This window comes from Ptychodera flava, chromosome 11 (assembly GCF_041260155.1).
Source record: "Ptychodera flava strain L36383 chromosome 11, AS_Pfla_20210202, whole genome shotgun sequence".
Taxonomy (NCBI): Eukaryota; Metazoa; Hemichordata; class Enteropneusta; family Ptychoderidae; genus Ptychodera; species Ptychodera flava.
The window spans coordinates 35,926,994-36,071,172 of NC_091938.1; the positions used below are offsets into that span (position 1 = coordinate 35,926,994).

Consider the following 144,179-nt stretch of genomic DNA (forward strand, 5'->3'; position numbering starts at 1 on the left):
GACTGTCCTTCTTTCCTGTAGTATTCACAAAAAGCCCATAGAACTCTTCATTAGTTACACATGTTGGCAATGAACACAACTGGTGAACAAGCAATTTGACAATTTCATATGCATATTTTGACAGATTATTGTTTGCTTTGAAAAAGAGCATTGCAACTTTCAACAATCTGATACCGCGATCGCTTATGGTCTGGAAATTTGATTAGATCAAGTAAGTCTTTGTATAGAAGACCCAATGCTAGAACAGTATGACCATAGTTCTTGACAAAATCTTGTTCACTAGGGTTGTTATGGTGTTTCTCTTTCTACCGGGTATATCTCTTGGCTCAATCATAAGCTGGATTTGCTCTCCATTGGCTGGCGACAGTTTTACCACGTGACATTACCTTGTTCTGTAAAATATGTGGAAAACAATTTTTATCATGCTATGATTCTCCAAGTATTACCTGCAGCACTTGCTATAAAAGGGGTATTCCAAGCAAAAATGTAATATGGTTAAGAAAAAGTAACTTTTTCTTCAATATGTGTCTCTAAAAGTCACATGCAATCAATTGAAATTGGCTGAGACTATTGTATACTTCTGAATGAAGTGTTGTTTGCCAAATTCCATCAAAGTTAAAAAGTCATATCAGATTCCTGAAACTTCACACAAATCTTTTGAGCAATCAAAAAACGAATAAAACAAGTCATCGCTGATGACACAGTACCTGCTGGATAAAGATGTTTGAATTATATTGACAAGAAAAAAAGCTACAAAATGGCCAACCGGTGGCCATGTTTAACCATATCCAGAATTAAATTGGCATGCATATGTGCAATGATATAATATCGGTACAATGTTCTTGTACCAAGTTTGAACAAAATCAGTTCAAGGATGGTTGAATTATGATTCAACGACATAAAAAATTTGCAATAAAATGGCCACTGGCCAGCCATATTGGAACATATTGCGGAATAAATTGACATGCATATGTATGTCATAGTGCTCTATCCTTGTGTAAAGTTTGAACAAAATCAGTTCAGGGATGTTTGAGTTATGGTTCAAATACTTGAAAAATTTGCAACAAAATGGCATTAAACTCACAAGTGTAAACCCCATATAAATGGCATGAAAAGTAGTAGCTACTTGCTCTACAAACATATTGTTTTAACCAAATTCAAGGTGTTTATCTGGAACATTTTGTTCGTTTTGCAGGCTCTTCAAGATGTCTTGAAATTTAGGGGCAACAAACTTGTCAACATTTCTGGTAAAGTGTGTATTGAACCACTCTTTCAAGGCTACTGTACCTCATCATCCGCAACTGGAGGTGGATATTTTGCAGGACTGCTATACATATCAGGCATGTCAAAGTACTGCATATGACAGCTTCATTGGAACTGATAACAAAGTCTCTGTCTGCATCATATACCTTGCGAACATCACTGTCAACATTTGTTCGTGAAATTCTCATTTGTTCAGTTTTCATGGTCCCAATCTGGTCATTACAGGCTTCCTTATACAGTTGACGAAAGAACATCATCAAATAGTTCATCATCAAATGGAAAAACTCAAATGTTATTGGTGATAAGTGGTCGAATCTGCTATGTGTCCCTGGCATTATCTGCACCAATATGAAGCTTCTTTGCTCCACTGAATGTCTCTCTCGTCAGTTGGTCCCCACCTGTATGAACCTTCACACCATTGATAGACTGACAACATTGTGGATGACCTCTTCATAGATATCGAGGATGTCCACTACCTGATCAAAGCATTGCTCATTCTTGAACAACAGGGGAAGAGGCACAACCTTAGTCTTCTGAGAAAGACATTCCGAAAAAGGACCTGTAATTGGCTTGTCAACAAATCCCTTCAAAAAATGGAGTGCTAGAACAAGTCGAACAACCACACACCCAAGCAATGGATTCCCTCAAATTGAACTAATATTTTCAAGTATATAATTATGATCGCCCAATATTTCCGTAAAGCCTTATCAATATCTACAATACAGCGTTTCAATACACTAGCGCGGTCGGCAAGTGCAAGTGCAACCCCTTACGGAAAACCTATGTCCACAGTAGATGAGAGTAGATCTACGGACCGTCTGCAGTAGACTTTATGTAGATCTACATCAGGGTTTTGTAGATGAACAGCCACAGCAGTTTGTCTACATGAAGCTTTGTCTACAGATATTGTCCACACCAGACATGACTATGTCTACATTTCGCACTAACTTCGTCTACGCTTGATCTACACTGATCTGCCATCCAATCTAAGGGAGTTTCATCTACAAAATTCACTTAGGCAAACAAAGACTCATCTACTTCTACTTCAAAAATTAGCATCTTGTCTACATTTAATCTAATGTACTGTTTCTTGCTGTATACTATGTCCGACAATCCAATCCCTTCAAATTCTAAGATTGGCAAACTGCAGGATCCATGGCAGAAGGCATCAGTAAAAGACAAGACATTTTACCTTACATTTGAATATATACTGTACAACAATAGAGAGAAGAAATTAGTGAATTAATTTCTTTTCATCCTAAGGCACTCCTGTTTAACTCCAGGAACACAAATGCAAAATATCACAGGATCAAACCACAATTTTGTGGTAAAGTTAAAAATGTAAAGATTATCCAGTAATTAATTTTTGAAAAAGTGACTTTAAAGTGAATCACAATAAAAAGAATAAAAAAAATCAATGTTTTCATTGATACTTTCTTCAGATTGGTCAATACAATAGCAGCCAACCACGGGCCGGACCCTGATCTAATTCGTAATTTTTTTTTTGAGTTATGTGACTAATTACAAAACTTCATAAATATGCAAGTGAGCTATTTGTTAACTGATAACTTTATTTCCTCGGCTTCATATCCAACAAACAACCAAACGAACCTGTTTGATATCCCAGCTGCTTTTAATTGTAAAAAATAAAATCAAAACTATCCTCGTATAAAACTTTCTGAGTATCATTAAGTCACTTCTGAATCGTGTGAAAATCAGCAGCCACGGCCCTATCTCTCAGTCAACTTACAAATAATTGTATTGACATTGTTATCATTGCCACGTAACAGATAAGACTACAGTACAGTGTTATTTTGGCAATGGCATTTCAGTACACATGCATAAAACGAGTCAGCTTTAAAAATTACCAGTACTGCTTTAAGTAATTTCTTCACCTGAGCGACGTATTTTCTTACATTTTCATGGAGAGTTCGCGCATGGACTGATCTCCCCACCACCTTTCAGCCTCCACCTCTTGCTCTTTTAGAGCAAATGACCTTGTAACTGGCTTCGATTTCCGGGTCAACTGTGAGAGTTGACCTTATGCGCATGCGCAATCTGAAGACGCCATGTTTTCAACGGTTCAGCATATCAATGCATATCGGGGAGAGAAGCCAGCTGCTCATCATTCGTACTTTCAAGCACATTTTCGTCATCTGTACACCTTGGAAACAATGTGACATCAATTCTGATATGCATAGAAAGTGTTCCGATCGAGAATTACATCGGGTTGAGACATAGGCTGGCATCGATAACTTGACGGTGGCAGTGCCTCTACACTGCCATTATACAGCTGTACTGGTACTGCGGTAATTGTAATGCAACTTGTAAGGTAGGCCCGTGAGGTAGGCAAGGTTTGTTGATCGCCTGTTTTAATACCACGACCATATGAATTTTGATCGTGTAACATGTAGAATATTTCAGTTCTAAATTTTTTTATAAAGCGTCATTGAATGTACTGAAATGCTTTGTATGCAGTTTGTTCTGTTAATCATGTAATGATGTATGTATAGTTGAGAAAAAGATTGTGAAAAATTTAGTAGGCCTAAGCATGCACAATGTTCTACTCCTATTTCGACCTGAATACCACTCATGATCGGTCATTGACTGATTGATTTTTCCAGCGTGAGATATCTCATGTTAAGCAAAGGTCCATTGATAGCATGGTGCTCAGTGAAGTTGCCACCAAATTACATCAAGAGGATGTTGTTGTGATATGCAATATTGTGATACTCATCATGAACTGCAGCCCTAGCCTGTGCTACACCATGGCCAAAGGTCAATTTTTCAAGTCTAAAAATTGATTGACATGTTAACATACTACATTTTCATTTTCAACACTTTTGCAAGATCTCCATGCCTCACTTATTTCTTGTTCTTTGTCTAAGCTACATCTTATACGTAATTTATTCCATCTACATCTTGTCTGCCTTTCATCTACATTTTATCTACTCTCTAAACTATGACCTGATGATTAATATGCACAAAAGTAGACAAAGCAATAGATCTACATCTTGTCTACATTTAATCTACCTTAGATCTAAATTTCGTCTAATTTTTCATCCACATTTTGTCTACATTTCATCTACTCTCTGAACTATGACCTCATTAGTATGCACAAAAGTAGATGAAGCAGTTCATCTACTGCCCAATTAAAATAAAGTCTACTGTAGATCTAATGTGGACTAGATGTAGATCTCAATTTTCCGTAAGGGAAGTGCAACTGGTTGTGGATAGTACGTAAATACAGCTTGGTAGATAGCATCTCTTTGTCTCGGACTCAACTCCTCCTTCTGCAGCCCTCGACAAGTATTTCCGCTTACCGTTCTGTTAACCCTCTCTTCAGGTTTGTACACAAGGCGCTTCACAAAGTTACCTATCGAATACACACCCGAAAGTGCCTCCTGCACCTTATCCAAAGGTACGGTAACTTCAGGAAGCACCTCTTCAAAAGGGAGGGCTACAATTGTAGAAAGCTGAGAAACAATTAAGTGGGGTCGGCATGGAGGTCGGCATTGATGAAGTGACGATGGGTACTTGATGGTGATACTGTAACTGGCGTGGTGCAGGGACGGAGAACGGTGCGGTCAGCGATGTAGGTTGGCATGGAAGGGGCACTGTTGTCTGCTGACTGATTGGAGCGGGAGTTTCCTATGATGACCTCTGTCAAGCAAGCACCAAAGCATCTGCATTAACTCGCCCATGTTAGAGTGCTGTTTTTAAAAAGCGGCCACCCGCTTAAAATCTGTGATTGGTTAGATTTTCTCTTTCCATAGTAAACTGTGGCAAAATTGGAATAGGTGACAGTATACCTTTAATTTGCATGGAAATAAAGCAAATTGTCATGTAAATGAAATCCCATTATTTTCCTAACATTGATGCATACTTTAGTGGCCTTCATGCTTTACCTGCTCTGGCAAGAACATTAGAAGCCATCACCATTTCTGGCAATGTGATTAAAATCAGATTTAGAGTATGGTTACGTCTTTACTTACATGTACACGGTTATATTCTCTTGCTGTCACCTATGGCGACATCTTTACTTACGCGGTATTCTCTGCTGTCACCTCTCAGCGACAGCAAGAGAATACCACGTAAGTAAAGACATCGCCGTACTCTACATCTGATTTTAATGACATTGCATTACTAGTGTCCATAGGTCAAACAAAACCTTAAAGATGTCTGCATGCACTAAAGTACCACATATTTAGTAATTCACCTAACTATGGGTCCGCAACCATCCTACTTGCATTTCCTGCGATCTTTCTATGCAAAATATCACTAAAACATTAGTCAGCTTAAAAAGGACAGAATTGCCAGAAAATGCTAGTAGTTACTTACAGCAGTAAATCCATAGCTATATTATTCACCTGATGCATGCATTTGTTAATTGTTTTAAATTTATGAATGAGTGACCTATAAGCTCACAGATAATACCCTAAAAGCAGATTATCAGGAATTTAAATTGAACAATATATCGTACTTAGGACATTCAATTTTTCCATACATGTGCTGTCCCCCTGGAATATAAACAAGTTATAAAAAAAATTAGAGCAATAGAAAACAAGTAATTTGAAGTACTGTACAATCAAACATTTACTCACCTTCTGGTCACATATGTTACCATGGAGAACTGGAGACAGTACATGCTTTACCCTACTCAGTTGATGATTAGACTCTTGCAGTGTAGGATAGCATACACCATCCCTTACCAAACCTGCAGACCTGCCAGATGGCTGTTGCAGATCTTCGCAGCTCGGCTGTAGCAGATCACTTGCAGATATCTGCAAATGGTCTGATTTTGTGCATATATAATTAGCTTTGAGCTGCAAATTGCAGCTCATGGGGCATGGTATGCAGATCAATGACATACATATGACAGCTCAAATGCAGCCCGTGACTTTTGACCTGCAGACACACAGCAGCTCATAGCAGACAACTTTCAGCCCATGACTTTTGACCTGCAGACATGCCACAGCTCATTGCAGACAACTTTCAGCCCATGACTTTTGACCTGCAGACATACAGCAGCTCATATTAGACCACTTGAAGACATATAACAGCTCAAAATGGACATTGCTCATTCACCATTATCATACTGCATGTAATGGGTCATATTTTATTTGTACACACAAAAATATATTTATTTCTACCTCATGTCATGCTCACTTCAATGGCTCACAACAATACAACACAAGCAGCTGGAGATCCTCGTCACCCTGTTAGATAAATGTGACACACCTCATCAAAGTTACCATACCAGTGAACTAGCTCACACGTGAGTAAAAAAGATAACACCTGATGTAGGATGAAGAAACACTCATTTATTACTAAAGGTTACGGGAAAAATTGCATTGAATACAACAAAGGAAAAAAGTCTAAAACCTTTATGAAGCTAGCATAATGTTATATCAAAACTAGTACAAACTAGTCCAAGTTTACTGTCATGAACAACTGATGTTGGAGATATTGTGAGATGTTTACCTCAGCATTGTTTGATGAATCAAACTTCTGAGAAATTGTGAAGAGTTAATCTCAGCATTGTAAAATAGATCAAAGTTCTTGTAGTTTATTCAAATATTTCCAGTACTTATCAATTCCAACAAAAGTTATTCTGATGTATAGAATAAATATAGGAAGCTTTGAACAAATACCGGTAGTAGTAATGAAATAGAGATCCTCTATATGGAAAGGACATCAAACTATAAATCAAGCAATACACATTTGTTTTGGCATTTAATGAGAAAGAAGAATCGCGAGGGTGTAATTTAAATAGATACAATTCACCCAGATGGACCATGGGAAATAAAAGTGTTACTTTATGTAAAATCACTTCGCAGCAAACATGTTTACAAATTCTGTTTACTCACTCAAACCAAGGGATTTCCATGCTGAAAAGACACAATGCTACATGTAGGGCTACGCTCTAAATTTAATCGCTCGCGTTTTTGATACTTTTATAGTGTAAAACTGTGAAGTTTTCCTTCAACGTGAAGCCTTAATACCAGTCACAGATGAACTCTGAAATGATAGAAGAATGAGAAACACAAGTTACTGAAATGTGAAAATATATGATTTACAGTGCTAAAGTGCAAACAAAAGGTTCACGTAGCTTTTAAAATCTAATGAGAATTTACATTAGCGAACTTATCAATAAGCCAGTTAAGGCCTGTTGATGAAAAAGATTTTAGAGAAGCAAGGCTGCAGGCTGGCAAAGACTGAACCATATTACACAGTGTTTCATCCAGGATACTACACCAGGGTGGGGGGATTGTCCCCTTCCACTGGAATTTTCGAGGGGATTTTAAAATTTTGGGGAACTTAACTTGTAACTTGTACGGGTTTATTTGCCCCGAAAAATAAGTTTGTCTGTTCACTGAATTCAAAAACAGGACCCATTGTGTGGGCCATTGACACCACAGTTTGCTTGTGACTTTCATTGCATGCCGTCTGCACTGAACACGTTTCTGTGACAATAAAGTCTGATTGTTCGTGTCGATTTTGCTATCAGAATTATTTTCAGAGTGTTATGGACATCCATACAATGCATAAAAACTTCAGTTTGTCTCCTTTTCTCAATCGTACAGAGATAATGTGACACAGAAACCGTATCGGGCTAGGGCAATGAACTTTGTGAACGTACACGTAACTCTCAACTGGCAGGCTTTCATATGCAAAATCAGCGTACGGAAAATTTACGCGTGGTATATTGTTTCAACAGCATTTTCATGAAGCAGATCAAAAGCCTAGATGAAACACTGATTACATGGTGATCGAAAATCGGCAATTTTATTGATGACAATTGTGTTGGATTGACTGCATGTGTACATATTATTTCAGCACCCTGTCTTCTTGAACCGTACAATCGCAAATCGGCAGTTTTACTGATGCCTGGCTTGAACTTTGAAGCAACTAGATATCCTCGATATACCGAATGTAGTCTTCAGAAAAGTCTGTACAAATAAAAACCGCATATGAAGGAGATATGTCAAAGTAACTTACCTATAGTATCATTGGGATCGGTATGCGGTTTTTGCAATGCCGTTTGCAATTGCAGGCAATATATCCATGGTTATGACGTCATTTCTCCTGACGGCGAGACCTATTGGTACGTTGAATATGTCGTCAAGTATACTCGTTCAATTTGCTACCATTTTATCAAAGTTTGGATACCGTTTTCGGCGAAATTTCATCCAAAGTTTAGCAAAGAAACATGACAGAGTAACCCTGAAGCTAATTCAATACGTGTAGATTAACGGTCGATGTGTCTTGCCGCTAACACTTTGACCTGCGTGACCTGGGTCATTTAGCAAATCTGACCAATCGCGGACAACTTTTCACATGATAAATGACGTCATAATGCGTGATGCAGCCTAACCAACAACAACATGCAACGTACACGTTTTTTCTCAAGGGTCTATGATTTGATGTTTGGACCTGTGGGGAGTAGCAAAAGTAGCGGTGCTCGGACCTACAAATATCGAAGGTAAAACGGAGCACAGCTTAACATCGAATGAACAATGATTCTGGCAACTTCTCATTGATGCACAGGGCTTTCCCGGCGTTTTTATATGTGTGCATATGCCCATAGGATTACGCTGATAGACTACATGTTACACGTACACGCGTACTCGATCAATTTTCTGAGCCGAGATCGCAAAACGGACGCACGCAAATTTTAATTTGAAAATGGACTGAACTCATTAAATACCTGACCGTCCTTATAACTTCACTCTTCTAGAAACGAAAACTCAACTACGGTGGTGCATATATATATGCCTGACTGGCTCATGTTTTGCTGCCAGTGAACTGTTTCGAGCTGCCATAGAGCTGTGACAATTGTAGTGTCAACAAAGTTTTACTTCGAACGATTTTGAGCTGCATAACGGCTGTTGACCGATCGGCCAAGAGCTGCACAAGTCTGCATTTCGTCTTCCAGAGACACTCGAATCTGCAGCAGACAAATGACAGCTCCAAACGCTCTCTGCAGATCTGCATTAAAGCTGGTTTGAGCTGTCACAGCTCTGAAACCGATCTGCTGCAGACAAATGAAGATCTGCACGTTTCCTACGGGATGCCAAGTTTTGGCACAATATCCTGTACAGCCTCTGGTTTGGTACTGAATCCCTTCTTTCAAACAGACTCCCTGAGTGCCAATTAACTGCATCAGTTCTGGAAACTTGTCGAAGACTTCCTCTAATACAGCCATCCACTCAAAACTTACCAGATCAGTGCAGCAGTTCTTCCTTATCAAATAACTTACAAATCCATGTTTTCTGTTCCCCATAGACGTCTTTGCGATAGCTTCTTCCTGCATTATTTGTGACAAAAGTGGCCATTTTGTGCAAAGCAGGAATACTGGCAAAAGCCTCTGCAAGCATTTCAGAATTGCAATTATTTGCAATAATTTCAATTTTTTTCCAGTCTTCTGGTGTCATTGTTAGTCCCCATGTTGGTTTTTTCTGAAATTTCTGAAAATTCAACAATTCTTTCTTTCAATATTGAGCCACTCAGATAGGCAGTTGCTTTACAAGGAGACTTGCTGACACTGCATTCATGGTCATGGTCTGGTATGCTATTGTCTTCTGAAACTGTGGTCGTCTTCTTACTAGATTCAACTATTTTTTTCTTTTGTGTATGAGTGCCGTCAGAATGTGCAATATTTGTATTACATGAAAATAATTATGATGATGGATCCTTGACTGTATTTCCAATTTTTGATTTACATTTTGAATTTTCTTTGCTCAGCATGGGTTTGATACTAGTAGACACAGGTATTGTACAAGGTTCTGTATTTGTATTCTGAGTTAATTTTACCGGTACATGGTCAGCGAATAATTTGTGAAATTTTTTAAATGGGCCTTTTTGGAGTGTTATTACATGCCTGAATGTGACTTTAAATCAGTGCATTGATTTGAATAGGAACATCCGGGGTGTTTGCGGGCTGGTGAACGATTTACTGACTGGTTTCCATGGTTACCCAGTCCAGTGAAGCCCTTCAACATTTTCAACGTCAAAGTAGATGCTTTACGCTAGATGTAAAATATCCATGCGCGAACTTCTATTTTGAACTTCTGTTTGATGCTGTTTGATAATGGTAAAATTTTTTGAAAATTCCCTGCATGTAACCATAAATTTCATATAGTATTAACTGTGAAGAGGCATGTTATAGTATATATTATATGCCACCTGATATTCTGGAGTTGTCATTTGAATTGGGGTTCTTGTATTATGCAATCTCTTTGCAATTTTTAAAGCAGTGTCATCTTTGTCATTTAAGTTAAGTAATTGTGATTGGCAAAATCGGCAAATATAACCAGTATCATGATAAAGCACCCTTCCATACTTTTCTAGCAGTATTGGTAAGTTATTATTTAGTGCAGTGCATTACTCAAAGTAATCATATATCTTTTATGCTCCCTTGGGATGGCACAAACAACGCAAACAATTTCTTTTGCCTTGAGAGGAGTGTAAGACAACTGAGAAGTCATGACATTATAGTGAGAGGTGGTTGACCAGAGAGAGAGAAAGAGAGACAGAGACAGACAGACAGGGACAGACAGACATATATTGATACCTTTATATTGATACCTTTTGCTCAGACCAGAGAGTCACTATATGCCATCTCCTGACTTCAGACTCTTATCTCCACAGAAATGAAAGAACAGTTTCCTTTGCATCACATTGTCGATGATAGTTTTTTACTCGTTGAACACATGACATTCACAACTGCTGTAGTCAACTAAAGTTTAGGTTACACAGGAACTGTGTAACCGAATGACCATTTATTCTTTCTTGCGTTAGTTTCATTTATTGTGACTAATACTGAGGTTGGATATATGCATGGTCACCCATTCATTCATTATCTTTCAACATGTCAAACAATATACAAATAGTGTCCCGTATTGAATAAAATTCATGAAAAAATGGCCAACTTTGTTCCTTTAAAGGGAGGGGGCTATTGGAAATCTGCTCGAAGGTTGCCAGGGACCCCTTTGACTGATGTAAACACTGTATCTAGGGTACATTGGCAATTGATGAAAGTTACAACATGTTTGGTAACAATTAATATCATAATATTTTAATGTTGCAGCAATGTTGATGTGATGCATCTAGATATCATGCATATAATACATTGTTTGTAAACAAGAAAGTTGTACATGCCAAGCCCCTCCCTTTAAGAACAGAAGACATTTGTTGAGTGCTGTAAATAAATTTTATTAATTTATTTGTTAATTTATTGTGTTTCAACTTCAAGCTTCCTGTGGTTCGGATAATTACATGCACCTGCAGCTCTGTAATTAGTCCCCCCCGGACGGTGTCCGTGGGGGACTTATAGGTTTGGTCATGTCCGTAAGTGCGTGCGTGCGTGCGTGCGTGCGTCTGTCCGTTCACGCAGATATCTCAGACATGCCCCGGTCAATTTCTTTCAAACTTTGCACAAGGATAGTTCCTTACCCCATGCAGATGGGGTTACCCCATACAGATGCACGTCGATTTGTTTCACAATGCGATCAATTTTGGCCGTGTTAGAGGACTTTTTAGTTTTCACCTCCATAGACTCCCATGTATAAGGCAGTCCATAGACTCCCATGTATAAGGCAGTCCATAGACTCCCATGTATAAGGCCAAGAAAAATAAAAATTTAGTTTCTCATCGTATTCATATTGCAAAAAGGATGCAGTGACACAGTTTTTAGTCCCCACTGATGAAGTCCAGGGGGCTTACAGATTGGGTCATGTCCGTCCATGAGTCCATCTGTGAGTCCATCCGTTCACGCAGATATCTCAGATATTTTGACAAAATGTCACGTGACCTTGGTGACCTTTGGTGAATTTTGAGCGAGCCAATAGAGCTAGAGGTCTGATTTTTGGTATATAGGGATAACTTAGCAATACTTTTTTTTTTCAAAATGTCACGTGACCTCGGTGACCTTTGACCTCAAATATACATATTTGTCCATAACTCAGTAACCACAAGTGCTACACCCTTCATATATGGTATGATTGGACAGCTTATGACGCCACATATTGTACCCCATGAATTATGCTCGAGGTCTGATTTTTGGTATATAAGGATAACTTAGCAATACTATTTTTTTTTCAAAATGTCACGTGACCTCAGTGACCTTTGACCTCAAATATACATATTTGTCCATAACTCAGTAACCACAAGTGCTACACCCTTCATATATGGTATGATGGGACAGCTTATGACGCCACATATTGTACCTCATTAATTATGTACATATGTAATTTTGAGCGGGCTAATAGAGCTAGAGGTCTGATTTTTGGTATATAGGGATAACTTAGCAATACAATTTTTTTGACAAAATACCTCGGTGACCTTTGACCTCAAATATACATATTTGTCCATAACTCAGTAACCACAAGTGGTACACCCTTCATATTTGGTATGATGGGAGACCTTATGATGCTTCATACTGTACATCATTAATTATGCGTACATCTAATTCTGAGCAAGCCCATAGAGCTGGATGTCTGTTTTTTGGTATATAGGGATAACTATAGGATAGAAATTGTTTGACCAAATATCATGTGACCTCGATGACCTTTGACCTGAAATATACGTTTATGTCGATAAATACGTAACCACAAGAGCTATGTCCTGAGGTATGTAAGGGTAGCTCAAAACCCCCAACTGGGACCGCCAACTGGGACTCCCAGTTGGCTTAAAATGCACTCTGGGACCAGTCCCAGTTCACTTCTGGGACCGGTCCCAGAAGTGAACTGGGACCGGTCCCAGTTGGCCTCTAGGACTGGTCCCAGAAGCTAACTGGGACCGGTCCCAGAAGCGTACTAGCTCGACGTAACTGGGACCATTATGATTGCGGGGAAACACACTTGTATCAAATGAACTGTACCATGGTGGTAAGGTACCTCCATGCTGTAATGACGAAACCATAGTATTAATGGGAAAGAAGTTTCCCATCCCACTATATGCCTTTTGTAGCAATTGTATGCACTTGTTTTATTCATATTCTCTGTACTGTTGTGAAAATTATGTATGTTTTTTGTATGGGAAAGCTAACATCTCCCAGTTTCATTCAAGGACAGTTAGGTCTTATTTCAATTCTGGGACTCGTAGCTCCATAGAGCTATGACAGACATACAGACTGAAATAGAAAACACTGAGACAGCATATACTACATATAGCTACTAGCTGTCAATGAAGTTTTGAAGCAGTGCATGTTGTTGACTTGTATATTCAAAACCCTTTGTCTTAAAATGTAATGGGATATTATCACCTCATTGATGTCTATTTTTTCCTAGCATAACAATGAAATGATTTTGCTGTAACAGTACATGCATGCACTAATGGTAACTAACTAACTATTTGTGTCTATCTGTTCAGAAATATAACTAGGTCCAAATTAAGATATCAGTCATATACTGCAAGTGAATTGCAATTCTATTAAAACACAGCGGGTTTTCGTTAAATGTTTTGTTTGCTGTTTTTAATGTAATGAAAGCCTTGATGAGTTAATTGCTAGTCTTGCACAGTTATTTTCATCTCCTTTTTCATCTGATTCAGTACACAGTCTCTCTATCAACGTGATCCGTGCAGTAAGATTTCAACACACACCATAGCACAGGACTTACTAGTGCTAAGAATGAGTACATCGCAGTAAGACCTGCAAAGTAATCAAATTCTTTGTTTAGCGCGCCCACTCAAATGTTTCAAAACATGAGCGGGAAGGCAGTACTAAAAACACATACAAGAAAATCAAAACACACCTTATATTTTCTTGATTATTTCCATGTAACAACATAAGTGTCTACACAAAAATCATCAGAAACTTCCTTCATCATGATCATCATAAGTTATACTACAAGATGTGAAATTTTGTAAACAGGAAAGCTACTCAGTAAAATCCTATTCAAACCATTGGCAGTAGAAAAAACCCTAGTATGTGCACACAGACAAAACAAAGAATTAATTAAAATTACTTTTGGCCTTTAATAGTTGGGATCTATTAAATGTCGCGTATACCTACAATTATGGCAGAGTAAAAAGATGAAAACATTAACAGATTGTTAGTATTAAGTACCAGTGTTATGTAGGTCATTTCCCCCCACACTCATCATGACCTGAGTTCAATTAGTCTAGAACATTCTCAAGGTCACTGCCCTTAGTGACCTCACAACCTTGAATTCAATTAGTCATGTTTGGAATGTTCTAGAAATTTAATTAGTTGTGTAAGAGAGATAATTTTAGAACAGTAATTAGCATGTCAATAAAAGTTCTAGATTGTTCTTATATGCATGTGTATAAAAGGGACTGCACAGCTTCCAGTCAGACTTTTGGGATCGTGTCTCTTGTGTGTTACTAAACTCCAGCAGTAGTCATTCTCAAGACTTTTCAAGACCTTCACTGTCAACGCTGGATTTATACTGTGGACTTTGTGCAGCTTCAAGCCTGCAAGCCAAAGGACTGTTCATTCATCCGACTGACTGTTACAACTCTGAGACTGGAGCTTTGCCGTCCCAGCTGAGATAAGTAGTCTGTACACTTTTAAAGCTTGTACTCTATCCCTGACTTAGCAATTAGTTTTATTTTCGTAATAAATTTTGTTTAAACGGAAACTGCTGAGTTCACCCTTTGTTCGTTTTCTCTGCACGTAACAAAATTGGGGGCTCGTCCCGGGATACGAATATTTTGAGCCGTTTGACAACATTTTGACAGCCTTTTCAAAACTACTGTACACTGTGAACTCAGTGAAATTCAATCATGGCGGAATTCAAGCCAGACAAATTTATGGATGACCTTGATCAGGACACATTTAATTCCTTAGAAAAGACAACCTCATAGCACTGGCCGATTCCTTAAGTAGATGTCAAAAGATCTATGCGCAAGCGGGAAATACAGTACCACATTGCAAAACATTAGTTAATTTAGACCAATTTGAGGAATCCGTCTTACATGATTATGAGCCTGAGTCTTCCTTTGAACTTAGAAAATTAGAATTGGAAATACAGGCAGATTTCGAGTTAAAAAAATTGGCATTAGAAAAAGAAAAAGAATTACAAATGAAAGAAAAAGAATTACAAATGGAAAAAGAGAGACAGGCATTAGAAAAGGAAAGATTGCAAATGGAAGAAAGACAGAAAGAAAAAGAAAGGCAGGAAAGATTAGAAATGGAAGAAAGACAGAGAGAAAAAGAATTGCGATTAGAAGAACAGCGACTACAGGTAGAAATAAAACGTTTAGAGCTTGGACAGTCAGGAAAATTCTTCCCTTCAGACAAGTTTGACATCACTAAGCATTTCAGGTTAGTTCCCCCTTTCCAAGAAAAGGATGTTGATAAATATTTCCTTCATTTTGAGAAAATTGCTCAGAGTCTGAATTGGCCTAAGGAGTCCTGGTCTATGCTTTTGCAGAGTGCTTTGGTGGGTAAAGCCAGAGAAATTTACATTCAGTTGTCAGTAGAGCAGGCTTCAAATTATGATTCTGTGAAGGAATTAATTCTCAAGGGCTATGAGTTGGTGCCTGAAGCTTGAGAAGGTGAAGGATCAAACTTATGTTGAATTCGCTCGGACAAAAGAACAACTGTTCGACCGTTGGTGTTCTTCTGAAAAGGTCAGTCAGAATTATGACAAATTACGACAACTTGTTTTGATTGAGGAATTTAAAAGGTGCATCCGGAGTGACATCAAGACGTTTATCAATGAACAAAAGGCAGATACATTGGAGGTTGCTGCACGTTTGGCCGATGATTATTCATTGACCCACAAATCTTCATTTCTCAGCAAACCATCCCAGTCCTTTTCCTACAGAAACAATGCAGGTAAATTTAACTCCTCCTTTTCATCCAAGAATTTTTCAAAGGACAGTAGGAAATCAAATGACAACAGTCCACAGAGTTCAAGTAACACTCCCACATCATCAGATCCCGAGTCTCAATCTCCTTCTGACAAACAGTTTGGTACACTTTCTTGTAATTATTGTATGAAAGACGGCCATTTAGTGTCAGATTGTTTCAAATTGAAAAGAAAACGTGAAGGTCAAAGTGGTCAAAGTGGATCTAAGCCCACCGGCTTTATTTCTTCATCAACGCAATTAGAGTCTAATAATGTGTGTAACACATTTTCTGAGGTTAAATCCCTCTCATCCCCAATTAATGAGGTCAAGGTCAATTCTTCTCAAGATAGCATTATGGGTATTTTCGAACCATTTATTCATGATGGTTTTATATCACTTTCTAGTGATTTCTCTTCCGCTACCCCTGTCAAAATTTTAAGAGATACCGGGGCTTCCCAATCTCTTTTGTTGGCAGATACCCTGCCGTTTTCTGAAAAGTCATTTTCAGGTTCTAAAGTTCTTATTAAGGGAGTAGATTGCAATGACTTTATTCCTGTTCCTCTCCATAATGTCTATTTGTCTTCGGACTTTGTTTCTGGACCTGTGACTTTAGGTATTAGGCCTTTTTTGCCTTTTGAAGGGATTCACCTTCTTCTTGGAAGCGACCTTGCTGGGGACAAGGTCATTACTAATCCACTTGTGACTGATAATCCTAGTTTAGATCAGGATCCAGAGCCAATTGAACAAGAGATACCTGATTTATTTCCTTCATGTGCCATTACTCAAGCCATGTCAAGAAAACTTCTGAGAATCAAAATACTCTCAAAAATAATGTCACAGACGTTGACTTAAATGACACCTTTCTCAGTCAGGTGTTTGACACGGATCATTCCGTTATCCCTCGTGGATTTGAAACTTCCAGTAAAACTGCTGACCAAAGTCAGACATTTTCTAGATCAAATCTCATTGCAGAACAACACAAAGACCAGATATTTTGTCTTTGTTTGACAGGGTAGATGATGAAGGTAAAACTTCAGATAGCTCTGTTTCCTATTATACAAAATCTGGTATTCTCATGCGTAAATGGAGACCTCCAGATGTTTTGGTTGATGACGATTGGGCTATAAAACATCAAATTGTGGTTCCAAAGCCCTACCGTGCTGAAATATTGCGCCTGGCCCATGAAACGCCCTGGGCTGGTCACTTAGGAGTCAGGAAAACTTATCATAAAATTCTCAGTCACTTTTATTGGCCTAATCTCAGGCAGGATGTAGCACATTTCTGTAAAACTTGTCACACATGTCAAATGGTAGGAAAGCCAAATCAGACCATTCCAAAGGCCCTTTACAGCCAATTCCTGCATTTCAAGAACCATTTAGTAGGATACTAATAGACTGTGTTGGGCCCCTACCAAAAACAAGATCAGGAAATGAGTACATGTTGACAATTATGTGTACATCAACTCGGTTCCCAGAAGCCATACCACTGAGAAACATAAAGACAAAGACTATAGTGAGAGCTTTAGTCAAATTTTTCACTTTATTTGGCCTCCCTAAATGTGTCCAGTCCTCCAGGTATTTCGAGGTATCAAAAACGGAGGAGTGAGGGACAAAGTGCGGGACACGCAAACTGCAATTTATGGCACTCTGAGGGACGTCCCGCACTGTGTAAAATATAGGACTCTGAGGGAACGTCCCGCAGAGAGTAAAAAACTGCACTCTGAGGGACGGGGGGCGCCCCCAACGATGTGAATTGGTGTAGCACAAAATCACGATCGGGCCCATGGTGATCGGGCTAAAATCACGATCGGGCCCGCGCATGGAGATCGGGCTTACTGAACATTGCGCTGCAGGTCGCTGAAACTGCATATGTACTACGTGAAAGTGTTCCCCGTGTTGGAGCTGTAGGCTATGGGCAGTCTTGCAGCCACCTTTCACGAAGGTTAGGACATTGTGTCCCAAGACTAGAAAAGTCAAAATTTTGATAAATAAACAGACAAATAAATAAATAAACAATTAGAGAACGAAATATTTACTCTGAACACAAGAAATGCACATGGATTTAAGGTAAGTAAATCATATCTAATGTTGGATAACTTTTACGATCGAATCACGGTTGCAAGTTTTGATACACTTGATATGATGCGTATTCAGTGTCACTACCACATAATAACATATCAATTAGTTTTTTTGTATTTCTTCAAGTACAGCACGATATCGGCACCCTGACATGTACATAACGGTAAATAGTGTACAGATTTATTTCACGTCTTAGTCATACTCAAACTTGATTTTTCTTGTCAGTCATTACGCTCATGCCGTCGCTTTCGGAGCGGATAAACTGCTCAAGAGCATAACTGGGAGAAACTAGGTGTCCGCTGCTACGCGCAAGGACGTTTACTTGAAAAGTTATAGCAGCGTTCTCAGCCTTGCTATCCCTCACCTTGACAGGCTACTGAAGTCATGCGTCTGTGGCATGGAGTACAGTAATCGACGATGACTGTGACAAATGATTAGTTTCTAGACTGCAGAAATATGTGGGTTTTTTCTGAGAGGGCACTTAATTCACTTCCACAGAGCTGGTTTACTGCTTGCTTTTAATGAACGATCATATTGCATCTCACATTTATGTATCCACTCTCTAGAGTTTCAAATAATTTTAAACAGTGATTCGTATTTCAAGATTGCCACATCGTCTTTTGTGAGCCAGTACGCTGACTTCATAGCTGCAATGATCGCTTTATAATTTTTAGATCCTCGAGAGCCTGTTGCCAAAAATAATTACGGCAACGCAATTTCCTCGATAGCTTTTGTAATCAGCAAGAGTCAACTGTTAAGCTGATATTTAACTCTGGAAGTTTACATAAGCAGTTTTCTCTGTAAATGTATTACATCGCCCTATGTCGAGTCATAGCTTGCAGAATCATCAGACATACTTGTCTTTAACCGATTTTTGTTAAGTTGATAGTGTGGCCTCAAATCTGTCATCGAAATTTTCGCTTAGATGTTGACTCAGATCAACGGTAGGTGATATGATCGCGTAGGGACATTTGTTTGAAGAGTTATTCTAAGCTGTACTCTGCTGATTTTACCGTGAATATACGGTGTTTACAATTTGGTTCCAACTAACAACGTGTATGCGGAAAAGAAATAAGTAAGACGCCTCTGGTTTGACGATAACCCGATGTTCTTAGTACCCTTTTTTCATAACATGCACATGACTTCAAGTAAACATATCGACGTGACGATAAACCTTTCAGTCAAAATCACGTCAAAGCCTAGTCGAAGAAACCCGACAACAATGTCACATTTTATCAACCAAATCAATGTCTTTGAGTGCCCTGGTTACACCGCAGAATTTGTCAGCACTTATCAATTTGCATCATTTCACGACGCCTTATATCAGGTTTCCAAACTAGTAAATTCGGGACAAATAATCCAAACGTGTGTGTCTAATAACGTAGAAACTGAGTCTGCCTGTGCAACGTACACAAACGAGGACTACTATTTACTGCCTATCGATATCAATGGGCATATCGATAGTCTTTTTCACCTCTAGCTCTATAAGTGGCTTGAGAGATAGCTCTGCGTACCGTGCTGTGTGTTCCCGACGTTATACAGACTACATGTGAGAGGCCGTATAACGCCGGGAACACACAGCATCGTACGCAGGTTGAGGGACTGTGGTTAAACCTATGTCGTAATCTGTTCGCACGGGAAATTAGTCTCCAGACAGATTTTACGTACAAGCATTTCGATATACTTCGCGGTTAGATCTGCTTGTGATGTTATACCATTTCTCGCCATGACAGTGGTGGCAATCCAAGCGCCACATCAGACAGGACATCGTGCGTGAAGAATGGGCTACATAGAAAGTTATATTTTCTTCTAGTGATTTTGCTAAAAACGAAATATAGAATCTTTGTAAACTTTACCGACCGAACCAAGGACAACCGCGACAGGTCGGACCGAACGCTGGTCAACCGGTCCTTGAAATCAGAACGCTGACAGCTGGACACACAGTCCATGTAGCCGACAATGAGATGCAAATGATATGCGGTTAAGGTCTCCTCAACTAACTTTCAGCTGGTTCTTCACTTTCTACTATTTTTATAGTATTTTTTACAGAGGCACAGACTTATTCTACCTGCAACTTAAAACTGATAGTGATTTTGTAGCTCATTCTTTACTATTTTTCATAGTTTTTGGTAGCCGGTAACAGACACTTCGTGTTCGTGTCGGCTACATGGACGATCTGCTGACAGCTGAACCGAAAACCACACTTGTCTTTTTAATTTAGCATACTTTACATTAAAGATGCAACCTATTGTGCTTCTTCATTTGATTGACATACATTTTGCACGGTTTTCATAGATCAAACAAGTCCGAACGGTTAGCTGATCTGCTAGTGCTAGTAGGGAATGATAATGTGACAATGGTCCGAAAATGACGAGTAGTGCCAATTGATTTTTACCGCGAAGGTAATCGGCAAGATGAAAGTTAATACAATGTGGGTGGTAACGTAAAAGCGGTCACACAGAGACACGAAAGGAATTAATTTTAGATAACGTAAAGAGTAAACGAATAGCGAGGACGGTGCAGTGAATGGGGTCACTTGTAGAGGATAGGCTTGTTACGTTCGTTTTTGTTCTGTTTTTTTTTTTCCGTTCTGTCGCCAAGTAGAGTGAGGGATCATACCGGTATGTGTATTTTCGGAAGTTTACACACTGATTAAGTTGGATTAAAATGATGAGGTAAATTTGTCGTCGCCATTTTAATCAAAGCGAAGAACAGAATTACGTCCTAGAAAATCAGTCACATTAGGGCACAACCCAGTGTTGGCGCTAGGAATTTTTCATTGTAGCCACAGTCTGTTAGTGTGGCTAAAATGATCAAAATTTTTTTAGCCACAAGCAATTTTTATTAGCCACAAATCAATTTCACATACAAATTGCACAAACCCTATTTTCAATAACGTTTGTACTTTATTATCCAAATGTTGGGTTGCCAGGGCTGTTGTACATAACACTTTAATTCCTTGACAGATAAACTGCTGAGCACATTTTCTACCAATTTTATAGCTACAGATAATAATGACCAGGAGCACGGTAAAACTCCAGGTCCTTTGTGAAAGTTGTCTGTCCTTCAATTAAAAATATTTATTAATAAAAATTGGTCTTAACTCTGTTCAGATCTATATTTCATGAATGCTGGTGAATAAATTGACCCCTCTCTTTATAGACTGGGACAAAAAAACTTCTGTTATTTTTAACCTTTATTATGACACAAACAACAAATAGAGTTCTTGGAACAAAACTTGCACAACATGTTATGAAAAAATCATCAAAGTCTAATCATTGGCCATGATTGTTCCTCTTTTTTATTTTTTACATGATTTAAAAACTGCTTATACCGTTATCTGGTTATCTGGGTACAATTACAGTGATTGCCTGACTATGCAAAGTATTGTCCATAAAGTATCAAAGAAAACTATTGGTAATAAAAAATTGCTTTGGGTTTTGAAAATTAATTAATTCGCAAACTCAGTGAAAAATCAAAAGAGCAGTTCGTCAATACGACAAATCTATGATCAACCGACTCATCCGTAGTCTCACATTATACTTCCATGCACAGACAAAAACCTTGCTGAAATTTGTTCGACCATGGTCTGGACCGTGGTTCGTCTGTCTTTGTTCTCTTCTCGATGGTTTCCTATTTCCTTTTTTTTGTAATAGAGCTATTTTAAACCTAGTATCTTTCCCAGCTGAGAACAATCAATAAACTATTTGTAGTTGGCAATCGTAGATGCTGCCCGCAAGCCGCATCGCATCGTACCGTGCATTCGTAACACATTTGCATTGTTTGGTGTCTCGAAACTACCCAAACGTACACGGACCGGAGTGCACAAACTGGGGATCTTGAAACTTTTTCACGCATGCTCATTTAAGCTCTGGGCAAAGTCCAATGCCATCATTTCAGTCTGTCAGTTGCATGGTCAGGAACTCTGCCGTCGATCCGGTTGACGTACGACAAAGCAACGAATTATTTTGTTCAAAGTCTAGATATTTAAATGACTGAATATTTCGATAGGCTTACCGATCTGAGGGTTATTTTGATACGTTAAAAGTGACAGAACCGGCGTGATTAACGATGGTGCACGCTGTTTGGAATACATTGTGGCTGCTATGCTGGCCGGCGTGAACTCAAATTACCCTTCATGCTTGCATCCTGACGCGACGTACGTGGTCAAATGTTTCGTACGATGCTTGCAGCGTTTGTGCTGGAAAATTTGGATTGCGGAAAATAACGTAGACTTATTTGTAAAAACGACTAGTTGTTAGAATAGTAGGCTACATAAATAATCCAGTACATATTTTGGATCGATCACAATGAACACCCGCATGTCGAAATTCTTGGTCCTTCGGGAAAACTGTCGGTCTGGGATCGCAGGACTGACGTGACTTTCGAAGGCGTTTAGGGTCAACACGGCACCCGGTCACGAGCTTTCGCCACGCGTGGCGAAGGCGTAGCAATTTTTTTTCGCCACATCGGACATTTATTCGCAATTTGCGACTGTGGCGAACGTTAGCGCGAACCCTGACAACCATTTATTTGGGGGGGGGGGCGGCTGGACGATATGGTTATAACTGTTTTTTTCCTGTACTGTGGCAACATTTTATTTCAATTGTCTGTCCTGCATTGATTTTTCCACATGTTGAAGCAATGTCCCCTAAAGAAAAAAACACCCTATAAGCCTATAACTAAGAATGATTGATTTCGATGTTCACACATATTCATAGGAATAACAGCACATGATTTATAAGGAATCCCACTCGCTCGCTATTACACCTATACATTGCAGATATCGTTGCCGACACCATGTACTTGAGAATTTGCGCCGCATAATCATGCAGAACAGTATGGTATGATCGGCTGACGTAAACTGAAACATTGCTATGATACAAAATTACTGACAAGCGCATGTAAGGGCATGGATATGTGGTATCACATATACACACATCGCAACCGGCATTGGATTCTCATACACTGTGGTTGTTTTTTACCATCCAACCAGCGCTGCTAATTGGCACCGAAGAGAAAAAAAATATAAAAAACTATGTGCCACCGACTTTGGTAACAAATGTAATCAATAGATCAGCTTTCCACAAACAGCACGCTGTCTGATATCTGTATAGGATAGAATTCCCAGAGTATAGAATTCCCACTCTAAAAATATGTATGGTTAAAATGACAATAAAAGACTCCCTGACCGGGTAAACGGTCTCCCTTCTTGTAGAAATTACAAAAGGAACAGTAGCGTGGCAAAATTCATGAAATTTGTGATGTCAAAAAGTTTTGGGGTTTTTTTGGGGGGTCTATGGTCAAAACTGACTTTTTTCTTCTTTTATTTCCCCCGACCAATACGACGAAAAACAAATTCAATGTCGTGAGCACAATATCTCAGAGTTATTGATTCTGTACTTCGAGATTGGATGATAGTTCGTACGACCATACACGTAATCACGAATCAAAGTGTGTGTTGCATGTCAGAGTTAGTGCTTGCTCGTGACTGCAGATGCCATAGACCACTAGTTTACAAATATGCTCCTAAGATAGATAGTTCTTAGATAATTCGCTTGTTAGCCTAACGTACATAGAGCAAGGATTCAGTTCCCTTGTTTTTCAAACGTACAAAGAGCAAGGAATTACCCAGATTAACGGTATTCCATCTTTATCACATGCACAAGGTAAACTGGCCTAATGGTTTGTAATGGCAAGTGATACCTGTTGTTCTAGTGCTGTCACAGTCAAGTTTTTGCCCGGACTGGTATGTCTTTTAAGTTATGAGCCGTTATGAATAGCTTTTTTAATATACTGAGAATGTGTTCAATGCTAGAGCAAGTCCGTCTTTAGAATTTCGCAATATTTTCCTACGCATTTTGTGCAATAATTACTGAGAAAAATTAACACGAATTTCATCGGAGAAAAGTCCTCCGAGTCGGTCGTATATCGCTCATGGCTGGTGGTTTGTTTGCATTTTAGGTGGCATACGCCGAATACAGCCAATAAATACTTTTTACATTGTTTTCAGGAGTGCGAGTGTTTAACACCTTAATTCCGGTATGCTAAAAGAGCTTTCAAAGAGGCGTGGCTCAGACAATCGACGAGTGTCTTTAGAAGTGTGACAATTCGATGGACACGCGTGTCGGCATAAGTGCTTTAATTAAACAAGCATATATATTGGTACAAATGGACGGTCTCTGGAACAATGATCACAAAGTAGCTATCTGTAGGCAATGTCATTTCAGCGTGCTGTTAATCACTACCTTAATAGATTTAAGCGGCTGTGTGTTTTTCACTCCCGCCATCTGGGAGTGTGACTTATTAGAGCATATAATATGTTATGCAATCAAATCACCAACATAATATAACGAGAGTGTTTTAAAGGGAAACGATCGCCGAAACTGCGGCTGTGGAAGTTTCTCACTTATAAACAATGTATTTTGTGCACGATATCTAGATGCTCCTCATTATCATAGCTGCAACATTTAAATGATACGATGTAGATTTTGACAGACATGTATTAACGTTCAACGTATAACTTGAATACAGTGTTTACATTTGTCGTATGGGTCCCACATAATCTATAACGCAGTTTCGACGACTGTATCCTTTTAAACCTGGGGTTCAGGCAACAGGTCTTTTGACAAGCAAAACAAGTACACAAACTGTTATAGACCTTATGAGTCTACATATGTCTACCCTTGTGATGATCACTGCTGTGAGTTAAAAGTCATATCAATAAAAAGATTCATATCATACCATAGACGGTAGTAAAAGATTCAAACGCGGTTTGACAAGTTGTAATCAAGTAAGCTAGGGACCATCGAGCAGAAAAACTGGCTCATGCAGAACGTGATTCCTGGGGGCACGACCTATATTTAATTTGCGTAAGCCATGCAACAAGCACTTACCTTTATGGGACCATCAAAGTCCATAAATCAATTATGAAGCGCCTTAAATGAAATACAAAGCCCGTCAGCATGTCACAATTATATCACATTATACATAATTTTATCACTTTTGTAACCGGTGCAGTCACAGTCGATTTACACTCGCAAGTGTCACCGAAACGAATTTCCCAGTAAAAAATTGTTTAGAGAGGAGCGAGCTTGATACCAAGACGAATGCATTACGTTTCTAGTGCGCCTCTATTAAGTTTTTACGATACTTTCACAAAGGGGATTGGACATTGTCACACAAAAAATATGTTGCTTAATTTAATGATACGTCTGTTTGTCCATATACTTCCCTCTCTGGACGTCTTTAAGAAGTTTTACTTTACATGAGCTCCAGGAAGTCATACTGCGCCAATGAAATAATCTCATTACAGTTATAATGGATGCAAGGTAACAAAGTCGCCCCGTGAACATGGAAAATCATAGATTTGATTCGCCAAAATATGACGGACATACAATGAGCAACCAATGTGCTTGTTCTCTCAAGTACTCAGTCACCGATGCCCCTTCAACACTTGAGTCCGTGTTGTTAGCAAAAGACACCATTCACACATCATACTCCCATTTTCACCGACAAGGAAGATGAAAAGTGACATGGCGGTAGCGGCTGTACAAAGTTCTCTTTGGTAAACTATTGTCACTTTTGCATATTCCTTTGTTGTCTGATGATATAATTGGGTAGATGAAGTGTTCAATCTTCACTCTGTCACGATGCAGTTCCCGAAGAAGTTCCAAAGGCAACAGTGGCAGTCGCTGACTGCACACTTCGACAGATTTCACGCGAAAACTCATATTGAAGCGGCTGTTGTGGCAACGTTTTTCGACCCACTCACCAAGAAACGGCGTTTTCTTATCCATGGGACTCAACCACTCGCAAGCAGTCTAGAAATGAATGCCTCTACATTTGTATCCTTGCCACCACAGCCTTGTCATTTGCCAAGTAATGACAGTCAACCAGCTTCAGAATCCCTACAGCTACCAGATCTGAGGCAACACGAGAAAAAAAAACTGTCATCCTTTACATACTACGACGTCAGAGAGCTGATTCCAGCATTGGTTAAATGTACCGAAAACCGTGCCCAGCCTTTGTGGGACAGACAAGACAAGAAGCCAGTTTGGTGGCCTACAGAAATCCCATTTTGTAACCCAAGTCGACCAAATAAAGACCTGATAGCCGAAAATTCTTCGTGGGTCGCCCGAATGAAAGAAATTGCCCATTGCTGTTACAGTTTTTTTGGACAGCTGGAGTTGACAGGTACGTAATCGAAAGCGTGTGCTGCTTGCTAGTTTTTGACAACTTGCATGTGTTTGGTACTCACAACAGTTACCATTTATTTACAATAATTGTCATTTATAGACTATTTCAAGTTCGTCATTGTGCTTGATTCATCTCTGAGGAAACGAGTACATAAAATAGTAGGCTTACCTAACTGGCATTTGTTCTTACTTTTTTACAAAGGCGATGGTGAATCAGAGTCTCGTGAGACAACAAGCCATGATACCCAACCTTTACGTATGCCCGAACATTCCAACACAGGTGAGTCAATCTTTTATGTACATTTACAATGTAGATAAAACTGCAACAATGTTCACCAGATATGAACTGAAAATGCTCACGTGTTTCATTATATATTGCAGTTGTGTAAAATTGAACTTTTGCCACATGTTTACAACTTCATTGAAAGTATTATGATCAACATAATGAACAATAATCACTGCCGATTAGGTCATGAAGTATACAAATATGTAATAAGCTGAAATAAAAATATTAAAGTTCTTTGACTGCTGTCATTGTATCTCCACTTTATATAGCAAGTGTAATTACCATTGGCCAAGTCCTTCAAGCCATATATGCCGAGCTGTGAAAGCTCATTAGACATGCAAATTATAAATGAGCTGACATGAAAATGTGAAATGACTTTTTGATATTGTTTTAACCTGGTATAATCATCAATGTACATAGCATGTTTTGCCAACTTTGATCAAGTAAATCCCAGTATATATCCCTAATAAGCAAAGTTCATTAAATATGTAAATTAGGAATTGGCTTAAGTAAAAATGCTTAATGATTTTCAATAATGTTGTATCATGGTATATGCAATAAAAGTAGCAAGTTTTGTCAACTTTGGTCAAGTCGATTCAGATATATATCCCTAATTAGGAAAGTTCATTAAATATGCAAATTGGGAATTGGCTGAAGAGAAAATGCTTAATGACTGTCTTTAATGTACATAGCAAGTTTCATCAAGTCAATACAGATAAATATCCCAAATAATGAAAATTCATTTAATATGCAAATTAGGAATTGGCTGAAGTAAAAATATGTCTTTTGACTTTCAATAATGTTATATCACAGTATCTTTGATGTATATAGCAAGTTTCAACAACTAAAATCAAGTTTATTCAGATATATATCCCTAATAAGGAAAGTTCATTAAATAGGCAAATTCGGAATTGGCTGAAGTAAAACTGCTAAATGACTTTCAATAATGTTGTATCATAGTGTCTTTAATGTATATAGTAAGTTTCATCGATTTTGGTCCAGTCAATTCAGATATATATCCCTAATTAGCGAAGTTCATTAAATATGTAAATTAGGAATTGGCTGAAGTAAAAATGCTTAATGATTTTCAATAATGTTGTATCATAATATCTCCAATACATGTAGCAAGTTTTGTCAACTTTGGTCAAGTCAATTTAGATATATATCCCTTATTAGGAAAGTTCATTAAATATGCAAATTGGGAATTGGCTGAAGAGAAAATGCTAAATGACTTTCAATAATATTGTATCATTGTATCTTCAATACATGTAGCAAGTTTTGTCAATTTTGATCATGTGAAATAAGATATATATCCCGAATTAGGAAAGTTCATTAAATATGCAAATTAGGAATTACCTGAAGAGAAAATGCTAAATGACTTTCAATAATATTGTATCATAGTATCTTCAATACATGTAGCAAGTTTGGTCAATTTTGATCGTGTCAAATCAGATATATATCCCTAATTAGGAAAGTTCATTAAATATGCAAATTAGCAACTATCTTTCACATCACCCCTTAATGGTTCCCACTGCTGATATATCTTGGTGTGATCAACATTTGTAGCAAATCTCATCAAATTGTGTGCAGTTGTTTTAATGTATATCTGTTTTCTCTAAAATCATTAATTATGCAAATTAACAAAAAGTATGCAAGCCACGCCCACCAAAACCTTTTCAGTTCTAGCCATTTGAATTCTGAAGATGTCTACCAATTTGGCTGAAATACGTTCAGCCGTTTTTGAGATAATGGGGATACAGACACACGGACACACACACAGACACACAGACATGGCTAAACCATATGCTCACGTGTGTGAACACGTGAGCAAAAAATGAGCTACCCTGACAACTTACTGAGCCATTATCTCAACGATAACATTGTTAACAACAGTTAAGGCATGTGTTCCGTAATAGTTATGAATTGACAATTTCGTCAGTGTGTTTGCCACCTCTCCGTAAACAAAAATTCAAAATTGTAGCTTACATTTGTTTTTACTATTTTTTCTTTTTATAGGCGATGGTGAAAGCTGTGAGGGTAATGATTCCGGGTCACATGAGACTACAAGCCATGATACCCAGCCTTTGCATTTGCCCGAGCATTCCGACACGGGTAAGAGAGTCTTCCATGTGTGTATGCAGTTACAGTGAGATCATTAAGTCGGGGGGAAGTTCCAAATGTGCTCCATGACAATTTACAGAGTAGTTATCTCAACGTGAACATAGCGTTAAAAGTTGCCCCTGATACTACATGACCTCTTTTGATAATCTTGTTTTCACGTTTCCACTTTATAGGTGCCGCAAATCGTGGGATCACCGAACCCGAGAGACGTGAGACTTCAAGGCAAGACATACACTTCACTGAACATTCTAATACAGGTAAGCAAAGGATTTCAGATCGTTGATAACAACATTAAATTAAAGCTGCAAGCAGCGTTGGCGGGGCCCAAGCGGTTAACATGGTTGGGAAATCTTGCACTAATGATATTATGTGCAAAATTCGAGCTTGAAAAAGTAGGATTTTGAACATCATCTACTGGTTACTGTACGTTTCACCTAGAATTTTATATTTTACGGAAAATCCAATATGGCGGCCAAACCACGTGACTGATCAAAACGCCTTTCGCAAACTTGAAAGAGATCACACTTAAGATGTTACATGTCAAATTTCAGTCGAATAGGTTTGTTGGTTCTGGAGGAGAAGATTCTTAGAGATTAAATCACGATTTTCGCAAAATGCAATATGGCGACCAAATCATGCGACCGATCGAAATCTTTTTCGCAAACTTGAAAGAGATCACTCTAAGGATGACATGAGTAAAATTTCAGCTAAAACGGTATTTGGTTCTTGAGAAGAAGATTTTTAATGATTAAATTGCCATTTTCGCAAAATCTAATATGGCGGCCAAATCACGTGACCGGTCCAAATAATTTTGGCAAACTTGAAAGAGATCACTCTAAGGATGACATGAGTAAAATTTCAGCTCAAACGGTGTTTTGGTTCATGAGAAGAAGATTTTTGAAGATTAATTGCGATTTTTGCAAAATCCAATATGGCGGCCAAATCACGTGACCGATCGAAATGTTATTCGCAAACTTGAAAGACATCACTCTAAGGATGACAATGAGTAAAATTTCAGCTAAAACGGTGTTTTTGTTCTTGAGATGAAGATTTTAATGATTAAATGGGTATTTTAAATAATCCAATATGGCGGCCAAATCACGTGACCGATCAAAATCTTTTTCGCAAATTTGAAAGAGATTACTCTAAGGATGACATGAGTAGAATTTCAGCTCAAACAGTGTTTTGGTTCTTGAGTAGAAGATTTTTGAAGATTAAATTGCGATTTTCGCAAAATCCAATATGGCGGCCAAATCACGTGATCGATCGAAATGTTATTTGCAAACATGAAAGAGATCACTCTAAGGATGACATGAATAAAATTTCAGCTCAAACAGTGTTTTAGTTCATGAGAAGAAGATTTTGAATATTAAATTGCGATTTTCGAAAATCCAATATGGCGGCCAAATCACGTGATCGATCGAAATGTTATTTGCAAACATGAAAGAGATCACTCTAAGGATGACATGAGTAAAATTTCAGTTCAAACGGTGTTTTGGTTCTTGAGAAGAAGATTTTGAAGATTAAATTGCGATTTTCGCAAAATCCAAGATGGCGGCCAAATCACGTGACTGATCGAAATGCTATTCGCAAACTTGAAAGAGATCACGCTAAGGATGACAAGAGTAAAATTTCAGCTCAAACGGTGTTTTGGTTCTTGAGAAGAAGATTTTTAAAGATTAATGGGTATTTTTTAAAAATCCAATATGGCGGCCAAAGTCACGTGACCGCACGCAATTTTATTTACAAAATCTGAAGACCTTAGGTCATGCTTCCCACAGAAAAAAATTCAAATTTACCAGACCCCTAGATCATCAGGAGAAGCCATTTTAGGTTTTTGAAAAATCCAATATGGCCGCCAGGTCACGTGACCAATCAAAATTTGCATACCCAGGTGCACGAGATCTTATAGGTACCTATTAGCCCTGCAAGTTTTAGAAGTCTGCGGTGAGCAGTGTTTGAGTTCTAGGTCACCAAAAAAGGAGCGGAAGAGAACGAAAAGAAGAAGAAGAAGAAGAAGAAGAATATTGAACTCCTATAAAACCAATAGGGGCCCAGCCGGTAGGCTTGGGCCCTAAAATGCCATAGTTCACATAGAAGATTTATCACGCGAAACTATTGTTAGCGAGCGTGCGAAATACATTTGTTGCGACCAAAACAAAACGTTCTAGTCAAATTTTGTATATTCACTTTCATGTACGTCAGACTTCTGAGAATGGAATCTTAAAAAGTCCCCCCTGGGTGGAGGCGCTGCGATTTAACTATTGTCGCCTGTAAGTTTCGCGAACATAGTTTGAATCCTGAGCGACGTGTATTTTTTTTGATCATCAGCGATCTCTGTTAACTCGATTTGGCAGGACTGTCATGTCCCAAAAAAACAACAAACATAGAAAAAGTTGAAGAAACTTCACAGCTAATCATTTTCAATTTGATCAGTGGACGCGATGTAGGTACGCGAAAATAAGTTAGTTGCGTGCTCCGTAACACTCCAGAAATAGGGTGCGTGGATAGGTCAGAGTCTTTATCTCACGACTCGGCCAAAAATATTCCCAAATGAGATTATGCTCACATAAGTCACATGTATACCATTAATCAGTAATAATATTGCGTGAAGTGATTGGAATTACGCTCGTCTCGTGATCGCTACCTACTCTCGTTGATCTCGGGGTCGCGCGATCAAAGTTCAAGGTTTGGGGATGACCTATAGGGTAGACTGAATCGGGTTACCGGAAACACTTTTTTTGACTAATGAACACCAGCGCTAATTTTATAGCACTTTTGATTTCGCGAAGGGATTTCAAAACAGCCTACCGTCAATTGGATGCTTTATTTCCGTCTGGCCTGGCAAAAACTATGAAAATTGACACATGGTGGCATGACGATATACTTCATATTCACGTTATGCTTCTGAAATTCTTGACACCAGATTTTAGCATGATCTAATGAGTCGTCACTATTGATGATTATATTAGCCAGCAAAGTAAGGCCTAAAATATTGAGTTTCCTGTAACGGTTAACTGTGTAACGATCACGAATAATCCGGAGAGCGTCGAAACGTCAACAGATTATGTTAATTTTTCTAATCTAAATCTCCATTGTACCTTGTGTCGTGGGTCGTAAAGAAATAGCTGAAGTAACTTGTCGAAGGTCCTAAACCACACAGGCGCTTGTTCACTGGTTAGTCTGCTGGATGGATCGATTTCTGCTCGATCTATCGATCCCGTGGTCGATATGCCCTCCAGGTTGCAGTGGCGGGCATATCGACCACGAGATCGATAGATCAAGCAGAAAATCGTTCCATCTAGCAGACTATACCAAGCGAACGATGCATGTGGATTCGAGCATGGAGTGCGGCCTGGCGAACGAACTTGCATTTACACCCGCTATAGCTTCAATCGTGACGCCGCGGTGTCGCCATGAGTGCCGTCGACCGAAACTCTCGCTAACATTATCCCACTGTGGATAGAGGGACTGTGGTTAGCCTATATTACGGGCGCAGTTACTTTTAACATTTAGGTAGTAGCTACTACCTCCATGCTTTTTAACTATAGGCCCAAAGATAAACGGATTTATACAGCTTGACAACCGTTAGCAGTTACAGCTTAGACTTCGCCGATTAGAAACCGATTAGCGCAGCAGTGTTTTATTAGGTAAATAGGCCGCCTCCTTCCTCGTACATCTCCACAGTTTGAGTCAATTTCTGCCGATTTTCTCGCTATTTATGGTCTTCCAAACTGAATAAAAAACACTAAACCCAGTCGTCCTGTTGGTGCAAGATCGTGAACAAGAGTAAAATATTTCCGGAAAGTCATACCTACGATCGATCAATTTTTTGTACTGGGAATGGGAGTTTACATAAATTCCCTGATTTTCTCTCCTTTAAGGGTGATCGAACAACTACATTTTTTCCAACAATTTTTCGTTATTTTCTCTAACAGTCAGAGTTATATGTTAGGACGAGATTACGACAAGAAGTCAACATGTCACCAGAGTAATTTGGCAGCTAGAAGGATTTTAAATACACTCACTTTATCCCATTCGAATGACATAAATTATGTGTCCCCCGTAAGCGTTGCTCACCCCGTATATTTATTTTCAGTTCCTTTGGTGAAATGCTGCACTGAAGTTGTTTTATTTACATGAGAACCACATTGAATAATAAATGAAAGTTTTAGCTATAATTTCGCTGAAAATGTGCATAAGAATTTTAATTATGACTCCTCAGGCCTTCCAAAACAAGTTAAAGCTGTTGCAAACTTTAAATGTAATGACCAAGCCTTATCCATACTTTGCAGAATTATTTAGATTTCCAATTCAACATTTTTGTTTATTTTCACATAAATTATTGTTCAGATATTGCACAGTATACGCATCAAATAAAAGTGTTGGGTCACCAGCCTATTTACAATGCTACATCACTTACCATCACCCCTTCCCCATATGTGAAATGGGAAAAAATCACAATTTGATGGAAATATTTCCTTTTCAAATTATTGTGTTGGGATTCAAACATTTAAAACCTAAAACTCGAAGACAATATAATGATCATTCAATTCATAAAGCTCTAGCAATAAGTTGTACGAAGATAAATTTCCATCAAAATCACGGTGTAATTTTTACAGTGAGCACAGTCCCACAAAGTGGACGCGTGCATCGTAGAGTGTGCGTTCTATTGTTTGCAGGTTTGATGACGTAGCAAGTGACTATATCAGAGAAGAACCCGTGTTTGCAAATGAAAAATATGGACTCTTCCCAATTTTTGAGTGCAAAAAAACTTGCCCTTCCCCAGCCTGTCACAGTCCGTATTCAGAATATTGTAATTGAAACACATTACTTCTCATTTGACCGGTAAACCATCAAAGAAGACTTTATTCAGAATATCTGTAACCTTTCCAAATGATCACTTTCAGCAAGGTTTCCACTAATTTGATGAAAAAGATCACATTTCGCATAATACACAATTCTATAAACTACTTGAACAACAATTGGCTATTCAAAATCTAATGGAACAACTGTACAGTAATGTTCACCTTTATTTGTAGAGAGCACTATAACTGTTTGTCAAGAAATATATCAGAGACTAAAAAGTCAATACTTAACACATATGTACATATAAATGCAGATACAGAAACCTTTGTAGCGGAAAAGTAAATGTTTTCCCCTACACACACATGCATTTCTTACCTCTTCTTCATCTTAGTAAAGTACATGTATCAATTATCAAATATAAATAAGTGTACAGAGATAGCTACATTTTTTTTGAAAAATTGCCAGTATGCCCTATAGCTCGCATATATTGTGATTGGAAATTTTGGCTGAAATTATATACAGACAATTTTGTAAACCTCATAGAGTCAGAGAACATTGTTGTGTCTTCATGGCAGGAATTTCCCTAGCATGTATTCATGTACTATGTATTCATGTACACATAAGCATACCTTTTGAAAATATCGTATTGTGAGTGCATCAAATATTATCCAGCTATTGACATATTGACTTCCATACGGACAGAAAATGTAAAAGAAATACACACATAATCTATACTCTTATCGTAATGGGTCTTTCGACAAGTTGTAATGGATTTGCTAAATATGCGAAATGATCAAAGACACTGGAATCAGTTTAGCATACCAACACTGGCACATGTTTCCTCAGTGAAAAAAATGATTTTATGCAATACATCCAAACAATTTCATCTGATGCTATGTTATAACTTCAAAAGTTATTCAGTCACCCTCATAGAATGGCCAAGTTTCAATACTGCAAGAACTAACATTGCTACGGCTTCAAAATGTTTTTCTGTCGTAGTTAATGACACTTACTCTCAGCAATATTGCACATAATATTAGTCATCTTGCAAGAAAAATTTCTTTGATCACAAGGTGTAATTGGAATTACGGGATGAAAAAGAATCCGTAATATGAAGAAATTACATACTTTCACTTTTACCAATTGGTACATCATTCAGCCCCATTAGCTGTATCTTTTTTGCATTTTACTGCATCTTTTTTTTTGCATTTTCAGGCATTCAGACACTCTTGTACTTGCTGGTGGTAGCCAAATTTGACTTGCAAGTAAAATTATCTGTTCACATTTGAGATGGACATTCATCACCAATATTTTGAAACGACCATGTAGCGTTTCGTTTGTACAGCATTACTTTTGACCTCAAACAATCAAATTGAAAGAACACACAAAGATACAGCTAACGGGTCTTTATAAGTTTTTTTAAACAAGCATTTTCATATAGACATTTTCGATACAAATCTCAGTGACATGAAACAACAAACATACTTTGTTTTCCTTACAATAATACAATTTCTCTTGGATGAGAAATATCAGTTTCAAGCTGTGTACATTTTTGCCTATTTTAGTTGTACAATATTTACAAATGTAATTGTCATCTTCTCTTCCTATAGATACAGAAACTGTTGGTAATCCCATTGAAATAACTGAAGCAATGTTAGCAATACTACAATACGAATCCGATTCACTATTCCTGCAACAAGATATGTCTACAATCAATTTGAATGATCTGGGTAAGACATTCACCTATTACAAGTGTATTTTTACACAGTATGGCTTTCCTGAATAAATTGTATATCTATATCCCTTGGCAAATTTAACATAAGTTGATATGTTATTAGAAAACAAATTATAATATAAAAAAATACCCATTTGACCCAGATTTGGTCCTTTCAAAAATTTTCTTTCTTAAAACCTTCACACATGCATTAGTACCCATGCTTATCTCTGCAGACAGCAATAAAATAACAGTTTACTGCAATGTTCACGTCAAGGTTACCACTTGTACTCATCAGTGACAGTTAGTGAAAGTTGATAATAGCATGTTGAACAAGAACTCAAATTAAGACCTTTTAACTGCTAACAAGAGGAAAATATTCAGTACAAAGTAATTATTTGTAGAACCTAATTTGTGTCTTAGCTGACTAGACATTTTTATCCTTTTTTGTATTTTTTTGCCTTTTTTTCATCAAGTTATCACAGGCTAGTAACAATGATCACAGGCTAGTAACAAAGCCAGTTGGGGCATGAAGTATTGAATTAAGTCAAGTTATACATTACTTTGTTTCGTTTCCCTTACAGATTCACTAAACAGTACAGAAATACCAGCTATGGCACAGTCATCAGCCAACAGTTCAATTAACACCAGTGCTGACATCTCTCTACTGTCACATCATCTATCCCCACTAGTGTTATCACCAACCCAGCCAGAATCAGCATCAGCCCTACAATCACAGTCAGCGTCAGTACCTACCCAGTTAGAACCAGCTCCAACTACACCAACATTAGTTCCAGCCATACATCCACAGCCACCATCCCTACCGACACCACAGTCCGAGCCAGCATCAGCATCAACGTTGCAATCCACACCAATACCAGCCCAAATACAACAGCCAGTGTCACTGCCCACCCAGCTAGAACCAGCACCAACCATACCAACACTGCAGGTTCCAGCCATACATCCACAGCAACGATCCCAACCAACACCACAGCCCGAGCCAGAATCAGCATCAGCGTTGCAATCCACACTAATACCAGCCCAAATACAACAGCCAGTGTCACTGCCCACCCAGTTAGAACCAGCACCAACCGCAGCAACAACAGTAATAGCCGTACAGACACAGCAACCCTCAGCACCCATCCCGCAACAGAAACCACAGCCTTCTTCACATGGATCGCGGCGCAGCCAGCGGACAGTAAGGAAGTCAAAAAGGGTCCTTGCTGATGAAGAACAAAAACTTGAGCGAACAACACTGAAGCAACTGAGTGCCCTTAAGAGATCAGGAGACCTTGATGAGCTTATCTCGACCTGTCCTATTCCAAAAAAGCGCCGTTGCAACCATCCATTTCAAATCATAGCCATGAAGAACACAAACTTGACAGAGTACAGAAGATTAATGAAAGCTTCATATGCACCAGAGGCCGTCATCAATGTGGTTCTCCAGTTCTTAGTCCAGCATGTCAAAACTTTCAATGACTTAACAGTTGATCACGCTGAACAAGTTTTGGGTTTAATATGTGAAAAGCTCAACTTTTGATTTATGCTAGTAATGTGACCTTTAAATGAACTTCATTTGCAGCTTTGAAAAATAAATAAATACAAAGTTTTACAAGATTCTGTTGTGTTGCTGTTCATTTCTGAAGGTAAAACATATACACAATCAAGTTTACTACATACTATCAACAATGTTTCATAGGAGTATTAAAATCCACTATAATCTTGCAATTATAATCAATGAAAATTGATCCATACTGGCTGCAATATTTGTAGGTCTTCAATGGGAACTTGATCACAGTGGACCTGTTGATGAGAAGATAGACATTTTCTTTAAATCACTGAAAGTAGTTTACACCGCAAGAGTTGACACAGGTGAAATAATGCAGTTTCCCCACTATAATATTTTTGGCATTTCCAATAATGATAAAATATGTTACTACCAATTGCTGGGCTACATACATAGCCCATTAAAGTGTTGTCCTGACCAAAAACACTCAATGTTTTTTGTACAGTTCAACAGGAACTTCCCCCTATAAAAGCTGGATTATTGAAAATCTATGCAAATGTAAAAAGGCCATGCTACTGATCAAAAATGTCGTGTTTGGTTCCACAATCCCATAATTTTGACATGTTTCAGGCTTTCATCGTCATTGAATCTTGCACTAAACTTGAGTGGAAAATAAACTGAGAAAAATCTTCTGCTTTTTGTTTGGGACGTATATGCTTCAAAATGTGTTTCCTGTATGACCATTTGATTCCTATTTGCAGATGTCATAAAAGTGCCCACCACGATTGATCAAATTTATCATGTCAAAGCAATATTAACTTGAGAATTCAAAAACTCCCGCCCAGTGTATGCAAATGGCTGGATCATCGGTTAAATCCCCAATTGTGCGCCCACAGTCCTGTTTCTTCCCATATAAGTAAAGAAATTCAATTCAACAATAATCAAACTTACCTGGTTCAAACTCTTGAGGTACTGTTTAGTCCACTTTTCTTCTTTTGATTCCAGATTGCTAGGAACAGTCTGACATGGAAGATGAAATTGTCTGGGGTCATATATGAAACCTGTGCTTTTATTTTCTGTAGTCCCCACGGACACCGTCCGGGGGGACTTATAGGTTTGGTCGTGTCCGTGCGTGCGTGCGTGCGTGCGTGCGTGCGTGCGTGCGTGCGTGTGTGTGTGCGTGCGTGCGTCCGTCCGTCCGTCCGTTCACGCAGATATCTCAGAGATGCAGGAAGCGATTTCATTCAAACTTGGTACAAGGATCACTTCAAATGTCATAAAGATGCATGTCGATTTGTTTTGGGATACGATCCAATATGGCCGCCAGGCGGCCATTTTATTACGATTTTTTTCATGTACAGAGCCATAACTCAGACATGTTTCAACCAATTTTATTCAAAGTTGGTACAAGGACATTGACCAATGTCATAGATATGCACGTCAATTTTTTTTGTGATACGATCCAATATGGCCGCCAGGCGGCCATTTTATTACAATTTTTTATGTACAGAGCCATAACTCAGACATGTTTCAACCAATTTTATTCAAAGTTGGTACAAGGACATTGACCAATGCCATAGATATGCACGTCAATTTGTTTTGTGATACGATCCAATATGGCCGCCAGGCGGCCATTTTATTACGATTTTTTCATGTACAGAGCCATAACTCAGACATGTTTTAACCAATTTTATTCAAAGTTGGTACAAGGACATTGACCAATGTCATAGATATGCACGTCGATTTTTTTTGTGATACGATCCAATATGGCCGCCAGGCGGCCATTTTATTACGATTTTTTCATGTACAGAGCCACAACTCAGACATGTTTCAACCAATTTTATTCAAAGTTGGTACAAGGACATTGACCTATGTCATACATATGTACGTCGATTTTTTATGTGATGCGATCCAATATGGTCACTAGGCAGCCATTTTATTACAATGTTTTCATGTACAGAGCCATAACTCAGACAGATTTCCACCAGTATCATTCAAAGTTGACATTGACCTATTTCATACATATGCTCATCAATTTGTCTCACATCATGTAGCAGTAACATGCCAATTATTGAAGTTTCGTAAGTAGGCTGATATGTCAAGAAATATGTACTGCATCAAATTCATGAAACTTTATACAGATGTTAACCTATGTTAAGCTCACATTGCTTTAACATTGAAAAAGACATTTATCAGTGTCATTTTAATTAATTTGTAATTGCATAAGTAATGAACTTTCCTAATTAGGGTGATATAGCCACAAATAATACGTCAAATGTGATGAAACTTGATACAGATGTTGATCTCATAGTGTTGTAAATACTGCATCAAACTTTATGAAATATGGTACCAGTGATAATCTGTTAAGTGTTAGAATTGTATGCAAAAATGTTTGCAACATCCTGTTGATTAATTCTAGTTGACTCATTTTATGAACTTTAGGATGGTGGCCTACATTGTTTTATGTTTTCATCACCATGGAACTCATTCTTGGCCATTGAGCGCCATCTGTATCAAAGTATTTTATCACAGACCTAATTAATGAAGAGGACTCTATCCTCTCTGAGGACATGTAATCAAAGTGGGACTGTGTCATCAACGATGACTTGTTCTTTGTTGTTCCTGGTAAACTCTATCTGTACAACCACCACTTCCAGTGCTTGTTTGAAATTTGGCATGGAGGTTCCATTGAGTGGTAGTACCATAACTTATTCAGATTGTGTTGATGTGAACAAAATTGATAAATATTGTTGCAGTATCATGTCAATTATTGAAGTTTCGTAATTAGGCTGCTAGCCAAGAAATACTGCATCAAATTTCATGAAACTTTGTACAGATTTTAGGCTCACATTGCTTTAACATTGAAAAAGACATTTATCAGTGTCATTTTAATTAATTTGTAATGCATATGTAATGAACTTTCCTAATTAGAGTGTTATATCCACAAATACAGCGTCAAACGTCAAATTTGATGAAACTTGATACAGGTGTTGATCACATAGTGTTGTAAATACTGCATCAAACTTTATGAAATATGGTACAGGTGATAATCTGTTAGTGTTTGGATAGTATGCAAAAATGTTTGGCAACATCCTGTCGATTACAGTTGATGCCATTATTCTTCGGTGGGGCAAGTTGGTAATTACCTACCAATTTAGCTAGGGATATTGCAATATACCAAGGGAACTTCCAAAGCCAAACTTTGTTTTCCTGTCTTGAGCGGCAAGATAAGATTCCCATAAACACAGCAGGCAGCATTATCGAATAACCAGACTGAACCATTTTCATGTAGGTTTGTTCAAAGGGACGGAACCGGGGGAAATAAAAATTACAATGAGTAAAAAAGATCTTAAGGGATCATATCATGTCATGTCTTCTTTAATTAATAGATATATATACACGGTTTTCTCTCGACTGCGCAATTGCGCAAATTGCGCATTCCAGCCACTGTCTGCCCTGAAAAAGTTACTGACTGCGCGGAAATCGCGCACATCAAGCAAAGACGTCCACATATACTGATATATGAGGGTGACACAAGCGCATAGTGTAGATAACTGTGAATTTGCTGTTGTTTCTAGTCATAATACTCCCTCGGAAAAGACAAAATATCGCCTGTCATTCAGCTTTGGTGACGTTCATGACGTGGAGTGCACGCATCGAAAAGAACAGCCAACGACCCAGTTGCGGTTCAGTCTCCATGGGTACAAGTGGAATTTTATGTTGATGTTTTGATAGCGGTAAAGTTTGAAAAGCGGAACTTGAAACACTGCACTGTATCACTGATGGAATTTTGGGAAATCCCAGCTTCAATTGTGTAGGCACGTGTACTCTGCAGCACAGGTGCCTGGACTGAGTTGCCAGTGTAGTATACCTTCTCTCTGTGTATACTACACTGGCAACTCCAGGCACCTGTGCTCTGCAGTGACGATCGATCTCGGATCGCAATCAACACAATCGTTTGATCGGCGCTCGGGGATAGGCGTATATTTTCATGGGTTTAAACCCCCCTAATTCGGACCAAATCGTGTCCAAGGGAACAAATACATCAAATTCTGAGTCGGGGAAACTTGTGGGTGACAAATTGATAGAAGATGGAGAGCAGCCAAGCACATCACAAGGTTTGAGGTGATCGGCTCGGATGTCGATGTTAGTACGGGTGCTGCATGCGACATAGACGAAAACTGATGAACTGAGTGACGATCGCAATGATATTGGGGAAGCGCTTCCTAAGGAAGGGCAAATCAACATCAAAAGTGGCTGCCCCCTTAAATGTCAAGGCTTGCCCCTAATTTTGATGAATGGGGCAGAAAGTGCCCCTTTCATTGAACATGCAGAGAAAACACTGTATATATGAGAAACAACTAGATTTGAAAAAGGTAAAAAAGTAACATTTGAACATAACATGGCATTTCCCACATACGTATATCAATACCCACATCTCACAAGATCATCCCAATTAGCAGACAGCCTGGTTGGTTCACACAGGCGTCAAAATAGTTCACAATCACAGGCGCCAAATTCAAAACCGCTGAGCGACTCGACAACTTGAAGTCAGTTGGTCCAGTAAGCTCTTTTAAAATTCTAGACAAGATGCTAAGAACCGTCGATATTTCAACCAGGAAAAAAAATCACGAAAGGCTACATTGCAGTGAAAGTATGGCAACTTACATTCGCAGAATTAACACACCGTGGGCAACGGTTCAGTATATCATCGCCCACTTCAGAACCACTGGGATGGTCCTTGCAAAGAAACATTGTCAGTGTATCTCCTAGTTAGTGATATAAAACGGTGGATATAAGGTTTTTTTAGACAAAATCTAGGGGAATGGAGAGTTTTGGTGATCAGCAATCGAATGTGATTTGAAGTGGAGCGACGATAAATAATGAAGGCTACAGCCGATCTTGCTGAACGCAGTGATGAACGCTCCAGACAGTGCTCTGTGATCAAAGTCTTGTAAGCCAAAAACACTTTATATGGAGACTTTTGTTCGGATTTTTATCAAATTTCAATCGAACTTGTTAATTTTCGAGTGATTGATGATCGAGAACCCAATATTTGATGTTACATCAATAGCTCCGTCTGACATGGAAGACAGCCATAGCAGTCACTGAGTTGTGTACGTTTCATAGGGAGACTGAAGTGAAGAACTTGTGATAGATTTCCAACGTACACAACACATTGTTTGATCGAAATAAATCATGTATGAACTTTTACCGCCAATATCTGGTAGTTTCTTTCAATTTTGTGAGCAACTTTTGTTGTACTCTCGTCAAAAGACATGATCATTTGTTTTGAATATTTGACTGAAGATCGATCGTGACATGATGGATTGATGGGGCCAAGCATTCAGACCCAAACGCTGGAGTTTTCGGGCTTCAAACTGATTTTAGCTGGTTTCAAAACTTGAATTTTATTGATCCAAAAGTCATAATGATGCATTGTTGTCTTCAGCTTTTCAATCTTACATTGTTTGTGCATTACAATCATCCACCATGCCATAGCTTGATATTGCAGCATTTGCCCAGTGATACATGTACCATATGGTAACGTGGAAGCAGATTGTCTGTGTATCCAAATTAATTGTTTGTGTTTACATGTCATGCAAACAACTATGATTATTAGTCCCCACGGACACCGTCCGGGGGGACTTATAGGTTTGGTCATGTCCGTGCGTGTGTGCGTGCGTCGTGCGTGCGTGCGTGCGTGTGTGCGTGCGTGCGTGCGTGCGTCCGTCCGTTCACGCAGATATCTCAGAGATGCCTGGAGCGATTTCATTCAAACTTGGTACAAGGATTACTTCATATGTCATACAGATGCAGGTCGATTTGTTTTGTGATACGATCCAATGTGGCTGCCAGGCGGCCATTTTATTACGATTTTTTCATGTACAGAGCCATAACTCAGGCATGTTTCAACTGATTTTATTCAAAGTTGGTACAAGGACATTGACCAATGTCATAGATATGCACGTCAATTCTTTTTGTGATACGATCCAATATGGCCGCCGTGCGGCCATTTTGTTACGATTTTTTCATGTACAGAGCCATAACTCAGGCATATCTCAACCAATTTCATTCAAAATTGGTACAAGGACATTGACCTATGTCATACATATGCACGTCAATTTGTTTTGTGATACGATCCAATATGGCCGCCAGGCGGCCATTTTATTACGATTTTTTCATGTACAGAGCCATAACTCAGGCATGTTTCTACAGATTTTATTCAAAGTTGGTACAAGGACATTGACCAATGTCATAGCTATGCACATCAATTTGTTTTGTGATACGATCCAATATGGCCGCCAGGCGGCCATTTTGTTACGATTTTTTCATGTACAGAGCCATAACTCAGGCATATCTCAACCAATTTCATTCAAAATTGGTACAAGGACATTGATTTATGTCATACATATGCACATTGATTTGTTTTGTGATACGATCCAATATGGCCGCCAGCAGGCGGCCATTTTATTACGATTTTTTCATGTACAGAGTCATAACTCAGGCATGTTTCTACAGATTTTATTCAAAGTTGGTACAAGGACATTGACCAATGTCATAGCTATACACATCAATTTGCTTTGTGATACGATCCAATATGGCCGCCGTGCGGCCATTTGTTATGATTTTTTCATGTACAGAGCCATAACTCAGGCATATCTTAACCAATTTTATTCAAACTTGGTACAAGGACATTGACCTATGTCATACATATGCACATTGATTTGTTTTGTGATTCGATCCAATATGGCCACCATGTGGCCATTTTATTACGATTTTTTCATCTCCTGAACTACAACTCAGACATGTATCAAGTGAATTTATTCAAAAGTATTTTTATCACAGACCTAATGAAGAGGACTCTATCCTCTCTGAGGACCTGTAATCAAAGCACCCATTAACAAGTGGGGACTGTGTCATCAACGATGACTTGTTTTCTGTAATGCTGCATTGCTTTGCTCGCAGATCTGTGAATTTATGCTGGCCAACCGTCTGTTGTCTGTGAATCTTTGAAGGCTATATCCTGATGAACAACTGATCATAAAAAAGAATAAAAAATACCGTCAATGACGCTGTACCTTCTCTAATGTGTGGCCAGGTCAGGTAATTGGTTGTTGGCATGGAGTTGTTGGTAAATAGTTGATGATGTAGGGGCATGAGGTGGGATATGGACCCAAAGAACCCAAAAGATGATTAAATACATCAATCAAAAAAATTCTAAGCTACAGTATAAACTGCCTAAAGATAGTTCAATGTGGGAAAAAAGTTAAACAATTCAGAAATAAGAATTAACAGTCCAAAATAGTAATGACGCACTTCCTTACTGACCTGAGTGCATGTGAAATACACAACCTGGCATCTGTAAATTAAATGTATACCAAGTGATCATTTCCAGTCACTTTTAACTGTTTTAATGGATTTTCCAAAGAGTCCTGTGGAAATGATGAAAAACGCTTATCTGGTCTTGTGTTTGTATAACCTCATGGCTGATAATTGTCATAGTATTGAAAAAAATTGAAAGTGAAGAAATTACTGTTTTTAATAGGCATATATTTCCTTGAAATACATGACCTTTGTAAAGAATATATGCTAAAAGTGTTTAAGAGTACATTTCTTTTCAAAAAATAATTTAATTTGTGACCAAAGGATTTTTATTCTTTGAGTTTACAAATTCAAACATTGCAATTTGTTCAATCATCTTGTGCAGTGCAAAATTTATAAAATGACTGAAAAACAAAAAAAATTGGCAGAATTACAGTCTTTGTGATGTAAAATTATGGGTTGACATCACGATAACTGTTAATCTGTTTGAAGTACTAATATATTATAATTTAAAGAAGAAAAATTCATGCAGAAACGGTAAAATATATTGTCAGCAATGTAGTGTTAATTTTGACTTTACATCAAAATATGCCTTTGCTGGATACCAATTATATAGGGCGAAATATCAGTCATGTTCAGCAAAATCCACACAACAGCACTGATCCTTTTCTAATTTGATTTGATTTGCTTATGTTATCCTTGTATGACAGTCAGTACAATATGGAACTTGAACACAACACAGTGAATAAGTATGCTGTAAATGAAATGGTGTGGCTGCATCCACATGCAGCAATAGGAGTGCCTTTGTCTCTCACCCCTCATTTCCAACCTGTCCCATCCCTGAAAAAATAGTTTGGTCTTATATTTATAATGTTAATAATTTCTGTATTTGTTAAAATGTGCGCATCTCAAAACTTGATCATAAACATTTTCATTGTTTTTTATAGCAGACCAATCAGTTAACCTGTTTATTTTGAATATTTGCGCATTTTTCCTCAGTATTTGACATTTTCTGAATACCTTCTTATTCAGTTTGTCATTTTCTAAAAGTTTAAATGCTCCATTGTGTGGTCAAGCTTTCCACAAGCATCAAATGTGGTACTTCATATAGGAGGGTCTGCCTCTAGAGGGCGGGCATCATGAACACTCCTGTGTTTGTTGGTTAATTCCTCCACGTAAACTTCTGATTGTACTGTAAACATTGAACATGGCCGACGTCCGATTTTCCTGTCTAAAACTTTCACTCATTTTCGTTCATATGACTCTGAAACTCCAGGAAACGATTGGGAAGAAAGATAATCTTGAAATATTGAGGTACTCGCCGATATTTTGCAAAATTAATGAGAAAAAATGCAAGGAAAATGCCGACAGGCTTACACAATGACAGTTTTCAGACTCGGAGGCATATGATCATCTCTGCAGATTATGCAACAGGCCCAGATCACGTGAGGCCATGAGGGGATATCCACGCAACTCAGTACCAAACACTAGCGCTCACAGAGTGAGCAAACACAAAGTGAGTACCCCTAACGTCAGCTCAGTAGTCTGTAATAGATTGTAGTCAACTAAGAAACCTTGGAGAAAGGCTTAACACTGTGGCTATGCCGCTAAGTCCCTTTTGATTTTTGTCATAGCTCAAAATCGTTCTCCCACACCTCAACCTGAGCCATGAACACCCCCACCAGTTTATGATATGACCCATCACAATGGCATGACGTCAACGGATCTTGACAGACGGAAGTCTTGACAGACGGAAGTTCTTGACAGCAGCATATTGGTTTTCAACTCTAATACCTTCTCTGTCTATAAATAGACACGAGAAGGTAAAAATAAAGTATAACAAGATAAGGCAGATAAATCTAATAAGCTGTTTCCAATAAATTCTTCTTTGAAAATGAAACAATTATTACAAATATGTGTACAGAAAAAAGTCTATATAAATGGGTATCTCCTGACCAAATAATATTATTACACAAATCTATATATCATGTACATGATATGTAGATTTGTGTAACAATATTGTATTGCATAAAGCAAGTGTTTCTGAAAGAAATTGATCAAGACAAGTCTGTATCTTGATATTTAAATTACTCACTTAAACTTTATACTATTGTCATACAAATGAAATACAACCTCTTTTGTGTGTATACATATACATATACCAAATGACCCACGATTTGAACCAACCTAACTGGCGTCAGCCAAAACGAACTGCATATCATATTTGAGAACAATCTGACATGCGGTTTAAGAGATGAAGACAATTGTTGACAGACGCAGGACGATGATGATGACAGACAATTAGCCTATTTGATAAGTTCTGTGTTGCTGACAGTGGAGCTAATAAGGTGGTTTTCTTGAATAATAGTATCATCCCATAATTGCGTGGACAATTTTTTCTGTACTTTGAAAATGTCCTCTAAATTATGCAATAGGTATTTCCCCTAACTTCCCATTAGAAATATTAGGTAGTTCACAGGAATTGTAATGTATTTCTGAGCGTAGAAATGTATAAGACAGATCTCAGCTCATCAAATATCCCAGCTAATGAATGACAGCAAGGATGAGATAAAATGGAATCACCTGCTTGAAAGCATTTGGTATGTCATTTACGTAAATTAGAACATAGACAGTAGAGGGGGAAAGACTGTCTATGATTAGAAATAATGTTGGAACCAATATTGAGCCTTGTGGAACACCACATGTACATATAACGTTTGCCTTCTTAGAATGTACATTAGCCATACTGACATATTGTCTTATTGACTGAAGATACCTAGTCAATCCTGTCTGTCTGTCCTGGACATAAAATAATCAAGCAAAATGACTGACCAGCAGCCCTATTCAGATCATAACACAGGATATGATGGGGGGCTACCGGTAGTAATATTTGATTTGTTTCTTGTACATCTGATTTTTGTGAGTTCCAACACTCTGGATGTGGTTTATTCATTATTGTACGATGATCAGATATTCTCACCACCTAAGTATTTGGCTACAAGGAAGATGATTTGGAAAATATTTCTCTTGAACTTCATATTCTGATACTTACCCTGTGTGGTTTTTCCAGTGCATACGGTCCACCAAGAAAACTGTCTTCATGAAATAGTTAGGTTCTCTACGGGAGAGAAAAAGATGCCTTGTTTCAGTTCTATATTAATATTACTGGAAAAGAGTTGAATTAGAGCCCATTCATCCTACCAATAAGGGATAAATTGAACTTTTTTATTGTGCATACAACAGGCTGAAATCTGAATTTTGTAACAATAAAAGTTGGGACCTGCACCCAAATTATCTAGAGGCTTAACATTATTTCTTTGATGCAGAACTGAAAATACGGTAGTAATAAGAAAGCCAACATCATTGGTACAAATTGAAAAGAATTGTGGATAATTTATTATACTGTGAAGGGCCTCCTCCCTGTAACATACAAATCATGTGGTCAGGGTAGATGAAAACTTACCGATTTAAACAGTATTGGTGCAACCTACATGCATTGTCGTAGATGACAATTTCAGGAGGTTGTTGTAGACGAGTTGTCATTATGTTAAACAGCACTTCAGGTGACTCGACCTGCCTCATGGCCTGAAATCCGTAACATACACCATGTTCACAGTGCACAGTGAAGATTCCAGGTGATAACGTCGGATGTTTGTTTGAGAACTTACGGCAAGTGTCGCCACCATTCATCATTCTGTCTCTGGCTCTATCTTGCAGGTATGTAGGTTTCCTATCAGTTCATGAAAGAATAGAAGCATGATAACTAAAACAATTCAATATAGAAATACAATGTTGTGCGCAGCAAATTGAGAAAACTTGAAATAACCTATATCTATCCATATCTATGGAAATGGTAAATGGAATTTCATGATAGATTTTACAAAGGGAGAGTATTGATGATGGACTTCAGTTTACTTTTTAATAACAGTGATATCCTTACCCATGAAGCTTTGGTAGGCATGGGAAGCAGGCTACAGGGTCTTGTAGTGGATATGGTTGTAGAGCTGTATGGTCCAGTCTCTGCTCAGGCAATTTATATGAGTTCCTGACTCTCAATAATATATCCCTCAGAAGGAGGCGTACTTCCCTTGGAATACCATGTGAATTGCGTCCGAATTGTGAAAGTAATTCGAAAATGACTGGAGCATCTTGTTGAATAACTTCAAGTTTCGCTAGATGTACACTGTCAAATATATCTAGACCATGTATGATTTGCTTGATGATATGCTTTGCCTTTGAGTGTGGGGTCAATTGCAGAAGAGCACTTGCTGGAGAGTTCTTTGATATATCTTGTAGGAATGTGCAAAATTCCTTTGGGGCTAGAAGATTTCTTCCATGTTCACTGACAAGTTGGAGAAATGCTGTTAGGGAACTGAGATGACTGTATTTTCTCATCAAGTCTAGCATTGTTCTGTACTCCTCAAGAGTTAGTGGTTTCTCAGCTGGCTTGTTAGTACTGCAAAACTGCATTAAAGTTTCCGGATCTTGGCATTTGGTATGTATACTCGGTCACAGTGACGTGTACCATTATCAATAGGCTGACCTTGTTCGTGCAATCCATTCTCTGGATCTGGAATTTCCTGCAACAAGGTTTTATTCAGTCCGACACTTGTACCGTCACATATGATGACAGAAGGCTGCAACTCACAAATTGGGCATTGATACTCCGCTTCATAGTTGATATCCAAAAGTCTGGCAAATGCATTCCATGCTGCCCTTAGTTTGTGGTATTTCAATGACGCAGACTCAGATAACATTGCATGTTTTGCTGTATATGCCCTGTGAAAGAATTGAGGAAGAGATCATTACGTGAGGTAAAAGCAAAGAGTGAATAAAAGGTACATGTTCATTTTGGATGACATTGTAATTTCATGTTTAAGCTACAATATCAGTTACCAGATGCAAGTTTGAAAACGACTGAAATGTGCGTGGCACCAAATAAGCATTTTTTACATAACTTAACAAAAATCCCTAGAATAATAGTCATCTTCTATTGCTTTCCCTGTGGCGTAATTTGCCAAAATTTAATATCCTACCCGATTTCACATTAAAGATAGAAAAGAACGTTTACTTCTGCCTACAACATACCAGTATAGCATACATGTATGACACATGGTACAGACAGGTTCCATCCCAGGAAATAATGTGTATGTGCCATCAAGAACAAGGGGATGCTGATAAATTAAGGGCACAAGACTGAAAATTTAAACAGGAATGATGACATTAAATTGATTTGCATTGCGTTAGGTTTGTAACTACACATACATCGTTTAGTCTACTACTTTGTATTTTCTGCTAAATGAAACAAGTTTTACCTCATGGATTATATTTACAGGGGGACAGTAGCTGTAATTTCTGATATTGTTTATCATCCATCTATTAACTGCAATTGCTTGTTCTTCTCCCTAAATTATGTTGAAATGTCCAGTTATCAGCTTATCTGCACAGCCAATATATGCATGTAGGAAACTGTAATTGTTTATGATTTCATGATTGTCCAGAAAATATTAATGTGCCAACAACATACTTTCTCCAAAACCAACAATTGAACAAATTCCCCTTATCTAATCTAAATCCCCCCTAACATAATCACAAATGCATGGGCAATGTCACAGTCTTCAATAGGATTTTGACAAGGGCATATATCTAAGATGTATAATCAGTGTTCTGCTTAGGTTCTGGAATGTTGGTAAATGACTTGGGAACCTCGGTAACATTTCTGCTGTCCCTTAATGTGATCATTGCATTGATATACTAGGGAACTCTGGTAAAATGACTGGGACACCCCGGTAACATTTCCTTGGGTACCACCCGAACAAATACACTGTGTATAACATCACAGAGTTTGCCTTCAGATAGTTTAATTGCGTGTGAATTTCCACAGGAATGAAGTGAGAAGGAGCAGTGTAAGGCTCTAATAAATTAAAAATTCCCTAAAAAAATAACAAGAAGAAATTAGGTGACTTTTTATATTTAATATTAATTCAACACTTAAACCTTAATCACTGTTGCGGCCAGGAATTTTACAGCAGAGTACACTGCACAGTACAATAAATTACCCACAATTCTATTTGATTTGTATCCATGAAGGTTACTTTTCTAAAAACTTTTTCAGTTCTGCATGTAAGCACTAATGTTCAGCATCAGAATAATTGTTAAATAATATCCAGTAAAAGTACGTTTAGAAATTTCAGCAAAAATTTCAAAATAACCATTAAACAACCATGGAAGTCATGTTCTGTAGGTACTACAAATGCCATACTTTTTAGGCAGCAAGTTATGACGAACTGAAGGGGTCATTCTCTGAGAAAACTTAGAATGTAAATTTCTTTTGTCATTTCCATTGGAAAAAATCAATATCCTTTTGTTTCAAAAAACAGGTGCAACTGGTCTCCCTACTTTCCATCACATTATTCTGTATGGCTGAAAACACAGTCAGTGGAAAATTTTACAAAAATGCTATCTCCTCTCTCAATCTTGCATAATTTTCCAAATCATTTAAAATGACAATTGAGAAGAATGGTGTCCTTAAAAGTATGTGTTCAGAATTTTTACAACTAGTCTATGAATTTGTCTACACATGGAAGACCTGGTAGACTTCTCTGGAATCTCTGAGGATACAAATCGCAATGAATTATGGGAAATTTACAGTACTGTGCACTGTGTCCCACGGCAGTTTATTTTTGGAGAATTTTTTGCACAGTTTGGGGACAACTGCATCAGTTGTTAATCATAATTTTATTATTATAAATTAGTTTTCACAAAACAAAATTCAAGCTACTGGGACCGCGTTGCAATGCTGTAATTGAGGCAATTGTAACTGTATACAATTGTAGAAAGGCCATCGTTAGTAACAGATATCACTTGCAGACTACACCCATTGAACATAGTTGACTAATGAGTGTTGCCCAAGCTGACCAGCAGTGAGTTAGAATACGGGACAACAGGTGCCATTTTGGGGATATTGTTGCAAGAGTGCGTCCTGGCTGCAACACTCAATCAACAAATACTAATAAACAACTTAATGCATTATCTACTTTTAGTTCTACTCAATCAGAATCAAATTCCATGTGAATATACAAGCAACAGGGTACAAACATTCCCACCTTGTGAGAGAAACCTGGAGAAAACATTGCAACAATTACAACAATTATGACCATGCACATATACAGGTTGGTGATCTAAAGTTGAACACTGGACATTTCAACATGCTTAGGCAACAGAACAAAAAACTGGTATAAAAGAACAAAAATATGCAAAAAGCATAAGTTAGAGCTGCTGTCTCATCAGGTCAAATGCAATGTAACCTACAAAGTGCCAATGTTTCAAAAGAAAGGGATTTCCAATGCCCTAACACAGAAATTTACTACAATACTCTGTTCCATAGTAATCCAAGGGCAACTAAATCACCTCAAAGAAAGTCTAATCAAACATTTGGCTGGGTTGGACAATGATGAAACAGTAAAGAAACTATTGCAACAACCACCAATCATAGCATACAATGCAACAAGAATCTTTTAGACACATTAGTCAAATATACTTTACTTAAAGAAATGAAAAAAGAAGCAAACAAATCAGAGCGCCGCTTAGCTTCACAAAACAATCCAAATGTTGATATCATGGCTTGATACCTTAATGTAGAAGAACAGCAACACTAACAATGCAAAATCAAGAAAAGAAACACTGCGACTGATGAGAAACCACATTTGGGTTTCGAAAAAGAAGCATTAAAGGATCACCATCAACATTTGCTGTGTACACTATAGATCCAGCTACGTCTCACAGTAAGTGAAGCAACCCTCAATTGCCCTTGATTTGCGCACTCAGACATCGTTTGCTAAAGGCTTCTTCAATTTCATCAGCTGCTTAACAATTTGAAACGTATAATTCAATTTCAGGATTATTTGTTACAACTATGTTCCAAAATTACCGATGTTTAAAATTCAAGAGTAAAGTGAATAAGAAGTCAATGTTTGGAGGTGATAAAAATTGTACACTTGTCAAGATAAAGTTATCAGCAACTAAGATGGTCTCATCATACCACCTGTCAGACATGCAAATTTCCTTTGTTATGAACATTAAAAAAAAAATCAATACCCTTTCTTTCGTTTCCTTAAAAATAATATTATGGCTGTCAAAAGTCTGTGTTGAAAAATTACAAAATTGCTATCGCCTCTGTGGAAAAGGGGTTTATCTTCTCATTTTTCACAGTGGGAAATCAGAAAATTATGATTATCAAAACAATGTTCTCAGAATTTTGAAATATGGGCCAAACTGTTCTGTGTGTAAAGATGAACTTTGTTTTAGTTCAGTGAGTGATCTGTGTGTGTACGGATCATGGAGAATTGTGGGTAGCCTCACTTTACTGTATGTCTTCCCATAGCTTTACCTTTAAATGATACACAAATTCACTTCATTAAACACTTGCTTCACAGACCATGAATGAAAAACAAATTTAAACAATACAGTTTAATAGCTAATGTGGGGAGCCTCTTGCCCTTTTAATATGAACATGTCAATCTGTCACGTTTGGTGAATTGCCAATCTAAAAGTCATATCTGAAAATAAAGAGTGAAAATTGTGGCTACATATTTCACACACAGCCTTGTCGAATTTTATGAGTAGCTTGTCAACTTGACCAGCTGACAGATGAACATTAGCCAACTGTGGTGTGAAGCCTCAGTAAGAACATACACAAGTGATCGCTGATTCCATTGTATCGTTTGCCCACTAGAATAGTTTAACAAGTCCCAAAGTCAAATGTATGATCCTTGTAAAAATACAAAATACTTACCGATGAAAAGATGCCAGGGGATTTCTTGACTCAACCATCAAATGAAGATAAGACAGTAACAAACTGTAGTGAACAAAATCCTTGTTATTCAGGTTGAGCATTAGATCTTCCTGCCCATCGTAAAACAACCTGCATGAGCATGGACCAGTGCTTGGACGATAGTATACTGCAATGAAAATAATGACTTGGTTAATATACCCATCAATGTCTGCGAATGATCAGTAGATGATGGCAAAGCATCGCTAGAATAGTGCTAACTTACACTTTCCGGAACTGCAATACCTAGTACGTAATAACCTCTCTGCCATTCATTTAAACTATTTCCAATTCAAATAAATTGGTCAAAAGTGTCACATAATTGGGAAGTAGCTATCCATTCCCATTGTAGCACATACATGTATTTCAAAAGCAATTAGCAGACATTTAGCATTTCTTACAGCAATAATACGTATAATTACCTTAAGAAATAAAGGTAAAGAAACAAAACTTGTCATGGAATGAGGAATTTTTGAGTTTTTAGAAGGAAATACTCATACAAATCATAACTTACCCTTGATACTTTGCTCCTCTCCTTCCACATATATGTGCTCTAGTGAATATGTCTCGTAATAGACCACAGCATTCCCAACAAGCCAATGGTGTTGCACAGGGTCATCAGTATTCCAGGAATGTCCATGTTCACATGTAGAATGTGGGCCATGCATTGGTATTTGTGGTACAAAAACATGCTGTACCGACTGTTCTCCACTTTGTTGTTTTTGAAATTTTGTTTTAAGGTGATCATCAAGAGGGTATGAGATTGGCTGAAATGATGTGCAAGGAAATGTACTTTCATTCAAAGTGTGTTCTGTTTCTTGAGTATCTATTTCATGTTGTCCACACCATATGCGATATTCTTCAACATGTTCACATGTTGTTCTTCCATATGAGCAAGTTTCACAGCTCAATTTTTTCCCATTACGTTTGCTTCTTAGAGCTATCAAGTGAGTGTCTCCATTGATCGTAACACTAGCAAGTAATGGATTTGGTGACAGGCGATTGATGACTACGGATGTTTCTTCTGGTGTTTCTGCAGGGCTAGGGGCCACTTCTTCAGCCATATGGGGATAGAGCTGACTTGCTGCCCAGGCGTGAACACAGTACTTATTTCTTTCCGCATTTATGAAATCATCGAAGTTTTCTGTTATCCCACGATGTAGAGAGGATAATCTCTCTGCTTGAGTCAAACCATCCTTGCATGAACAGGTGTAGAGAAACTCCCGGGAAGTACTGTGAATGCTATGGAACAGCAATTTGCGTTTGATGATTACAAATGTTGACTTCAGCTCACCAGACTTGGTATCACAGTCTGGTAAAACATATACATCACCAGATGACAGCTCCCATTTTCTGTCCTGTGCTTGTAGTTGGTACATGTACTCTTCGTTCGGACTATTACTTATGTTCCCACCTATCGATGATATCCTTAAAGAGAAACAAACAAAACTCTATCACATACATGTACTGTAAACATAATTAAGCATAATACAAATCAAAATGTCAAGTTTTTGAATGTGCATGTTTTTTGAATCTGAATGGATTCTAAGCAACTATAATGCTTTGCCCGCTAAAAGCAATAACTTATATGATTTATGACTTGCTTTATTTTCAGTGTCGGTGGGATAGCTATGTGCTAATATTTCATGGGGAAGGACCCATTAAAAAATAAATCCACAAATATGGTCTTTTGGTTTCAAAAGCGGCAATCTCATGACTTTTACGGTACCACATACCTGTTGAACACTGCTATTACACATCATAGATCTATTGTAAAACAAAAATTACAAGGTAGTGCATCTACCGGTATTTAAATACTTTTTCATGTTTTCTAACACTCCTCCTTCGAAAATGCCAACCATAAAAAGACGAGATCAGAATTCAGTTGAGATGAGTATCGACAAGTGTTCAGTTTGCATTCTGATGCACTCAACAACAGTGTGACACAGTGAAACGCTATGAACACATTCCCCTGAAAGATGCCAAAGTGATCATGCTCGAACAGAATGAAACTATTAAAGATGGCACATTCATATAATGCAAAACAATATCTGGCTTGTAGTTAAAATTATTTTCATTGTGAACCTGTACTTATACAAACTCTACAATTTGGGTACATCAACAATTCAATGTAAATGTTGACAGTGTTCACTATACACAGTTATCATCCATGATTTTGTGTCATGAACTTCCTACCTTTACCTGTATAACATGACCAACGGCCAGCATTCTGCCAATGTCATAAACAACTTTTGTGACCCAATAGGCATTAAAAGATAGGGTCATTTTTAGCTACTATAGACTATAGTCTATAGAAGCTATTGGGATGGGTATCCGTCCGGCGTCCGTCGTCAGTCTGTATGTATGTATGTATGTATATATGTATGTCCGTTTGTGAGGCGTCCGTCCACTCAAATATCTTGAGAACCGCAGTACTTACTGATTTGATATTTGTTGTGTAGATGAAAAATATGATTTTGAGAAACTATTTTTTTTAATTTTTTGATATTGTTGAAAATAGGCAAATTAATGCCAAAAAAGGTGTTTTTGGTAAAAAATCTTCTTTTCATAACCGCTGGTCAGACAGCTTTGTTATTTGGTATACAGGTCCCTAGGGATAACCCAACTTAGATTTGTTCAAATTGTGATGAAATATGCAAATGTGTATTTTTAAGGAATTTTTTTGTCATTTTTGGTCAAAATTTGACTTACATTGTATGTAATTCTTGTACTGTATAAACCCTATCAATTCACCCAGAAAAAAATAATAATATTTTAAATAATTGAATTAATTAGGAAATCATCAAAGCCAAAATAATTTTAGTGTGGAATTATCAGAAAGTTCAACTTTTTTTGACAGTTCATAGTGAAATGCTTACCATCTTGGAGGATTAAAACATGTAAAGGCAACTTTCCTGAATCCCAACTTTGATATTCTGAACCACCATTTATGTTATCTAAAAGAAATTGCTCATAATAGTTTGTCATGATAGGGTGGTCAAATAAATAGAGATAGAGAAAGTTCTAATTTCCATTTATGGTTGACTTGGTAAGGATAAAATAAGATTACTTTTTGAGGAAAAAAATAGAGTGGTCAATTAAAAGAGTGGTCAAAGTGATATGGGTTTTTATGGTAAAGCTTGGCTGTAAGATTCCTCGTGCTATTTATAGCAATTATGCAATCTGTGTAAACAGTGCAATGAAAGTGTAACATGATTCCTTATAATGCTTTTGATGACCTTGAACTTCTTAAGTTTCAAACATTTGTCTTCAGTGTGCTTTCTCTGAGTACGTACAGTCTCAACTTATTCAACAGAACTTACTGGTTTACAAGTCCCTAGGATGACCTTAGTGAGATAATTTCATACAGTCAGGAAATACTTAATTTTGTATCCATGTCTATAGTAGCTTCAGGGACTTTGGCCCTATGTTTAAAAACTTTGATCAGCCATTTAAGTAGAGTAACACAATAGTACAACATTTTAATTTAATTAATATCAAACATGACAACAATAATAATGAAAGAAATCTAGTAAACTCAATTTGGCAGTGCTCCAATGATGGAGATGACAGATCACAACATGTGATTTTGTATGAAGTTAAAACTGAAGAATGCTTTCATGTCCACATAAACAGCAAGCAATTTCAATAGGTGTACATAATGTTCTGAGAAACAGCATTGCATTTGCTACAATATAACGGTAGTAGCAGAACAAAGCAGCGAACTAAAGAAATGCAAATATTGATAGATGTGATTTGTATTATGTTGTTTTTCATAAAACATGGAAACTTTATATCATAATTATTTTCAAGCCTGATTTTACTTGTTATGATCACTGGTAAATTTTGTTGCGTGTACCTCGAGAGCATAGGGTACAATCATCGTTCGCTCTAACTTCATGTCAATGGTGAGCTCATCCATAAGGAAAGTATGCAGCTTAAGACGAATCTTGCGACTCAATATTAATTAATAGCAATCCGTCAATCTACTGTCAGAGCTCAATGTCCAGTTTGGTTTGGTTTCAAAAATTACAGTTTTGTAAGATATCTTGATAATTCTACATATTGTCAAAATCATGTCTTTTTATAATATTTCTTCCACGTGAACACCACAACGTATACGCTAACTACAAATGTTACGATGCTTAAACACCTGGTAGTATATGTGTAAATATCGACGATGCACGATTGTGGACGAAACTCACGTAATCGGTGTGGATTATTTCAATTAAAGTAACAATGCACGAACATGACGTGAAAAGAGATACATATCTATCATTTTTCCATGCAAGTTTTATGAATTTGATATTAAGAATATTGCTAAATCTGACGCACCACGCTAGGAAATGGGGCAGGCCTCGGCAGATCGTCCATGTAGCCGACACGAACACGAAGTGGCAGGCCTCGCTACTTTGGTTTCTGTACCGTGTACGGTTTATGTTAAGATATAGTAGTGAACTGCAATTTTCAACAAATTATCGCCATACAAATTGCTTTAATAAATTAGCGAAGTACGTAGCAAGAGGTCTAGTTGTGAAATCACAGAGCGAACATGGAAGTACCCCCATGGAACGACTGACCACTACACTGTGAAGGCACTGTGGACTGACGACAACAGCCACAATGAACACGATTACATACACACTTCAAAGACATAAATGTACTTACTCGCATCGGCGGCGTTTTACATTTGAAGCGGTTTCCTGGCGTAGCTGCATCTTTCTTTTCACGTAGGATTCAAAAGGTCGACGACGCTGTTTACGATCCATTGCACAAAAAGCCAAACTGAAAAGTAACGCGTCAGCGCGTACAGGACCAATTCACATCGTTGGGGGCGCCCCCCGTCCCTCAGAGTGCAGTTTTTTACTCTCTGCGGGACGTCCCTCAGAGTCCTATATTTTACACAGTGCGGGACGTCCCTCAGAGTGCCATAAATTGCAGTTTGCGTGTCCCGCACTTTGTCCCTCACTCCTCCGTTTTTGATACCTCGAAATACCTCAGTCCGATCAAGGCTCCAACTTTATGTCTGGTATTTTTCAACAAGTAATGGATCAGCTAGGCATTAAACAGTATAGGTCATCCGCCTATCATCCAGAAAGTCAGGGTGCTCTTGAGCGATTTCATCAAACTTTGAAAAACATGATTAGGACCTACTGTTTTGACACAGAGAAGCAGTGGGATGACGGAATTCATTTTCTGCTCTTTGCTGTTAGAGAGTCAATTCAAGAGTCTCTTGGTTTTAGCCCCTTTGAGCTTGTATTTGGACATACAGTCCGTGGCCCACTTAAGCTTGTTAAAGAGAAATTCCTATCAGACGATGATGATTGTCTGAATATTTTGCAATATGTGTCAGATTTTCGTACAAAACTCTCTAAAGCATGTGAATTAGCCAGAGAAAATCTTGAGTCATCTCAGCAGTCAATGAAAACCAAATATGATAAAACACCTCAAAACGGAAGTTTGAACCGGGTCAAAAAGTTCTTGTTCTACTTCCAATTCCTGGCAAACCACTCCATGCTCGTTACTTTGGGCCATACCTAATTGATAAGAAATTGAGTGATTTAAATTACATCATAATAACACCTGACAGGCGAAAACAAAAACAGCTATGTCACATAAATATGCCTTAAGCCATATTTGGATAGGGATAATCCTACTATAACTCAGCCTGTCAGTGCAGTCAGTTCAACCATTATGAAGATAGTGATACTGAAACTGACTTGAGTGAAAATACTCTAAACTCAAAGCTGGGCTCGGTCAAGCTTCAGAACTCAGAAATCCTGGAGAAGCTGGAGTCTACAAAGTTGGCACACCTCCAGCCAGAACAACAACAACAGGTAAAAGAACTGCTCCACGAATATAAACACCTGTTTCAAGATGTTCCAACGAGGACAAACGTCATCTATCACGACGTTGATGTTGGGGACAGTAAGCCTGTAAAACAACATCCATACAGACTGAATCCAACAAAAGCGAAATATCTCCAGGAAGAAGTCAAATACCTGCTGGACAATGACTTTATTGAACCCAGTAAAAGTAACTGGAGTTCGCCGTGCATACTTGTTCCCAAATCAGATCACAGTTATCGTATGTGCACGGACTTTAGGAAGGTCAACACTTTAACAAAGACAGACACTTTCCCAATCCCGAGGATTGATGACTGCATCGACCGAGTGGGAAAAGCCAAGTATGTGACGAAATTTGACCTACTGAAGGGATTTTGGCAAGTCCCTCTGACGGATCGTGCTCGTGAAATATCCGCCTTTGTTACACCAGACGGATTGTTCCAGTACAAGGTGATGCCATTCGGAATGAAGAACTCTCCGGCAACGTTCCAACGGATGATCAACGACGTCATATCCGGGCTAGACGGGTGTGCAGCTTACGTTGACGACGTCATCCTGTATAGTGACACCTGGGAGGAACACATCAAGCTCATGCGGAAGTTCTTTGAGAGACTGAGTAAAGCAATGTTGACTGTCAACCTTGCCAAATCTGAGTTTGGTTGGGCGAGGGTGACTTACCTCGGACATACTGTAGGACAGGGTGAGGTAAAACCTGTTGATGCCAAAATCAGTGCCATTTCAAGTTTTCCCATACCAAACTGCAAACGACAACTGATGCGCTTTCTCGGTATGGCTGGTTACTACAGAAAATTCTGTCCAAATTTCTCCACAATTACTGAGCCTTTGACTTACTTACTTAAAAAGAAAGTAAAGTTTGTTTGGTCAGAGCAATGCCAACAGGCATTTGATACACTTAAAGCCATACTGCAAAGTGCCCCAGTGTTGTCTGCACCAGATTTCACTTTGCCATTCAAATTAGCTGTGGATGTTAGTGATACTTCTGCTGGTTCTGTTTTATTGCAAGAGGAAAGTCATGGTGTAGATCATCCTGTTTGCTATTATTCACGCAAATTTAACAAATCCCAGAGAAACTACTCTACAATTGGAAAAGAGTGTTTATCTTTGATATTAGCTTTACAGCATTTTGAAGTTTATGTTACTTCTTCAAATCAGCCAATAGTGGTTTATATTGATCACAACCCTCTTGATTTTCTGCAGAAATTTAAAGGCAAAAATCAGAGATTGCTAAGATGGAGTTTAATGTTACAGGAGTTTAATCTTGACATTAGACATATCAAAGGCAGAGACAATTTAATTGCAGACTGTCTCTCTCGTATTTAGAGCTTATTGTTGTTCACACTTTTAATATTACATTTGTAAAAGAAAATTTTTTTTGAAAAATTTTCTCTTTTGAAGAGGGGGTGTGTTATGTAGGTCATTTCCCCCACACTCATCATGACCTGAGTTCAATTAGTCTAGAACATTCACAAGGTCACTGCCCTTAGTGATCTCACAACCTTGAATTCAATTAGTCATGTTTGGAATGTTCTAGAAATTTATTAGTTGTGTAAGAGAGATAATTTTAGAACAGTAATTAGCATGTCAATAAAAGTTCTAGATTGTTCTTATATGCCTTGTATAAAAGGGACTTGCACAGCTTCCAGTCAGACTTTTGGGATCGTGTCTCTTGTGGTGTTACTAAACTCCAGCAGTAGTCATTCTCAAGACTTTTCAAGACCTTCACTGTCAACGCTGGATTTATACTGTGGACTTTGTGCAGCTTCAAGCCTGCAAGCCAAAGGACTGTTCATTCATCCGACTGACTGTTACAACTCTGAGACTGGAGCTTTGCCGTCCCAGCTGAGATAAGTAGTCTGTACACTTTTAAAGCTTGTACTCTATCCCTGACTTAGCAATTAGTTTTATTTTGAAATTCGTAATAAATTTTGTTTAAACGGAAACTGCTGAGTTCACCTTTTGTTCGTTTTCTCTGCACGTAACACCAGTAACTGGGTTTTTTTCATAGTGGTCCCATTTCACAAATTGGATTTGGCCCGGAAGTTTCACTGGAACTGATTCCTGGAGGCCAACTAGGACCGCGGCCGCGGTCCTAGAGTTAATTTTGAAGCCAACTGGGACTGGTCCTGGAAGCCAACTGGGACCGGTCCCAGAGGCCAACGGGGACCAGTCCCAGTTCGCTTCTGGGACCGGTCCCAGAGTGAACTGGGACCGGTCCCAGAAGTGAACTGGGACCGGTCCCAGAGTGCATTTTAAGCCAACTGGGAGTCCCAGTGGCGGTCCCAGTTAGGGTTTGAGCTACCCTTACATACCTGATGTCCTATATATTTAGTAGGGTGGGAGACCTTATGACAACACATGCTTTACCTCATTAATTATGCACACATCTAATTCTGGGCAAGCAAATAGAGCTAGAGGTCTGATTTTTGGCATATAGGGATTAATTAGCAATACGATTTTTTTTCAAAATGTCACATGACCTTTCCTCTGACCTTGATTATACATATATTTGCATAACTCAGTAACCACACGTTCTATACCCTCCAATTCTGATAGGATATTAGACCTTAAGATGTCACATCTTGTACCTCATTATTATGCGCATATGTATTTCTTGGCTGGCCAATACAGCTAGAGGTCTGATCTTTTTTCCCGATTTAGAACCATAACTTAGACATGCCTCATGTGTTTCAAATTGGGAACAACGACATAGACCTATGTGCCCATAGATCTCAACATACATGTATACACTCCAGTGATACTTCTTAATGACCACATTTCCCTGCCCCATCAAGACTAATACTCCCCTATTACAAGTGGGGACTATGTCATTGTCAATGACTTGTTCATTTACATCTTTAATAATTATACTAAGTGCAGAGATACAGTGTTTGCCACATGAATAATTGGGAAATGTATACAAAAGTGACCATACAAATCAGTAGATTAGCTGCCATACATCACATTTGATAGTACAGACATGTTAACAAACAAGCTGTACATTTTTAAGCCTAGAAGTGCAAAGCGTGTCAAGTATTGTGCGGTGACACTTGGGATAAAAAAGGACTGTTCTCTCATAAAATGTGTGATATTTTGCAAAGTAATATGAAATCCTAATCACCTTGACTTTTTTTCATAACAATGTACTGCAAACCAAAAAATTCACAGTTTCCTTTCGTAAATAAAATTCTGCATATAAAAGAGAAAACAGCTCCAATCAAAAATGATATAATCTTTTAACTTGTACATTTGTCATCTGCTCTATACTATGGCTGAGATTTTGCCAAATATATCCATAAAGGTAAAAGCATGGTGCAAAGGCTTGCAGCTGTAAAACACATCCCAGTAATGCATCAGTGAGAACACTCTGGGGAATGCCCTGGTCATTGCCACAGGTGACCTTGCATAACAAAGGCATTTTAGAATTGGAAGTTTGAAGAAGTTTCCCAGAGGTCATATCAGGTCGTATCAATTTGATGATATTAAGGTAGTATGTGCCTCTAAAGTGAAAGACTTATACATTTGCTCAAACTTTCCTTAAAGAATATTTGAACCATTCTTTTTTAAAAATCAAAAATTATAATTTGGGGTCACCATGCAAATTTTGGTACAAGAGAAACAAATTACCCAAGATTTACAGACATTTGAAATTCAAAATGGCCGCCGTCCCTGTGTTAACGCTATGGGGAAAAACAAATTTTTTTGATTTTCAGAAAATTAAGTCAGTGAAATGTTTTCTTATATCAAGAGCTCTAAAATTAACCTCTGTAAGTATCAGAAAAGAATTGTAAAAGTTTGTGAGTCTGAATATCTGTCCCTCAGGCGCATTCTACCTTAAAGGCTCATGAGCTGCAACTCTGCGAAATTTGTCCAACCTCCAATTTCCTCAGATATTCATTGCAATCTGCAAATTGAAAAATATAGTCATTAACTATGCCTTAACAAAGTTTGCTTGTGGCAGAATAGGCAAGAAATTGAACAGATTGTTGTTCATTTTAAATTTCCTGCTGTTCAAAATTATGCCATGTTATGTGAAAAATGGAGAATTTTTTTGTCAAGGTGGAGTGAATCACTTTCCTGTCCTTTCAGTGGGTTGCACCATGTTGTATTTGTAAAATTCAAATGTGTACATGCACCATTTAGGTTGTTTATCATGTACTGGTAGTTGTATGCAGGCAGCCATACTTTGGTGTGGCACCCGTTTATTATTTGTCTTTACTGAAACCTCCCCATGCAGTCCTACTGAGTGGATAGTTATATTTTGACTAAACATCTCTTAGTAAAAATATTTCAATGGACTAATTTTAATCTAAATATAAAATCATGAAAATAATGCCAAAAGTTGCAGCTCATGTGCCTTTAATACAGAATAATCAGAGTAAGAATGCCATACAGGGTTTAAGGTCTGAGGTTAGGTCTGATTGCCTCTTAAAACTTCAATATCTGAGGAACCGGTTAGTTTCCTCAGTCGAGGGACGGGGGCTGATTATTATTTGTAGTCTTCAAAGTGTACGGTATGCATGTACAGGATGTATGTGTATATGATACTATATGTATGAATGTACGTATGTATGTATGTATGTATGTATGTATGTATGTATGTATGTATGTATATGTATGTATGTATGTATGTATGTATGTATGTATGTATATGTATGTATGTATGTATGTACCGTATGTATGTACCATCTATATGTACGTACATACGTATGAGGGACTTCAGAATTTACTTCCAGGGGGATGCCGGAGAATTTTCTATTTTTCTTGTGATGTTTTTCCATAGTCCCCCTCGCAAATTATGGAAAAAATGTATGGTCCCCTGTTTAATATTTCCTAGGTTTTTCCATTTTTCCATGCCCCCCCAATATATTCCATGTGAGGGACTTCTAGGTCTGTTGCCCCATATCCATCTTTAACACTAACCAACATTCAGACTTCAGATCATAAAACAGCCAGCAACCATCGATCGCATACCCAACAATTTCTCAAATTTAGCTCACTAATTCCATTCATGCATCAGATATCAACTGCACATACACATCAATACAACCTCCTTTGTGTTAACTGTTCTGAATTATGTGGAAAATTATATTTTTATAATGAGCTAGTTAAAAAAGAATTATTTCCAGGACCCTGAAGTCTAGGCTAATGTTACATAAATTACATTTCATGGTGTTAAGTACTCTTTTTTAACTGCAATATAATATTAATATTTGTGACAAAATTTCTTCAGGCAGGACTATTGTTCCACTTACTGTGTTGGAGAAAGGTAATGGTTATACTTCAAATGTATGAAATAATCAGTTTTTGTTATGAATTTTCTGCAAAGCATGTTTTAATGAGTTTCAAGGTTTTTATGTTAATAAACAAATTTAGACACTATCTACAATAAACTTTTGGTCTTCAGTCTTGTTTTTCCTGCCTCTGTCATCTCACAGGTTGATGTCATTTCTAACGATGCATACCTTCATGTGAGATTATAAAAATTGCAATCTATTGAGGGTGTTTCAAATACTTTAATTAGTGAAAAATAATCTGTATATCTTAGTAATTATCCTAGTATTGCCTAGAATACCTGTACACCAAGTAAATCTGATGATTGATTGATTTCTTCTTTTAGCTCTTGGCGGTGTCTTGTCTCTTGATCAAACTTCTCAAAAGATCATGGTTAAATCTTGAAAGACGGATAAGATAATGAAAAAGTTGACATTGTAAGGTGTATTAGCCTGTGAGGATGAAGAATTTCACTTTATATTGCACCAACATTCACCCACTTGACCAACCTGACCATATTATTTGTATTTATACAGGTTTTAAAATACTGGCCACACATTAAGATACTTTACACAATCAGATGTCAGGACTGATAGTGTTGTCTATATTTCCAAAGCTTGCCAAAGTGAAATACTTTACACAAATGAAACTCTGGACTGTTCCTCACTGCAAGTAACACTTGGCTTTGAAAGTACAGTGATTGTTGTATGTATAATATAACATTACCGTATTACTCCAATCATTGCATTGAAAACAGCTCAACATTGTACAGTAGAAGTGTAATTGCAAGTTGGTACAAGGACATTGACCTATTTCATACATGCTCGTCAATTTGTTTCACGTTATGTAGCAGTATCATGTCAATTATTGAAGTTCGTAATTAGGCTGATATGTCAAGAAATACTGCATCAAATTTCATGAAACTTTGTACAGATGTTAAGCTCACATTGCTTTAACAGTGAAAAAGACATTTATCAGTGTCATTTTAATTAATTTGTAATTGCATATGTAATGAATTTTCCTAATTAGAGTGATATATCCACAAATACAACGTCAAATTTGATGAAACTTGATACAGATGTTGATCTCATAGTGTTGTAAATACTGCATCAAACTTTATGAAATATGGTACCGGTGATAATGTCCACGATTTTATCTATTCCCTTTTGTTTCAGGACAATAAGGTGTTAAAGTAACTACTCTGGGTTTATGAATAAATTACCAGGTTTCGTTTGGCAAGAATTTCTCTTGTTCTATCAATTTTACCGAAAATCTGAGACACCGTTTTACAGATATGTATTGCTACTGTGACCTGGTAAAAAATCAGACAGATCTGTGCACCCACTGCAACCTAATTTCTTTTGAAGTAACGCTTGTCAGGCCAAAATCAGAAGAGAGATAATCAAAGAATTGTGAAAACACCCCTATACGTACAAAAATCGATCGTTGATATGACTTTCCGGGTGATTTTTATTCATGTTCACAAACTTGCATCAAGCAGGAGACTAGATGTTTTGTATTTTACATCAGATACCCCTCGGAAGATCATAAATGGCGAGAAAATCGGGAGTAACTGACACAAACTGTTGGATGTACGAATGACAGTATGGATGTACGAGTAATGAGGGCGGTTTATTTACATAACAAACACTGCTACTGCTAATCTGTTTTTTCACAAATAAGAGTCTAAGCTTGTTACCGTAACTGTAAACGGTTGTCAAGCTCTATCAATCTGTTTCTCTTCAGTTTAGAAGTATCTCTTACGCCCGTCCAAGGCGAATTGTGATATTTTACGTTTGCGAGAGTCTCAGTGGACCACATTGATTTCGACATGGCGGCGTCATGGAAGCCATGGCGTTGACTATATTCAGGTTCGTCATTCGGCCCGTGCGCCTGTTGAACTTCCCCTTGAAGATGAAAATTTATGCATACGCAACGCTTGACACGTCCACCAGTTTCATTCACAAATTTGTTCACTTATCACAAACCTTCGCATCGGAATGAGCGTACTGTGTTAGACAGACTCTATCGCTGACTTTCACGTTGTAGAACTTACTTCGGGGAGTGAATCTGATAATACCAGCTTTCTCAACAGCATAAAGCAGACAACACTGGACACCATCAAAAGCTCTTTCATCGAGCATTTTCATGAATGTGGGTAAGTGTACATTTTCCTTGTTCATAAATTTTGGGCTTGTTACCACAAGCAACTTGTTCAGTTAGAGAAATGGGCGTATAGGCCTACCTTCCTTTGTTAGGCATCTTGTTTAGACAGTTGCGTCATTTTCCTGCATTATGTGTTAGAACTAAGTAACAGTAAACTTACACATCGTAATTTTACCTATGCAGTAGGCCCAATACAGTTTATGGTTCAAAAGCGCATTGGCTTTTGAGATTGCTACAGAAAAAGAGCTATTTCTATGTGTAAACCTTATTTCTGTGGCCAAAGTCTGTCGGTTAGCTAAAAAAAAAGAAATGTTTCTGGTCAGGTCTTTCTTTAAAAAATGGTGCGGCGACGCGCTTTTTCTTTTATTTTCATTTTTTCCCCTCAAGGGAGGGAGGAGGGTCAGTTTTATAGTTTTGTCAATATAGTCACATATATACAGGGTTTTTCGCTAAGCGCCGGCCACCGGCCATTGGCCGGCTACTTGCACTGACTGGCCGTCTACTTTTCCTCAAGCCATTACGATTATTTTGATTTTATACTCGTTCATGCCCATTGTAGGTAGATATTTGTCAATCCCTCGAGTAAAAAAGAGGTCAATTCGAAGTTGTTTCTAATGAAAAAATCGACGAACTTGCTGAGCAAATGGTCGTGACCGATCGAACATGGTCAAATATCCAGCGTTGCGTCACGTAACCTCAGTACGACGAAAGTACGTACGATGCTATGTACTCAACAGGACGCACGATGAGAAGTGGGCGTGACTATAGCGCATCCGGGACACACTTAGTAATTGTAATGACGTCAGCGTCACCAGTCACACTTTCCAAACGGATTCCATTATGGCGTCGTCGGCTAAGCGGACACGTCTTCAGGGAAGTGGGGGTCCGCCGAAATGGCGGAAAATTGAAGAGTTCTTTTTAAAAGGTAAGCTTTAAGCTTCGTTTTGAAGTTATGGACCTCTTTAGAAAGAATTTAGACCCGAGTTTCACTAATTTTTGTCGAAATAATTCATCGTTGGTCAACTGTGTGCAACGTTCAAGACCAAACAATCGAGAGATGGACGTTCATGTACGTGGGTTCGTTCGCTACGTTTTGTCAATTTTGTTGTACCTGAATTTTTATTTTGAATGTAGACTGCTATGGAGTATTGTTTGTATTAAGATGACAAATTATTATTAATATGATTTCAGTCGACAAATAGCAATGCGCACAGTTTACATCACAGGTTGAAACTTAACTGATGAGTGACGTCAGCGTACCCAGTTTCTGTGCGCCAGCTGATTGTAAACAACGGAGATTGATATTTCTTTTGTACAATTGTTTTTCAGGATAAGTTTTCAAATGACAGCGTAAGTAATAATACCTTTAAAATTCGGTGTGCCACGGTCTAATGGGATTGTTGTTTAAGTTGCACGTACCTAGTACTTAAATTTAAAACTGTAACACTGCTTTTTCTTTGTAATAACTTTACTTAAATCCTTACACTAGTCTTGCTGCCTATATTAACTCCTAAAGGTAACATACATTGTTTTTTGTGTGCTGATTTTACCTTACTTAGTTTGCTTCGCCAATCACAGTTACACTTGCATCATTTTTTCCCACTGCCTATCAAAACTTTAAAGTAAATATGGGTAATTTGCTCCCTAGCTATTATTGTATGGGTAGACTAGTGGTGATCTTGATAATTATGTTAGCATTTCCAATGATTTGGATTCTTCATTTTCCTATTTTTTTTTATCTCAGATGGGGCATCGAGTTGTGACAAAACCGTTCAGCCAGACACTGGCATTGCATCATCATCATGTGAAGCCTATGGAGCTTGGTAGAAAGCGGATTAAATTGTAACTGTAATAACATCATGCTACTAAATAAAAGGTTGAAACACTGAAATGAGTTGGTGTGAAGAATGATAATGTTGGGTCAAAGGTCAACATGCCCCCCCCCCCCCCCCCCCCCCCCCCCCCCCCGCGCGCGCAATTGGCCCCTACTTTGCAGCTATGGCCTTCTACTTCAAATTTTAGTGAAACCCCTGATATATTGTTCATGCAGTCACTGATCATGCCCCCCAAAGAACTTTCTCTTTCTCTTCAGCCATTTTGTTTGGTGTCAGCCACGGCCACCGGCCACAAACAGAAAAAAAGGGTGACGCGCTGTTGTTCAAGTGACGTGCGCGCTGACCAGAAACATTTCTTTTTCTTTTTTTGGCCTAAGCTAAACTCCCGTCAACGTTTTTGTAATTAGTCATATAACTCCAATATAACTTCACCAAATGTGATGAAATCTACTGCAGATACTGATACGACTGATATCTAACTGTAGTGTAAAGCATTTAGTAGTGTGAAATTAATTAAGGGTTCATTTGCATATTTAATGAACTTTGTAATTAGGTATAGAACTCTGAAATTACGGCACCCAAGTCTTTGAAATTGGGTACAGATATTGTTTTGATAAATATCTAATTGTACTGAGAAGCATTTGGCAGTGTCAAGTTAACAAATAGGTCATTTGCATATTTTATGAAGTTTTGTAATTAGTGATATAACTCCAAAATAACTGCACCAAATGTGATGAAATCTGCTGCAGATACTGATCCGACAGATATCTAATTGCGGTGTAGAGCATTTACTTGTGTGAAGTTAATTAAGGGTTTATTTGCATATTTAATGAACTTTGTAATTAGTGATATTACTCCAAAATTACAGCGTTAAATTTGATGAAACTTGCTACAGATGTTGATCTGATAAATATCCAATTGTACTGAGAAGCATTGAACAGTGTCAAGTTAATAATTAGCTCATTTGCATATTTCATGAAGTTTTATAAGTAGTCATATAACTCCGAAATAACTGCATCCAATGTGATGAAAACTGCTGCATATACTGATCTGTCAGATATCTAACTGTGTTGTAAAGCATTTAGTTGTGTAAACTTAATTAAAGGTTCATTTGCATATTTAATAAACTTTGTAATTAGGTATATACTCTGACATTACGGCACCAAATTTTGTAAAATGTCCTACAGATATTGATTTGATAAATATTTAATTGTGCTATGAATCATTGAACAGTGTCAAGTTAATTTAGGGATTATTTGCATATTTAATGAACTTTGTAATTAGTGACATTACTCTAAAATTACAGCATTAAATTAAATAAAAGTATACAAATGTTGATCTGATGGATATCTAATTGTCCCATGAAGCATTGAGCAGTGTCAAGTTAATTAACAGCTCATTTGCATATTAAATAGAATCCCTTATGAAAATTTTTAGCCTGCTGCACAGTGTTCCTGCACAGGTGCGGCACTAGTGCAACAGACAATTACTGTAACTCAACTGTAAGGCGACTTTTTTGCATGCAAATTAGCTGCTGCCGCACAGGCGCAAAGAAATGATAAAAACAGTAACTGTGCGGCAGCTTTGTGCAGGAACTGTGCAGCAATATACAGCAGGTTGCGGCAGCTCTGCTGTAAGGCGATTTATTCTCATGCAAATTAGTTGCTGCCGCACAGGTGCAAGAAGCAATGAAAACAGTAACTGTGCGGTAGCTTTGTGCAGGAACTGTGCAACAATACAACAAGTTGCAGCAGCTTTGCTGTAAGGTGATTCTTTCGCATTATACACATTAGCTGCACTGAGCAAATATATAGTGCAAGAAATGCTGAAAACAGTAACTGCAGTAACTTTGTGTTGGAAATGTGGAAGCCTGTGTTTGCACAATAGCCCTTTGAACTACAGAGTACCTGAAAGACTGTGCAGGAACTTCACAGAAAATTGTGGCATTTTGCAGGACAGCTACCAGGAGTAGGTAAAATTTGCGGCAAATTATTTTGCATGTTACTGCAGATTTGCCGCAAACTACAAAAATGCAAAATTTCCTTCATAAGTTGGCATAATTCCACAGCAGTCAGCTCTGGGATAAACTTTTACCAATTTCAGCAACAGTAAGAAAACGAAATACATTATTAAATAGACGAGAGATACTGAAAACCAAAGAAGCAACACAATTAAGTGACAACAAAATTTCTTGTATTGTACCATAAGTTTCAACGTTTTTATCTTTTCCAACGATATAATACGTTCAGCTCAGATATGTACACAGAAGTTGTAAAATCGCTTGTGTAAACATGGCCAATGTTAGTGACACCGTTGAAAACCTGACAGACTGTGGAAAGCACAAGATGTGTTTTATCCAACTAAGCTCTGAAATACCAGTTTCACAAGAAAAATGGTCAGCGCAAATAAAGTTATTGTTAAATAAAAAGACATAGAGAAAAAAGATTAAATTCAAATTGTCCCTTACCAAACCTGCAGACCTGCCAGATGGCTGTTGCAGATCTTCGCAGCTCGGCTGTAGCAGATCACTTGCAGATATCTGCAAATGGTCTGATTTTGTGCATATATAATTAGCTTTGAGCTGCAAATTGCAGCTCATGGGGCATGGTATGCAGATCAATGACATACACATGACAGCTCAAATGCAGCCCGTGACTTTTGACCTGCAGACATACAGCAGCTCATAGCAGACAACTTTCAGCCCATGACTTTTGACCTGCAGACATGCCACAGCTCATTGCAGACAACTTTCAGCCCATGTCTTTTGACCTGCAGACATACAGCAGCTCATATTAGACCACTTGAAGACATATAACAGCTAAAAATGGACATTGCTCATTCACCATTATCATACTGCATGTAATGGGTCATATTTTATTTGTACACACAAAAATATATTTATTTCTACCTCATGTCATGCTCACTTCAATGGCTCACAACAATACAACACAAGCAGCTGGAGATCCTCGTCACCCTGTTAGATAAATGTGACACACCTCATCAAAGTTACCATACCAGTGAACTAGCTCACATGTGAGTAAAAAAAGATAACACCTGATGTAGGATGAAGAAACACTCATTTATTACTAAAGGTTACGGGAAAAATTACACTGAATACAACAAAGGAAAAAAGTCTAAAACCTTTATGAAGCTAGCATAATGTTATATCAAAACTAGTACAAACTAGTCCAAGTTTACTGTCATGAACAACTGATGTTGGAGATATTGTGAGATGTTTACCTCAGCATTGTTTGATGAATCAAACTATCAACTTCTTCTGAGAAATTGTGAAGAGTTAATCTCAGCATTGTAAAATAGATCAAAGTTCTTGTAGTTTATTCAAATATTTCCAGTACTTATCAATTCCAACAAAAGTTATTCTGATGTATAGAATAAATATAGGAAGCTTTGAACAAATACCGGTAGTAGTAATGAAATTGAGATCCTCTATATGGAAAGGAAATCAAACTATATATATCAAGCAATACACGTTTGTTTGGCATTTAATGAGAAAGAAGAATCGCGAGGGTGTAATTTAAATAGATACAATTCACCCAGATGGACCATGGGAAATAAAAGTGTTACTTTATGTAAAATCACTTCGCAGCAAACATGTTTACAAATTCTGTTTACTCACTCAAACCAAGGGATTTCCATGCTGAAACGACACAATGCTACATGTAGGGCTACGCTCTAAATTTAATCGCTCGCGTTTTTGATACTTTTATAGTGTAAAACTGTTAAGTTTTCCTTCAACATGAAGCCTTAATACCAGTCACAGATGAACTCTGAAATGATAGAAGAATGAGAAACACAAGTTACTGAAATGTGAAAATATATGATTTACAGTGCTTAAGTGCAGACAAAAGGTTCACGTAGCTTTTAAATCCAGTAAGAATTTACATTAGCGAACTTATCAATAGCCAGTTAAGGCCTGTCGATTAAAAAGAAAGTGAAGCAAGACTGAACCATATTACCGGTACACAGTGTTTCATCTACACCAGGGTGGGGGGGGGGGGGGATTGGTCCCTTCCACTGGAATTTCGAGGAGATTTTAAAATTTTGGGGAACTTAACTTGTAACTTGTACGGGTTTATTTGCCCCGAAAAATAAGTTTGTTCACTAAATTCAAAAACAGGACCCATTGTGTGGGCCATTGACACCACAGTTTGCTTGTGACTTTCATTGCATGCCGTCTGCACTGAACACGTTTCTGTGACAATAAAGTCCGATTGTTCGTGTCGATTTTGCTATCATAATTATTTTCAGAGTGTATAGGACATCCATACAATGCATAAAAACTTCAGTTTGTCTCCTTTTCTCAATCGTACAGAGATAATGTGACACAGAAACCGTATCGGGCTAGGGCAATGAACTTTGTGAACGTACACGTAACTCTCAACTGGCAGGCTTTCATATGCAAAATCAGCGTACGGAAAATTTACGCGTGGTATATTGTTTCAACAGCATTTTCATGAAGCAGATCAAAAGCCTAGATGAAACACTGATTACATGGTGATCGAAAATCGGCAATTTTATTGATGACAATTGTGTTGGATTGACTGTGTATATTATTTCAGCACCCTGTCTTCTTGAACCGTACAATCGCAAATCGGCAGTTTTACTGATGCCTGGCTTGAACTTTGAAGCAACCAGATATCCTCGATATACTGAATGTAATCTTCAGAAAGTCTGTACAAATAAAAAACGCATATGAAGGAGATATGTCAAAGTAACTTACCTATAGTATCATTGGGATCGGTATGCGGTTTGCAATGCCGTTTGCAATTGCAGGCAATATATCCATGGTTTGACCTCATTTCTCCTGACGGCGAGACCTATTGGTACGTTGAATATGTCGTCAAGTATACTCGTTCAATTTGCTACCATTTTATCAAAGTTTGGATACCGTTTTAGGCGAATTTTCATCCAAAGTTTAGCAAAGAAACATGACAGAGTAACCCTGAAGCTAATTCAATACGTGTAGATTAACGGTCGATGTGTCTTGCCGCTAACACTTTGACCTGCGTGACCTGGGTCATTTAGCGAATCTAACCAATCGCGGACAACTTATCACATGATAAATGACGTCATCATGCGTGATGCAGCCTAACCAACAACAACATGCAACGTACACGTTTTTCTCAGGGTCTATGATTTGATGTTCGGACCTGTGGGGAGTAGTTAAGTAGCGGTGCTCGGATCTACAAATATCAAAGGTAAAACGGAGCACAGCTTAACATCGAATGAACAATGATTCTGAGGAAGACACGTTGATAATTATAAGGCAACTTCTCATTGATGCACAGGGCTTTCCCGGCGTTTTTATATGTGTGCCCTAGGATTACGCTGATAGACTACATGTACACCACAGTACGTGGTTTATCCCATGATGCAACTCGATTCGTACACACAGAGATCACCATTCTACCACCGAGGGCGCCATTACAAATATGACTAAAGCTGTCTAAAAATAGCCCCAGCTTAAAATTGGATAGAGGGAGTACGCGCGTTTGGGAGTCCTGTCATCTGGTTGTAAATATGTCATGTGGTTGTTGGCTGTGACACCCATATTTGGTTATGTTTCGATGTCAAAGATCAGAGTTGAAAGTCCAAGCATGGGTAATTCCTTGCATTCTTGATACCTTGTGCTAGCTCTGGTTGTCAAAGCACGTTTTCATTTGTGCCATTTCGAAGCAAGTGAGTACAAGTATAGTAGTCTGTTCGATTCTTGATCGTAGGCTTGTAACACAAGGATACGATTTCTCATATATCTCTGGTGTTAGCATGCAAGCGGTTTTAAAATTCAGGGGTCTTTAAAATTCAGAGGTCAGACGAAACCAGGTCTACATGACAGTTCCCCTCTGACTGTGTCTACATACATCAGTCATCATGATCGACCTCGACAGATTCAGCACTTTAGTGTTTGATCGTTATGGTCCAAAGCCGTACAAAGCTACTGTGCTTGCTTTTGTATTCATGGCACTGCTTCAGTAACAACGGTCGAAAATGCTCAAAGCATTATAAACCTGGTTGCATGGACACTCCGGCGCATCTCTCTTAGTGTGCTATGGCTGTGACTTCTAAGTTTTCCCAGTGGTTTATCATCTTTCTATGCTATCGCCAACTAATTTAAGTTGTCTAATCAAATATTTTTGCAGAATCTGCATTTGGAGTATGCTAGTCACCATGTGTCACCTGGTTGCACGGACACTCTGGTGCATCTCTCTTACTGTGCTAAGGCTGTGACTTCTAAGTTTTCTCATTGGTTTTCATCTTTCTATGCTATTGCCAACTGATTAAGGTTGTCTAAACAAATATTTTTGCAGAATCTGCATTTTGAGTATGCTGAGTCACAATGTGTAACCTGGTTGCATGGACACTCTGGCGCATCTCTCTTAGTGTGCTAAGGCTGTGGATGCTAAGTTTTCTCATTGGTTTTCATCTTTCTATGCTATCGCCAACTGATTTAAGTTGTCTAATCAAATTTTTTTGCAGAATCTGCATTTGGAGTATGCTAGTCACCATGTGTCACCTGGTTGCACGGACACTCTGGTGCATCTCTCTTAGTGTGCTATGGCTGTGACTTCTAAGTTTTGCCATTGGTTTTCATCTTTCTATGCTATTGCCAACTGATTAAGGTTGTCTAATCAAATTTTTTTGCAGAATCTGCATTTGGAGTATGCTAGTCACCATGTGTCACCTGGTTGCACGGACCTCTGGTGCATCTCTCTTACTGTGCTAAGGCTGTGACTTCTAAGTTTTCTCATTGGTTTTCATCTTTCTATGCTATCGCCAACTGATTTAAGTTATCTAATCTAAATATTTTGCGAGAACTGCATTTTTAGTATGCTGAGTCACCATGTGTCACCTGGTTGCATGGACACTCTGGTGCATCTCTCTTACTGTGCTAAGGCTGTGACTATATTCTAAGTTTACTCATTGGTTTCCATCTTTCTATGCTATCGCCAACTGATTTAAGTTGTCTAATCTAAATATTTTGCAGGAACTGCATTTTTAGTATGCTGAGTCACCATGTGTCACCTGGTTGCACGGACACTCTGGTGCATCTCTCTTACTGTGCTAAGGCTGTGACTTCTAAGTTTTCTCATTGGTTTTCATCTTTCTATGCTATCGCCAACTGATTTAAGTTGTCTAATCTAAATATTTTGCGAGAACTGCATTTTTAGTATGCTGAGTCACCATGTGTCACCTGGTTGCACGGACACTCTGGTGCATCTCTCTTACTGTGCTAAGGCTGTGACTTCTAAGTTTTCTCATTGGTTTTCATCTTTCTATGCTATTGCCAACTGATTAAGGTTGTCTAAACAAATATTTTTGCAGAATCTGCATTTTGAGTATGCTGAGTCACAATGTGTAACCTGGTTGCATGGACACTCTGGCGCATCTCTCTTAGTGTGCTAAGGCTGTGGATGCTAAGTTTTCTCATTGGTTTTCATCTTTCTATGCTATCGCCAACTGATTTAAGTTGTCTAATCAAATTTTTTTGCAGAATCTGCATTTGGAATATGCTAGTCACCATGTGTCACCTGGTTGCACGGACACTCTGGTGCATCTCTCTTAGTGTGCTATGGCTGTGACTTCTAAGTTTTGCCATTGGTTTTCATCTTTCTATGCTATTGCCAACTGATTAAGGTTGTCTAAACAAATATTTTTGCAGAATCTGCATTTGGAGTATGCTAGTCACCATGTGTCACCTGGTTGCACGGACACTCTGGTGCATCTCTCTTACTGTGCTAAGGCTGTGACTTCTAAGTTTTCTCATTGGTTTTCATCTTTCTATGCTATCGCCAACTGATTTAAGTTGTCTAATCTAAATATTTTGCGAGAACTGCATTTTTAGTATGCTGAGTCACCATGTGTCACCTGGTTGCACGGACACTCTGGTGCATCTCTCTTACTGTGCTAAGGCTGTGACTTCTAAGTTTACTCATTGGTTTTCATCTTTCTATGCTATCGCCAACTGATTTAAGTGTCTAATCTAAATATTTTGCGAGAACTGCATTTTTAGTATGCTGAGTCACCATGTGTCACCTGGTTGCACGGACACTCTGGTGCATCTCTCTTACTGTGCTAAGGCTGTGACTTCTAAGTTTACTCATTGGTTTTCATCTTTCTATGCTATCGCCAACTGATTTAAGTTGTCTAATCTAAATATTTTGCGAGAACTGCATTTTTAGTATGCTGAGTCACCATGTGTCACCTGGTTGCGTGGACACTCTGGTGCATCTCTCTTACTGTGCTAAGGCTGTGACTTCTAAGTTTACTCATTTGTTTTCATCTTTCTATGCTATCGCCAACTGATTTAAGTTGTCTAATCAAATTTTTTTGCAGAATCTGCATTTGGAGTATGCTAGTCACCATGTGTCACCTGGTTGCACGGACACTCTGGTGCATCTCTCTTAGTGTGCTATGGCTGTGACTTCTAAGTTATGCCATTGGTTTTCATCTTTCTATGCTATTGCCAACTGATTAAGGTTGTCTAAACAAATATTTTGCAGAATCTGCATTTGGAGTATGCTAGTCACCATGTGTCACCTGGTTGCACGGACACTCTGGTGCATCTCTCTTACTGTGCTAAGGCTGTGACTTCTAAGTTTTCTCATTGGTTTTCATCTTTCTATGCTATCGCCAACTGATGTAAGTTGTCCAATTAAATTTTTTTGCAGAATCTGCATTTGGAGTATGCTAGTCACCATGTGTCACCTGGTTGCACGGACACTCTGGTGCATCTCTCTTACTGTGCTAAGGCTGTGAATGCTAATTTTACTCATTGGTTTTGCTCTTTTTATACTATTACAAAGTGATTCAAAATCAAAATTTTATGCAGTCGTCTGCTTTAGGAGTATGCTGAGTCACAATGTGTCACCTGGTTGCACGGAGTCATGTGGTACATCTCTCTTTCCCTTATAAGGCTTTGTCATCTAAGTTTCTCCTATGTTTTGCTCTTTTCATGCTATTAAAAAGTGATTCAAGTTTTCAAATCAAAATTTTATGCAGGAATCTGCTGTTAGATCATGCTGAGTCAGAATGTGTCACCTGGTTGCACAGAGACTTTGCAGTGGTATAAAACTTGCTAATTAAGGGGCGCTGCACCCAACACAGGGTATTTTGCACCAAAATCACTTTTTTGTAGACATTCATTTAATTTAATGAAATTGTTAACCCAAGATTAAAATATTATTATTTGGGTTCATCTTCAAGGCTGTCAAGCAGTCGTAGGTTGCTTGATAAAGAAGTGTTAATTTTTGCAAATGTTTGCAAATCACCCAATTTCCTGGCTTCCCTATTCTTCCAATTTCAAGATTTCCAAACAATTTAACTCCATACTGACTTGGTCAAACTTTCTAAATTTTCACATTATTTTCTTTAAATGTTGTTAAACAAAACTTTTTTTGATTGGCAATAAAGTTCTTACATTTTGAATAAGAGGCATTTTAATTTGTATGAGGATCATGTACTGTAAAATATGTTCAGATGTAACCTGCCAAAAGAAGGAAATGACGACCATGTTAAAAGTGATATTTTATTCAAATCATATGTGTCACTGCCCATTGGGGCAACTGTTGTCAGCTCCACTTATACATAACCATTGCAAGACTAATATCATTTTTATATGCAAAGTAAAACATAAACTGTGTCTTTTGAAGGTTTATGGCATGTCTGTTGAAAACAGAGAGTATTAAAAAAAGAATACTTTTAATATGAAACGTCTGTTAACAGTGTTTATTCATTCTGATGTAATAATGGATTTCTGTTTGTTTTGACAGTATCTTTGAATGATATGACACTGCCTTAACAACAGATGGAAGAGGAATGTGAAAGAAACGAAAGTCAATGTAAGTAGGGTATTATGTTCATATGTTGCTACTCACATTGGTGTACCATTTTGTAGTTACAACTTGAGCTGTATCCTGTGAATGGTTTTGGGATAATTGTGTAAGTTATTATATTACAACTCTCAAAAATTTAGAGGGCCTGTAATGCTTACTTTTGATATTATTTTCATTATTTATATTTGTCCACTGTAAGTTGTTATTTTACTACAAAAAGATTGCTAAAAAATCAATATTTAGCTTGTCAGCATAGCATTTGAAATATACAAAAATGTATTATAGTATATCATTCTATATTTCTATTTTTCCACTCAGGTTTGTTGTAGACTACATCACAATTGTGTTGTTGGAGGAGGCTGAAGTTACCTTATGTCAAGGAAAAGAATGGTTATGCTTGAAGAAGCAAATAAACTCTAGTATTGCCACAGAAATCTAAAGATACTGTTCTGCAGGATAACCTTATTGACATTGTTCATATTGTTATGAAATATTTTAAAACTTAAATTTTAAGGCAATTATTGTCATATTTAACCAAAAATATCATTCAAAAGTTCTGCTCAGACACATTAATATTGATTATACATGTCCTTAGGATGGCAGCAATAAGATTTTGTAAATCGTGCCAAGATATGCAACTTTGTATTTTTGAGATTATTTTTGTCATTGTAGATCTATTTTTCTTCAAAACTCCTGTCAGACTTTTTGATATTCAGTATACAGGTCCTTAGGATGACTTAAGTCAGATATTTTTATACAGTGAGAAAATGCAAAATTTTGTATTTTTGGAGCAATTTTTGTCAATTTCGGTCAAAAAGTGCTTTTGTCTCATTGGTGTTTATCTGATAGCTTTGCATTTCTTATAAAAATCCCTGGAGACTACTAAGCCAAATCATTTTTCAAACTGGGGGAACCAATGATTTTTTGTTTTTGGAGCCAATATATTAGTCCGCAAGCTTGAATGACCTATTCCAACCCGGAATACCTTGTAAATCAATTTTGAAGACACTGAAAATAATGTAGTTTTATTTGATGCCAATTTGTAGTGAAATATGATCTAGAAAAAAGTTGTGAGCTTATGTTTTATGTAGTGGATCAACTTTAGCAAATATTTCATGGAGGAAAACCCCATACACTGATGAGGGATTTCAATCCACAAGAAGGCATATGGCAAGATGCACCATACCAATAAAACAGACTCCAGTTTATTTGTATCAGTTCCAATCATTATGTTACATAAACAAAAAAACCTGTCATGGTATCACTTAATTAAGTAAATCTTCACAAAGATGAAGGCAGCCGAGTGAAATCATGTGTAGATTGAATAAGATGAGTGATGAATGATAATATCAGGTAACTTCACCACACAAACTTACTTACACAAACTTGTGTATAACTTAACTCTGAGTAAATCTTAACATTTCAAGCAAGGACCATCAAATTTTTATTGTTGATCTACAAAATTGTAAAGTGGCTGTTAAAACGGAATTCTGCCCATGAAAATTGAAAGTTCAAACTCTTTGCAAACACAATAGTATTTTGAGTGAATAAGTGGAAATAGGAATACCTCTTTTTGTTTGTCAGATAGGAGCAATACTGTGCCCTTGGTGGTATATTTTTAAATGACTTGCAGAAATTGATATTTATTACTGTTGTTATTATTGCTAACTGTTGTTTTGCCTGATTGAGGAAAATAATCGCAATCATACCAATCCATAATCCAATAACACTAGGTCAAATTTGTAAGACAATAGTTGTAAACATAGACACAAAACAGCACAGAACAGACAGTAAATAGACGGTACAAACAAAGTCAAATTCATGAAAGAAAGATATATGGACCTCTGGCCAAAAGACCAAGAAGTGATGTCAGGTGTTTCGAAAATAGTAAGCGCATCCTGCCCCACATGTGGCACCCGCCATATATCAATCTGTAAGTCAGATAGGTAGTGGTCACTAACTAAGGCCCAATGTCACCGATGCGATCAGTGATCATTTGTCGAAGAGAGATATTGTATTTATCTACCAGCTTGCGATACCTGCCAAAAAAAGCGTTTGAATGTAGAGACAAGTCTTGCTCTGGTGTAACCTTGATTTAACAGTTTGAAAGAGAGATGGCCATGTCTCTCTACAAAATCACCATATGAACTGCATGCTCTTGCATATCGTATAAGCTGGGAAATGTATACCCCATAAGCAGGTGAGAGTGGAATATTACTGATGAGGTGTGGAAAATTAATTATACTAAAGTTGAAATCATCTCTCTTGTCATATAGCCTAGTAGAAAGGTGACCATTGGAGTCAAATTCAAGTAAAATGTCCAGATATGAAGCAGAAGAGGCCGTTTCTGTAGTTTCTTTAATCTCCAATTCTGGAGGATAAATCATAGCGAGATGTTTACTGAATTCAGAGTTATTCAATGAAATAACATCGTCTATGTATCTAAATGTTAGGTTGAAAGTACGAGCTACAGAGACCTTTTCTGCTTGATAAGGTTCTGGATAAATTCTGCCTCGTATGAGAACAGAAATAAGTCGGCAAGTAAGGGAGCACAGTTAGTGCCCATGGGAATTCCTATACACTGTTGGAAAATGTGTCCTCCAAATTCAACAAATATGTTGTCAATGAGGAAATCAAGCATACTGATAATGTCTTTCTCGGTATAAAACACTTTAGCATTAGTTGTATTTTTAACAAAATATGTAGAATTATACCCTAATACCACATATTTGTAACGGCGTGAACCGTTTTTGTAGAAAATGCTTGGTTGATGATGTTTTTCAAGCGTTCTTTCAATTTATCATGTGGTATTGGGTATACAATGTGGAAAAATCGAAAGGTGTGTGAGGCACACACCTAGCTATCCTATGGATTCTCTTGAACATTATCACAGTACAGCTACATGAGATACCAGGCCGCTGCTAGTTGAAACGCCTATTTGTAGGAGTTTTAATGACTGCTAAGCTAGTACGAATTAGTAATGTAGATATTGTGAGTTCAAGACTCATAAAATGCATCAGCAAGACTGCATCAAAGTTGACCACTTTTACCGTACATGTTGTTCACAAATTAAGGCCATCAAGAATATTTTTATGGGTCTTTTAGAGTAATTTAACATAAGGGCCTGGGGGGGGGGGGTTCAGAGGAATGTGAGGGTAGTCACTCAAAATTGAAAGCTACAAGGTTGTTCAAAATTGGAAAAGAAAGAAGGGGGTGCTCAATTTTTGGTACAAAATGAATTGAAATACCTCTCAGATTGCACCATTTCATCAATTTCTCAAAATTCTTAATGCGACCCCCTGTCACTTCCTCTCCCCCTGGGGTGTTCTGACAGTTTTACTTAGTAAAAACAAATAGAAAACACCTAATATTGCACCAGACTGCATCATTGAACTCATTAATTTCTCAAAATTTCCGACGTGGCAGAGGGGACACGCCTCTCACACTTTTCCCCTGTTGGGTGTTCTAACAGTTTTACACAAATTGATAACATCTCTCATATTGCACCAGACTGCATTATTGCACACATCAATCTCTCAAATTTTCAACACGAGAGGGTACAACTCCTCTGACACTACCCCACCCCCCAGCCTCCTGACTGTTCTCCTGTACTTTCAAATTCTGCCCTGTCAGATATCTTAGTGGAAACCTTGTCATGATACCCATCCAAAATAAACAATACTGTATGGTAAACAATACTATATGGTTGGATAGTGGTTACAGCATGAGCTTTTGTATCTACATTTTATTGTGACTTTGAATTTTCTTTTGCCGGTCACATCTTTTTCAACTGTCATGAGGTAACCGATGATAATATTCCAGCAGGATATGAAAGGTCTGTACTATTGCTGTAGTTTTGTAAATGTTACAAATACATGTCTTGGTATTTAACTGGTCTAAGTGGGGGGGGGAGGGGAGGGATCAGTCAAAATTTCTGTGTTAGAGACTGGGTTACTCAAATGCATTTGGGTTGGCATGGGGTTTACTCGAAATTTCAGAATACTATGAAATTCCCCAGACTTCCCCCCCCAAGGTCGTAAATAATTACAACTCCCTAAGTAAGATTTTTACCACAGGAAAACGTTAATTTTATTCACTCTTCATCCTTTGTTAACCTTAGAAAGTTTGATTATGTAAAATTGTGTTGTTACTTGTTGTAATCTTGAATTGTTGAAATGAATAAAATCTTGGAAAGTAAAACATGATCCTGTGTCACTGTTGTTCCTGTCTTGTTTCACCATCAGAGAAAAAAAAAAGATTCTAATAAATTCACACCCAATTGCTCTACCAAAACAGAAAAATTATTGAAATTTTTCAGGCAAAACACACGCCGTCTTACCAGTAATACTTGTAAGTTCAATGCAACTCTGCATAACATGTTCGGACGAGAGAGGTGACCATAGAGGGCGAACGTCCTACTGGTACTCGTGTGACAGGCTTGCAACCACATGACATACTCCGAGTGCGCGCGTACTGGTCTACAGTAAATTGAGGTCGAATGCGTACGCATGACTTTTATCCTCGTTCGCAGTTACGCCAATGTGATAGCCCGAAAGACGTACATTTTTCAGTTTTTTTTTTCCGGATCTTTATTGCATTTTTCTATCCAAAGATCCATATCATTGAAAATTGTCGTTAAGTTTTCATTTTTTTGCCCTTTTTGGGATATTTTTTGCTATCTCTTCTCTGGTTTTTTATCGATGATGCCTGAAAGAGTGCATACGCCATTGCCATGCTTGCTCCGAGTAAAATTATGTTCCCAGATTTTTATTTGACCGACATTTGGAAATTTCAGCGCAATTATTTAGTAAAAAATGAGATTTTTAACGGAATTTTGGCTATTTCTCGATTACAAACGTGGATTTTGAGAAATGGTCAACATTAGATTGTCGTGCAACTAAATACGATTCCAACGATATACTGCTTGCCCATGTTGACCCCAAAATCGAGGGAGGAGATAGAGTTTGACAGTATTTTTGCTAAGGCTGGGGAACATAGGTAAATGGCTTGGGAACATAGGTAACACGTTGACACCCCACCCCAATCCAGCTTGAGCAAAAAATCAATGACATCATTATTAGTAAATGCATGAATTCATTTATAATGCATAACACACTCCAACACATTGAAACGACAGCCAACTTATCCTTTTGATTCATGAAAATTATGGGATGGATTAAACTTTAATTTTTTCCATCAAACTGTAGTCAGTCAATGTTCTTATTTATTTGTTTACTGTTCTTTCTTATCTGCAACACTGTCCTCGTCTGCATCCTGTTCATCATTGTAACACACAAGCTTCATGAGCTCTCGATGCTTTGCAGTTAGACTGTCAACCAGTTCCGATAAACTTTGCATTGTACTGTCGTGAATGTCCTCACGGTGTGCGGTTCCGAACACGTTACGTCTTGGTTTATTTCGCCATGCTGTAACAGAATCAGTGATATCCTCATCACCAGCACCATGATTAAGATCGATAGTCATGATTGCCTGAAGCAAATCTCCTTTCATTCTGTTTCGCAGTCGCGATTTTATTCGTTTTAAGCAGGAAGCTCCTCGCTCAGGCCACGCGTTAGACATAGGAATGAGAAGTGCAAGTTCAGCAAGTTTACACAAATTTGGATACTCATCCCCGAGCACATTTCTCTGTTGCACGACAACTTCGCAAACCTCTCCAGCAGTAGTCTTTGTAGACATGGGCGGTGATTCAAATTTGTATCGGAAATTGCACCATTCATCTTGAGTTTTCTCTTCGTCAAGTTCATAGTGTGTACATAACGGGAGATCTCGTCTTTCCCGTACTGTTTGTCGTTCACACCTGGGAAACGACACGGATCAAACAGTTCAAATGCTTCGAGGAACGGCGTCAAAGCAAGGCGGGACTCTAGATTCTCACACAATTCTGTGAGCAGTGTGTCATAAAACTGGTCAAGTTTTGCATCATTCTTGTCGGTAAATTGTATTTCTCCATCGCTGAATCGGCCGCTTCCCTCAAACTCGGCGCGAAGTTCGAGCGTCGGTTCGCGAGTTTGCTTGAGTGTGGTCAATTTATCGATCGCCGCACGTGTGAGGGGTTTGACCTCGCTGAACACTAACACGTCCTTCTGCCAAAGTCTCGCCAGTTTTCCGACGATCGGCAGTACAGTCTGAAAGATGTAAACGGTGCCGAAACATATATTTCCGACAGAAAGTGTATAATCCCGCGGCGGTAGCATCTGGAACCCTAGCTTCTTCAGTGAAATAATGCAGCGTTTGAAGGAGAACTTCGTATCCGTGATAGATTGCGTCGTTGGCTCGTTCGTGCGAAGTCCATCGGGTGGCGGCGGGTCGAACGAATTTCTTTCGCCTGTCGGAGGAAAACGTTGCCTCATACTGATCAGATATTGCTCTAACTTTCTGGTCTTTTCGGGTGAATATTCAAACAGCTTGTTTATTTGTTGCACCGTTCCTTCATAGCGTTTTAACCATTGCAACGATTTCACAGTGTCGCCGACTGAAAGCGCGAGTCTGTGATTAACGCACCAGATTCCCATGACGTGAGGATTTTCTTTCTTCATTTGAGCAACGAACCCCGACTTCTTACCAGTCATGTTTGCTGCACCGTCAGATCCAACAAACTGTAGTTGGGTCAGGTCAATGTTATCCCGCTGAAATCTTATTTTCACAAGATCGGCCAAATTTGCACCCGTAGCGCTTTCCTTCAGACGCTCGACGCGATAGAACTGAGTTTTGATATGACCTTCATGTAAATATCTCAAGTACATGATGACTTGCTGATATACTGTAATATCTGTCACTTCATCTATCAACAATGCAAAGTTACTCGATCCGATCTGCTCTATCAATTTTGAAACCAAAACATCACCTGTGATGGTTATCATTTCTCTGACCGATGAGAAACTGGTATGCCCGAACTGACGCATGTGTAAAGGATCGTCTCCAATATGTGACACAAGTTCTATGAGCGACGAATATTTACTGACTGCGATGTCTTCTTCGGCAATCCCAACATGCGCACTTGAAGGCAGCAATGACGACTTCATGTTCAACACTTTTCCGTTTCTGAATTTCTTGCTCAAACTGTGAATACCGTTGCAGACACTCCCTTTCCTTCGCCAACAGATGCATTTCAGATTTGCCGTGGTTACTGACAACATTTCGGCGGTAGCGAATGCTACATTCTCGGCTCCAGACGTATGAACCCTGTTGAGATGTATCATGTTTGCGGCATAAGTAACAATACATGCCCCGCTTTTCATCATCATATCGTAGCCAGAAAAGATCGACCACTTCGTCACAACAAAGTGTTTTGTCCGTAAGCCAGCAATTCTGGAAACAATGCACTTGTTTGCGTTTCTTTTGAGCCGGTTCGTCAGCAAAGCCTTCTGTAGAGGTCTGAGTTGCATCGCTGCCATTCGAAGGACCAAATCTCACTGTGTCATGTTCACTTTCATCAAAGACGACGTTGTAGGAGTTTTGTCTGGATATGAAGCGTCGGTGACTACATTCACATCGTTTGGCTGTATTAATATTGGGGAACTCGCTGCATGTCCGACCTCGCTGTTGTGCTCAGGCTGCTGCGTTGATATCGGTTTTGGCCGTGTACAATCGGCGGCATTTTGAACTTTTCTGAAGAAATGCTGAATTGAATTTTGTCCTAATCCGTCTTTCGGTTGTAGTGTTTTCAAATAGTTGCGCGGCATGACGATGTATGCTGATTCGGTTCGGCTGCTCTCTAGCTCTGTACTCAATATTTTCCCGCTGTTTTCTCAAGCTCAGCCACAGCAAGACATGAAAGCCTGAAACCGTGGCAACAAAATTGCAACATTCGCGTGCAACAATGTTGTATGTAAAGCGAGAGGACGCGAGGGACAGTGTTGCGATAAGGAAACCACGTTGAGATTCGTACTTTATTACGATGCGTACGTGAATATGAATGAAAGTATCAACATCAGAAACATGATTTCGCTTCGCGTGTTCACTGGGGAACCCCGGTAACATGACTGGGGAACCCCGGTAACATTTACCGGGGTACCGGCCTTAACAAAAACACTGGTTTGAAAACAGACAGTCACATCGGAATGAAAAATGTACTTTGCCATGTTATAATTTTGCTTTTGTATGCACATGCACTGTACTCAGGCTTACGCTCGCTTGTGCCGGGATTAAAATCGTACGAGACACGGCGCTGAAACAAATACAAATGACATGGCTCATTGGCTGTATCTGTCTCTTATGTACCGGTATTAATCATGTAATTTCTCGATCGCACGAAATATGAATCAATGTTCATTTTTGCACGGTCCTTGAACTGTAAAGACTAGAACAGATAGGAACGTGGCTTTGCATTGCCAACTGTTGACAAAACCTCTTTGTTACGATGCGTTTTTAGGGTTGCGTTGCCGTCTTCTCCCGGGGACCGGCTGATGTAAACAACACTGGCCGTACGTAAAACTACAAAGGCGCTACGCAGCACGCTGTTTCTGCACGATCACAGGATACTGAAGAGTTTACAGAACTTTCACGATCGCTTGTTGAAAACTGCGGTCCATTAAACCCTCACACCCGGCGTCAACAGCTTTGCTGGTTTGGAAGGGGTGTCGATTCAGTGCAGCTTGCGTTCGCCGAAATGTGTTTCTGTCAGTCACCGCGTAGCCAGAGCTGACATGACATTCAGTAACTCGGTAATGCATGCTATCAATGTATCAGACATCGCAGCATTTTTGTGCTAATAGTTCAATCCTTATATCTGGCCGATGATAAATACATATACGTGAATACAAGATAAACTTCCACTGTCAGTCTAAATATTTTCGAGGCGATCGCAACGCGCTGATGACTGTATCTGCATGTACTCAACTATTGTATCGTGTTTCTATGGGTGCATACCCGCAATGGGGATAACGGGCAGGCCGATCTCCGTGTGTACAAATCGCATTGCATCATGGGTTCTTTCACATACCGTGTACACGTACGCGTACTCGATCAATTTTCTGAGCCGAGATCGCAAAACGGACGCACGCAAATTTTAATTTGAAAATGGACTGAACTCATTAAATACCTGACCGTCCTTATAACTTCACTTTACTAGAAACGAAAACTCAACTACGGTGGTGCCTACCCTTATATATACCTTGACTGGCTCATGTTTTGCTGCCAGTGAACTGTTTCGAGCTGCCATAGAGCTGTGACAATTGTAGTGTCAACAAAGTTTTACTTCGAACGATTTTGAGCTGCATAACGGCTGTTGACCGATCGGCCAAGAGCTGCACAAGTCTGCATTTCGTCTTCCAGAGACACTCGAATCTGCAGCAGACAAATGACAGCTCCAAACGCTCTGTGCAGATCTGCATTAAAGCTGGTTTGAGCTGTCACAGCTCTGAAACCGATCTGCTGCAGCTAAATGAAGATCTGCACGTTTCCTACGGGGTGGTACGATTTATTTTAAATGCCATGTTCATTTCATGCCACAAGTATCTTCAAGAGATTTTCTTTTGACTCGAGAAGTTTCATGTAACATTTACATTACTGTCATAGGCTGCGATTTGCCTTTCTGTTCTCTGAATTTCTTGTCCCTTCCTCACTATGCATTCTGAAAAATACAAATCGTTCAGGGAAGAGTATAAGTCTTTACCGTTTGACCACACACATTTAAACATCGCAATTTGATGAAAGACATCAATAATTATTTGAAAAGAGACAAAAAGTTGAAAATTTGAAGCAAAAAATGCATATACATTTATGATTATTAAATTAATAGTCGCGCCAGCGGCTTACTGACTATGCATGTGCTTATTCATAATATACTATGCGAGTAACCGGAAGTGTACCCTTCTTTCATGGGCGCCGCCATGTTTTTTTTTGAGTACTCGTAAATAAACAAAAACGAAACAAATTACTATTATATAACATGCCTTTTATAAAATATACCTCTTTTATTAGCCAGTAAACGTTATTATGCACATTGTCGCTGATACAAAATATCGTTAATAGTCGCGCCAGCGGCTTACTGACTACGCATGCGCTTATTCATAATATACTATGCGAGTAACCGGAAGTGTACCCTTCTTTCATGGGCGCCGCCATGTTTTTTTTTGAGTACTCGTAAATAAACAAAAACGAAACAAATTACTATTATATAACATGCCTTTTATAAAATATACCTCTTTTATTAGCCAGTAAATGTTATTATGCACCTTGTCGCTGATACAAAATATCGTTTATATAGATAAAGGGAGAAAACTGTCGTGCATATGAACGGGGGCATACGCAAAGAATGCTGGGATTGAATTATAGAAGAGCGCCACCTGTGTCAATAATTAGATTCAAAAATTGCCAGTTTTTAGACGGAACGCTATAGTTTTCAGCTTGCAAGTGGAAGGTGGGCAGTGCGGTTACCATTGCAATGATAATGATTGCATAATACGTCCCTTGTTTATCGCAATAGGCTGTTATCATTGTAAAAGTTGCCAATTTTTGTCCAAAATTTTTACACGCTACAGAAAATCTATACCTGCCCTGCTGCAGGGTTTGACGTCGTGTACGTACGTGAACTGCTTTCATCAGAGGGAAACTGGGCATACCGGTAGTTGTCATATAAACGTTTATGAAGTAACAATTACAGTTTACAAATAACATTGCCAATCTTTAATAACCCCTGGCGCGACACCAAGGGCTTAGCCCTATATAATATTATAGATAAAGGGAGATAACTGTCGTGCATATGAACGGGGGCATACGCAAAGAATGCTGGGATTGAATTATAGAAGAGCGCCCCCTGTGTCAATAATTAGATTCAAAAATTGCCAGTTTTTAGACGGAACGCTATAGTTTTCAGCTTGCAAGTGGAAGGTGGGCAGTGCGGTTACCATTGCAATGATAATGATTGCATAATACGTCCCTTCTTTTTATCGCAATAGGCTGTTATCATTGTAAAAATTGCCAATTTTTGTCCAAAATTTTTACACGCTACAGAAAATCTATAGGCCTACCTGCACTGCTGCAGGGTTTGACGTCCGCGCGTGTACGTACGTGAACTGCTTTCATCAGAGGGAAACTGGGCACAGTTGTCATATATAAGTTCATGAAGTAACAATTAATTACATTTTCTCATGAATCAATACAAATAACATTGCCGATCTTAACCCCTGGCGCGACACCAAGGGCTGAGCCCTATATAATATTAATGATCAAATGTCAAACAGCGGACAGTTCGCCGTATGTTGTTTACATACCAACGGCGGCGACGGGCGACAATCTGCAAAAATCTCAGCACTTACTGTAACCATGGAGGTAGGAAGAGATCTCTTCCTACCTCGATGCTGTAACTGTTGTGAAACGAAAGTGAATTCCGTATGAATCAGTACTCAACGAAAATTTATTTGTAGCTAAACATAGCAATGCAACGATTACAGAACATTATAGCGATGAAAAGACGGACGGTACATTGACTTACCGGTACATTTGAGAATGGCTCGCAGAGGCTGGATGATTCGATCCCGGTTCCGGTTGCAGGTCTCTCCGAACTGTGTGTACATACTTAGAAAACATAGTCAGCATTTTTACTGCTGTTCGCGTTCACAAATTTTGAAACCCGTCTATCTCTGGTGCTGTATACACGTTTTTCCAACACTGTGATATCATTTGCCTGGCGATTCCATAGAAAGATCACGAAATTGTCCACTAGATAACTCCCTAACAACAAGTACACAGCCGATGGTACCAAAATCTAACTTTGCGCCGATCAAGCCTCATGAAGTGATATCTATATATCATTACGCGATTGATAATGTAGTCCCGTTTTTAAACGTTGGAATTGACTCTACATTATTCACCAATCCGTTATGTTTTATACTTGATAGAGCACCCAATTTACAAGTATAATGAAACTGGTTATTTTCATCATAGAAAGACTCAAATAGAGTAAAATTTCTTTCAACACGAAGATTCAATATCAATGCGCGAACTGAACTTGATGAACCGTGACCTCAGAGTGTAAACATGTCTCAGTCTCAGCGCTGGACGTTGGCGAAGCAGCGTATTTGATTTTCGTACAGCGGTCGGAATGGGGTGTGAAACACCCCAAAATTGTGCTCGGCAATTATCTAACGCTGAAAACATGGACAAAAGCATTGAATATCAATCCAGTCATAACAGAAAGCGAGATTTTGTTAGCGATGACAGGACACAGACTTGGCTTCCAGTGCTGGGCACTGTACGTACGTACCGTATAGCGTGAAGTCTGAGCACGCGTCCACGGCCCTGCTTGGAGCCAGCCAAGGTACTAGTAGCGGGTCCTGCGACATTGAAGTTTATTTGTTTGTTTCTACAATGAAAAGTTCTCATCTGTTGATATTTTAAAGGTACAGATTTGCAGTAACAAAAGTCTACGACGCGTCCTTACACAAGTTACAGACCATCATAGATTTCGTTCGAAACTGTTTCAGTGCATTTTGGTATCACTCGCAGAAAATACAGAGTTTAACTTGCAAGTCAGACAAGTCCCTGTTTTAAAAATTTGTTTTCCTAAAAATTCAGTTGTCGATTGAACCTTGATTTACCAATTATATCGTCGAAGGGGTACTCATGTAATGATGTTACATGTTACTGCTGTATAATACAGATGTACTCTTTATATCCATCATCCTGCAATGTTGTTGAGCTTAGGCCTGTGTCGCTTTCACCAGCTAAACTGTGCTTTAAAAGCTGTCCATTACCTAACAGTTTTTATAATTTAAAAGTTGGATTGTCTGTTATAAAAATAAATGAATGTAAAATATAAATGAAAGGTCAGTTTTGTTTTCTTGAATATGACTGGTCACGAAGTGCAATGGTACACTGTACTCCCGGTAATGAAATAGTCGGCAATGTGCCCATCATGTGTTGCTCCATATTTGCAGCAATTACCAATAACAATCTGTACATGTAATGTCATTTCTGGCACATAAGCTGCACACTTTGATGGCCTGCTGCACACAAGCTGCACACTTCAAGGTCTGTTGTACACAAGCTGTACACATTTTACATTTGCCGCACACAGGTGTACTGTATGGAGATTATTGCACAGAAGCTGCACAGTTTTGTCTCCTGCTGCACAGTTTCTGCTCAGATTAACACTGTGCAGAAACTGTGCAGCTAGCTGCATTTTCCTGCACAGCCTCTCTTGCACAGCTTTCCTGTGCAGCACTAGTGCAGCAACTCTACGGCAGAGCTGCCGCTAGTCTACAGCAGAGCTGCCGCACAGTTTCATTTTCATAAGTGATTAACATCTGAGAGTACTGTGCGATGTTGAAAAAAACAGCTTCATATAGTGATAACATATATCTTATTGTTCTGTGAAGCATACTACTGTTAATGAACCTGTTGTGAAACATGTGAGCATATTCAGTTCATATCTGGTTGTTGTATGAACCAAGATCTTCAAATATATCTATAGTGTAAGTACTTGTGAAAGGCATATACATAATGCATGTATGTACAAGTAGAATGGTAAAACGCACTTTCAAAAACTTTATTTTCATCACACTGTTAAAAAATTGCCCATACTTTATTGAGACAATGACAAAAGTACATACCTGTTCACTGCTTTTAACAAAACTGAAAGAAAAAAGTGCATGTACAGATAAAGTATCGCTCAAAGCTTCGCTTTTTTAGCCTCATTATCGTTTCCATATCGTTTCCGCATCGCCCAACCCCCAATCCAACATCGCTCACTCGGTTGTTTCTATCGTTTCCACATCGTTTCGGTATCGTTTCTGTATAGTTTCCTTATTGTTTCACTAGTGCATTGCTTCATTCCTGCCCATAAAAGGTGTGTCCTTTCATTTTAAACTTGCATCGCGTCGAACAATAAAAAGAACGATACGCGAACGATTTATTTTTGCAATATTCGCGATTGCAAAAATCGCGATCTTTTGACGTTGCAACCATGCATAATCGCTCACCATGCTCACTGCTAATTTAAACGACCTTTTGCCATGACCTCTCTCAACAGCTGAGCAGGCCTGCTGTGTCATGTTCTTTTCTCAACAACGATATTTAGAAATGCGGAGACATGGCACAGCGCATTTTTGTAAGATGTTAGAAGCAATGGTTTTGTCGAAAGTTCTGAAAAAAAAATCAGAGCACATTTTCACTTGGGGTCAACACGAGGTCACGGCCATGTCGATCGGCTCAATTTCTGCTTGGCTGCACGGAACTCAAAGACATCGGATATGAGCATGAAAAATCGATGTCATTTCGTCAAAAGTCAGCGAAAATTGAGAATATAGACAAGATTTCATCTAGTTGAAGGTAAATGATCAGTTAATAATCATGAATTCGAACGTCTCGGACGATGTGGGTACGTGATTTAGAGTGATCAGTGCGGCGTGACATATGTAGGCCTACTCAGATTTATACCGTATTCGCACGGTGCCATAGTTTGCCTAAAATTAATTTTATTTTTGATGGATAATTGGTTGCGGAGTGTAACTCTATAGTATGAATTGCGTAGCAATTATTGAAACACTTGGAAGTTCCCGCTATCAGACTGTTATCAATGTGCTGTGACTAAAGGTCACGGACTTCCCTCTACGTCATAATTTATTTACGTCAATCGGGTTTGAAGGTCACTTTGTAAAGTGTTAGGAGAATTCATGGCGGTATCACCGAATGTGTTAAACTAGTATATGATACACTGCAGTTATTATTTTAGCAATGTTCATCATGTACGGCCAGGTTTTTCTTGTGCGCTTTCACGGACGTACATGTATTACGCGTAAAAATACTAATTTTAGCCATATGAAATGGTCATCCGCATACAGTACCGCACATTTCTGGGTTTCTAGTTAGCGGTAAAGTTGTCCCACGTCATTTTTTTACACTTGTCTCATCGGGCAACCGGTACTGGTGTTTCAGTTGCAGTTGCCCGAACGCGACTTTCACTTGAAACCGTTAATGTCTGTCCCTGGCAGAGTGCTATCTTGTTACAAAAATGTTCGCAAATACACCCGTGGCCACTTGAGTGTTGATCGAGCCTGTCTGGTACAAGCAGAAATTCGGTCTGCAAAGGGTGATAAAACGGTTACTTTACCCTGTATCAGTGGTGATAATGATCCTACTATCGGTACCCCGTGGACACGCCGATTAGCCTGAAATTAGGGAGTGATTATAAAATATACACTCTATACAAATGATGTTGACCACAGCATTTGCCCTATCAGTACTCAGTATCTGATATTGTCTACCTGTAGCCATGCTGCTGTCATGGAAGAGTTGATACCCAAAGTGCTGCTCCGGCACAGGTCAGTGCTGTATTTCGACATACCACCATTGAAGAAAGCCACTGCCATGTTTATTCCGAGAGTGACTTCATCTAGACCATGGCTCTTGTCTTTCGGCACAAAGCTCCACATTACATTGTGTAAACTTTCATTTTGGTTTTGCGTGTAACCAAGCTGAGCTCCACAGAGAAGATTCTCATTTGATAATTTGTCGATAACTGGTTCTGCGGCATTGACAACGGCTGGTGCAAGTGGATGTAGGAGAGGTCTGTATGTCTGTTTGCCAGACACTTTATCCTTTTGCCACTTGCACCAACTAGCAGCCCCCTTTGGACAATACTCATGGCGGGGCTCATCATGAGTACTTGCGTAGTGCAGTAAAATGGCCCTCGTCTGCCAGCTCATTTCTTCCACATTACCTGAAAAAATAGTCATTTCTGATTATGTTTGAAAAACAAAAAATGCATTGGTTCACTTCTTCTTATCACATTTTACTGCAAAAATTAATACTGTCACAAATCCACACTCTATTCTCCATTATAAATATATATAGGTCTATCAAAAATTCTGCTGTCAATAAGGTCTTCATACAATATTCATTCATGTACAGTGGGTGTTAAAAAAGCCATGGTAAAGTCTAGCAAGCAAAAGTTACTAGAGCTCCCTGCTAATTTATGAAAGTCACCCATCCCCTAGCCTTTTAAATCAAGTCTTCTGTGGAGATGGCACTTATTTCTTTCATTGTACATAACCCAAAGTAAAGTTAAGGCTTAATTGCCTACAATTTCATTTTCTAGGTATCATTAGATTGCTCAAGACATCAAAGAAAATGCCCTCATAGCAACTATGAATACTTTTATTAATAAAAAACCCCAAAAGTGACACATTCTAAATTGCTCTTACCTTTATTATTTCTCAAGGCAATACCATAGAACACTTGAAATGCGTTGATCATTTGGTTTGTGAGTCTATTGCACCCTGTCAAACCTTTGCCATCCTCTAGCTTACCACCTAATGAAGAAAGAGAAATACAAAATGTCAGAATTTTTTTTTTCTCTGAAAACTTAATATAATGTGATATTTAGGGGTTATTACACGAAGTTTGGGCGATACCGCGTCGTATTCGAGTGATGTGTCCGTATTTTGACGAGTTGACGAGTTGCTGCGCAACTCGTCAAAATACGGACACATCACTCGAATACGACGCGGTATCGCCCAAACTTCGTGTAATAACCCCTTTATCATACATGCATGCTTTGGTTATGACTGTTTTCCTACAGACGCTCCGAAATTAGCGACGAAATCAACTTGAAATCGACCTTGCTCCTCCAGGCTGTACTCATAAAAAGTTTGTTGCTAAGGAGTGATGACAACCGTATCACTTCTTGATATTATTCCGCTATTGGGCCATTCCACTTCAAAGGAGGGTTTATGGAGCACTTTAAAGCAAACAATTTAGATATTACGATGTCGACACAGGTTTTCACAATTTGAAGAAGATTTATTTTTAGTTTAAAATGACGGTGGATGTAAAACATAGGCGGGAGTTTGTAAAATGGGTGTGTTTTCGTGTTTTGATACATAACCTCATCCCTGCGTGAAAGTTATGAGGCCGCCAAAATCGGGTCAAAATACTCGCGCCACGCTCAAACTCTATCGAGTATGAACAGCTGAGAGCACAGAGAGCAAGCAGCTCTGCGACATCTATGAATGCACATACAGTGGATATAATACCCGTACCAGTCAGTTTATCTCGAAGAATTGTACATGTTCCCAGACGTCAAATATGCCGAATTTACCATCCCAGTAAGCGGATTAGTGAAAACATGAAGTGAGTACACTGTAAACTGTAGTGTCGTAACTCGTTCGTGATTTTGTTGCTGTACGAATAAAACATTTCAAAGGCATTTTCGTCGTCTGCTCGTATATTTTCGTTCCTGGCTTGCCTAAATAGAACTAAACTTCCTTTAACAACCTAAGCGAAAGTTTGACTTTTCCTAGATGATACAATGTATCTGAAACCCGCACCGCATCGGTGCCACCAGACACGATCATGACCTGTGAACTGACAGGTACAAATCGGAAGAAGTATCATGTGTGCACCTTCAACCTTGTCTGTCACGAGTATTTTCAGTGCGGTTGGATTTTCGTGGCTCATTTACGACTGTAAACGATGTAATTCACCGCCCAGATACTTTAAGCTCATCAACAGGAAACTTGTCGTAAAGCGATTCTATCATGATGCTCTGTCACCGATATCATTACGTGTAATCATACATCCATGGTGCAATCTTCAGCAGCGTAGACGACACGAAAACACTGCACCGTGCACCGCCACGGGACCGGCCGTGAATTGACAGGTGTCGGCAAATTATACAAATTTTCAATACGTTTGTTTGTATGTTTTTGGTGCAACTGTACTTGTGCCTAAGTGCAATGCCCATGAAGTGACTGCAAACATCAGAATTTTGACCATAATCATAATGACTTGTCGGATTGTCATTTGTCTTATTCGCTCAGCTGTTTTATATGTACATATACAACGGAGGTCATGCATTCAGCGAAGGTCACGCGTACGCGTCCCTGTAAGTAGTTCGGTTACAGTGAAATATAATTCGTATTTTCACTAGTTAAAATATGGGCTCATATCAGTTCCGTCTGAACAATAGAAGAATGGCAATACAGGCACAGCATGTATGATATTAGAAAAATATCATGTGTAAACTGACAGACAGACAGACACACACACACACACACAGAGTACTTTTCATCTTTTTCAACCGCAGTATCTTGTTTGTGTCTTTGTATCCCTAATAACGATGATGAAAAGCCTATTACCATATACCTTGAGCCCCGCTCATGTGTAACGCTTTGGAAAGAAACACCCTCATATTTATGTAATAAGTTGCCATATCATGCCCTGGCATACTTTGTCCAAGTATGGACATTCTGGCACATTTCTAAAATACTTTCACAATTGGTTGCTATGTGCATTGCTATTTGTACACTACCCAACTTGTAAACAAATCAGCGGGAGATTCAAAATTGTCATCTACGTTCTTCAGTTCTCAGTGCTGATCAAAACATCATGGCACAAGCTGATGAAATTATGGAGTGGTTGCGGGAAATTCCAACAGAAAAACTAAATGATAATTGTTCGGTGAAATGGACAATGGCTTTGGAGAGACCGACATCTGCACATCCATGATAGCAATCTTAGACATGGATTCCTCGAACAATTTCATCAAATCTAGGTGAAAGATCAGTACTGTCAGAGTGACCGAGAGAGATGTAAACAAAGTACGGCAATTAAATTTAATTGATCAAGACATGATATGACAATTACCATTGTGAGCAAACTGACATCCCAGCATCTGCCTTAAATGAATACTTAGCGGCATTTTCAACAAGACCATGGGAGTGACTACGAGCCTGATTCGGTCTTGGTGATGAAACACAGCATTGAGAGATATTTTTGGAAATAATACAGCATTTCTCTACATGATAAGCAATTCAACCTAGCGAACAATGCACTGAAGGCAAAGCAGATGAAGCGTGGGATGGGAGGAAAGCCTCAAGCATATGCTATGTTGAAATCTGGCGTTCTTGGAAAGGACAGGGACGCAACGAACCTGAAACACTGACTTTCGGTGATGTAAAAATACAGAGAGACAGTTGTTCCTGGAATTTCACAAGTGTGATACAAAGACCCGAGACAGAAATTAAAGTACATAGACTGTTGTTGTGATTGAAGCTCTGGAAATGACCATCATGTCCTGATTTCAATCTACTGCGAGTTCATCAGTCAGAGAGCGCATTGATGTGTGCAATAACGATTAGTCCCTTTTATATTCAACTGATTCCATCTCTGATACTCCTTTGTGTGGTTTTATCTGTGACCAATGTGTAAAAATATTAAGCTAGGGTCTTTTATGTAATGGGCTGCAAAATTTATGTAATTTGCTGGACACAAATATGTGGATATTTGTATGGCACAAGGGGCTGGTGGTATTCAGTGCAAATGACAATGTCTACCAAGTACCTATTGCATAATTGATGTCTTCAATGTGGAATTTAAACTGTATATTGACCACTTCAGTGAAGAAAAGTCTGCCTTGAACTTTATATTCTTTTTTTCATGTTTGCTTGCCAGAGTCTGACTGTTGCCATTATTCTTTCAGATTTGGTCACGAACTTAATCGCAATGTTAATCATGAGATAAAGAAAGCAGTAAAGAACCAGCTTGAGGAAGATGAAGCTGTCATTCAGGGTGAGTTTAATCAAATGATAATGTATATCATTGGAGAAAATATTTGCTTGCGGCATGTCATGGAATTGTCAGTTTAAGACAAGATGACTCGCTGCATGGATAGATGAGCTCAACGGTGAAGTATTTATAGACATATACAGTCAAAGTCTAAGTTTTACATCAACTTCATGCATTGAGAATTCAATAACACAGAAATAATGAAATATTAATAACTCAGATCAAATGTTTACTTTTATTAATACCTCAAATTGACCATAACACCTTTTTTTCCAGTTGCCATGAAGATTTATTTTTTTACAAAAAGGAAAGAAAAAAGAGAGAGGCTTCTGGGAAGGCAGAATCGTTTCGAAGAAAGCAAGCAAGGAGGCAGAGAAAGCAGCAGGTAATATTCAAAGTTGTTATAATATTTACGATTATATATAACTTTTGATTCATATACATATACTGTCTGAGAAGATGAACATTTATGAACAATAATGACAAATTTTTAGCACTCTGTACCTGCCTTACTTCTGGTGGAAATTAGATTTGCTTCACGGCTAATATATTATAGAATTATCTGATCCCAGTACTAGAACATTGTCTTTAGTACAATGAATATGCAGCAGAAGTACTGTTCAGGGAATAAAGTTATGTATATTTTTTCTTACAGAAATTAATGAGACAAAAAGAAATTTTAAAGAAGTGCTCATCAGTTGATGAAGAGATGAAGGACAACTGAAAGCTGTTATGCACACCCTGTACATGTCAAGCGAGGATACGGATTCATTGGCGGAGTTTGATTCTTCTGACAACGATTTAGGTATTACAAGAAAAGCCAAACCGCTGCGTAAAAGGCCCCTGCTCTGGAGAGCTAAGTTTCTAAATGACACTTTTTCTATGCTCGATAAGAGACATGAAAGAAAATTGATCAAAATGGGGGTGGGTTCATACATGAAAGGAGGGAGGGATCTGCATCCACTAGGCCATTGCCCGATGGGGCTCCTTCATGGGCAGTGAGGAGTTTACATCTTGAGAGGAACAAAGAGTAAAGCAGATAAGCGAAATTTCCATGGTTTAATTGAACGCAGTAGTTATAATTTTTTGTTTAGTTATAGTTGAGTTAAAGTTTTCTGAATCACAAATCAATGTCATTGTTTATTTTTTTTATTTTGTCATGTAAATTACACGGTTGAATTATTAAAATTTACTTGTTTTATTTGTCGGTATGGGTGAGATTGTTTGCTTGTGTTTTGACTTGATAATCTTTCCTGGGTGTTTATATGGGTGAAATTGTCTACTTTTGGAGTGTCAATCCAACAACATTTGTCCAGGCCAAAGTATTAGCACCCATGACCACATTTGCTAAAATTTAGCCCCTGTTAAATATGGGTGAAAGAAGCTACTTTTAGAGCACTGACAAATGTGTCAATTCAAACAGCATTTGTCCAGGTCAAAATATGAGCACCCAATAACCACATTTGCCAAAATTTAGACCCCTGTTTTATATCGGTGGAAGTAGCTAATTTTAGAGTACTGACAAATGTGTCAATTCAAACAACATTTATCCAGGTCAAAATATGTGCACCCAGTGACCACATTTGCCAAAATTTAGACCCCTGTTTTATATCGGTGAAAGTAGCTAATTTTTGGATACTGACACATGTGTCCATTCAAACAATATTTGTCCAGGTCAAAGTATGAGGAGTAAATTTCTACCTTTGGCCCAATTTTACTGCTCAGTGTATAAAGGTGCAGGTGTTAATATTGTAGGATGCAATTATGTCTTTGTGTTAACACCATCCACCTGGTGTTAATGGATGATTATAGCTCTGCTATAATCATGGTTAACGATGAGTAAGGGCACGGAGACCTTGACCACATCTTCTAATCTGTGCAAGCTATTAAGTCACAGTGGACTCATATCACCCCTGTACTATAGTAACACGTCAACACTTCACTGATGAAAGCCAGATCCATCTCATACTCGTTATCACCATCTCATAAGCATGCCATGCATACTTGCATGACACCCAATCTTGTACCTAATTGGATCATTTCCCATCAGCCACCAGTGCTAACATCCGCCTGCTCATTGCCACGTTGCAGCCATTTCAATTTTTACTCCACACTGACGTTCACATCACAAATTCCCTCCCACCCACCACCATTAAAAACAACCAAAAAAACAAACAAACAAACAAAACCAAACCAAACAACAAACCTACAACATCAACAAACAGAAAACAAGTCAGCTCACTTGAATACATCTCAGAATTGTCATTTCCAACTAGATTTTGTTTGGCTTGTCAAAAGTTCAATAAAGTTCAATGGGGTTGCTGTCGCAGATCCGGAGGGACCATGATACCACGGTGCCCGATGCGCGGCATGATCCCCGCCGACGCCGTGCATCCCCACTGTGGCAGTATAGCACGTCCTTGGTAACACGTTGCCCTTCCCTGATGTCATTCAAATCTGCGACTGGCTTCACGGGAAAGGCCGCCACGACGTCTGGACATGCCGATTCCCCTGGATTTTGGCCAAACCTTTGTCTCCGTGTCGTTTCTTTGCGTTAAAGTAGCCTTTTAGTACAGTGATTGTATGAATTAAATTTAGTACCAAGCTAGTCAACCAGAAGACACGGTACTTGCACATAAATGTTGAAAACAAATGCAAAGACGATGAATCTTCCGATTATCCATAGGCATAACACTTAGTTTTCCATGAACGACACTCACAATACAATCTGTGAAACTAGTTCTGTTATCCTGAACAAGAGATATCTCGCCAGTCAGCACAAATCAGTAATTTATTTTACCAAGATGTGAATCACACCCAGTTTTCCAGAAAATGCAAACATTGTAATCGAATTCAAAAATTCTTTAACACGATGCCTCCCTTATACTTTGTTCGGTTTACCAAGTCGTTCAATCAACATATCACCAGTTTGCATGGTTTCTTGCGTACCTACACTAAAAACACCTTGCAAACTACTTGACAGTGGAAAGCTAAAAAACACAAGCAGAATGTAACTTCACAGCAATGACCTCTTCTGCACAGGACATTTTATGATAACCGTGGGGTGCCATATAGTTTTGGGGCAAAAGTTTGTATGAAATTGCCGTAATACCAGAACTTTTTACACAAAGTCACTGCACAAGTAGCGCATCTATTGATGGTCAATTGCATTTACTGGGTGACAAAAATGAGGTAAAGAAGTTCTCGCTTACACTGGAAACAAGACAATCTGATTGTATCCTGTATAAGTTATACTTTTGGGCAACAACTTTTCGAGTAGCATACCCGTTTCAAATTATACTTGCTTAAACTTTATTAGGAGAGAATGTTTAGCTGAAAATATAGTTGTCTCTGAGCAATCCTCATACCAACGTTATGAAAAAGACCGCAAATTGCTTTTATAGTAATTCGCCGGATTCTAGCGCCCGGATAAATTAGCCAATCAACATCGTTTAAAATTGACCAATCAGGAACATGCGATTTGACCAATAGAATCCCAGAAACGCAACTTAAAAAGGCATATGCAAATAAAGATTTTCCATAAAAACCCTTGCGTTTATGGCATTAATAGCAGTGACAATGGTCAACACATCGAGGCCAGCAGTTCATCGTGAACGTTCCAAGCGGCATTCGCCCCATCATCGAGGGCATAGGCATAGGCATGAGGCGAGCAGGTCTTGGGCAAGGGCATATCCTTCTGTACGTTGGGGAACCAGTTTGCTTGATTGGCGCGGATTCACATGGCAAGGGATTCAAGGCGAAGCTAGTTTCCCTCGGTCTTGTGCCACCCAGCCAAATACAATACATCGCGTTCCCTGGCGCACAGATAGGTTACCTGCGTGATTTCATCGAAAATCAGTCAGGCGCACCTTGCCCTCATCTGTATGCCACATCCTATTCATAGTCGGCGGCAATGATGCTACGCGGCATTATTGCCCACTGGAGCGTAACGACAACCCTTGCAGCACCTTATTGATAAAATTCGACAAGTTCTTGCACTCGGCCAAAGATAGTCTACGAAATGTCAGCATCTATGTCACAGGCATGCTTCCTCGCCTTCCACCGGGTACGACAGCCGACACCACAGCGAAGAGGGCTGCAGATTCTGTACGTTACATCAACAGAAACTTGAAGACAACAACAGAACTGTTCAGTTTCACTTTTGTCGATCCCAGACTGATATTGTGCGAGTCAAATTGTGTGGTAAAGAGAGGCATGTTTGTGGATGACCACATACATTTGACCACGATTGGCCAAGAAGCTTTGGCTCGCACAATATTGGTTGCGGTCAGCAAAAGAGAAGTCAACAGTAAAGCCACCTCGACCAGCTCGTCACGCCATCCACAAACAAACAAGTCACACCAGCAGCAAAGTCGCCCTCGTCAGCCAGCTACCTCGAACAGCTTGTCACACCACCCATCAGCAAACAAGTCACATCAGCAGCATTATCGCCATCGCCAGCCGGATGCAAGACATCAGAAGCAGCCACCACAGCAACCACGTCATCCACGCCCGCAACGTACCAACGTTAGATCCTTGATCAACGTTGTACATAGCCATATCCAGTCGAATATGACTGGTTCATCCAGAGAACCACAACCACCAGGCACGGTGTAATCCGAGTGTCAGGTTCTCGAAAAACAGCCCTTTTCAAGGCTACATGCCAAACAGCCCTTTTCAGGGACATCCTCCAAAAAGAGAACTACCAATCTACACCCCATTAAGTCACAAGTAAGTGTAATTAGTTTCGATTTTTTTTCAATCAAATTCGATTCTCGTAATGAATATATATGGAATAGGCCCTACGTCAAAATGTCCCTGTTATCGTGAACATTTCTTTGGAATATCAACAACATTGATTTGCGACATTTTTTTATTTTAGTTTTACCATTTTCTTGGGGAAGTGGCCATTACACATTCAGATGACATTGATAGATATGCAGAGCCTTTGCGCACGTGAATGCACAAAGGCGCAAATGCGCAATTCATATTGTCAACAAACTGACCGGAAACACTGCTAACGTGAGTATCACCATTTACCCACGCAGTGCTACATCAAACTGCTACATGTATCATTATGGTATTAGGTGTTTAGATGCATGTAGGGGTGTAGATGAGATTTTGTTAAAATGAATTTGTCATTACCAAAAATATGCAAATTTGCTAGAAAAATTTAAAAATGGTCAAAAAATTTAAAAGTCAGCAACTGCAGATCAGATTGCTTTGGAAATTGGTATATATTATGTATTTTTAGATACACCTCAGGTGGTTTTTGTCATTTTGAACAGATATGTGGAATACCGTCAACAAGTTCTATTTTTAGGGGATAGTTTTGATTGTGCTCAAAAAATTATATTCTCTGAAACCACTTATTTAGATGCTTTAAAATTCAGAATGCCGGTAATTGAATGACTTCAATAGAATTTTTTTAATTCATGATGAAATGTGCTTTCTCTTTTGGGGTCAATGTTTGCCATTTTTGGTTAAAAAATCTTATTATCTGAAACCTTTTATACGATTGGTTTGGTGTTTTGTATGTGGAATCTATGATTGAATTTGTTCACAGGGGACCCAGGAGTCTGGTTATTGTTATTGGTGTTGTTGTTGTTGTTGTTGTTGTTGTTGTTGTTGTTGCTCTCTACCTATGCTTATGTTGTACGAGAGTTGCATTTGGTCAAACAATGATAGTGTCCTAGCTTGTAGTGTTTCTTATGACATGTACATACGGTTAAAAACAACAACAATAGCAACACAATTGTTACATTCATTGAATTATATTAGTCAGAAACAACAACACAACTAATATAAACATAAACAACATACAAACAAACAACAACAACAAGACTTCTGTGTCCCCTTTGCTTTGTTTTCTTGCCCCTTGCAAAAATTGAGATTGTTACTGTAAAGTGTTCAAACAATGAATTGAAATGATTATTGGACCATTTTAATGTAATACTGATGCTATTTTTTAATTTTATCTTTAAGGTAAAGCTTGGCGAAAACCTAGAGATCCATCTCACAAAATTAAGTAAATGCAACACCACCAACATGAAGACATATAGCACAGATCTGATGTCTGTCATTTTCAACAATGAGACAATGGCATCGTCTCTTACAGGGAAACAGTCTAATGCTCACTTAGGGAGGATAGCAATACAAAAACTGCCTGAAGATTAAGTACAGGCAATCATTGGTAGGTGAAATACAAGCTAGCTGTCATACCTGGAAATCTGTCTAAATTGAACATTTCATCCAATCCCATAAATACCTTGTATACAATATTAAAAGCACAAGTATGAACCAGTCTTAATGTATACGGAACAATTGAGAGATAGACAATTATGTAATAAATTATTCAGAAATGGAATAAGCATGCTAGTATTTCAAAACAATATAAAGTTGTGTGGACTTACAGAAAATAAAATCCAAAACTGCAATTAATATGCAATCAATATTGTGTATAATGATAAGGCTATAGTATATAACTTGAAAATACTATGGACTTTCTAATGAAGGCATTAATTGTCACAATAAAGTACACTCTGTTTCATGTAGAGTGTTCCCACATATTGCTATAATGTCTTCAATCTTTTATAATACCAATATTTCTAATTCAAAGCGGATTATCATCGTTATTACTGTCAAAATTTTCATTATCTTTTTTAGGTTATGTAACTACACGTTTTAAAACAGAAGAAAGGGAAGTAAAAAGAGTAATTCAAGGCAAATTAAATGATGAGATCGATTTCTCAACATCTTGTTGTTTTTCCATCTTGCAAATAATGACAATTATATACCAAGAGGACAGAACGGCTACAATCTGCTGTTCAAGGTAGTGTACCGGAACATCGTGCGTAATTTCCGGGATTTGTGGCAGCCGAACAAAAACAGCTGTGTCGACAAGGGAATGGTTCCATTCCATGGTAACATCCACTTCAAGGTATAAAACCTTGACAAGTCAGACAACTATGGCATCAAAGCCTATGAAGGGGGTGCTGCACCCAACACAGTTAATTTGTTACCCCAAGATAAAAATATTGGTTAGGTTCACCTTTGGACTTGTTAAGCAGTGGTAAGTTGCGTGATAAAGAAGTGTTAATTTATGCAAATATATGCAAACCACCCAATTTCCTGGCTTCTTTTTCCTCCCTATTTCAAAATTTCAAAAGAATTTAACTTCACTCTGACTTGGTCAAATTTCTGAAATTTTCAAATTACATTCTTTAAATGCTATATAACAAAACGACTATTTTGTTTGGAAATGGAGTTCTTACATTTTTAATAAGAGGCATTTTAATTTTGCTAATCATATTTTAATCAATTTTTTGAGTGTCAGTCTTTCAACCCTTGCCATTTTAGCATGAGGATAGGTAATGCAAAATAAAATAGTCGTTTTTGTCCATAAATACTCTTCTTTCAAGTGATATTACATTTCAGAAAATAGTGTCATATTTTTGACTTAATTAATTTTTATCATTAATACCAAAATTGAGTTTTTTACCCCAAATATACATCCACTTCATCCTTCAAGTAAACTACTTCTGCCATACTAAACTATAGAGTGTCTGTGTTTAGAAAATATATAGTATAAGGGGGTTTCCTTTTCATCTTTAATGAGAAATATTGCTTTGAAAACAACTGTGTTGGCAACATGCAGCTCCACTTGAAATATGTGACACACCGTACACTGGTAGAAGCAACGACACAAGCAGTGGGCAAGACTTACGATCTGGTAATGAGCTTGATGGATGGTTACCTGAGAAAGTGGCATGTTCTCTATGTCGACAAATACATCACCCATTTTATTTTATAAGGTGAGAAGCTTGTCATGGTGAAGGGTCCACTAATGGTCATGAAATACAAAGATCATAAAGATGTGGTGATGCTGTCAACAACCCACTCCGCCAAAAAAATTGACACCTGCAAAAGAACAAGAGATGGTACTTCGGCCAGAAATGATTGTACAGTCAATGGGTGCAGTTGACAGGAGTGACCAGATGGTGGGCTATTCATTTTTTCGACGGTGAACCATCAAATGGTGGAAGTTTTCTTCCATGTTCGAAGTCTGGCCATTCTAAATGCATATATTTTGTATAGTGAATGGTCCAGTCAGAATGTAAGGCGACCAGTCCTGCAAAGAATATTTCGCCAAGACGTCATCAAACAGCTGGAAGCATCTGGTGCCCCTGCGGTAGACCAAAGAACACCTAGAGGACGTCAGGCTGATTCAACTGAAAATATTGCTCGTCTTGATAGCCGTCACTTCCTAGAGAAAATCCAGCCACTTGGGGTGAAGCAAAACATCTCACGGGAATGTCGAGTGTGTGGTCCAGTTGATGGACGTCGTTGCCAAGTACAGGGAGTGACAAAGAAAAGATATGGTAAAAAGTCATCTTACCAGTGCAAGCAATGCATAAAGGTGATGTGCATCACTCCGCGCTTCGAGCTCCACCATAAAAAGGACTTTGTTCCATGCTTTTGAGAGACAAACTGCTAGATGCAGTAATTCTATTGAACAGAATTCTTTTTCTTGTCATTTATTGAATCTTATTAAAAAAATTAATTTTCCTCATCCGAAGACCCTGTTTTTATATTTGGCTCAGTAACTTTCTATTCCCATTGGCTTTTCGAATAGTATAAGTTCTGTGAGGTCAACAATTTTTTTTTGCCCCATTATGGCTCAGAAAATCAACCTCAGCAAATCAAATTCTAATTAATTGAAGAGACTCAAAATGGATTGCATGGGTCTGTTGAACAGATATTTTTCTTGTCTTACTCTGAATATTGAAAGATGCTGAGCACAATATTATGCTAAGTAGTGTAAATAATTGCACATGAGTTTTTTAGAATTTTGTACACCCAAAGTTCTGATACAAATAATTACACATATAAGTTTTTTAGCTACAATAGACTATAGTCTATAGAAGCTATTGGGATGGGTATCCGTCCGGCGTCCATTGTCAGTCTGTCTGTCTGTCTGTATGTATGTATGTATGTATGTCCGTTTGTTAGGCGTCCGTCCACTCAAATATCTTGAGAACCGCAGTACTTACTGATTTGATATTTTTTGTGTAGATGAAAAATATGATTTTGAGAAAGTAGTTTTTTTAATTGTTTGATATTGTTGAAAATATGCAAATTAGCGCCAAAAAAGGCATTTTTGGTAAAAAATCTCCTTCATAACCGCTGGTCAGACAGCTTTGTTAATTGGTATACAGGTCCCTAGGAATAACCCAACTTAGATTTGTTCAAATTGTGATGAAATATGCAAATCTGTATTATTAAGGAATTTTTTTGTCATTTATGGTCAAAACTTTATTTGGTCAAAACTTTATTTAATCAAAACTGCTCGTCTGACAGGCTTTGATATTTGGTATACAGGTTCCTGCAGATGAACTTAATATGATAAATTGTATATATATGACGAAATCTGCAATTTTGTATTTTTGGTGCAATTTTTGCCATTTTTGGTCAAAAAATGTGTTTCTGAAAATTACTTGTTTTATGCCTTTGATATTTGGTATACAGGTTCCTAGGGGTTGTCTTAGTGTGATATATTGAAATTTGATGAAATCTTCAATTTTTGTATTTTAGGGTCAATTTTTGCCATTTTTGGTCAAAATATTTGTTTCTCAAAAGTTACTCATTTGATAGCTTTGATATTTAGTATACAGGTTCCTAGGCTTTATCTTAATGTAATATATTGAAATTATGATGAAATATTCAATTTTGTATTTTTGCAGCTAATTTTGCCATTTTTTGGTCAGGCCGTCCTGAAATGAGCTATCAAAGATATCAACCTTCTTCATCAATACATGTGTCACAAAAAGTTATTCTCTACATAACACAGCGGAGCTCTGTTGACTGTTAGGTCGCTTGTTTTTTCAGAACCGCTGGTCAGACAGACAGCTTTAATATTTAGTTTACAGGTCCCTAGGATGGCCTTAGTAAGATAATTTCATACAGTCAGGAAATACTTAATTTTGTATCCATGTCCATAGTAGTTTCAGGGACTTTGGCCCTATGTTTGGAATTGTATGCACCAAAAAGTTCTGATACAAATAATTACATGTGAGTTTTTTAGAATTGTGTACACTGAAAAGTTCTGATACAAATAACAGCATGTGAGTTTTGTTGAATTTCTGGACACAGAAAGTTCTTATACAAATAATTACAAGTTAGTTTTTCAAAATTAACGTATAATTAACATCGATACCATTCCTGAATTAGACACTCAATTACATGATCCTTTGCATAAGTTCACTATATCTGTGTCAGAGGTGAAGTTAGAACTTTTAGCCCTAAATGAACATAAGGCAATGGGTGATGTTAATTTGCCAGCAATAGTTTTAAATAATGTGTTGATTCACTTTCCATTCCACTAACTTTCATATATAATCCGTCTTTCCATGAGGGAGTTTTCCCGACAAAGTGGAAGAAAGCTTTAGTTGTACCTATACACAAGAAGGGTATAAAAACTAACATTAGAAATTATCGCCCATTGTCCCTCTTATCAATTGTTTCGAAAATGTGTGAGAAAATTATTTCAAGGCATGTATATAACCATGTAAAGTGTGTTTTGTCTGAAAAACAGCATGTTTTTTTTGCCTGGGAAATCATGTGAGTCTAATCTGTCTGTCTTGCTTCATTAAGTTCGTATTGCTGTTAATGAGGAAAGACAGTTGGATGTTATATATACAGAGTTTTCCAAAGCATTCGACAAAGTTAATCATAAATATTTAGTTTACAAACTTACTAAGTACATGTATGGAATACAAGACTCCAGTACATGTATGGAATACAAGACTCCCTCCTTGACTCGTTTAGTAGCTACCTGACCGACACACAGTAGTGTAAATTTCCCATAATTCATTGCGATTTGTATCCTCAGAGATTTCCCAGAGAAGTCTACCAGGTCTCCCATGTGTAGACAAATTCATAGACTAGTTGTAAAAATTCTGAAAACGTACTTTTGAGGACACCATTCTTCTCAATTATCATTTTAAATGATTTGGAAAATTATGCGAGATTGAGAAAGAAGATAGCATTTTTGTAAAATTTTCCACTGATTGTGTTTTCAGCCATACAGAATAATGTGATGAAAAGTAGGGAGACCAGTTGCACCTGTTTTTTGAAACAAAAGGATATTGATTTTTTCCAATGGAAATGACAAAAGAAATTTGCATTCTACGTTTTCTCAGAGAATGACCCCTTCAGTTTGTCATAACTTGCTGCCTAAAAAGTATGGCATTTGTAGTACCTACAGAACACGACTTCCATGGTTGTTTAATGGTTATTTTGAAACTTTTGCTGAAATTTCTAAACGTACTTTTACTGGATATTATTTAACAATTATTCTGATGCTGAACATTAGTGCTTACATGCAGAACTGAAAAAGTTTTTAGAAAAGTAACCTTCATGGACACAAATCAAAGAGAATTGTGGGTAATTTATTGTACTGTGTGACACATCCCAGGTAGTTATTGTTAAAGGGTGTAGATCAGACCTGTAGTGTGAATGACTGTTCAATGTTACAAGAAGATATCAATTACTTGTCCACATGGTGTGAGAAATGGAAAATGCACCTTAATTATTCCAAATGTGCAGTACTTCGTCTTTCATTGAAAAGATTGCCAATTGACAGGGATTATAATATTGATGCACACAACTTGAAGACTGTTTATAGTTACAGTGACCTAGGTGTAACACTAGACACAAAGTTAACTTTTTCAACTCACATTGTTTCCATTGTCACTGATGCTTGAAGACTACTTGGTATGCTAAAAAGGTTGGCAAAAGGTTGTCGGTAGATGCATTGCTCGTGGTTTACAAAACGTTCATTAGAACTAAACTGGAGTATGCATCAGTTGTTTGGAACAGCATTGACAAAGTGTACTCAGACAAGCTAGAAGCTGTACAGTGTAACTTTGTTAAATATTTGTGTTATTGGACACCGTGGTGCAAAGCACCAAAGGTGTCCTATAACAATACAATTATTTTGACAAAATGTCACATGACCTCGGTGACCTTTGACCTCAAATATACATATTTGTCCATAGCTCAGTAACCACAAGTGCTACACCCTTCATATTTGGTATGATGGGACACCTTATGACGCCACATATTGTACCTCATTAATTATGTGCATATCTAATTTTGAGCAAGCCAATAGAGGTAAATGTATATTTTTAGTATATAGGGACAGACTATAGGATAGAAATTTTTTGACAAAATGTCATGTGACCTAGATAACCTTTTACTAAAATACACGATTATGTCAATAAATAAGTAACCACAAGTGCTATGTCCTTTATATTTAGTAGGATGGGAGACCTTATGACAACACATGCTTTACCTCGTTAATTATGCCCATATATAATTGTGGGCAAGCCAATAGAGCTAGAGGTCTGAATTTTGGCATATATGGATTAATTAGCAATACAATGGTTTTTTTTCAAAATGTCACGTGACCTTGATGACCTTTGACCTTGAATATGCATATATATGCATAACTCAGTAACCACAAGTTCTTTACGCTTCAATTTTGATAGGATAGTAGACCTTAAGATGTCACATCTTGTACCTCATTTATTATGCACATATGTATTTCTTGGCTGGCCAATACAGCTAGAGGTCTGATCTTTTTTCCCGATTTAGAACCATAACTTAGACATGCCTCTTGCTTCAAAATGGGAACAATGACATAGACCTATGTGTCCATAGATCTGAACATATACACTCCAGTGATACTTCTTAATGACCTCATTTCCCTGCCTCATCAAGACTAATACTCCTATTACAAGTGGGGACTATGTCAATGTCAATGACTTGTTACTTCTATACAGAATATTATCTCACATAGTGAGTGTCTGAATATTATTCTGAATTGTATTCCAAAGCACATTCTGAAAGGACTCTTCTGGAAATTCCAGAATATTATCTCACATTGTGAGTGTTTGAATGTTATTCTGAATTGTATTCCTAAGCACATTCTGAAAGTATTCTGAAAATTTCACATTCTTTGCCACTGCACCATCTCCCTAATACATACTGATGACTCACGGTGTCCACTCAAGTCTCACTTTGATCTTGTAAAAGTAAGGTTTGATGATTATTCATATGATGATCTGTGTGTTATGTTTAATTTACCAATGCTGACTAAAAGGCGCACTTATTTTGACCTTGTTTTTCTTCACAAATCAATCAATGCCCTTCTTGATTGCCAACCAATCTGGGCAATCAACTAGACAGAAAAGGACATTTCATGAACCTTGTGGTAGAGTTAAATTTACTAGCAATTGACTTTTTAATTGCATTCCAAGGCTATATAATAGTTTTTATCAATGTCTGCCAATTTTTAAAATTTCTGTTTCGAGTTTAAAAAGAAAAGCTAAAAGCCTTTGTTTTTGATTTCTTACTTTGTCCTTGTTGTGCATGTCATTTGTTTTCAGTAGCTTTCTTGTCCTGCAACATCATGTTATTTGTTTTTTTTACTAAATTCCTCCTGTAAGTGTGGATGTATATGGTTTTCAACTATATCATATCTGTGTTGGAGTTCAAAACAAATAAATAAATAAATAAATAAATAAAACTCTTTGTCAATTGAAAGCTATCGGATCAACAATGAAGGTTTCACATTTACATAACTTTGTCGCTAAGCATTCAGTCTGTCCATAATATGTCAGGAGCCTCTTTATTTACCAATAATCCATTTACAATTCGAAGTCTTTTGGTTCTTTATATTTATTTACTTTATTTCAATTTTGTACTGAAGTAAGACATTCAGGGTCATCAAGAGATATTATTTTTCAAAATGTCATGATTGCCATACAGCCTACAGGTCAGCTGTGCAACCTTTTGTTGCTAAATGAGCAATCCATGTGTTATTCTTGCCAGTAGTCCTTGTATTTGTAGCCATGCCATTAAGATTTTTTCCAAATTCGTTTTGTAGTTTTTACATTTATTTACATTATTATATGATATATGATCTGCTTGGAGTAGCAAAACCTTCAAGGTCATCAAGAGATATCAACCAATATGTCAGTCTTTCAGACTTATTTACGCCCGGATTTTTTTCACCCCGTTCTCCATGCACAGATCGTAAAGAGACCCTGTTTTGTGGCCACACGTTCTCTTCTCATTCAGGAACACTGTGGTACAAAAATATGTTGATAAAAATTCATAATTTTGATAAAAAATGTGATTTTTCAAAATCTCTCGCAAAATCCCATGTACTCTCGCTTACCCTAACAATTGACGGTGCCCCTGCGTGAGAAATTATAATAAAGGCAAATATAAACAAACACAATCGCATTTAATGAGGTTCATTTTGGTAAGTTTCTTGCGGATTATTCTGACATTCACCTGGTTTAATTTGTTTGCTTAAATTATCTCTGTGTTTGCTATTAATAATTATAATATCCCGTCTCCAGCTGGGGGCTCGCGACTGACTTTTTGTTTGTAGATGCGCCCGACCGCTATACGGGATCGCTGTTGCTTACCCTATGTTCTAACGGAACAAATTCAGCACAAACAAAAACCGCTAATTTCAAGCATCTTTATGCGTATAATGTCCCGAAACATGTTAATTTACTCCAGCCATACCTTTGTTTACTCGTCCCGTCTTTAAAATTGTGAATGGGTTTGATTTAATGTGAATTAGCGACATCGGACAAGCTGCGGAGTATAGCACCCCCGACCATGTTTTGCCTGTGCAAACAAACATGAACCTGTGACGGAAATGGTATACCCTCGTAAAAGAGGCGTAGATTTAGATCAATATATAGGAATATGATAGGAGCCATGAGCTTTTAAAAATTATAACCTTCAAACAACATGAACTATTCAAAACTTCCAATTTTTAAAAGATATTTCGATTTCACGCGCGTCACCCAGTCAGTCACCCAGACGTACAATGAGGTCAACGAACTCCTATGTATGTTACAAGCCGATGAAAGGCGCGCCGCATCTCCTGGCCTGGGAAAACGTATCTATGTGCATATCGCGCAAAGTTAGGAGCTTGTGAAAGGATGTTTGGATAATAATGTCAGAAAGATAAAGTTTTACAATGAGTAGGGATGTAGTGTATTTCTTTTCAAGTATTGCTGTCAAATTGCTGTGATTAAACACATCCAGTCCAGCCAGGGCTGACATCGGGATGGAGTGGCGGAGGTTGATCATCACACGAAAGGACGTGAAAATGTTCTGATGTGACGAAGTCCGTCCCTTGGTTTTTTCTCAGTGCATGGAGATAAGCTTATTATTTACGCGATCGGAAATGTGCGATTTACAAAATATCCGCAAAAACAGTAATGCGAGATAGTAGTAAGAAAACTTTACATGGTATGATCTATCAACGCCAACGCCAGTCTCTGGGTAAATATTGTCGAGGCCCGGTGATCGTACTCAAACATCCCCGGGCTCTCGCTTTGTTCAAAGTTGCGACTTGGCATCTATGAAAGACTTCCTTCAGGATGTCTATAAAATAAATCCAAACTATCATTGGATGATATTTTAAAAATAAAGCCCTCCCATATCCCTCGGGTTGATTGTCTTCTCTAAAATTTGCGCCATGATTGGCCCCTTCCGAATATTGTCTCAATTTTATACCACGTGGGGGAAAGTTCATCAACAACAAGGTCTGTGAGTGGTTCACAAATTGCCACTTTCGTCTCACAAGATTGTCAACAAGTCATCATTGATGACACAGTCCCCACTTGCTAATTGGTAATTTGATTACAGGTCCTCAGAGAGTGAGGATAGAGTCCTGTTCATTAACTTGGTCTGTGATTAAAAATACTGCAATACAGATGAGGCTTAATGGCCGAATTAGCTCCAATGTTTTGTGAAAATGTAAAACCAATCTGGGCTACAACCCTAATTACAACAATGATTCAAGTAGTAATTAATCCACAGGATGTTGTAAATCATTTTTCATTCAACAAGTCCCTCAACAAGTCCCAAGACTTTGTCCTCTGGGACTGAAACACCATTAACAAAATGAATCAAAGTCATCTGGCAGCCATATTGGATCATATTGTTGAAATATTTTATGTGCAAATAAAAGATACAGTGTGTTGTCCATGTGCCAATTTGACATTAGTCAAAACATTTACTAGCTTTAGCCATAAAACACAGGAGGCGAAATGCCCATCAGGTGCCCATCTTTGATTGTATCGTGAAAAAAATGGGAAACTGGCAGTGAAATACCAGTCAGGTGGCCATCTTGAATTGTATTATGGAAAACAAAGGCCAACTGGTAGCCATATATTGGATCTATCACAACGAAAATCGACATTCTCATGTATGACTAAGGTCTATATGTCCTTGTAACAATTTTGAAAGAAATCAGTTGAGACATGTCTGAGTTCACTACAGGGAAAAAGTGCGTGACTAGAGCGAGAAACTGACGCTTTCTCGCAATCGGTGAGAATCTGTTCTTATTCTCACCGCTGTTGGTGAGAAAATTTTAATCTCCACTGGAGATTGGTGAGAAATGCACTCCTTGGCGAGAATCAAGTGTGACAACAAATTCTCACCGGTGAGAATGGAAATTCTCACTAAGTACAGCGAGAATTGAAATTCACTGGCGAGAATCATCAAGACTCGCCGTTGATGATTCTCGCCAGTGAATTTCAATTCTCGCTGTACTTAGTGAGAATTTCCATTCTCACCGGTAAGAATTTATTCTCACACTTGATTCTCGCCAAGGAGTGCATTTCTCACCAATCTCCAGTGGAGATTAAAATTTTCTCACCGACAGTGGTGAGGTTAAGAACAGATTCTCACCGATAGCGAGAAAGCGTCAGTTTCTCGCTCTAGTCACGCACTTTTTCCCCGAAGTGGTTATGGCTCAAAACACAAAAAATTGTACCGATATGGCTGCTACGACAAAGATCTGTGCCTAATGTACCCAATTTGACTGAAATCGGTTCACACATGCCTTAGTTATGGCTTAAAACACAAAAATATCGTAACAAAATGGCCATCTTGCAGCCATCTTGGATCGAATCACAAAACCAATCAACGTGCATCTGTACAGGGTAGGGTACTATCCTTGTGCGAAGTTTGAAAGAAATTGACCATGGCATGTCTGAGATATCTGCGTGAATGGATGGACTCACGGATGGACGGACGGACGGACATGACCCAATCTATAAGCCCCCTGGACTTCATCCGTGGGGACTAAAAACTGTGTCACTGCATCCTTTTTTTCAATATGAATACGATGAGAAACTAAATTTTTATTTTTCTTGGCCTTATACATGGGAGTCTATTGAGAACTGCCTTATACATGGGAGTCTATGGAGGTGTAAACTAAAAAGTCCTCTAACACGGCCAAATTTGATAGCATTGTGAAACAAATGGACGTGCATCTGTATGGGGCAGGATACTATCCTTGTGCAAAGTTTGAAAGAAATTGACTAGGGCATGTCTGAGATATCTGCGTGAACGGACACACGGACGGACGCACGGACGGACGGACATGACCCAATCTATAAGTCCCCCTGGACTTCGTCCGTGGGGACTAACAAACAGTGTGGCATCCCATAACGTTTTGTCGCCGCACTCCAGGGTGAAAAAGAATCACTTTGTGAGCAGACAACGAACAATTAACACCACACATCGAGTCAGAAAATCCTATAGAAAGTACTGAATCGTTTTTTTTACTCACCAATCCGAATTCATTCTACCTTCTTTTCTACACTGAACTAATTTTAATCAACTAAAGACATTACCCTACAGCGAAGGTTTTTTTGTAGACAGGAGGTAAGTACAAGTTATATTTTGGTTTTATCATACATTTTACACTTTACCAATTATCTGTGATGACAAAATGCAGAAAAAAAGCATCTGCAGCATCAATGACTGATTGCCAATCTGAGACTCCAACTATTACAACTTTCTCTCATAATAAGATGCGGAAAGTAATTTTGATGCAATTTTAATCGGAAAAGTCAAAATATTTATGACAATAAGATATGTACATATAAACCAATATGATAGAAAAACATACTTCTATTTTGATGAAAGATAAAAAGATCGACCTATTCAAATTCAGATTGTGTGGCTCTCCACGAGAGAGAGAGAGAGAGAGAGAAGAGAGCTGTTGGGTGTTAATTTTGCATTTAATTTCCAGTTTAAGTGGGAGTGTGCGCGTCCCCGTGTTGACTTTGTGGTTCGCTGATAACGCTGGCATTTGGTGGCAGAAGACTAACAGTGCAAAATGATCGGCTCAATGTAGGACATCCGTCGAGCGGGAAAATTTGTATCAGTTGAAGTGGGAGCTTGTGCGTCCCCATGATGACTTTGTGATTTGTGGTTTGCTGATAACACTGGGATTTGTAACAGTGCGAAATATGATCCTGTAATTAGAGAAAGTGCTCAATGTAGAATATCCGTCGAGCTGGAAAATTTGCATCACGTGATCATTGGCACGAAATGATAGGTGATTAGAGAAAGTGTAGCACCGTAGAACAGCCATCAAGCTGGAAAACATACATCACGTGATCATTTGAGGAGCATGCGCGTCGCGTGTCGATTTTTGTGGTTAGCGGTTTGCTAACGCTGGCATTTGATCGCAGAAGAGTAACGCTAATGCCACAAAATGATACAAATTTGAAGCACATGGGTTTTACTATGCATGGCCATGGAGCCATGGCATGATTCAACTGTAATGGTCAATTTATGCAAATTTGTGAGGACATTTCAAAAGGAATATTGAAAAACTTTTCAGTGTTTAAAATGATTCTATGAAATACTCAGCGACTCTGATATAATTGAGATGATACAATATGAAAACATAGGGCCAAAGTCCCTGAAGCTACTATAGACATGGATACAAAATTAAGTATTTCCTGACTGTATGAAATTATCTCACTAAGGTCATCCTAGGGACTTGTAAACCAGTAAGTTCTGTTGAATAAGTTGAGACTGTACGTACTCAGAGAAAGCACACTGAAGACAAATATTTGAAACTTAAGAAGTTCAAGGTCATCAAAAGCATTATAAGGAATCATGTTACACTTTCATTGCACTGTTTACACAGATTGCATAATTGCTATAAATAGCACATGAGGAATCTTACAGCCAAGCTTTACCATAAAAACCATATCACTTTGACCACTCTTTTAATTGACCACTCTATTTTTTTCCTCAAAAAGTAATCTTATTTTATCCTTACCAAGTCAACCATAAATGGAAATTAGAACTTTCTCTATCTCTATTTATTTGACCACCCTATCATGACAAACTATTATGAGCAATTTCTTTTAGATAACATAAATGGTGGTTCAGAATATCAAAGTTGGGATTCAGGAAAGTTGCCTTTACATGTTTTAATCCTCCAAGATGGTAAGCATTTCACTATGAACTGTCAAAAAAAGTTGAACTTTCTGATAATTCCACACTAAAATTATTTTGGCTTTGATGATTTCCTAATTAATTCAATTATTTAAAATCTTATTAATTATTTTTTTCTGGGTGAATTGATAGGGTTTATACAGTACAAGAATTACATACAATGTAAGTAAAATTTTGACCAAAAATGACAAAAAAATTCCTTAAAAATACACATTTGCATATTTCATCACAATTTGAACAAATCTAAGTTGGGTTATCCCTAGGGACCTGTATACCAAATAACAAAGCTGTCTGACCAGCGGTTATGAAGAAGAAGATTTTTTATCAAAACACCTTTTTTGGCATTAATTTGCCTATTTTCAACAATATCAAAAGATTAAAAAAAATAGTTTCTCAAAATCATATTTTTCATCTACACAACAAATATCAAATCAGTAAGTACTGCGGTTCTCAAGATATTTGAGTGGACGGACGCCTCACAAACGGACATACATACATACATACATACATACATACATACATACATACATACATACTGACGACGGACGCCGGACGGATACCCATCCCAATAGCTTCTATAGACTATAGTCTATAGTAGCTAATAATCAAATGTAAGACATTTCTTTGCAAAACAACACCTTTATTATTCAACTTAGTTATGTGAATGGATTTGTCTAAATTAAATCTTATTTAATTCAATCTCATATTATTTTGCATCTTATTTATAGTGCAACTTGCAGTGAGAGAGAAAAGTGCTAGTAATTTGTTAGTGAAACAGCCATGCTTATAAATCTTATTATATTTCACTACAGGTATACCAGCTTATCATTCTTCAAGTTTTCCGTTTCATTGAATTTTAAGGTAAGCTTTTCCTATGAATCCATTATTTATACAAAGGGCTCAAAAATTCAAAATCATCTGTGACAGCACATATCCAGAGGCAGTATGTTGTGTATGTGCAAAAAATACTTAAATCAACAAGTGTTCATTGGTGTTGTTGCCCCCCTGAAAGCTGGAGAGCTAAAAACTGAATTCCTTTGGGGATAGTCCAAGTTCAAATCAAAACAAGGGAATCTTGGGAATGTCAAACTGAGGCAAATTCAAAGGTAAAATTAACAAAGCAGACATTTGCTTCAATATGCAAGGAATGCAAACAGAAATATGAGTCTGGAAAAACAGCAGATTACAACTTTTTCGACAGGTTTGGGCCCATTCCTACATGTTTCCGAAATCTATTTACATACCATACCATGAGTACAGGCAGCTATCAATAGGAAGTCTATATTGTTCTACATTCAAACCTCCAGGTTAAACATAATTGCATTGTTCTGGAAATGTATCTTTTTCATCATCATCGACAGACAAAGTAAAAGGGATGTTAGGTTTACTATATGAAGGTGAACAGTCTGGAGAGCAAAAAGTGACCATGTCAGGTGTAAAAACATATCCAAATTGGTTGCAACATAACAACACTTTGTACAAAGAATTTCTTGCCAACTGTGAAACGTTGCGAGGTTATTTCCTGTGATCCCCTTACTGTTAATTCTGCTCATCCTGGTCTACCAAGATTCACTCAAGATTTGCATATGTCATCCTGTCAACAAATACCATTATCTGAGGTAACAGGAAGGTTTAATATTTCCAGCTGAGCAATTTCAAACTCTGAACAGGCCAGTGGAGTTAGGTTCAGTTTCTGTAGGTGAACAGGTAAAGAAACCGCAAAATACATCAGAGAGTTTACCACATGCAGCCAATATAAGTTTTGCGGATAAAGCTTTAGAGGCTAAGTTGTTCCCACATCTTTTCCCATGGGGTCGGGGGTCATGGTATAAAGACCCAAATGGGCTTACTCAAGGGCAATACCACAAATTGAGACTATATATTGCATGCAGAGATAGCAGGTTGGCAAATGATAAATTTTATTTGTTCTTTGCATATGACAGAAACATAAAAACATGTATTATAATGTACAACAAAATTGTTTCTGCAACAAACAGAAATCGGGCTAGTATCAAAACCAATTTACATGTAGTAAAACAGTATTCTAAGGTATAGGATCTGCCCTCATCATGGAATACAAGCTTATTATACCCAACACACTGATAGTTATCTACTTATAACATGATTTAAGGTCCAGCTTCTTCTATTTTCTCTTGACAGTTTTTTTGGGGTTATTGATACAGTAAGAGTTTCACTTTTGTTTTGTTATTTGTTTTATGTCATGTGTGACATGTGTTATGACAGTGACTTTCTTAAGTAGGTACCTGCCCCTGGTGAGAGTTGCTCATTTAGTCCTTGCGATAATAAAATCGAAGAACCACTAAAACTAAAGCCTACTTAAAGGGTGGCGCTATGGCTGACTACTTGGCGTCGTCCCTGGACTCTCTAGTGCTTCTGCCCAGTGCTCTGAATGTCAAAGTGAAGAAATTCAATCAAATCAAGCACGGGTAAAACGGTGAGAGTAACTAGTGGTGGCCTAACTGAATTAGTTACAGACAGTATAGAGAAAAGATGGACTGAGCTAACGGTTGAGACACGGAACTGGACAATGAACACACCAGCGGATTGTGCCACCACCGTTCTTCGTTAGGGGGAGATGGCTGTCGGTAAGGATCACTGTATTGGAGTGCAGAGGATTTCCTACCCGAACACGGTGGCTCTTGAATGTTGCTTCTGCCGGGCTATGTTCAAAGACCACCGAGGGTTGAGTCGACATGCACCTACCCTCACACCCTAAAGTCGGCTTAATTTATGAATGCTAGGCCTGTCACAAGGAATATGCAAGCATTCGTGGCGTGAGCTCTCACTACCCGAAATGCAAGGTACGCAACGGAGTTACGATCAACCCGCTACCCCATCAATGTACCAAGTGCAGCGCCAAATTCAAATCCAAGATCGGCTTAGGGCAGCACATACGGCACGTGCACCTGGAGTTGTGCAATGTGCGAAGACAACTACCCAAGCCTTGCAAGTATCCCTTACCAAAAAGATAGCACTATTTATAGTGGATATAGCGCTATTTTTGTAGGTTCTTAGGAGTTTTTGGTAGATCTCAAGAGGTGTTAAATAGGTGTAAGTTTACTTGTAGGTCTACAGGAATAAGTCTTGTTATGCATCTCCTTAGTACCTAATAACACTTATCTTACACCTACTTCTGTATTAGATCAACTGTAGGTGACAAATAGATTTGTGTAGGTAAAGCACACCTACATAGACCTATCATGACCTATCATGCACCTAAAGGAAAATTGAGGCGCCCTCACAGGCGAACAAACGTAAAAGCCGTGGTTGAACTGTAAACCCTATTTGAATAACGTATTCTGCCTTCAGGGGTACACCCAATTGATCATTGCTTACGGGATTTCCCAGCCTTTCTTATGATAAAAGTTTGTCGGCTGCAGGCTGGTGAATATTTATGTGACCTTTGTGCTTGCACTGAGTTTTTGACCCAAATGTTAAAATTGGCCGATCTGAGTGATAGCACCGAGGTTGGACATCGCTTTGCTGACATTTTTTGTGGTAGAAGCAGTGAGTCATTTTATGGTTTTACCAAGTCCAGACATCGAGGATGACATATACTCTCAGTCTCTGGTTCGACTATGTGATCGCCATGAATCGACTGACAATAAAGTTGACGTAGACAGTGCAGCAATGATCAACCCGGAAATAACGCTAACATCGATTCAAGACCAACATCGTCTGCTTCAACAACTTCAAGTTGCGGTAACACTACGGGCAAAAAGGGCCCTAAATTGTTCAGTGCAGCGCCCCCGCCGGACAACGCTTTGGGCTGGTTGCTAGTGACGACAGCGAACATTGTATCAATTTCATTTCAAAAAAATATCGATCGAAATCTGCTCGCCTGTCGCTCGTATTTTCAGGTTACGCCATGAATTTTTCCATGACAGCCCGTATATATTGACTTATGTACCATAAAATCAACGTATCGGTTGTTTTCTTCCACTCAAATTGAATCGAAGACAATTTGTTGGTGATACTTTTATGTCTCAGCATATTTTGGTGCTCTTTGGACAAGTTTGGCGCCATGCGATCCGCGGGTATGCAACACAACATTGTAACAATTCGCAACAAAAGAATATCGATCGATAACGTTCACTACACGTTCACAGTGGAGACTCTACACCAGTTCGCTTCCGTTTCGTGTTATTTTTACCAATTTACTGCGATATTCATGGGTCATATTCACCCAAATTTTGTATAAAAGACAACAACCTGACAGGTATTTGATCTGTTCAATTTAGGAGACACTTGCTGATTAATTTGCGTCAATTTCAGACCCTTGTTCTGCACATGTAAACGCCGTCAGATCGCCATATTGTTGACGGCAACAGTACATTTCAGTGATCAGAATAAATAGAATGGCAATAAAACAAATTTTACGAAGAAATTCAAAAATCTAAAACGATACGATTTTTGCTTATTAGTCAAAGGATCACCGTGCCAATTTTCATTATCATTGGTTCAGAATTGAAAAATTTGAACCGGCGAGAAGTTTGCAATGTGTCCGTCGATTGTTCTCTATGGGAATTGAGATTATTCGGCACATCGTAAAATGAAAAATACGTCTGAAAAAACCCGTCGGTTTAAATTTTTCATTTCGCTGTTATTTCTCACAATATTTGAGATTAAGCATCTCATGAAGGTTAACTGAAACTCTATGGTTTTAGTTTTTTAAATTTCCCTCTTATTTTTATGAAATGACGAGTTTACGATCGTTTGTGCTGTTGGCCGCGTTTTCGCCTATTTTTGCATAGAGTATTTTCGCTTCGGTATTTTAAGAATTCCTTCATGAAATTATTGCCGAAATATCATAATGGACAGAGGAACATATGAGGAAATGGAATCTGCATCTCTTTCCTGAATATTTAGCTGTGCGGCTAGGAAATTCGGCGAAGTTTTCAACATTACGCGGAAGCTTGATTTGGCTCTCTTTACGCTCATTCGGCGTATGTGCGGCAAAAATTGTCACATGTTGAGTGAACAATATAGAGGCCATTTTGCCCATAGTGTAATTCTGACGACGATTCGGGTGAGTGGAGTCATGAATTTGAAACGAGAGATGGTTTGACGATAAGAACATTGATGTTTGGTTATGGCGGGTAGTTCGTAATCGGAGAATGACGGTACCTGTTGTAATATTGAACTACATCGTTACCCGAAACCATGGAGGTACAATGAGTTGGATGTGGGAATAGAACGATACAAGAACTAACTGAACAGCACGGAGGGGAAGCAAAATGATTCTAAGTCAAAATGGCCTGAGAACATCTTGAGAACCCGGAACATTTTGATTGAACATTTTCAAGTTTGTTTCGGACTAGTAACACCAAGATGGGTCTGGTTGATATGCATGTATTTATTTTCAAATATTTTAGCTTGAATTTCTGGCCAACTTGATCCAGTGCCTGCCTTCAGTGCTACTATGCCGAGAGACATGTTAATTAATTTTTTTGACAGTGACAGAGTAATACATAAAAGAGGTGATCCTACAATTGACAAGCTTTGGAAAATTCGTCGAATTCGTGGAACATGATCACCGGTGTAATCTTAGAATATTCTGAGCGATGTTTGTCTGTGGATGTAACCATGGTCAAGTTCAAGGGACGATATTATTCCACAGAAACAAGCCAAGCATAATAACTGGAGTCTAAGCACAAGCACATAAAAAAAAAAATTCTTGTAAAATTTTCGAACCAAAGATTGCTAAAATTCTCAATTCATAAATTGTAATGTTACTTGATCAAATGTGCATTTTCGTTCTTTTTAGAATGTAGTTACTGTGGTCACATACATAGGTCTATCATAGGTCACTAATAGGTGCTAGTTGTATCTTAGTAGGTGTGTTGCAGATTTATGTAGGCATGTTACTAGGTCTGTCGTAGGTCTGTACTTGGTTCAAGGTGGGTGTCGCAGTAGTCGACTAGTAGATTTCTGTAGGTATCATGGCATGTAGGTTGAAATCCTTTTTTTCCAGGTGAGGCAAGTAGTAGGTGTGCAGTAGATTTGCGTAGATATTTAAATGACTTAATTTGCATCTCATAAATATTATGCTGAAATTACTACTTATCGCCTATGATAGACCTAGCTGTTAGCTTGTAGTTTTGTAATACCGGTAGGTGGGTAGATTTAAAGTAGATATCCATTGTTTCAGTTGGAAATAAAGCTCTGTACACAAAACTTTCACCTCTTTGTCACCTATTTGTCACCTCTGTAAAATAGCACTATCACCTACTAAAAATAGCGCTATGTTTTTGGTAAGGGATCCCAAAGACAAGCGAAAGCGCGAGTCTGGTCCAAACCAGAACTCGCCATGTTCCGTGAGCTCGACCAGAAGTACCGAGGCGATCTGTACATAAACTCCCTTATCAGTCATCACTTGCCGGGTAAAACTTGCAAACAGATTTGGATAGCCGGAGGGAATTGACGGGATGTCGGCCACGCGTGACTAAATCGAAGCGTGATTCCAGCTGCGCGCAACCAAAAGTTGTACCAAGTGATCCTGATTCAACCCCTGTTGAAGGAGATGGTGGGGAAGGCCAGCATCAATAAGACTCAGATGCAATGGTTCTACCAAGGAGAGAATTTTGAGGCTCTCCAGAATGAGGACAGGCAGCGAGCCCTTGATACTCTCAAATCATACCTTCAGGGGGAGGTGGGAGACAGTGAAATGTTCCACGTATCTAGCAAGATACTCGACGGGTTTGCAGCGTACGCTGAGTGGGACACTAAAATGTGGGTGACCCTCCGAGCAGGTTGTCCACCCACCGCCTCAAAAGCGGGTATATATGCAAAGGTCATCGAAGGCTATGCTCGGCATAAGTCTGTTATATGAGGGTTCAATGCCTGTTCGAGCATAAGACCTCGAAACTAGCTAGCGAGATCCTTGCTGGAGGAAACAGCTGCGACGAATGTCCACTGGATCTGAACACAGTAGATGATCACTACTGGGGCCATCTGGAAACCGAGTCGCCCCAATGCAACCTCGACCCAAACACGTACTGGCTAGAGGGAGACGTTGAGGAGCGCTCCTTTAAAAGATCGCATGCCCCCTTTACAGGGAAGGAAGTCTTGGACGCCCTCAAGTCAACCAAGAAAGACTCGGCAGCCGGTCTGGATAAGGTAGTTGCAATTGTGCGACACCTTATACAGCTCGATCCAAATGGACAGTTGCTTGCAGTACTGTTCTCCACATAGTTGTGCGCGGGGAAGGTTCCCAAAACCCTTAAGAAGAATCGATCCAACTTGATTCCAAGGGATCCTGTGATCTAGATGTGGTCATGAACTGGCGACCATTGACGATCTCGTCTGTGGTGCTACGTCTGTTCACTAAACTCCTTGGCAAGCATTTAGTGGACGACATTATAATAAGCAATCTCGCAGCGGCAGCGTGGATTCATCCGTGCCTCAGGGTGCAACGAAAATCTGACATCCCTGAGACAAGGATGAACGGCTAAAATTTCATATTTTAGGTTAAAATCTGTATTTCATTCTGAATTTCAGTCCATAAAATTTGGCAGAAGAAGAGTTTCATTACAACGCTTACAGAGATGCAACAACGCTGACGCTCGAAAGTACACCATGGATCTCATGTCAGCTGTGTTTGATAGACAAACCATGGCAACTCACACACTATCAGGAACTGTTGCTAACTGTCTGAATGATGTTGCGCCAAAGCCAAAACTGGATGAGGCGACGGTGGAGGGCATTCTAGGTAATGTTTAAAATCCAAGATCATCATTTCTAAACCCTGGTTTACTTGTTTTGAAGAGCATTGTCATATAACATCATATTGTCACGATGACACTGAATCAGGCAATTTGGAAATTGGTTGAATTTCTTTTACAAATCAGTGACACATTATATAACAATATTCATACAGGGAATACTAAATCTAGACTTTTGTACACCATTTACAGCAATAGTCAAGGAACCTGAATAGTTGCATAATATTTATATATTTACTTTTTTATACATAGAACACTTTGTTTTATAGCTAATATTGTTGATAAAAAGAATGGACTGAGTTTTTGGATAGAGCACACAAAATGGAAGTGCTAAATTACTTATCAATTTGATAGTAGAGACTGAAATTAATTATGACTTATGACTTGCTTGTCAAATATGTATCCAGATAGATGACAATCTGTTTTTATGGACACACATGGATAAACAGTGCAGTGGTATGTCACTTAGACATCTGTCTCTGTCAAGTTCAAGTTTTAAATCTCAGAAAATGCATGCATTTCAACTTCTACACTTTAGACACATTAGTCCCTGCTTACTGCACACACAGTGGTCTAAGCAGTGATATTTTCAATGTTCATGACTTGAAAGCCAATATGTTGTGTGATAACCATGGCTGGATGTGTCCATTGAAAGTCATTACATTAAAACTTGAAAATGACATAATAATTACTAGTATATGATAGACATTTCTGTCTGACACAGGTGTCATAGTGGCTGCTTCATTCATTCCACTCAATGTTTATCCATGTGTCTCACAGAAACACTGATTGACATCCAGCTGCATTCATAACTGGTGTCATGCTGACCATTAATGTTTATTACAGGCATGGGCGAGAGGAAAGCCAGAAATTAACAGGTGAGGCTTTCCAAGCCCATGAATTTTGGCTTTCCTCTAGTCCGCACCCATTAATAAACACTAATGGTCAAGGCAAAGTCTGTTATTTCCATTATATTATCAAGGAACCCAAGAAAAAAGTCAATATTTTATGAGAATGTCCCAACTGAACGACAGCAGGGCACTTGTGCACATTTGGCAAATCCGGAGATTTTTTCAGGAAATGTATAAACTTGGCCCCAGAGTGTTCCCTGTTATTTGGTGATTGTAATCTGTTCAATGCAAATCTATTCAAATTTATTTCAACACCAATGGCCTCCAGTCAATATGTACAAACAGTAACAGTGATGTTGAATAATGATTGCCCGTCAAATGCAGTAATTACATCCTGAAAATCTAGCAGCAACCTGTTTAGATATAGACAACATGAAAATACGGATAGTTTTCAATCGGATTCGAACCCACAACATACGGCATCAGTCGCCTAGCTGAGAGGCCACAGACAGAACCATTCGGCTAAATCTCCACTCCCAAAAAAGAGTGGTTCAATAGCCGGCTAAGTTGTTACATTTTTCTCAACACCTTGTAGAGTTCGTGAAGCACTCACGCACGCATGCTCACTATCATACATCGCACATACACACTTTATCGAAGCGAAGAAACGAATTTCATTGCTTTAACTGGGCAAACGATAACCTCGGGGACAATTCTGTCCACCAGCAGAGTTACCAACCCAGGGTAGAAAATACGGATAGTTTTCAATCGGATTTGAACCCACAACATACGGCATCAGTCGCCTAGCTGAGAGGCCACAGACAGAACCACTCGGCTAAATCTCCACTCCCAAAGAAGAGTGGTTCAATAAAAAGTATTTCAACATCTCTGTACAGTCATGTATTCTATCCGAACATTCACATGAGTGGCTTCTTCTTATCAACAATATTATTTAAAAACTATCTACTGTGATTGACCAATCAGAGTGCTCAATTCAGGGTGTTTTATTTACTCGTAAAGCCTTGGTCACCAAATTCCAGAAACGAATGACAGCGCCGTAGTAAAGTACTGTCCAATCAAAAGTGAACATGTCATTTTCTGTAGACATTTGGTACGTTTTTTCCCTAATATTCAAATTTGGTAACAAAGCGGAAACCAGCTGCAACACAAAATCTGCAGTGGTATGTACAAACATAAACTAATGTGCCCTAGGGCATTTATAGGATGTTCAATTACATTGGAAGGCTATTTCACAAATAAATGTTTTAATTCATATCCTAAACAAAGTTACATTGACAAAGGGGACGGTTGACGTAAACACATTGAAAACGAAAATATATCAGTTAGGGGCGATAGTTTTTAAGTCTGATAAACCCTCATACCAGAAGAGCCCGAGTACGAGGGCTTTATCCTATACCTACAAAACTTGTGTGGGGCATGCAAAAATGTACACATAATGCATAATATGCAACTGTCCAACTGCCTTTACTGCTTGTGTAATAACACTGTCTGAATTATAATATTTTAATCTTAAACAAAACAGGATGTTATCACAATTTTAATATTAAAAACATGAATTGTGTTCTTAGTAATAACAATGTCTAGTGTAAATGCAGATCTTGTTTTTTTATTTATTATTACCAAAATGACAATGCACAGTGTTCGCGGTGACTTTTTTCTCATCGCGTACGGCATACACATTAGTCTACTAAAGTTGTGTAATGGCTGTATTTGAGTGCGTAATTTCTCTTCCGCACTCGATTGATTACAAAACTGACTGCAAAATACAATGTGCCGTTCAATAAACCTACACTACATATTCGGATTGAACAATGTAAGATTATTTTTAATGGAAAAGTTTAACGAACAACTTGAACAACTGGGCATAATTGTTTCAAACATGTTGAAACATATAACATCGAAGGGTATACATGCGGCTGTCAAAACACATTGGGCAACCCAAAGCTAAAGTTATTGCAGCTTTATCCAGGCACGTCTGCCGTGTTCAAAATTTATCAGGATTCTGACAAGCTCTAGCGATGAAAATCTCCCTAGCACGGTCAAAGCGGAATGCACCTATTGGCGGGCCTTCCATGCTCAGTAACATCAAAATGTCCTTGAGTCTGGTGCGTCTGTCTCTATTCTGTTTTGGCAGCTGAAGCCTCTCTCACATTGAACATATGACACGGGCAAGACGAGTGCCATGCAGGTCAACCAACTGACTGAACTGACTAAAAGCAGGGTAGAGTTCACTATATTCTTGAACAAGTAGTGGACATGATTCGTCAAAATTTACGTGCGCTCTCAGTGAGAACTTCATTGGTCTGAATTCTCTGAGCAAGGAATCAACATCGATGGTGCATGTGTGCACAGTCCCGTGATGTGTGCTTTGATCAAATCTGGGGACAATAAGACGCAATGAGAGTGCACAGTTGGCATTTAATTTGTAGCAACATTTCTGTCAATCACTCACTTTGTGTCATAAGTTTCAGAAACTATCGCTCGCCTGAAAATTAGCAAGTTGAACGTAATTCATAGGCACAGTTGACATGACATGATGATTTTTCAGACCACGCCAAGAGAATCCGAAACTTTCCACACAAAATGAGTGATTGACAGAAATGTTACAACAAATTTAATGTCAAGCGGACACTCATCTCATCTGGTTGTCGCCTAAGCTCAGTCGCGGGGAGTGCTTTCGGAAACATTTTTACTGTTTTCCTTTGCATATAGAAAACACATAACAATGAAAAAAATGCATAGAGAGTCAATTTCAATGCATAAATACGCACGTTTTTTGCGTAAATGCGAACTCTGAACGCATATATTTACTTCGTCTTCACAGAACATGTAATGAAGAAACTCAAGGTGAAGAGACAGGATGTAAGGGAAGCCATAAAGGCAAAGTTGAACAACAACAAAAAAATTACTGAAGCGGCAAAGCGGAAAATCACAGATGTAGGGACTCATTACATATTATCTCACAGTGAAATTTTGAAATTATGATGAAAGCTACAAATTTGTAGTTTTGCACATTTCTTTCAAGAAAATGTTTTGTGTGATAATTTTTATATATTGACATGTTCTCAGGGAATTAATACTTTCTGTTCAAATCATCATGAAACCTGCCATTGTGTATTTTTGCAGCTGTTTCTGGCCAGGCCTGGAGTGAGCTATCAAAGATTTGTACTTCCATAAACTTATGTGTCACAAATAATTAATTCTGAAAAACACTCTGCAGCTAAGTCTATTTTTGATATAAGTACAACATGATAAATGGGGGTATAGACCAATCAATTCAAGATGCAAGAAGAAATCAACCATGTAGTGCACATGCCATTCTGCAGTAACTGGTTTGGTATCTTTGCAGGATATGCCATGCAGGCCTCCTCACATGGTGACCAAGCTAGCATGGCTAATATAAAACGGTCTTTGAGAAGCAGGTTGTCAACTATAAACAGCAAGGTCAAAGCATCAAAGAGAAGCAAGAAAAATACAAATAGTGTTCCAACAATTGGTGGGTTACCATACTGGTTGTTTCCATTGACATGAGATGTAAAGTACAGTATAGCATCAGTGTTTTAATTCATTAGAAGCCCAGTAGCCAGAGTTAATTCTAGGATGCCCCATTGCGCAAAAAAATCTTGAATGGCCCTCATTTCTACGCATGGTGAGCCATATTATATGAATGGGTTGATCACGCAGAGTTCACGTAGTTCATACATTCGTGTAGCTCCCCGAAGGTCATTAACTCAGTCATAGTGTGCCATGTTAAACGATTCAGTTACCAGTCGACCTTTGCCCACTTCAGCATATATGGTGGTGCATAGGAAGCTGGGTAGAAAGGACTGATGTAGGGGCAACGGTGTATTTGAACCATGTGCATGTGGCATGGCCGATGAATGTAAACAACAGAACTAGCCGCTAATGGTGAAAAGCTAGTCGCCACTCGAATTTTTAACACCAGTATAGTTGATGAACCCAGGATGATCGGGTAGTCCCTTAAATTGAAGTGTTTGCAACGTCTACCGTCTATACCAGAGAAACATTGAACACTGCAAGGAAAACATCCATGCTTTGCCAGATCATTTTGAAGAGCAACACACAGTTTAGGTCGGACACATATATCTCGTTTTCCAAAGTAGCCAGTTCTATGCATAGAACAACACCGCTGTGTAAAACCCTTTGGTCAGAGCCAATGATCGTTAGTTGACGTATCGATCACTTTATTTAGGTCGTACAGGTTACACTCTGGTGCTGTATAATTGTCGATGCATGCAAATCAGGGGCCACTCTCGGAGAAATCCTACCGGTGCGCTAAGCTTTGATAATGATCATTTCCACAGTCAAAATCACAGTCCTTAGCAATTTGTACAGTTGTTCCAAGTCCGATATATCAATAATTCATCACACTTATGTAAACAATTGAATCAAACCAAACGGTTAGTTTGCTACTGCCATTGTTGGGCCTGTTGCGTACGTACAGGGGACAACTTTGCAGTAGGCTTGGTTGGTTACAGGGTGCCGATCTCTAGTATTCTCCTTTTCCTGACTTGATAGACTATAGTATTTTCTGCAGAAAATTCAAGGGTTTCACATGTGATGATGATGGCCCCCGATTTTCTAAAATGGCCCCCCTTGGACAGGAGTAGGGCCCCACAGTGGCCCCTCGTTTTTTTATCCTAGAATGAAAACTGAGTAGCAGGTGTAATTATTACCGATGCATACACATGTGCTTTTCTAAGAACAGTTCAGTCTGTGTTTTTATGAAGCAGATCACCTGTACTCTCTATATGTGTAACTATCAATCTCTAAATCAAGGTTTCAGTGTTTTTGGAGTGGGGTGTCAATGTTACACTTGTAAGTGAAATTTATAGTGGAATGTGTCGTCATCATTGATGTGGATTTATGTCACCATATGATCATACATATACTTGAATTTCATGATCATCATTTTGTTTCATAATTAAAAACCACAACTCTATTATGAACTAAAGTTATTTCTAGCAAAAAATTGAAAGATAATGTCAGTTGATCAAATCCAGAGGACTATATACATTCACATACAATGATTTAGTCTGTAAAACTGATTATTTGCTTCCAGATGATCCTGATGTATCAGATGGTAGTAACATCTCTGATAAAGATGTGGTGATGGTGACAGATAATGAGAATGAAGAAGAAGTGGATAATTCAATATGGGATGGTAATGGTCAAGATGATGATGAAGAAATGGATTTCTTGAATGATACCGATGATGTTGATGATGAAAAGGATTAACCCTTTCACCCCCAATTCCCTGTGTACAGGTCCAACTTTACCATAGAAAACAATGGATTTGGGTCAAACTAGCTCCACTGTCAGCAATGCAGAGGTTATCAAATACATAGGCTGATTTTCTGTTGTTGTCCGTCAACAATTGCCTTCTCCTCTGAAACAACATGTCTGATTGCTTTGAAATTTTATGTGCAGTTCACTTGCTTTGACCTCAGTTATGTTTGTTAAAACTGTAGTGAAATATGCAAATTCGTATTTTTATGGCAAGTTTTGTCATTTCTGTCAAAATATCTGCTAGGTGTCTGGATACTGTGTGTTGTGGGTTCGAACCCAAAATGAAGACACTGTATAGGTCAGATAGCTTTGATATTTGATGCATGTTCCTAGGGATACCTATTTCAGATTTGTTCAAATTGTGCAGAAGTATGCATATTTGTATTTTTAAGGGAAATTTTGGCATTTGTGGTTAAAAATTTATTTCACCAACACCACTAGTCTGACAGCTTTGATGTTTGAAATACAGGTTCATAGGGATGATCAAAATGTAATATTTTTCAATTTAGGTGGTGAAATCAACAATTTTATCTATTTTTCCCATTTTTTGTCAGTCCATCCTAATATGAACTATCAAAGATTTCTACCTTTCCACATGTGTCATAAATATTTGTTATCTACGTACCACAGCAGAAATGTATCAAACTGTGGGTGGTTGATGTAACTCTCTGTGAAATTTGAAAATTTGAATTGTTGAGATAATCTTTTGCTTTGTTTCGGAAAAGTTTGTATGGTTGCTTTGACATTCTGTGTGCAGTTGTACCAGTCATTGATATGAATTAGTCTTGACCAGAACTTGTTTTTGCCAAATGTTTAAATTAACTGAGCTGTGAACCAGTTGCAAGTCACAGAAATTTATACTAACTTAGGGAATTCAGTGAAATTTTAGCATTGGGACAACTTTGATTTCACATCAGTAGGTTTTTTTTCTTCTTCTTCTTCTTCTTCTTCTCTTTCCATTGAGTGTAATTTTCAAGCTAATGATGGAAAAGAGCAAAGACATCCAAAAGTTGTCTGGAAAAAATGTCAGATTTAAGAGTTTCAAATAGATTATGTTAGGGGCAATGGATAATTAAAACAAGTGCAAAGTTAACCCAACTAATTGTGTTTGGCCTCAACCCCACTCCCCTGAATGAAAGTTTGGAAGTGCAAAAATCCAACCAGGCCTCGTTCTGTATCAACATACCTATTATTGTTAATTATAATCATGCATACACCACATACCCATCCTCCCGCATAACCCTTTCAAAATCAATCTTTATTCAGTGCCACCTGGAGAATGACACAACAGGTAGGCTTAAGAATTGAAAGAGTATATGATTGTTACGTTATTTTACATGTGCATGGAACCATATACAAGTTCCAAAATACGTCCAGTGTACGCCAAGTGCAATTTTTGTGCATGTCAGTAGAACTAGCGTCAAACCCCTCCACTCCAAGGCAGTGCAATGAGTTGCTTTTACTGTTTTAGTGTTTTAATTATCCACAACCCTTTAATACAAGAGTTTATAAGGCAATCATTTCTTTCAAAACTTCATATAATTCGATTATGGTTGAATAACACTTCCCATTACACGCATTTTGGTATTTTGGCTTTTACCCATCCATCCTTTAATTGAACTTTTGCTGTCTATCAAAAACATTGTTGAGGAATCATTTCGTGAATGTATTTTTTTTATTCATTCAATACTGAAGTGGTATGGTATGTGATAGTTAAACTCATTCAAAAATGTTTGAAATAAACAATCTGCTTTATGATACAAAGGTCTGTTGTATTCTGGAAGTCAAATGTTACTTGAACATTCAAATTTTTGACACCTCTGAACAAGTAGCCTCTGTAGTGTGATTTGTCTTTCTCAGTGCCATTTTCGAGTAGTAGCTACTAGTAATATATCACATTAGATAGTTGATGTAATGTCTGCATGTTTAGCTCTGAAGAATTTACATTTTTAAGTGTACCATGGACCAAGGATGAGTGGTGTTCCATAAAAAAACTCTGTTGATTGAAAGCAGGTCAACAATTCAGGTTACAAGAGACTTGAAAATAATTTGATTCTGAAACCAACCAAGTTTAAAAAATTCCACTATTTAAGATGTGTGTATGATGTATTTTGTGCTAAATTGTGCTTTTGATGTGTCAGCATTATAAGGACATCTGTAAATTTCATGTACATCACAGCTATAAAAGATGAATACATTATGCATTGATTTTGTTCCAAATCTGTACTGCATGATGTATACATCAGACGTTCAACAATGTACTACTGATGCATACATCAACTGTCAATTTTAAATTTCTTGATGTACATATCATGCACAGTTGATGTGCTGTTGATGTACTACAAAGATGTATGCATTATGCATTCATTTTGTTCCAAATCTATACTGCATGATGTATACATCAGAAGTTCAATGATGTGCTAGTGATGCATACATCAATAGTGAATTTTTAACAGATTGATGTACACATCATGCACAGTTGATGCATTTTTGATGTGCTCCTATTTTGGTAAGGGTGTGTATAAATTGTTGTATATCAAGCATTTTGCCCAGTGGAAAGAATTGTACAACGTAGTTGACTTTGTATTTGAGGGTGGAACTAAACAATATATTGATTTCTCTTCTTCTAAGGCATTTTGGCGCAAAGAGAAACAAAGCCTTTGTTTTTCTCAGGCATCACAAAAGTCTGCTATAAAACATCTCATAGTTAAAAGCTATTTCCAGATAGGCAACATACTCCTTTTACAAAACACAGGCATTCCTATGGGTATTGATCCAGCACCATTTTGGGCAAATTTATATCTACACAGGCATGAGTATAGATTCATGTCAAAACTCATTCATACCGATATAGCTCATGCTCGGAAATTTCATGGATGCGCACAATTCATCGATGACATATGTCTTCTAAATGATGGTGGAGAGTTTTGTAAATCATACGAGCAAATATATCCTGCAGAGCTCACGTTGAAGTGTGAGCATAATGGACAACATGCTACATTTCTCGAATTGGACATATCTATAGTAGATGGAATATTCGTCTATAAACTCTTTGACAAGCGCGATGATTTCAAGTTTTCTATAGTGTAATGCCAGATCGCGAAAGTAACATCCCTTGGTATATTTTTTATGGCACTGTATTGTCAGAATATCTTCGCATTGCTCGCGCAACACTTCTAATAGAAGATTTTCTTCCAAGAGTTGCCAGCCTGTACAACAGGCTGTTGTCTCAAGGAGGACAACAACCTAAAATTATCAGACAGTTTCATAAAGCTATGTCAAGACATCCTCAACTTTTTGAAAAATTCAATGTAACACCGAAAGACATCATATATAACATAAGACTCAGAATATATATAACTTAACTCATTGTCAACTGCGCCCTCTAGAGATTGTGCAGATATGAACGATCTCCACAGTTGCGTGTACACGTGTGTATTCCATAAAAGGAAAGTTTCGGTTTTCCCGCCAAACGTCCGAAAACGATCAAACACTATTTCCCGAATGTTCATGTACATGTTTAGTGGCATTGTCTTGAAGTTCGGTTAGTATTCGTTTGTTCCGAAGCGAATTCCGAAGTGCGATATGCAAATTCGATTTTTCCGTTTCGCACGAACAAGAATTGAATATTCAACAGCATTGTCCTTATCGCGACCCTTCTTTGTATGCATTATTCATGACTATCCTTTGAAAGTATTGACCTGACCTGAGATAAATAATGAATAACACTGAATCAAGCACTAGTTCCGGGTCAGAAGACGACTCTAACTTGTTTACAAGTTCGAGCGAGAGCTCCAGTGACGACGATACCACCGGCGGACCAGGCCGACAGCGGCGTAACAACCGTGAACTTAATCTTTGGTAAGTTTTACTTTTGGTAGAGTTTGATTACAGTGCGTTCAAGCATCGCACATCAGTACATATATCCTTCCTGTTTTTAACGATAGATGCAGCCGTAAACGGTAATTTGTCAAGTTGGTTGGGCGGTAGTATTGCATTTTTATATAATCCTGCCACAAAAAATGTGCCTGTATTTTGAACGGCAGGCACAACGTTGTCAATCGTCATGACTATTGCCATCTAGACGCGTAAAGTTCCGCTGAGATAGAACTAAAATGGAATAGCAGTCAGTGATGTTCCCTTGTGTTCAACAACGTCGCAATTTAGATCTTCCGAATGAGGGCTATAATATATTTTTCGTTTTTATGTAATTTTTATGTACAACAAAGTACGTTCAACCTCTGTAACAACGTAATGACTACCGGTAGTGTTCCGCCTTCAATAACATTTTGCAGCCGAGGTACAGCTTTGCTACACTGACGGCATTTTTATCAATAGTCCATATAGTTGTCATATTGCAACGTAGAAAACCTTTCTCTCCAATTTCTTTATAGATTCAATCTTTCATATGGAGATGTTGACATTGGACCTGGGCGACGTATACCGTTTGAACCAAGACGAGCACGTGGAATTCAGCTGGGGAGGCTGTTACGTCAGGGACCTATACATCTACACAGGGCTGTTGATTTCTTCAAACTTTTTTTTTCTGTGGCAATTGTTGAACAGATTTGTAATTTTACTAACGCTTATGCTTGGTTACATATTATAGAAAAACCTTATTATTCTTTACCAGATGGTTCTTGGCAGGAAGTTAGTGTAGATGCAATGTACAAGTTTATTGGTCTTCTTATATTTTTTGGTTTTTCCAAGTATCCTCGTTTAGATCGTTACTTTAGTCGTCAGTCTTTATATAGTTGTTCTTGGGCTCGTGCTTTTTTTCAAGTCGAAAGAGGTTGTACGCCATATTTTCTTTTTTGCATATTGTTAACCCGTATGATGAAAACCCTCAGGATAGACTGACAAAGGTAAGATTTATGTATGATCATATCAAACAAGCATGAATTGATGTGTTTCAACCATATTGCCAGGTATCCATTGATGAGCGTATGGTTAGTTCACGGGGTAGATCTGGTATGAATCAGTACATTAGGGACAAACCAAATAAGTGGGGTTTCAAATTGTGGGTTTTAGCAGATGTTAAGTCAGGGTTCACTTGCGACTTTGATATCTATATAGGCAGACAGCAGGTTCCTTCTGGTAATGGCCTTGGTTATGATGTCGTTACCACTCTATGTGAGCGACTTCATAACCAAGGTTACCAAGTTTATAATTTTTACACATCTCCACACTTGATGAATGCTTTATATGAACATGGGGTGCTAGCATGTGGGACAGTTTTGAGGACATGGCGGGGATTCCCAGACCATTTCAAAGATACCCAGTGGGATAGGCAGTCAAATAGGGGTGGGATGCGTTCACTAGTATAGAAATTTGCGAGAAATTTACAAGAAATGGACACTTTCTCGCTTTTTGCGAGAAGTAAGCGAGAATACAGAACTTTCTCGCAATAACTTAGCGAGAATTTAATTTTCTCGCAAACAGCTGGCGAGAACTGTGTTTTCTCGCTCAGCATCTGCGAGAAACTGAATTCTCGTAATCAGTCAGCGAGAAATTTTGTTTTCTCGCTTTGCATCTGCGAGAAATTGTATTCTTCTGTGTAAGCATTTCACACATATTTCACAATTTCTCGCAGATGCAGAGCGAGAAAACATAGTTCTCGCTGATTGATTGCGAGAATTCAGTTTCTCGCAGATGCATGCGAGAAAGCACAGTTCTCGCAGCTTGATTGCAAGAAAGTATGTTTTCTCGCTTACTTCTCGCAATACAGCGAGAAAGTGTCCATTTCTCGCAAATTTCTCGCAAATTTCTGTACTAGTGCTTATTATAGGGAGGGGCCTTTACTAACCCAACAATGGAAACATACACCCGTGGCCACTTTAGTGTTGATTAAGCCTGTCTGGTGCAAGCAGAAATTCTGTTTGTATAAACGAAACAAAGTGGTGGTCGGTGTAATAAATGTAAGGTTCACTATCGGCACCCCACTGTTAGGATTGAGATAACGTTCTACTAAAATGTCTCGCCTGCCCAATTCAAATCGATCACAACACTGCACTGTAGACACGCTGTAAGTCTGCACTCCGACAATGAACATCAATAACAACGGTCGCGAATATCATACGGCAGCTTGATTGTTCAAAATATAAGACATTGTGGTGGCAATATGGCATCAAACGAGGTACCACAAGGAGCTACAAAAAACAAGCAAGCGACCGTTTTAAGATAAGCGTGGAGGGAGCCAGAAAAGTTTGGAAGAGATATACATGTATCAGGACAGGTTCCCTTCAACCGGGATGAGAAAAGTGTCGTTCATATGGTTACACACATGTGAATACATGTACATGTAAAATGCTACCCCGACTGTACTTTACTCTTACCTTTTCTCTCGTACCAAGTGAAATTGGAGTACGTTTATTCACGGTTTGTAGGAAAGAAACATGGCTTAGTGCAAGTGAATGTTTATTTCGAAAGTTTTGCAGTCAAGACGGGCGATGTCTGTAATTTAATTGCTAACATTTTCTCAGTGGCATTTTCTCAATTCCCGCGTCTGAACAAAGTCTGAACACGACACTTGCGATGCACGCTGTAGTATCGTTGGTATTCATTCAATGCAATATTGAAATCAGTACAAAATGTATGATGTTCTCTAACACTGACTACATTTGAAACACATGAGTTTTACCTGAAACTAAATACTGATAGGGCAAATGCTATGGTCAACATCATTTGTATACAGTGTATTTTATAGTCACTCCGTAATTTCAGGCTAATCGGCGTGTCCATGGGGTACTGATAGTAGGATCATTATCACCACTGATACAGGGTAAAGTAACCGTTTTATCACCCTTCTACAGACTGAATTTCTGCTTGCACTAGACAGGCTTGATCAACACTAAAGTGGCCACGGGTGTATCATAAATCAGTATGCATAATGTCAACAATGCATAAAGGGCATGAACATACTTTTGTGAGACGACGTCGTAAAACTAATGGCAGTTTTCAGAGATTCCTTGTCCGCCAGCCCAAATCTATTCATGATTATAATCAGTTTATGGGGGGTGTAGATCTTTCTGATCAGCTTATTTCAAGATATAATGTTTTGCGTAACACTAAGAAATGGTGGAAAACTTTATTTTATCATTTTATTGACATTGCTGTAGTTAATTCATATGTACTTTTGCAAGACATGAGACAAAAATTTCCAGACAGTGTACTGTTGCATAGGCCAAAAAGATATGGGCAGTTAGAATTTAGAGAGGAACTTGCTCAACAGCTTGGTGGATTTGATGTTGATACGGTCAACCCAGCCATTTCACTTGCTGTGGATGATGCCATCCGACTTCACAACACGGATCGTGCTCTTCAGTCAACAGAACATAGAAGGAACTGTGTTGTATGCTATGCTAATGGTAGGGGGAGAATAAATCATATTTTAAATGTAGGGCATGTGACAAGCATTTATGTTTCAGCAGAATTAGAAATTGTTTTGATGAATTTCATCAGTAGTTTGATTATTTGATTTGTTTGGACACCATATTTTGCATGTCAGACATTGTTCAACCCATTCAAACCTGACAACCTATATACTGTATCAATAATTTTTGTATATGATCCTGGACAGCCAAATAAGGATTTCAATATTACATTGAGGTTTATCTGTATGTCAGACTCAATTTGTACTGCATGTGGGTTAGACACGAACAAACAGGTCCTCTGGCTGAAATCTCTACAAACCTCTGGCATTGTGTTGGTATCCTGGCTCGGTCAGCTCTGCCTGTGACAGACATGTAACTTCATTGCAGAAATTTCTGCTAGAGATAAATAGACACAGATACCCTGACAGAAACAAATTCCATTTTTCTGTTGGTCCTTTTATTCCTGTTAGTTATTCAATCTGTTATGCAATGTTCTGTACAAAAAATAGTCTGACATAAGAGATAAATCATGCAGTGTTAAATCTTTTGCCAGACTTTCTTTGTGTTTGTGTCTGTTCGAACTCTCACTGTGTGATGGCGTAACACGTTAGATTGAACATCTAGTTTGGCTGTTGAATGACCTTTTTAAGAGGTCAAGATGTAGCTCAACGGTCTAACATGGTGCGTCTTCGCTACGCGATTAGGTGCAGTAAGTCGATGGTTTGAACCCCGTCTGGTACATGAACATTTTCTTAGAGTGTAGCTAAAAGTTACCAGTCTAACTGAAATTGCAGCAATTCCAAGAAAATTGTTTCTCGATTGTTGGATGTTACCTTTTTGTTAACACTTATGAAATTCATTGAAACATCTCTAATTGTGATGTCTTGATGTGATTTATTTTTTCAGTCTCTTGTTTTCTTCCCCATGTTCATATAAAGCATTCATATATAATTAGCAGTGTTTTTGCATGCTGGGAGATGTTGTATACAGTGTAAGAGTATTGTAACTGACTAGTTTAATTTAACAGTCAAATGAATCTGCATATTACCAGTGTTGCATCTGTGAGTTGTCATAGAGTGCACCAATCCACTTTGAGGCTGCTGTCATGAAAATACTAGTTTTTGTCCACCTACCTAATGTGTTATTTAATACCTTTGTTATTATCATAACCTGTTGTAAACACAACAGTTTGTAAGATTTATTGTCATGTGTCAAGAAAAATTCCAAGGTTACCTAATATTCACATAGCAATTAAGTAAGTAAGTTATATTGTGTAATTGATCTTTTCTGCTTCACACATGAAGGTTGTGATAGTTATATACATGTGAATACTCTTCTCATATAGGTTTTGAACAAATATTTATAGGTCAAACTGATTTTTAACAATGGTCTTCACTTAGTTTTTTGCCAATAAACAATGCTGTAAGAGATTAGAATATTTGTTAGATTTGGGTCACAGCTGTTGTTGTAAATATTACAGTCGATATTTTACTTCAACTACATGTAAGATAGTGCCACTGACCTTTGACCTACCTTACTGATGATTCTATAAATGCTTTTACTTTTAAAGTAAACACACAGAAATGTTGCAGAAACAGAATAGATTGATCTGAATAATTAACATTTATATTTTTGATGTAATTTGCATATTATTAGCATATATTTTGCATATTTTTGTGGTCCCCTTGTGTCAGATGATCTGCATATTTTCTTCGCTTCACAATAATATATAGGTTGCCATAGTTAACTTGTGTCATTTTGACAATCTGTTGATTCCAAGGGACAGCACCTACCTACAAAAACAGAGAATGATTTTTGACCTTTGACCTAACGAACATAGTGGAATATTTTTATGCTGTAAAAGACTAATTATGTAAAAACATACACAAAACTGGTTGCACATGTGGAAAATGTCATGTGTAGAATAGTTTGACTGCCCTTGTGTATGAATATTTCCCAAAATATTGATGAAAATGATGAGAGAACACTGAAAAACAGCTGAAAATAGATATTTTTGATGGAATTTGCATATTATTAGCATATAATTTGCATATTTTTGTGGTGCCCTTGTGTCAGATGATCTGCATATTTTCTTGGCTTCACAAAAATATATAGGTTGCCTAGGCTAACTTGTATCATTTTGACATTCTGTTTATCCCAAGTGATGGTACCTTAAGTACACCAATTAACATGGGGGTTGATAATGAGTTGTGTACTGATCAGTACTGCTATGGGAGCTAAGGCAGTTGACTGTATTGTTTTCAAATCCCCGAAACAGTCGCCTTGGTAAACAACTGATGAACACCTACGAGATTTTGATGATGTTATTTCTTTGCTGTATATTAATTGTTATAAACTAATCCTGCTGCTGTCATATCTTCATCATTCATATGACACAATCATAGAGAACCCATAATGATCTATTGCTTGCACTTGCATGACGCTACTTTACATCATTGCTGTATTTATTTCCATCCGAGTGAATTTAAACTGTTTACTACTTTTGACTATATATATATATATATATATATATATATATATATATACACACACACACACACACACACACACACACACACAGTATGTATGTTTGTATGTATTGTGTACACACACACACACAAAAAAAAAATATATGTATAGGATAAAGCCCGAGTACGAGGGCTCTTCTGGTATATAAAGTCCAACCCAACGATAAAATGTCGAGGCCGCAGGCCGAGACATTTTATCGTAGGGTTGACTTTATATACCAGAAGAGCCCGAGTACAAGGGTTTTATCCGACTTAAAAACTATCGCCCCTAACTGATATATTTTCGTTTTCAATGTGTTTACGTCAACCGTCCCCTTTGTCAATGTAACATGTTTAGGATATGAATTAAAACTTTTATTTGTGAAATAGCCTTCCAATGTAATGGAACATCCTATAAATGCCCTAGGGCACATTATATAAATGCCCTAGGGCACAGCAGATTTTGTGTTGCAGCTGGTTTCCACTGTGTTACCAAATTTGAATATTAAAACGTACCAGATGTCTACAGAATATGACATGTTCACTTTTGATTGGACAGTACTTTACTACGGTGCTGTCATTCGTTTCTGGAATTTGGTGACCAAGGCTTTATGAGTAAATAAAACACCCTGAATTGAGCACTCTGATTGGTCAATCAACAGTAGATAGTTTTTAAATATATATATATGCCTGTGTGTATGTACAGTACATTTATGTGTACAGCTCTGTATTATTACAATAGGACTGTCTAATAGGACATGTAAAGTTCCTATTGGACGAGTATGCTGGGACTGTCCAATAGGATGTGTGGCCTTCAAATTGGACTACTGTAGGACAGTCTAATAGGACATGTGTACCATTCCTATTGGACTACTATGGGACAGTCTAATAGGACATGTGTACCGTTCCTATTGGACTACTACAGTCTCATCCCTTACCGAAATGACAAAGTGAAAACTAGCTTCTAGCATGCCAGATTCATAAACAGTTCATGATAGTTGGAAATCAATATGCCTAAAAGGTGTTTACAAATAGCTACTGAAGTGTTTAAGCCAAGGGACACTTCTGTTGGTGCTGTGTATACATATACCATACATGTTATTTTTTTGCATTCATGTTTGAAATGGGTAAGTGTGAGAGCAGATTTCAGGTCATGCACTCTTTACATGAGATAAATATGTTTAATATATGCATATTGCTGACTTAGTTTTTTATGAAATAAAGCACATCTTATCTGTAGTAACCTGCATACCAAATATCATAGCTATCAGACTCGCAATTTTTGAGAAACCCTTTTTCGACGAAAAAATTGTAAAAAATTCCCCAAATTACAAAACTGTAGATTTCGTCATCGTTTGAAAACTCATCACATTTTTATTATCCCATTAACCCACATACCAAATATCAAAGCTACAAGGCAAGAAGTTTTGGTGAAAACAATAATTTGACCAAAGTTTGACCAAAATTAAATCACATAACATTGATAATTTTGAGTGGTAACAAAAAATGTCATCTTTGTTTGTAAACATTCATTGTTTAAATTTACGACACATATTCACGAGCACTGGACCAATAAGATCTTCATGTAGATTTGGTTTTTGTTTTCAACATCGAGTGACTTGAAAGCAGTTACTGTCAGAGTCGAAAATACCATGTGGTTAATTGTCAGCCCTACGACACAAACAAATTGAGTTTCAGTAGTGATATTCAGTCGTCGATAGAGCCACGGTCACTCTACGTTATAGCATGGAGGTAGAAAGAGGGGGCTTACTTCCGGGTTTACAAGAATGCCTCGCTGCAAAACTAAAGTTTGCTTAAATTATATTCCCTTAACGAAGAATTAGTTTCTAGTAGTCTTTAAAAGCATCTTGAGTAACTTTCACGAAATATTTCAAGGATGGACGCACGAAATACATTAGATTTGTACTTACTCCATGCTTATCGTTCAACTTAGTCTGGCAGAGACCCTGCGATTCGCGTTCTTTCCTGTTGGAACACGCGCACCCTTCAGAGACGCGACGCGAATCCCAGGGTCTGGACGTTCTTGCAAGCGACCGGTCGGATTTCTGCCTGATCCGGGTACTTTATAGAACCCCACACATCCGTTAATCAAAACAAAAATGACAAGTAGCATAGCCAAATAAAATGAAAAATGAAAAATAAAAACATACCACGTATATAAGTCTACCAGCTACTAGTATATATTCTCTCCGCCCAGTTAGATAGGTGTTTCTTTTGACGTCACTACCCTTATGAATATTCATATACTTGCAAGAACCGACAGTCGCTGTGTCTGGCAGCGCGTGCTCACAGCTGCACAGCGTAGCCTTCGAATGCAGGCCCATCGTGGGCGCGCACAAAACAAGGCACAGCGACTGTGGAGAGTCTAAGTACAGCTCTGGGCGATTGAATGAGTCTATCAAGGGTATACACAGCTGACTCCGTGTCAAAGGTAAGTCATGTGATGTCAGAGGTCATTAAATGAACACCTTAAAAACGCTTTTGTTCTAAACAAAGAATCGTAACCGTAATTGTCGTATAAATTGTGTGCACAGAAATTTCAATTAGTTGCCAAAAAATCCCAGCAAATCAAATCTTCTGATCGCAAGTAAAACGGGGTCGACGCTTGACTTCCGTTATGAACCAGAACGAGGCTTGATCAGTTTGAACGTCAATTTGAACTGTTCAAGGCCGGCTGCCACGTCGACAGGTAGCAGCTGCCGGTGTCAGCTCCGTTGCTGTGAAATCGCTGTCATTTTTACACAAGAAATCATGACTTTGGTGTGTTGTGAGAACGATTCAGACGTCAGAAAATGAGTTGAGTCTGTAAAATACCATTGTAGCGGATTCCTCTGCATGTCCTGGAAGACTGGCGAACTCGACACGGCGTCACTGCAAATAGTGCATGTTTGTACCACCAGTGGTTGACACGAATTCAAATGTTGCCATGTAATGGCAGCAGAATGATGACAAAACCACCCTTGATGCCATCTACATTACTCAGGGTAAGTGTAGCTTTAGCCCTGCGGACAGGTCTGTGTTTTCCTGGCGTTGTACGGCCACAGCCACAGCCCTGCAACGGTCTATGGAGATAACTGTGTTCTTGCAGCGAGATTCAAATGGCGACCTCCGTGGGCAAAGTGGTAAACAACCTGTCAAGTACGTTATGTTTCAGAAAACGAACGGCTTTGGACGTTAGGAGAAGTTCATCGCATCTTTTCTTGGGTCGGTTAGGAGGTAAAGGTAGGCAGGGAAAGGATTTTCCCCAGATAGAGCAGAATTTCGGCAAAAAAGACCGTGTTTTCGTTGCAGTTGATCAGCCCCAGTTATCTCCATTGCAAGGCTGTGGTGGAAGCCGTATAACGCCGAGAACACACAGACCTGTACGCAGGGCTACTGTGGCTAAATCATTTGTATTTCTGTGTTGTTATAAAATGCATTGGCAAAATTGAATTCAGTCAGACAGCCAAGCCAAGAATTGTTGTTAATTTTTCTATGGTTGTAACTTGAGGGCAATTTTTAGCGTTTTTAG

At 38.3% G+C, this 144,179-nt stretch overlaps 1 protein-coding gene and 5 long non-coding RNA genes across 6 annotated transcripts in view; 5 read left to right on the plus strand and 1 right to left on the minus strand.

Annotated features, from left to right (window-relative positions):
• Positions 1-6,567: 6,567 nt before the first annotated feature.
• LOC139144169 (uncharacterized) lies at positions 6,568-8,296 on the minus strand. The gene is made up of 2 exons (XR_011554773.1): positions 8,266-8,296; positions 6,568-7,284 (listed from the first exon to the last, which is right to left on the minus strand). It is a non-coding gene; the product is annotated as an uncharacterized lncRNA (long non-coding RNA).
• Positions 8,297-8,699: 403 nt separating this feature from the next.
• On the plus strand, positions 8,700-77,945 carry LOC139144170 (uncharacterized). The gene is made up of 3 exons (XR_011554774.1): positions 8,700-8,749; positions 73,314-73,794; positions 77,886-77,945. It is a non-coding gene; the product is annotated as an uncharacterized lncRNA (long non-coding RNA).
• Positions 66,765-68,109, plus strand: LOC139144168 (uncharacterized). Its single transcript, XR_011554772.1, has 3 exons — positions 66,765-67,184; positions 67,589-67,609; positions 68,004-68,109. It is a non-coding gene; the product is annotated as an uncharacterized lncRNA (long non-coding RNA).
• Positions 77,946-96,427: 18,482 nt separating the features above from the next.
• LOC139144171 (uncharacterized) lies at positions 96,428-98,696 on the plus strand. The gene is made up of 3 exons (XR_011554775.1): positions 96,428-97,481; positions 97,755-97,863; positions 98,134-98,696. It is a non-coding gene; the product is annotated as an uncharacterized lncRNA (long non-coding RNA).
• Positions 98,697-128,799: 30,103 nt separating this feature from the next.
• LOC139144172 (uncharacterized) lies at positions 128,800-130,781 on the plus strand. Its single transcript, XM_070714825.1, has 2 exons — positions 128,800-128,953; positions 130,541-130,781. The coding sequence occupies exons 1-2, from the start codon at positions 128,815-128,817 to the stop codon at positions 130,714-130,716; spliced, it is 315 nt and encodes a 104-aa protein (XP_070570926.1). The 5' UTR covers positions 128,800-128,814; the 3' UTR covers positions 130,717-130,781.
• A 12,529-nt stretch (positions 130,782-143,310) lies between these two features.
• The window catches only part of LOC139144173 (uncharacterized), a 3,448-nt gene continuing 2,579 nt past the window's right edge, over positions 143,311-144,179 (plus strand). The window contains exon 1 of the long non-coding RNA XR_011554776.1: positions 143,311-143,652. This is a non-coding gene — a long non-coding RNA (uncharacterized lncRNA). The remainder of the gene's footprint in view (positions 143,653-144,179) is intronic.

Excerpts from the sequence above, each read along its gene's own strand:
- LOC139144172 (XM_070714825.1), top strand. The coding sequence starts at position 128,815 with ATGCAGGCCTCCTCACATGGTGACCAAGCTAGCATGGCTAATATAAAA. Across the intron at positions 128,954-130,540 it reads AAATAGTGTTCCAACAATTG|ATGATCCTGATGTATCAGAT; the intron begins GTGGGTTACCAT and ends ATTTGCTTCCAG.